The sequence below is a fragment of the Elephas maximus genome, chromosome 11, assembly GCF_024166365.1.
Source record: "Elephas maximus indicus isolate mEleMax1 chromosome 11, mEleMax1 primary haplotype, whole genome shotgun sequence".
NCBI classification, from domain to species: domain Eukaryota; kingdom Metazoa; phylum Chordata; class Mammalia; order Proboscidea; family Elephantidae; genus Elephas; species Elephas maximus.
In genome coordinates this window covers 92,180,924-92,302,819 of record NC_064829.1, presented here as the reverse complement: position 1 = coordinate 92,302,819, position 121,896 = coordinate 92,180,924, and the positions used below count along the sequence as shown (strand labels likewise).

Genomic DNA, 121,896 nt, shown 5'->3' with positions numbered 1-121,896 from the left:
TGTAGGAAGTGGGAAAGGGAGAGCAATGTAAATACTGAGGTTCATAACCTGGGCCCCTCTCCTGGGACACTTCCTTCATATGTTCCTAGGGTCAGGTTGTCACAGAGGGATCTCTCATATGGCCACCTTTCCTTACCCCATACCCAACTCAGTGACTAGTGGTCAGGTGATTGAGCATCTCTGGATTACAGGGTGGCCATCCCTTACTAGGCATTATCATTCTCAAGACTTTTCCTGGATCCAAACATTTGTACCCAGAATGGTGAGTCTTTCCTCCATGTTTCTCCCAGACAGCTCTGAGTTGGACCGAAGGCACTATGAGAGAAGATTCAGGATCATTGGACTAATTTCAGTCCTCAGCTTGCACTGTCTCGACCTTACACTCTTCAATTTATTTTTTATCCTTAACCTTTGTACCAAGTTTTTTTGGGGGAGGGGGGCAGGAAATCTTTGTCCTGCCCTAGACAGAATCTAGAATTCCAGTCTTCTCCCATGAGTACAGTTGAATCAGGTAAGAATCTCCAGCTTTAATAATGCTGAAGGTAAATAGAGGTGTGGTCAATACTAAACATGTAGACACAGAGAACTAGGGAAATTTACACAAATCCTATGTCTTGCCTGTGGATACTGAACCAGCAACCTTGAATGTCCTGTTTGTACTTTTCCATTTGCTGTTACCTGGTTGCTTCAAGGTCCCTCCTCTCTGGAGAGGTCTGTCACAGGGGAAGTACTCTTATTCAGGAGACAGACATGGAGTAAAATCCAGACTTCAACATTTGCTGTTTCTGTGACTGTTTGTAAGCGATTTCCTGCATTTATCCCCAAGTTCCTCCTTTCTAAAAGGAGAACAGTTAATAGGGTGTTGCATCCATTAAGAAACAACTCTCGTAAAGCTCAGAGAACAACACTGTGTTCAGATTCTGCATCACTGTCTAAAAATAATAATTGCTAAATAAAATTTATTGAGGTTTTTCCATGTGTCAGGATGCATTCTCTGAATATTGCAAATATTATTTCATTTTATGTTCACATCTCCTCTCTGAGGTATGTTTATTCCCTCATATCCCAAATATACTGAGCGCTTTTGTGCTCCATTATTGTTCCAAGTGGTGGGTCTCTGGCTTTGAATAACCAGAAAAGTCCCTGCCCTCTGTTAGAAGAAAAAGTAAAATCAACAAAACAGGTAATAAAATATATACTATATTCCAAGTCCAAGCTCACTGCCATCAAGTCAATTCTGACTCATAATGACCATATAGGACAGAATAGAACTAACTGACCCATAGGGTTTCCAAGCAGCAGTTGGTGGATTTGAACTGCCGACCTTTTGGTTAGCAGCTTACCTCTTATCATTGGTTAATGCTAAACTATACCAAAACCAAACTAAGCCTGTTGTTGAGTTGATTTTGACCCATGGTGACTCCATGTATTACAGAGTAGAACTTCTCCATAGGGTTTTTATGGCTGTGATCTTTACAGGATTTCACTTGCTAATTCTTTTCAGAAGTAGACTGCGATGTCCTTCTTCCTAGTCTCTATTAGTCTGGAAGCTCAGTTGAAACCTGTCCTCCATGGGTGACCCTGATGGTATCCGAATACCGGTGGCATAGCTTCCAGCATCACAGCAACACACAAGCTCCCGCAGTATGACACACTTTCCCCCATGTGTCTGTCAGTTTGTCGTACTGTGGGGGTTTGCGTGTTGCTGTGATGCCGACTGTGGTCCAATCTCCCTTCAGAGATGAGGCTGGAGTCCCTGAGGAACTACATTTCATGTGGGACAGATATTCATTTCCCCTTCTGGACATAAGACTACTTTTGGTCCTGGGTCATTGGAAAATAAGAAAGGTGTTTTTGTTTTTTTATTTTGTTTTGTTTTTGTCCTTGTGATCCCTGTACAGTAGTAAAGGGTGAATGGATGAATTTCACCCTGGCTTCATCCTTTCTTCTCTCAGGTCAGACCATGGGAATGGTGGAGTAGAATGTGGCTCCCTAGAAATAACATGCTCTGTTCTCTTCAAGGAGTCTTCAAGTACACACTGTATCTGACTGTTCATCCAGGCCCCCAAGTGACCTCAGGAAGGAATGTGACCCTCCTTCATCACTCAGATCATCACTATGACATCCTCCATCTGTACAAAGATGGAAGAAATACTTTCACCCAGAACTGTTTCCATCAGGATTGTAACATCTTTCTCATCTTCTCTGGGACTCTGGCCCATAGGGGGACCTACAGATGCTATGGTCTTCTCTACAACACCCCCTCCTCTGGTCACTGCCCAGCAAATCCCTTGACCTTTTGGTCATAGGTAAGTGCAGATCTGTTACTATCGCTTTCTCTCTGTGCTCCAGGAAGTCCCATGGGGTGTTTAAGATGGTTTCTTAGTCATCTAGTGCTGCTATAACAGAAACACCACAAGTGGATGGCTTTAACAAACAGGAAGTTTTTTTCTCACAGGCTAGGAGGCTAGAAATCTGAATTCTGTGCACCAGCTCTAGGGGAAGGCTTTCTCTCTCTGTTGGCCTTGGAGGAAGGTCTTTGTCTCTTCAGCTTCTGCTTCCTGGTTCCTTGGAGATCTCCATGTGTCTTGACATCTATTGTATCCCATCTCTCCTCTGCTCACTTGTTTAATCTCTTTTGTATCTCAAAAGAGATTGACTCAAAATATACTCTACACTAATCCTGCCTCATTAACATAACAAAGACAATCCATTCTCAGATGAAATTATAACCACAGGCATAGAGTTCAGGATTTACAACACATATTTTGGAGGGACACAATTCAATTCATAATATTTCACCCTTTGGCCCCCAAAAGTTCATGACCTTGCCATATGCAAAACATATTCATCCCATCATATCATTTCAAAAGTCTTAAATCAACCCCAAGTCCAAAATCTCATTTTCTGAACCATCTAAATCAAATATGGGTGAGAGTTTATGCATAGTTCATCCTGGGGCAAAATTCCTTTTGATCTGTGAACCTGTAAAATTTAGAATACAAGTTATATGCTTCCGAAGTACAATGGTAGAACAGGCACAAGGTAGATACCTCCCTTACAAATGGGAGAAATTGGAGGGAAAGAAGTGATAACAGTCACCAAGCAAGTCCAAAACCCAGCAGAACAAATTACATTAGCTCTCAAGGCTTGAAAACAATCCTCTATTCTCTGAGACCATCTGAGCAATGGCTCTGCCCTCCAGACTCTAGGTTTTGGCCATGCCCTCTGGATTCTGGGTGAAGATCCCTTGGCCCAGGCCTTTAGCTCCACCTTCTAAGCCCACTGGGACAGCAACTCTGCTCCCTCAGCTTTGGGTGGCCCCATTCTGCAAGTGACCTCAGCCCCTCAGCCCCCGGCAGGCTCCATTATTCTGCCCCTTGGGCATTGCAGCTCTACCCCTTCAGCTTTGGGCAGTGATCCCATCCCCATGGCACACGTTAATAGCAACCCCACACTCTGGAACCAAGCTGGTGAAGAGCCAACTCAGAAACCTGAGAGGCTGTGGCCCAACTCTTTGAGATCCGGGAGACTCCGCCCCTTGAAACCGAGAATGCCCTGCTTCCTGTGCTCCTGCCAACAGTTCTACTGATCTCTAAGCTGCTTCAGGGATGCTCCTTTTCTTTTCTTGGAGAACAACAGATGTAACTCCTTAAGCCTGTTTCCTGCCTGTAGAATTCCAAGAGATAGTGTTCTTTCCTTTCATTCTTTCTTTGTCCCCTTCAGTCTAAACTGATGGATTTTCTGCTGTGGTGGTTGGTTAGATTCATGAGTCATATGCTTAATCTCTTGAACAAAAGATTGTATAGATACATCTTTGGTTTGTACAACAGAATTTTCCAAATCTTTAAATTTTGTTTTCATTTTGCACAGTTAAGTCCACCTCTTTCCTCTAACATTTTACTGGAAGCAGCAAGGAGAAACTGTGCAGCCCGTTTAAGACCTTGCTTACAAATCTCCTCAACTAGACATACAAGTTCATCACTTACAAGCTCTGCCTTCCACCGAATATCTGATCATAATCCAGACAAGTGCTTTGCCACTGCATAAAAAACATCCCCCTTCCTCCATTGTCCAATCACACGTTCATCATTTTCTTTTAAAGCCTCACAAGAAGCACATTTATCGTCCAGATTTCTAGCAACATTCTGTGGCTGGTGCCATATGTATTCTCTAAGACAATAGAGAATTTCTCTATAGCCCCCCTCACTTCCTTCTGAGTCCTCACCAGAACTGTCTTTGACATCCATAATTCTGCCAACAGTCTCTTCAAGGTAATCGAGGATTTTATTATTGCTGCTGTTAGGTGTTGTCTAGTTGGTTTTGACTCCTACTGACCCTATGTACCATCCTCACAACCATTGCTATGTTTGAGCCCTATGATGCAGCCACTGTATCAGTCCATCTCATTGAGGGTCTTCCTCTTTTTCACTGACCCTCTACTTTATCAATCATGATGTCCTTCTCCAAGGACTTGTCCATCCTGATAACATGTGCAAAATAGGCCAGATGAAGTCTCAGCACCCTTGCCTCTAAGGAGCATTCTGGCTGTACTTCTTCCAAGACAGACTTGTTCATTCTTCTGGCAGTCCATTGTGTATTCAATATTTTCCCCCAACACTATAATTCAAAGGCATCAAATCTTCGATCTTCCTTATTCATTGTCCGACTTTGACATACATATGAAACAATTGAAAATACCACAGCTTAGATCAGGCACAACTTAGTCCTCAAAGTGACATTTTTGATTTTTAGCACTTTAAAGCAGTCTTTTGCAGCAGATTCCAAAATGAAAACCTGTTGTGGTTGAGTCAATGCCAGTTCTTAGTGACTCTGTAAGACAGAATAGAACTGCCCCATAGGGTTTCTAAGGAGCGACTGGTGGATTCAAACTGCCGACCTTTTGGTTGGCAGCCAGGCTCTTAATCACTGTGCCACTGGGGATCCTTGCATCAGATTAGGCACCTTAAAACTCTTCCAGTCTCCAACCTTACCCAATTCCAAAACCACTTTCACATTTTAGGTATCTGTTAGAGCAGCACTCCACTCTAGGTACCAAATATCTTAGGCTGCATTCTCTAGTGGAGTAAAACCAGTGAAGCATATATAGATATATATATACAGAGAGAGAGAGAGATTTATTTCAAGGAAATGGACCACACAGTTGTGAAGGCTAACAAGTCCGAAATCTGTGGGTCAGGAGTGAGGCTGGAGGCTTCTCTTCACAAACGTGGTTGCAGAGGCTGATGAACCCAAAATTGGCAGGTCAGATGGCAGACTGCTGGCTCACCAGGCTGTAGGAGCTGGTGAATCCCAAAATCTGCAGGTTAAATTGTCAAATGGCAGGCTACTGGCTCACATTCCAAGAACCAGAGGTCAGAGGATGTTGAGTTGGATGCAAGATTGTCAGATCACAAAAAACAAAAGATGATTACATAATATCGCCAAACCACTGAGAATCATGGCCTAGCCAAGTTGACACACATAACCTTAATCATCACAGTCCTCTAAGGGTCATCCCCAGGCACCCAAGGAATCAGGCCCACAATATGAGCAGTAAAGGGGGCCTTTATTTTGGGTATTCATCATGATTGGAGGAGTCAATGGAAGTCATAGTCTTAAGCTGAGTTGGCTCAATCACTCTTGGGATCAAGACCATGACAAAATTTTATCCAACTCTGGGTCTTTATTCTCCATCTGTCAAAGGGTAGAATCCTATCCTGATTTCAACAGGCCCAATCAGTACAGAACTTCTGTGCCTGTGACTTCCCAGAGGTTTCAGAATGTGTCTGACCTGGGGCTTCAGTCCACTGTGAATATTTCCTGTCTCCACCAGCAACTATGGCCATTCTGTGGGAAGAAAGATGGAGGGAAGGAAAGGTACATGCAAGGGCTTTTGCCCCGATTTCCATAAGCACCAGTTTGTAAGCCTGGTAGAGGCATCTATGATGTTTTGGAGCAGTGAGGACTTGAAATCTAGTCTCATCTAGGGTTTGAAACTCAGCTCTGCTACCTCCCACAGCAGACTTCTCACATTCTTCCTCAATAAATTATCACTCACAGGCTCAGCCATCAACTAGTTTTGGGAGTGAAAAAAAGGAAAAGAAAAGTGAAAGGATCAGGTTAGGAGCATTTTTGGTTCAAGCTGATGGAATAGGCTGTAGTCATCGAAGAGAAAGTAAGGCCAGGCTGAGTTTTGGGGAAGGAGGGACAGACATTTCCATGTATAACTTCCACTTTCTGAATCCAAGAGGCTCTAGAGTTTGTGTTTTAGCAGAAACACAGTCATATGAAAAGCACTTGGACACCTTCAGATGAAGCAAGGGGACTTCAGTTGTGTCAAACTCCAGTCTTCTTGGAGGGAATTTGGAGGCTCCTATGTCAGAATTTTCCTTTTGGGGAAAATCTTCACAACTTTGGCATCTAAATCTTCACAGTCCTGCCTATCTAAGACACAACATCTGAGCTTCAGTAGCACTCATTACCCACCTTTGTCTTGGGGATTCACACAATTGACTACCTCATAAAAGTTGAAGTCATTGGCAGATTCTTTACTATAGAAAGCAAATCCAATCTGTTATAAAGCCTTGGTGACTCTACAACCCACACATATCTCCAAACTAACCATGACTGTTCATATTAATTCCACTAATCTGATACTGATACAAGTCCCACTAATCCAACACCAGGTCACTTCTTACACCAACTATGTGCATCTCCTCCTTTCACACATCTTTGTGAAATCTATTTTCCCCATTAAAGCCAAGTTATCTTTTTAATTTTGATTCATGCACTCTAGATAAAAAATACTAATACATGTACCAGAGATTATACAGAGACTAGAAAAGTTGCCCTCACATTAACAACAAAAAAAGAAAAGTAACAAGTTACCATTGAGTGGACTCCAACTCAAGGCGACCCCATGTGTGTCAGAGTTGAACTGGGCTCCACAGGTTTTCAATGGATGATTTTTCTTCCAAGGTGCCGCTGAATTGACAGAAACCTCCAAACTTTCAGTTAGCAGCCAAGCAAGTTAACCACCTTCACTACCCAGGGACTCCCACATTGCTGACAACTATTCCTTCCCTCTCAGTTCCTGTCCCCATTGGCAGCCACTTATCTCTTGTGTAGGATTTTATCTTAGAAAATTAATAGAGAAATACTCAGGTTTATCATGCATACTCCATCAGTTTAATAAAAGATAGTCAGCAAGGCACACAAGTAAGACCTCACAATATTCATTTAGACCTGGAGAAACAGGATTAACAATTACAATGTTAATTCAATGGTTAGGGCCCACATCTTTAGCCTTCAGGTTTTTCCTTTAATGAGAGGTCTAGGGAGGAAGGCTTAACCACGACTCGAACTCCATGGAGGTCATAGATAGGGTCCAAAGTCAGCAGTGGTGGACAGAACCTCAGCTCTATCTCTGCCTTCTCTCAGTGAGTGAGCAGAAATTCAGGGCTTATATGTGAATTTGTCAACTTGGCTCCACACAACAAGGCCAGTGTAACATCAAAGGCGGGTATGTTGTTTCTTTTCTCCAGGGTTAGAAAGTAGCCAAATGATGCATCTTCTCTTCAGAGGAAGTTGTTTAAATTTACGTTATGTTTTCTTGCATTCCGACATACTGGGTCAAAGTAAACGTAAAAGCCGTTTACATACTCCACATGCTTTTATGTTTCTATGTCTAAGTTCTGGTGGCATAGTGGTTAAGTGCTCGGTTGCTAACCAAAATATTGACAGTTCAAATCTACTAGCTGCTCCTTGAAACCCTAATGGGGTAGTTCTACTCTGTCCTAAAGGGTTGCTCTGAGTTGGAATCGACTTGATGGCACCTAACAACAACATGTCTAAGTTCAGAAATGTTCTAAATAACATTCTTATGATTTATAGGTTTCTGATGATTTATAGTTAATGTTAGAGAGACTCACAGAGGTATTTCTATTTCTAATTCTAAGCTCGTATTACGACTACGTATACATATGCATTTTTAAAGCATAATAGTGATACTACACATAAAATTTTCATTATCTCATACCACTTTTTTTTAATTTTTATTTTTTTATTGAACTTTAGATGAAGGTTTAGAGAACAAACTAGTTTCTCATCAACAGTTAGTACACACACCGTTGTATGATATTGGTTAACAACCCCACGACATGTCAACACTCTCCCTTCTCAACCCTGGGTTCCCTATTACCAGCTTTCTTGTTCCCTCCTGCCTTCCAGTACCTGCCCCAGGGCTGGTGCACCCCTTTAGTCTTGATTTGTTGCATGGGCCTGTTCAATCTTTGGCTGAAGGGTGAACCTCATGAGTGACCTCATTACTGAGCTGAAAGGGTACCTGGGGGCCATACTCTCAGGGTTTCTCCAGTCTCTGTCAAGCCAGGAAGTCTGGTCTTTCTTTTTGACTTAGAATTTTGTTCTACATTTTTCTCCAGCTCTGTCTGGGACCCTGTATTGCGATCCCTGTCAGAGCAGTCAGTAGTGGTAGCCAGGCACCATCTAGCTGTACTGGACTCAGTCGGGTAGAGGTCGTGGAAGATGTGGTCCATTAGTCCTTTGGATTAATCTTTCCCTTATGTCTTTAGTTTTCTTCATTATTCCTTGTTCCTGAAGGGGTGAGACCAGTGGAGTATCACAGGCTTTTAAGACCCCAGACGCTACTCACCAACGTAGAATGTAGAATATATTCTTTATAAACTCTGTTATGCCAATTAAGCTGTGTTCCCTGAGACCATGGTCCCCACAGCCCTCAGCCCAGCAATTCGGTCCCTCAGGGAGTTTGGATGTATCTATGGAGCTACCATAGCCTTGCCCTGTACAGGTTGTGCTGGCTTCTCCAGTATTGTGTACTGTCTTACCCTTCACCAAAATTACTACTCATCTATTGTTTGTTAAGTGTTTTTCCATCCCCACCCTTCCCCTCCCTCATAACCATTAAATATTGTTTCTTTTTGTATGTAAATGTTTTCATAAGTTTTTATAGTAGTGGTCTTATACAATATTTGTCCTTTTATGACTGACTTGTTTCACTCAGCATAATGTCCTCCAGATGCATCCAGGTTATGAAATGCTTCACAGATTCATCATTGTACTTTAGCTTTGCGTAACACTCCATTGTGTGTCTGTACTACTGTTTGTTTATCCATTCTTCTGTTGATGGGCATCTAGGTTGTTTCCATTCATACCACTTTTTCAGTTCCTCATTGTCAGTACCTTTTGACACCCTTAGGATTCTTTCTATATTTCTATATTAAGTAATGCCTAGGCATTACTTAATACAGGTTTTTACGAAAGATATTTTGAGGATGTAATATTTTAGGTCAGAGACGAGCAATGCAAAGAAACTCATCCTATGAGTATCAAGAAAAATAAAATTACATGGAGAAGGAGCATGGAGAGGGAAAAGAAATTTTGGTATCAGGAAATACAGAAAGAATCCTAAGGGCGTTATGAGGGAGGGGAAGAGTGGGGATGGGAAAACACTTAACAGACAATAGATAAGTGGTAATTTTGGTGAAGGGTAAGACAGTACACAATACTGGGGAAGCCAGCACCCCCTTCCTGGAAACCCTGGTGGCTTAGAGGTTAAGTGCTACAGCTGCTAAACAAAGGGTCGGCAGTTCGAATACGCCAGGCGCTCCTTGGAAACTCTATGGGGCAGTTCTACTCTGTCCTATAAGGTCGCTATGAGTCAGAATCGACTCGATGGCACTGGGCTTGGTTTTTTTTTTTGTTTGTTTTACCGCCTTCCTAGTGTTCCCTGATATTACTTTTATAAAACTAACACAGCCTATTAGATACCTATAAGTATCTGTATTGTTGTCGCTTTATCTATCTAAACATTGTTTTTAATCATTTATCTGTCTTTGCCTGTTTCTTATCCATCTCCTCAACTAGACTGTAAGTGAATTATTAATGGGAGGTTATGGTAATTGTAGTATTCCTTGCAGCTAGAAAATATAAGTGGTGTGTTATAGATATTTCACCCTTAACTGTTAAAAGAAGGAACTCATAGATGGAAGAATAAAAAGTGAAGTATCAATTTACTAGGCTGACCCAGAGAAAGAAGGGAAATGGCTCAAATAGAGCAAAACAAAGGCAGCCCAGCACTCCCTCGCCAGGGTCCTGACTCTCAGGACAAGCTGAAGCCCTAAATGGTCACCTTTGGATTCTGTACTGACAAATGATGAGATACCAGAGATGCTCACCTCAAGAGATGGAGCTTGGATTTGGTTAGTTTTAGACATGAAGTTGAGAGCAGAGAAGAGCTTACTTAAACATATGTAAATCTGGGAGATCCTGTCCCTCTCACAGAATTATGGGTATAAAACCAAACTGATAGAATGTCCAAAATTCCAGTGTGGGTTCTCACATCAGGAAACCCAGGAGCCTGAAAAAATAAGAGGGAGGTACAACAGAGCTCTCAGCCTCCTCAAGGGGTTGGGATTAGTAATGGCCCTCCTAAAAATACTTCCATGAGAGGAAAAAAAATCCAAACCAACCCACTGCTGTTGAGTCGATTCCAACTCATAGCGACCCTATAGGACAGAGTAGAACTGCCCGATAGAGCTTCCAAGGAGTGCCTGGCAGATTCAAGCTGCCGACCTCTTGGTTAGCAGCCGTAGCACTTAACCACTATGCCACCAGAGTTTCCATTCATGAGAGGAGAGGAGGGTTAATGTGTAGTATTCAGGACAGAAATTGGAGTGAGACGGCTGTTGTTACTCATGAACTTCACTTTCCTGATTTTTAGGAGTTTGTGATCCCATCAACATATTGTCCAGTGTTATGAATTGAATTGTGTCCCCGAAAAATATGTGTTGTAAATCCTAACCCCTACACCTGTGATTATAATCCCATTTGAGAATGAACTTTCTTTGTTATGTCAAGAGGCCATATCGGTGTAGGGTGTGTTTTAAGGAATCACCTCTGAGATATAAAAAGGGCAGATTAGGACAGAGGAGCAAGCACAGATGGGGGAAGATAGACGCCACAACACATAGGGAGCTCAATGAACCAGGAAACAGAAGCTGAAGACGCCGGGACCTTGCCCCAGAGCTGGAAGAGAGAGAAAGCCTTCCCCTCGAGCCAGCGCTCTGATTTCGGACTTCTCTGTGTGCTTTAGGTGCCGTCCAGCTGGTTCTGATTCACAGCAACCCTACGTACGACAGAATGAAACGCTGCTCGGTCCTGCACCATCCTCACGGTTGCTTTGACATTTGAGCCCATTGTTGCACCCACTGTGTCAATCCATCTCATTGAAGATCTTCCGCTTTTTCACTGACTGTCTATCTTACCAAGCATGATGTCCTTCTCCAGGGACTGGTCCCTCCTCATAACATATCCAAAAGTAGATGAGATGAAGGATGGCCATCCTCATTTCCAAGGAGTTCTAGACCACGAGAAATAAACTTTATGTTTGTTAAACCACCCACTTGTAGTATATCTGTTATACCAGCGCTAGATAACTAAGACCTCCACCAAGCAGAGGCCCAACTTGATGAGCAACTATGAACTTCCATCTTAGGGGTGGGGACATAAGATCAATTTTCTTTTCAGGAAAGTAGGTGTATAAAAACCTATCCAGAGCTCCCAAGGTAAGCATGACCTGTCTTGCTTTTAGTAACCTCTCTATCCTGTCTACAGGCCACACCCCTCCAGATTACACAATGGAGAATCTCATCCGGATGGCCATCGCTGGCTTGATCCTGCTGGTCCTCGGGGGCCTGATATTTCAGGCTTGGCACAACCAGATAAGACCCTGCGATGCGGCCAATATGGAAACACAGGATGATTCTGAACTTGCTGCTGTTAGATCATAGGACCTTGGAGAATCCGCAAACAAAAAGCTGAGAGGAGTCCATAAGGATCTGGAAGAGGAGCTGGAGACAAGTTCTGTGTAAACTCTGAGCTGCAGAATTCAAGAGGAGTAAGCTCCCGTAAAGTTGCATAGGCAGCTCTATGAGGCAGTTCAACTCTGTCATACAGGGTTGCTATGAGTTGGAATCGATTCAAAGGCGCCCAACAGCAATAAGAAGAGCATTATTACAGATGTAGGTTGTATAAGAGATAGTTAACATAACAAGCCTGAGGTTACTAACCTTAGAAGAGCTTGCATGTGGTGTTGTCAATTGACTGGCACCTGGGCACTTAGATTTTGGAAAGCTGCCTACATTACTAAGTGACAAGATTGTCTTGTGCGCCTGAGGCACTGAATTCTGCTGTACTGGCCTGTCTAGACTGTTTGTACAAACAATGTGTTTTATGATGAACGCCTACTTTCCTATGGCCTTCCTTGTGGCTGGTTAGTGTGCCTATGCAACCCGAAACCCATTGCCCTGGATTCGATTCCAAGTTATAGCGACCCCATGTGACAGAGGAGAACTTCCCCTATAGGGTTTCCAAGGCTGTAATCTTCAGGAAAACAGACTGCAGAGCTAATTGTGGGTTTGAATGACGGACCTTTCAGTTAGCAGCCTAGTGATTAACCACTGCATTACCAGGAAATTTAGACAGTGAGTATGCTTGAGGAAAATATTCAAGAAGTGATGGAGATGTACAAGTACATAAATATTATTAGTCAGGATATAGAATAAATTTGAAACACAGATCCAGAACAACCAACCTATGCAAAATTGTATTTTATTAAAAATATGACAAAAGCAAAAAAATAAATAATGTTAACCTATTTTAAAAGGGTTAATGTATGAAAATTATTGATGAGCGTTTTTGTTTTTGTGGTTGTTTTCTTTTACCTGTCTGAATATTCGTCTCCAATATGTTTTGCCAGCAGAATCTGTATATGTCTATAGGGAATGAGACTTAAAATATATGTTAATAAAAAAAAAAAAAAAACCAAACGTGTTGCAACTGAGTCAATTTCAACTCACAGCAACCCTATAGGACAGGGTAGAGCTGCCCCACAAGGCTTCCAAAGAGCAGCTGGTGGATTTGAACTGCTGACCTTTTGGTTAGTAGCCAAGCTCTTATGTAAGGGCCCTCAAATAAATAGAATTGACTTAATTATAATTGTTGTTATTAGTTAGTTGCCATCTAGTCAATTCTGACTCATGGAGACCTATGCGTGCAGAGTAGAGCTGCTCCATAGGGCTTTCAAGACTGTGATCTTTCAGAAGCAGATCTCCAAGCTTGTCTTCAAGGCATCTCTGGGTGGGTTCAAACCGCCAACCTTTCAGCTAGCAGTTGAACACACAACCGTTTGTGTCACTCAGGGACTCCTTAATTAATGGGCTATAAAACACACAATTGATTCCTGCTTGCAAGGCCCCTTTAAGTGTATCTAATTAATTTTTTTTTTTTTTTTAAGTAACACTCCTCAAAATATTTCTGGGGATTCAAAAAATTTTTAGATGATGTGGGGCCTTCTGGAACCAGTTCGTGAAGGCAATACTTGCCATTCATTTCAAATGACATTTTAAATTACGCATTACATTTATCGTTATTGTGGTTAAGCTACGTGTTACGAATGGAGATTTAAAAACTGGGCATATAATCCAGGAATAAGCCTCCCAATTTTACGTTCTACAACAGCATTTTTACAGAGAACAGCACTCAATTAGAATCCTTAACAAAAAATTAACATTTAAATTTAACAGTTTTGTTAAATCTTTTGAAATTTATAAGACATTTGACCCTCACTTTCAAGACTCACAACTATTGATATTGTCGGTACTCCAATTACCATTGTTATCCCTTCTCTGTATACTCTGACCTCTTTTCTATTTATTATGCCATGGTTTGTTCTTATCAGACCAGAATATAGTTACTTCCTTTATACTGAACTTTATGCTAATTAAAAATAGCGTTGGATTAAAAATAGTTAACACTTTTTCTTTTTTTGCCTCACCAAGTTGTATAAACACTGTTACACTATCTTCTTGGCAAGAAACCCACAAACACCTTCAAGTGCATTCAACCAAAGTCCGTAATCACAAGTTCTTTCTATTTAAAAAATGTTCCGTAATTTCAGACAGGTATTTGCTTAATGTCTTTGTTTGGGGAAAGCTTTCCACGATTGATATCTTGAACTGTCTGGATTCCACTTTTAATTCAATAAACGTATAACACAGGTTTATGAATCACAATACTCCATTTTATTTGTTGAGTTATTCTCTTTTGAATAAAAGTAATGATCTTATATGTTCAATAGTTGCTTAAAGTATAAAAACAATTAAATCATAGTGTTGATCTTCTAATAGCTCCTCTTAAAGAGTAATTATTTAATTCAATATTAACAACTAACTTATCCTCTCCCTTAGCCAATCGAATCTTATCTGGGGCGTGGGAAAAATAGCAGAGCCTGACAGTAGCTGGTGAAGAAAATGGTACTATCAATCAGGGACAGATTACCCAGGCTTACTTGTGCTTATTTACTAATCTGTAGTGAATAATTTCACATTACGTTCCATACAACACATGTGAAACTGTTCACAGTGAAACACCTGTGAAATTGTTCACTACAGCTTAGTAAGTAAGCACAAGTAAGCCTGTGTTTACCTTGCTTACTTACTTACTGGGTAATCCACCCCTGTCCGAGAATGTAAATTTGAAAAGAGGCTTTGATTCTGTAGGAAGGTGCTGTGGGATTGAGAGAGAGACAAATGCCGGCCATACCGAGAAGTAAAATCTCTGATGTGGTGAAAAAATTGTTCACTACAGATAATCTATTGGATAGATTGGATAATCTGCCCCACTATCAATATAGACAGAATGTGTTATTATCTAGTTGATTTGAATTTGGATGTGACCTATACTCCAGTAATTCTTTTGTTGTAAGTTGCCCTCAATTCACCTGTGACTCATGGAGACTATGCATGACAGAACGAAACATTGCCAGGCCCTCCACCATCTTCATGATGTTTGAGTTCATTGTAGCAGCCGCTGTCTCAATCCTTCTCACTGAAGGTTTGCCTCGTTTTCATTGTCCCTCCACTTTACCCAACATGATGATCTTTTCTAGCAATTGACCATTCTGATGATGTGTCCAAAGTAAGCAAGATGAAGTCTCTTCATCTTTGCTTCTAAGGAGCATTCTAGCTGTACTTCCTCCAAGATTCATTTGTTCATTCTTCTGGAAATCCACCGTGTAGTCAATATTCTTTGCCGACACAATTCAAATGTATCAATTCTACTACTGTCTTCTTTTCTTGTTGTCTAGCTTGCACATGCAAATGAGGTGATTGAAACAACCATGGCTTGGTTCAGGTGTGCCTTAGTCATCAAAGTGACAACTTTACTTTTTAAAACATTAGAGAGGTCTTTTACAGCAGCTTCCTCCAATGCAATATGTCCAGCAATTTTACCTCTGGGTATATAAAAAAAGTATATACCAAGGGTGATATTCATTACATATAATTTTTTCAGGCATTAGGTAAGGGCTGTTATAAAACCATGAAACTAGTCTGAAAATTATTCCACACCCCTTGTCATATGTAGGGTGAGAAGAAGCTGGTCATCTTTGTGTGTGGTGGATAAACTGTGGTAGTGAGGCCATGCCCTCAACATCCTGTTGATTTATCACCTTTACTCAGCTCCTGTATCCTGTACAACAGAAGAAGAGCCATGGACCCTAAATTCATCAGCCTCCTGTGTCTTGGTAAGTCTTAGAAGGGAAGGGAGAAAAGGGTTATGATAGAAAACCCTGGTCTGAAGACCTGGCCTCTCCCCAGCACAGGGATGGAGGTGGGATCCCATAGGAAGCTGAGTTCATCAATCGCCCAAGCCCAGTCCCATCTGTCAAGGCCTGTATCCCAGACAGGGCACAGTCACTGGGAGGTGGGATTCATATGAGGGCAAATCAACTCTTATGTGGTTTTCCCTCCAGGATTCTGTCTGGTCCAGAGGATCTGGGCACAAGTGGGTGAGTCCTCCTTATTTCCAGGTGTGTGTTGGCCAAACACAAAAGTTCTCTCAGGCAAGAGTGGGAAGCACAGGAGTGTGGGCTGATGCTGATAATTCAGGCAGGGCTTTGTGATGAATCCTCTGGGAGAGCAAGAAGAGGGATCTCTGGAAACCCTAGACTGTGACTTTGTTCTAGAGACTCTCCTTTGCTCTAGAGACTCAACTCTTTTGGAAGCACCCAGGGAGGGTCTCTGTGGACAGGTTAGAATAATCTCCTTAATTAGGGAAGGACCCAACGCTGGGCCTGGTGAGGGCCAGGGGTTAACTTGGATTCGAAAGCCTGCCCATGACAGCTGAGCTAAAGGGTATTCCTGCTGTCACCATCTGAGAAGGATCTGCTCAGCAAGCAATGACATCCGACTTTGTGGCGCATTTGGATGTAGCAGAATTCTTAAGAAATAATTTCATGCTTTGTCTTATATTGTTGTTTTATATCGGTTGAATCAGATAGATGTTGCCCCCCCCACACTTGGTTTTTGTTTTTATTTTTTGGTATATATATATAAACCCTCGAAAAGCCCTTGCGACTCAGTGGTTGAGCACGTGGCTGCCTACTGCAAGGTTAGTTGTTCAAACCCATGGGAGAAAGATTTGGGAGTCTGCTTCTGTAAATATTACAACCTTCGAAACCCTTTGGGGCGGTTCTACTCTACCCCACAGTTCCTTTGAGTCAGGATCGACTTGAGGGCTACAGGTATATATATAATAGTCAAACAAGGGATATATATTATGCATGCAGGCTGTTATTGTTACAGGAAATTGTTTTCAGGAGAACCTTTGATTACCATTTTCTCAGCACTAAGTAAAATTGTTGTTCTGAGAAGACCTGTCATGTCCATGACGGGGAGAGCTGTGTCCCTGGCCCCCCACCACATATTCCTGGGCATCATGGGCTTCAGTGTGGGCTAGAAGCTTTTGGAGAATGTGAAAGAGAAGAAGTCCCCTGAGGACAGTGAGGGCAGGGACAACTCCACATTTTCCTCTCTAATGCTGTGCCTCTTTCTCCGCCAGGGTGTCATGACAAGCCCAAACTCTCAGCCTGGCCGGGCCCTGTGATTCCTCTACGAGGGAAAGTGACTCTTCAGTGTCACTCTTGCTTTGACTTTGGCAAATTCAAAGTGGTAAAAAAACGTGGGACCCCCATCCCTAAGCTCCAGAATAGACTTTTCAAAAACAGCCTCACCATGAGCCCTGTGACTGCAGCACATGCGGGGACCTACAAATGCTCTGTATATTACAGAAACACCCTTACATGGTCAGCATACAGCGACCCCCTGGAGATCCTGATCACAGGTAGGAGAAGTCCAGACCAGCCCATGTCCACCCTGTATCCCAGACAGTCTTATTCAGAGTCCAGATCCCAGTGGCGCCCAGAGAGTTACTGCAGGAATCCTTGTTGGGACCTAACCATAGAAAGGCACTAAGAATTTAAATAGAAGTTATTTAGTAAACGGAATTGAGTGCCAAAGTGTAGGAAGACACTAATAAAGAAGAGAATCAATATAGGGATTAACAAGAGCAGGTTGTTGCTACCACTTACGAGCAGCGTGGACACAGACAGGAGCAATGGCACTAGATCCCAGGACCAGCATCCCCATTACTGAGGTTGTAACCCCATCTTAAACAGTTGGAGCCTTAGAGAAGACACAGCCCCTTCAGGAGATGCCTACTGAGGCAAAAGCTGGGGAATGGATTGGTAAACACCCTCGTCCCTCTCCACTCCTCCCTTCTGATCTCCTGCCAGTTTTCCCTATCATTCTATGGGATGTGCAGAGCTCTCAAGGAATGCCAGGAAATGCATCTTGTAGCGGCACCTCTGCTCCATCTCACTATACAGAGCAGGAAGAGGAAATATGGGGAATGGCTTTCACAGCCAAGGTTCAAGAACCAGTACAGACAAGGATGGGGACTTCCAGCCGGGAAGGAGAGAAATGTAGACAAAGGACAGGCAAGGGGACTGCAGGTAATGGAAGAATGTGAGCCAGTGGCATGGAGAACAATGCATAGAGAACATGCAAAGAAACAGGTACAGAAAGGCTTAGGCTTTGTGTGTGAAAGAGGAAGAACTCCTCACCTGCAGGTTTCAGGTTTGAATGACTCATTTAAACTCACATTCTCTTTGCTTCTAGGTGTATTCACAAAACCCTCCATCTGGGCATACCCAAGTCCTCTTGTGAATTCAGGGGGATATGTGACCCTGCACTGTCACTCAGAAGTACTGTTTGGTAAATTTATCTTACACAAGGAGGGGGACTCACAGCTTTCCCAGCAGATTAGTAAGAGGCTCCATAATGGGAACGCTGGGGCTAACTTCTCCATGGAACCTATGATACCTGTCCATGCGGGGACCTACAGATGCTATGGTTCTCACAGTCACTCCCCCTATGAGTGGTCAGCCCCCAGTGACCCCCTAGAGCTCACAGTTACAGGTAAGTGTGGTCCGTTCAGTTCCTGGTCTTTGTGTGATGGGTACCTCAGGGGTGATGTGGTTGTTCAGCACATCATCAGTACAACGGAGATACAGGAAGACAAACAAAGAGACACACACACACACAAAAGAAGGAACTCCCCCCCCCCCAAAAAAAAACACCATTGACATTGAGTCAGTTCCTACTCAAAGGAGTTGCATAGGATCGAGTACAACTGTCCCATAAGGTTTTCAATGCTGTAATCTTTAAGGAAGCAGACCGCCACATCTTTCTGCCCTGGATTGGCAGGTGGTTCAAACCCCTGACCTTTCCATTAGCAGCCAAGAGCTAAATCGCTGCCCCACTAGGGCTTCTTCAGAGGGGAAAAAGTGTTGTATGAAACAGAAAACTTGTTATGAGCCAAACAGAAACAACACAGACAATGACAAGGAGGCAGATAGAGAGTGTGAAAGAGGGAGAGATTCAGATGCATGGGCAGAGGGATGGGGTTGATCTCCCCAGTTCAGGCACCATTGACATTTGAGAGAGGTGGTGTCTCACTTTAACACTACTGCCCCCTTCCTCTGCCATGAGAACAAGATGACACACCCTACATCCCCTGCCAGCTAGGCCCCTCCCTGGAAGATCTGCCTAGGGAGTGTGACCCTGGGATTCAGCTCAGCAACATGGTTTAACAGGGGACATGGTCACTTCCAATCTTCTACCACCAGGAGGTCAATTCCAAGTTCTGAAGTTGCCGGGCCATGCTAGCCTTTCACTGTAGTATCAGCCTATAGGGATATCCTGGATTCTACATTCTAGCACTTTTCACTCTATGGGTGTCTTAGTTATCTAGTGCTGCTATAACAGAAATACCACAAGTGGGTGGCTTTAACAAACAGAAATGTATTTTATCACAGTTAAAAAACACAAAAACCCATTGCCATCAAGTCGATTCCAGAAGCAGATTGCCACATCTTTCTGCTGCTGAGTGGCTAGTGGGTTCAAACATCCTACATGAGCTAATTAGCAGCTGAGCGCTTAACCACTGCACCACCAGGGTTCTTAGAGGTCTGACACAATCAGGAAACCTCTAGGGGAAGGCTCCGTCTTTTTCTGTCTGCTCTGGGGAAAGGTCTTAGTCTCTTTCCAGCTTCCATTCCTAGGTTCCTTGGCCATCAGGTGGTGTATACCTTCTCCCATTTGTGCTGGCTTGCTTGCTTAGTCTGCTGTTTTATATTTCACAACAGACTGATTTAAGACACACACTACACTAATACTGTCTCATTAACATGAAAAAGAGAACCAATTCCCAAATAGGATTATAACCAAAGGTATAGAGGTTAGAATTTACAATACAAATTTTGGGGAAACACAATTTAATCCATATTAATGGATTCAGGGAACAATGAGACTCATGGCCTCATGGTTCCAGGTGAGGGAGTTAGGCCACCACCATGTTCTCTGAGGTTCAGAATGGTTCTACTTAGTTCCATTATTCAAAAGAACCCCATATCTCATATGGTTTCTAGGGGCAGTAAGCCACAGAGACACAGCCAGGAAGCAATAGAGAATCAAACATAAAAGGTGCACATTCACACACATACACACACACAAACACACAGAGAATCAGTCAGGATCATAGAGGTAAAAATGAGATGTAGAGAGGACAAGAAGACATGGAGTCTTCACTCCCCAAAATGGGGACAGATAATCTTTTGTTCATGTCCTAATGATAGTGTGAGCAAGGCTGGTGCTCTAAAACTAAGGTCTCTTTTTCTTCCAGGTATGTACAAGAAACCTTCTCTCTTGGCTCAGCCAAGCCATGTGGTGATGTCAGGAGAGAATGTGACCTTGCACTGCCGCTCAGAGAGCTCATTTGATGGGTACCATCTGTCCAAGGATGGGAAGACCCATGAGTCCTGGCTCCCTGGAGTACAAAGTCACGATGGTGCATTCCAGGGTGACTTCCCTCTGGGCCCTGTGAGCCCAGCCCATGGTGGGACCTATAGATGCTATGGTTCCTTCCATCGATCTCCCTATGAGTGGTCATACCCAAGTGATCCTCTGCACCTTTTGGTCACAGGTAAGGAGCCCTATACCTGTCCCATGTCTTGTGACTCACACTAAATGATAAAACTCTATCTGACGGGCATCCTGCTGGTAACAGAGTTGATCTTAGGGACTGCGCAGAGTAAGAAATATCAAGAAATACAGAGAGGAAAAGACAGGCTGAGCATGAGAGTGGTGTCAGGGTATAGAATGACAGGGCATTTCTAAAGTCTTCCTCCAATGTGGAGACCCAAATTAGGGTTCTAGGCACCCAGATTTATGAAGGAGTCATTTCAGACCCCAAAACAAAACAAACAAAAAAAAACCTCAACACATTGCCATCGAGTTGATTCTGACTCATCCCAACCCTGTAGGACAGAGTAGACCTGCTCTATAGGATTTCAAAGCTGTAATCTTTACGGAAGCAGGCTGCCACATCTTTCTCCCACAGAGCACGTAGTGGGTTCAAATTACTGACCTTGGGTTGGCAGCTTAGTGCTTTAACCACTGGTCCACCAGGGCTCCGTGTTGCAGACCCAGGAGGAGGAAATACTAGACTCAGATTAGGGGGATGAGATCAGTCCATCCCCATTATCCATTTCCCAGAATCCTCTCCTGACCTTTCACGCACAGACAGCGATTTCCCAAGGAGGAAGCATAGATATCATGCTTCCTAGGGGAAGACAATGTGTTTTGATTATGGACATCTTTCATCCCAGGCATCTACTATTCCCTCTCTAGATGTTGACATCTATATTAGTTTCCTACTGGTGCTGTAACAAACTGTCACAAACTTAGTGATTTGATTAAAAAAGAACATAGAAAATTAATACCTTATACTTCTGTAAGTCAGAAGTCCAACACGGGTATCACTGGGCTAAGATTGAGGGTCAGCAGGACTGCATTTCTTTCAGGAGGCTCTAGGGGAGGATCTGTTTCCTTCTGTTTTCCAGGCACCTGCATTCTTTGGCTCATGATTCCTCCCTCCATCTTCAAAGATAACAACACTGCACCTCTCTGACACTTCTTTAGTATTCACAACTCCCTCTGTTTATAGCCAGTAAAAGTTCTCACTTTTTAAGAACTTATGATTAGAATGTGCCCCACCCCCCCCACCCCCCCCAACCCCGCAACGCCAAGATAATCCAGGAAATTTTTTCCATTCTCAAGGTCCTTGACTTTAATCATCTCTGAAAAGTTTCTTTAGCCATAGAAGGTAACATATTTACAATTTCTGGGGACTGGGACATAGACGTACTGAAAAACCATAAAGCCAAAACCATTGCGCTCAAGTCAATTCCGACTCATAGCGACCCTATATGAGAGAGCAGAACTGCCCCATAGGGTTTCCAAGGAGCAGCTGGTGAATTCGAACTGCCAATCTGTTCGTTAACAGCCATAACTCTTAACCACTGCTTCACCAGGGCTTCATATCTGGAGGTCATTATTGTGCCTATCACAACGTCTGAGGGAGGGAATCATCTCCCTGAATATTCTGGGAGAGGGAGCCCAGGACCTCCAACAGCCCTGTTATGGATGACAGAGTGAGGGTGGGTGGAGGACCAACATTCTACTGAAAAAAAGGTCATACTTCAGTAAGTGGGACACTTGCACCCTCTCTGTTTTATTTCCTAGGAACCTCTACAAATACTTGCCTGTCACCCACAGAACCAAGCACCAAAACAGGTGAGCAAAAGAGACTTCTTAGTTTACTTCATGGATCTTTAGTGAGACAGAAGTCTCATGATCCATTTTTGGTTTTGCCACTTCTCACCTCTGTGACCTTGAGCTGGTCACCTCCCTTTTCTGATCCCCAGATTCTCCCTCACCTTTTGAAACCATGGCCAGGATGGAAATCAGTAAAGCCTTTTAGTCTGTGATGCTCTGGGACCAAAGTTTCCTCTAAATGGGAGGTCAGAGTGAACCTGGCTTCCTGTCCAGGAATAATGACTACCCTGTCTCAGTCGGGGTCTGTGAGTATGAGAAAATGTGGGAACAGCAGGGATTTAAGGGAACACTGTGGATGTATTGTCTACCTGTCAGTGTTCTATGTGCTGAATAGGAAACAGTTAAGAAGAAAAGGCCCTGATTTTCATGAAATTCATGTTCCAGGAGTGTATGGAGAAAGAAGGGGGAATTAACAACTGAATGAATTACAAAATGTAAATGTTCTGCATAGACTTATAATAAGATGAAGTGAAAGAAATAAAACAATGCCAACCAATACAGAAAACTTCAGTGGATAATTTAGAGTGGTTGGTAGAGAAGACTGCACTGAGAGGGTAACATTGTGATCTTCATGATCAAGAGAACTACTCTTGACAAGTCTGGTGGAAGACTATTTACCACAGATGGAACAGATAGTGCAGTGAACCCAATGAGGCAATGAGCTGATGTGTTCCAACACTGTGCCCTGATGTGTGGTATATGAGAAAGAGTGGAGACAGGTAGACAAAAGCCAAATTATACAAAAGTTTAGAAGCAATGATAAAGAGCTTAGGTTTTACACTGACAGATGTGAAGTCATGTGAGTCCATTAAAATTTTTAATCAGGAAAGTCTCATGATCTGTGTGATATCTTAGAGATAACACTTTGGCAGATGTGAACAGAATTTATTTGAGGATATAGGGAGCATGAGTGGAAGCCATGAGCCTGGCGGGAGACTATGGCAGCTATTTTTGAGAAAATTCATGGGACTTAGACATGAAAGGTGGTGGTGGAGAAGGATTTCAGTTGGTGGATTCAGAACATCTTCAAAGCAGACTCATTAGAAGGGAGATAAGAACCTAGTTCAGGTGTTTCCCAGATAGAAACCTTGGGCATACTCATTTCCCTCTGAGCCTCCCATTCACTGCTTGGAAACTCATACTTGGGCTGGCAGAAGAAGGAAAGGACTAGGCAGGGAGCCTAGTGAGGGAGCATGGTACAGTCCTTGAAATAAAAAAACTTTGGCATCAGACTCTTGGGATCAAATAATGGCTCTCCTAATTTAGTCGCTAAACTCACTAAACCTCAATTTTATTGACCAGAACATTAGGCTAAAGCCACCTCCCTCCCACACTTAGTCTAAAAAAAACATGAACTCACAAATATGAAAACCCCACTTACCCCAAAGATAGGCCTGGCAGAGAGTGTTCAGCAGATGCTAGACTACTTTGCTCACTCCCCTTCCATCTCCGAATGCCATTACCTACCCCACTTCAGTTATCTCTGGGAGGGGGGGTGTCAAGATTCTTCAAAGTGAGTTCAGAATCTCAGTCACCTGGACTAGGGGCATCCTCAGCCTCTGCCCACCTCCTTTTCAATTTCCAGAATGTGCAAATGTGGTGTGGTGAGGAGGTACAATGAGAAAGGTTGTTCAGATATAGTCGGTGCAGGTGGTATCCATTTAATTCAAACTCTGTAATGCCTTGCCTCATGGGGCAACACAAAAAAAGGAACATTAGAGCCTGGAAGACCTGGCTTCAGAATTCCACTTACTGGCTCTTTGATTGGGTAACCGATTTCGCTTCTCTTGGATTTGTTTGTACATGTTGGAAAATGGATAAATAAATTGGTCTGGTTTAGAGTCGTTGTGAGAGTTTAAGAAACTAATGTAATGAGCCCAGTATAAACGGGCACGAAGTATGTGATAAATAAATAGACGTTGCTATCGGTTTCTTATTGACAGATTCACATTTTCCTCACGGACACCCCAGACAGCTGGACATCCTCATTGGACTCTCAGTGGTCTCCATATGCATTGTCATTTTCTTCCTTGCTCTGGTTTGTCACTGGTGCTCTACCAAAAGTAGTAAGTCTAAAGATAGAAACAGAGAAGGAAGGTATGATTGGGGCACAAAGATGTGTGTTCACTTCCTACAGGTTAAGCTGTGGTTCTTTGTGGAGGCCTTCCAAAGACAGCTCTGAGTCCCTTGCCCCTTCTCTATCTGGTTAACAACCCCTTCTTCTCCACTATCTCTTTCTTAACTTTAGAAAAGTCACTAGCCTGTAGGAGGTAATGATATATAAGAGTAGAAGTAGGATGGGAGTAATGGGATTGGAAGAGGATCCTGGTGCAGTCAATGTGGACCTGGGCTTGTTGATGGGGTGGTACTTTTAAGTGAGTAGGGTAGACTGAATGAGTAACCAGGGCACACCAGTGCTTCTTTCTGGCCTCGGTGTCCCCATCTCTGAAGTGACAGTATGGAAAAGCTCTCCCACAAGTCTTGAATTCATTTCCAGCCACAGATGCTTCTATTACGGACAGAGAGCCAAAGGAAGACCAAACGATGGATGATGAGGTGAGTTCTCTCCAACCCAACCCTCCACATCTTTAGCTCCTCCAAGTAACCAAAGACCCCACCTTCAGTTATTAAGTCCCATTCCTTATTGTTCACCTTCCTTTTTTCAGTACCTTACAGCAGAAGAACCAGAGGAGGCAATTTACGCCCAGTTGAACCACTGGACCCTCACACAGAGAAGAGTCACATCCACTTCCCTGAGTCCCAAATATTCATCACTTGAGCCCAGTATCTTCATGGGATGCTCTGAACACCAAGCCCAGACTCAGGCCAGACCTTGTCCCCAGGTCCTGTGCACACAGAGCATTACCAAGCAAGAACCTGTATCATATTCCTAGGAGGAGTTCATTCATGGACACTCTTCCTTCTCAAACACAGCCTGACAGCTCCAAGATGACAACAGTGGAGTCTAGAGACTTGTAGGTTCATCTTTAAAATCCTAGTATCCCTTAGTAAACACCCAGATATTCTAGGAAACCTCCAGTGTAACTATCCAGCCATTTCAGAGCTTTTACTATCCTTACCCTAGCATTCTAAGAATTTAACCACAATTATCTCACTTCTTCTGAAGTTCTTTGGAAATAATTCTAGAATCTTAACACATTTACTCAGCTCATGAAAGCTTAAATTATTCAACTTAATTTTAAGTAATCAAAGTATGTTTTACATCTTTGATTTCCAACATGGTAGACAGTAGCCATTTGTGTCTAAATTGATTAAAACTAAATATTCAGTTTCTCAGTTGCACCAATCACATTTCAAGTTTTCAAAAGTCACATGTTGCTAGTGGGTACTGTATTGCCGTATTGCACAGCACAAAATATAGAACATTTCCATTATCACAGAGGGTTCTATTGAACATCGCTGATCTAGATTGATGACCAAACATGAAGATGTATGGTCCATAGTCTCATGGAGCTGGATCTGATTCACAGGTAATGGCAGTATGTAATGTTTATGCATGAGAGATGGGGGCAGTGTTGGTTCAGTGGGAGAATTCTCACCTTCCATGCAGGAGAAAAGACCTGGGTTCAATTCCCAGCCAACGCACCTCAAGCACAGCCACCACCCCTCTGTCAGTGGAGGCTTGTGCGTTCCTAGGGTGCTGAACAGGCTTAAGCAGAGCTTCCAGACTAAGATGGGTACTGGGAAGAAAAGCCTGGCAACCTACTTCAGACAAATCAGCCCACGAATACCCTGTGGATCACAATGATCTATCCCCAACTGATCATGGGAACAGGGCAGGAACTGGCAATATTTCATTTCATTGTGTTTGGGATTGCCATGAGTTGGGGCTGACTCAATGGAAGCTAACAACAACGTGTGCAAGAGGGTCATATCAAATTGGATGTGAGTACCAATTAGAATCTCTTCTGGCATGACTTATCAACTCTCCTCCTCATGGCAATTTCTGCTGGAGAGATTTCTACACAGCACTGATGTGAGAATGTCATGTTCCAAGGGATCTATAGACAGGATAATTGATATAACAGAAGTATCCACACAATGGATTACTTATACTTAGCTATTAAAAAAAAATACATATATATATTAATACATAAAAAAGTGGATAAATTAAAAAACGTATCAGAGTGAAATAAACCTTACATAAAAAAGGACATAATGCATGATTCTAATTAAATTGGAAACAGTTGAAACTAATCTATGATGAAATATCAGTATAATATTTGCCTTAGGATGGTGGGGGCAGTAGTGGTCTGAAAAGGGGCATGAGTGGACTATTTGGAGTCGTGATAATGTTCTATATCTTGATAGATGTTTTAGTTTCTCATGTGAATGTATTTGTGAAAATTCATCAAAAACTGCAATTAAGGGGTGTGCATTTCATAACATGTAAGTTGTATCTCTTAACAATGTGTAAGCATATAACGAACTTTCATTGTTGATATGCATGCTGACGTGTTTAGAGGATAATGTATCGGTGCCAGCAACTTATACTGAAATACGCTTAAAATAAGATCGTTTGTTGCATGGAGGATAATGGTTCATATATAATAAAGCACATATAGTAAAATACCAATCAATTCTTCATACTTCTTTCTCCTGGATTCACAATTTCTACAATATAAACATTATCCTCCCCCCAGGTCATCTAAAGCAGAGAATGGAAGTTATCTTCAATTCTCTACTTATTCATCGTCTCACAACGAATATTTGTCAGACAATTTTACTTCCTGGAAGCCTGTTAAATCCACCTCTTGGTTCCATTGCCATCTTCCTTACCCCACCTCTCAAACCCTCAACGTTTGTTGCCTGTGTCAACTTATCAGCCTCCTTGAAGTCCCATTTCCTATTCGAGTGTATCCATCTGCATTATCCCTGGAGAGTTTGTTCTCACATCCATCAATCACTCTTTTCCTTCTCTGCTGAAAATCTTTCCATTGATCTTTAATTTTTTTTTTCTCAAGGTGAAGTCCAAGCTTCCCATTCAGATTTTCAAGGCTCTTCATTATTAAGCCAACCTAACTCTCCTCATTTTTGACTGAATACCCTCTTGCTCTGATTATCAGTTGGCTATTGCTGGCGCAGTGGTTAAGACCTTGGCTGCTAACCAAAACGCCAGCAGTTCGAATCCACCAGCCACTCCTTGGAAACCCTATAGGGCAGTTCTACTTTGTCCTATAGAGTCACTATGAGTCAGAATCAACTCTAGAGCAACGGGTTTAGTTATTGCTGCATAAAAGAAGCCCTGGCACAATGGTTATGCGCTCAGCCTCTAACAAAAAATCGGCTGTTAGAATCCACCAGCTGCCTGTGGGAGAAAAGACCTGGTGATCTGCTCCTGTAAAGATCAGAGCCTTAAAAACCCTGTGGAGCAGTTCTACCCTGTCGTATAAGGTTATTATGAGTCAGAATCAACTTGATGGCACCCAATAACAACAACATTGCTGCATAGGGAGCAGTGACGATTCACTGGTAGAAGTCTTACCTTCCATTCAGGACACCAGGGATCAATTCCCAGTTAACGACCCTCAAGCTTAGTCTCCGCTCATCTGTCAGTGGAGGCTTTCATGTTATTGTGATGCTGAACAGGTTTCAGTGAAACTTCCAGACTAAGCCAGACTAGGAAGAAAGGCCTGGCAATCTGCTTCTGAAAATCAGCCAATAAAAACCCTATGGATCATAATGATCTGATCCCATTGTGCACAGCATCGCCATGAAGCAGGGAATGACTGGATGGCAGGTAACAACAACTGCTGCATAACATACATTCACAAAACCTTGCTGACCTAAACCGGTAAGCATTTATTGCTCATGCATCAGGAGTCAACAGATGGCAGGCAATTCTGCTGAAATATCTGGAACTTGTTCAAATGTCTGAAGGTCAGTGAGCTGCCAGCTAATCTAGACTGTCTTGGAGGAGGGTAAGCCAGAAGGGATCCACCCCTCAGAAGGAAGGAGCCACTAGGGATCCAGAAGGAGCCAGGTGGGCAGAGGGAGGGACTTGGGGAGGACACAGGCAGACATAGGAGAGGAGCTCAGGTGGGGTTCCAGAGGCAGCCTGACCCCTTGTCTTCTTCCTGTCACATTTCAAGAAGCCTCTGGGAGTCGCAGTCCCCTGCACATGCAGCCCAACAAAACAGCTGATGAGTCACAGGGGCCTCTTTGTTCAGGGAGTACAGGCGCCCGCAGGCCTGTTTTGAGTATCTCCCAGAGTCCAGTGACCCTTGCATTCTCAGCTGCTTGTGGCCAGGGGAGCTGGGAGATGGACAGGAATGAGGACAGTGGCCCCAGGATTCCAGGGACTCTGGGGCTGGGGCTGGATAAGAGGTGGTGAGGTCACAGCAGAGGGCAGTGTTGGGGTCCAGCCTGGAGGAGGAGCAGCAAGCTGAAGTGTGAGACAGGCAGCCCCAGCTCTTCACCTCGTCCTGCCCCCAAGGAGCCTCCGAGGATCAGTACTTCACACCCTAGGAATTGGGCTCAGTGAGTGGTGCTGGTCTCTCATTCAAGAGGTGGGGGTGGAGGCCCCGGGGAACAGGAGCTGAACAATGCTGTTGGTTCAGGGATTCTGCAGACATGACTTGGACAAGCCCTTCCACTGTCTGGGCCTCAGTCTCCCCGTTGTGAAAGGAGAGGCCTGGCCCAGATCTGACAGTTCCTTTCAGTTCTACTCCGACTGTGCTCTCTGGAGACAAGAGGCCTCCTTGAGAAGCCTCTGCAGGACTGAGTTCCAGAGGTGATGGTGACATCATATGGGTCAGGAGAGAGGATAATGGTAGAGGCTAACATCAGTTTCTTCCCCATCTGCTCAGGGGGCTCAGCTCTGGGAGAGGCCTCAGTTCCCAGCTTGGCTGTTTTCTCTGTGGGACCTGGGCAAGGCCCTTTTCTTCTCTGAGTCTCAGGGTCATCAACTGTGAACTGGCTCACAGGGCTGTTGGGAGATTTGGGTGAAGTAATGGGGCCAGGCCCATCATAGAGCTCAGTTAGGGTAGACTTCTTCCTTTCCCCTCCCAGGCGCGCTCACCCTTTGTGTCCAGAAAGGCCCCTCGTGGGATATCAGGGCTCTGCAGATGGGAGACTTATCAGGGATGGGCTGTGGAGAGACACAAAGTCCACCCTATGCAGCCTCCCTTCCCCCCAGGTCCCAGCTGCCTTCTGTGTTTGGAGAAAACACAAAACCAAATCCGTTGCCTTTAGTCGATTCCAACTCATAGCGACCCTTGTGTTGGGAGAAGGGAAGGTAATAAGGAAAGTGACTCGGCTCCAGCTGAAGGCATCAGGAAGACAAGCCTCTCCAGTCAAATAAGGGACCCAGAGCTCAAATCTGGTGCCCCTGATGGGCACAAGGTAACTGGGTTCAAATCCCAGCCTTGCCACTTCCTAGTTGGGTTACCTATGGCACGCGATATATCTCCCTGAGCCTCACTTTTCTCATCTGTAAAATGGACACGGTGGCGGGTGGCAATCCCACATTACATGATTGTTGTAAGAGTGAGAGATGATAAATGCAAGACCCCAGCATCTTCCTGGCACAAAATAGGTGCTGAATTAGTGGGCATCACTGGCTCATTCATGATGTCACTCATGCCCAAGTTCTCTAAATGTACCTGAATGTTCTGATCAGCATCCCGGTGGCCTTCGCCTGGTCCTGTTTCTCTTCCTCTTCCTCCTCATCCAACACTGATGTCAAAGCAAACGGTTAAGTCAGGCAAATAGGAAATGGGATGATCTGAGTTACAGTAAAACCACTTGCTGTTGAGTTGATTCCAATGCATGGCAACCCCATATGTGTCAGAATAGAACTGTGCTCCATAGGGTTTTCATGCCACTGCCTTATTTTCTTTATTATACTTATCATAGTCCTAATTGTGTTCCATCTTTCCTTAAAGTCTTTCCCTCCTGCCTTTCAAATGGCTGTGAGCTCTGTGAGGGCAGGACATTCTCTTTCTTGTTGGCTGTCTCTGACTCATGTTGTTAGCTGCCATAGTTGCTCCCGACTCATGAAAACCCCACGCACAATGGGATAAGACAGCTGTGATTCACAGGACTTTCATAGGCTGATTTTCAGAAGCCTAAAAAAAAGATTTTTCTTTTTCTTTTTTTTCTTTTTTTTTTTTTATCACCAGGCTCCCCACATATCTGTCAGTTTGTCATACTGTGGTGGCTTTCCTGTTGCCGTGATGCTGAAAGCCATGCCACCAGTATTTCAAATACCAACAGGGTCACCCATGGTGGACAGGTTTTAGCTGAGCTTCCGACTAAGACAGGCTAAGAAGAGGGAACTAGTGGTCTATTTCTGAAAAAAAAAAAAAAATCCAGTGAAAACCTTATGAATAGTGGAAGAACATTGTCTGATATAGTGCCAGAAAATTAGCCCCTCAGGCTAGAAGGCATTCAGAATACGACTGAGGAAGAGCTACCTCCCCAAAGTAGAGTCGACCTTAATGACGTGGATGGAGTAAAGCTTTCAGGACCTTCACGTGCTGTTGTGTGCATGACTCAAAATGAGAAGAAATTGCTACAAACACCCATTAATAATCAGAATGTGGAATTTACAAAGTATGAATCTAGGAAAATTGAAAGTCGTCAAAAATGAAATGGAACACATAAACTTCAAAATCCTAGACATTAGTGAGCTGAAATGGGCTGATATTTGCCATTTTGAATTGGACAGTCATATGGTCTACTATGCTGAGAATGACAAATTGAAGAGGAATGGCAGTGCACTCATCATCAAAAAAAAACATTTAAAGATCTATCCTGAAGTACAACATTATCAGTAATAGAATAATATCCAAACGCCTACAAGGAAGATCAGTCAATAGGACTACAATTCAAATTTACACATCAACCACTGAGGCAAAACATAAAGAAACTGAAGATTTTTACCAAATTCCACAATTTGATCAAACATGCAATCAAGATGTATTGATAATTACTGGTGATTGGAATGCTAAAGTTGGAAACAAAGAGGAAGGAAAATAGTTGGAAAACATGGCCTTGGTGAGAGAAATGACTCTGGAGATCACATGATAGAATTTTGCAAGGCCAACGACTTCTTCATGACAAATACCTTTTTTCAGCAACTTGAACAGCAACTAACTTGAACAGCAACAACTTGAACAGCAACTAACACATGGGCCTCGCCAAATGGACTACACAGGAATCATATCAACTACATCTGTGGAAAGAGACAATGGTAAAGCTCAATAGCATCAGCCAGGGGCCTACTGCAGAACAGACTATCAATTGCTCACATGTAAGTTCAAATTGAAGCTGTAGAAAACTAATACAATTCTATGAGAGCCATAGTATGACCTTGAGTATATCCCAACTGAATTTAGAGACCATCTCAAGAATAGATTTGACACATTGAACCCTAACGATCAAATATCAAGCAAATTGTGGAAAGACATCAAGGACATCATACATGAAAAAAGCAAGTGGTAATTAAAAAGACAGGCAAGTAAGAAAAGACCAAAACGGATGTCAGAAGAGACTCTGAAACTTGTTCTTGAACATCAAGTAGCTAAAGGGAATGGAAGACATGATGAAGTAAAGGAGCTGAACAGAAGATTTCAAAGAACAGTTCAAGAAGACAAAATTAAGTGTTATAACGAAATGTGCAAAGACCTAGACTTAGGAAATCAAAAGGAAAGAACACTCTCTGCATTTCTCGAGCTGAAAGAACTGAAGAAAAATTTAAGCCTGAAGTTGCAATATTGAAGGATTCTACTGGGAAGATATTAAAAGATGCATTTAATGATGCATCAAAGGAAGTTGGAAGGAATACACCGAGTCACTGTACCAAAAAGAAGTGGTTGACATTCAACCACTTCAGGAGGTAGCATATGGTCAAGAACTGGTGGTACCAAAGGAAGATGTTCAAACTGCACTGAAGGCATTGGCGAAAAACAAGGCTCCAGTAATTGATGGAATACCATCTGAGATGTTCTGACAAACGGATGCAGCACTGTAAGTGCTCATTTGTCTATGCCAAGAAATTTGGAAAACAGCTGCCTGGTCAACCGACTGGAAGAGATCCGTATTTTGTACCCATTCCAAAGAAAAGTGATCCAACAGAGTGCAGAAATTATAGAAAAATATCATTAATATCACACACAAGTAAAGCTTTGCTGAAGGTCATTCAAAAGCAGTTATGGCAGTGCATCTACAGGCAACTGCCAGAAATTCAGTCGGGTTTCAGAAGAGAGTGTGGAACACGGGATATCATTGCTCATATCAGATGGATCTTGGCTGAAAGCAGAGAATACCAGAAAGATATGTTTTATGTGTTTTATTGACTATGCAAAGGCATTTGACTGTGTGGATCATAACAAATTATGGATAACATTATGAAGAATGATGTGATGGTTAAGGTTGTGTGTCAACTTGGCCGGGCCATGATTCTCAGTGGTTTAGTAGTCATATGATGTTGTGATCACCTCCATGATGAGATATGATATAACGTGATCACTCCATGATGCAATTTTCTGTAAGTAGCCAATCAATTGAAAGGGAGTTTCCTTGGGAGTGTGGCCTGCATTGAATATAAGTGGACATTCTGGCAAGGCTCGTTGGCTTTTGCTCAAACTGGACCCTACAGCTGGCTCCTGTTTGTCTGACCTCTGGTTCCTGGGACTTGAGCTAGCAGCTTACCTGCAGTCTTGCCTGCCAGTCTTGGGATTCTTTGATCTTCACAGCCTGTGAGCAAGATCCCTGCTCTCTGCCCTGCCGATCTTGAGTTTGCCAACCCCTGCAGCTATGTGAATCAGAAGCTCTATCCTGACCCACTGACTTGGGACAATCCAGCCTCTACAAGTGTTCAAGCCATTTCCTTGATATAAATCTCTCTCTATATATGCTTTACTGGTTTTGCTTCTCTAGAGGACCCAGCCTAAGACATTTGGTACTGAGAGTGGTTCTAGAGAGGCAAAACTGTAAGGATGAGTTTTGTAAATTGGTTCTCAAGTCTGGTTAGTCTTAAAGATGTTGACGACGCTGCTTCCAGGAGTAAAGAGGGCACTGCCAATCCATGGCATGAGGTGGTGATACAAATATACAAAATATCACCACCAAGAAATCAGGTATTGTTGAAAGACCAGGCTCTGGGTGATTGCAAGTGTGATACATTTCTACAATTGTGTCATAATGATAAGTATAAGGAAGCTGGTTGCTTGGTCCTGCTTTCACTAGACAAACTGGTGAAAGGAAGAGATGAGCTCAGGGCTTCAGAATCAAAGCTCATGTGCCACATAAACAACCTCAAATTTCCACTCGTGCCTTGAAAGAAAGCCTTATTTCTTGTAGTAACAGAGCTGATATTGCCAAAAACCAAATCCAAAGTCTTATTGTAAGAGTGGCTGAATTAAAATGCCAAATCAATTGCCAACCTTGAGAGCTGTCTGAAGTGAAAGTGAGGGTATTTCGAATTTCAGGATTCAGGGAATCCTGACACTTGAGATGGGGACCTCATATCACCAAGAAACAAGGGCCAGGAGAATAGCTCATCCTTTGGACCTGGGGTCCCTGAGCTGAGAAGCTCCTCAACCTGGGAAGGCTGATGACCAGGACCTTTCTCAAGAGCCAACAGAAAGAAAAATCCTTTCCCTGGAGCTGGCACCCTGAATTTGGACTTCTAGCCTCCTAGACTGTGAGAGAATAAATTTTTGTTTGTTAAAGCCATCCACTTGTGGAATTTCTGTTATAGCAGCACTACATAACTAAGACAAATGGTAATTCCAGAACACTTGATTGTGCTGATGAGGAACCTGTTCATAGACCAAGAGACAGTCATTCAAACAGAACAAGGGGATACTGAGTGGTTTAAAGTCAAAAAAGTTGTGCATCAGGTTGCATCTTTTCACCATACTTATTCAATCTGTATGCTGAGAAAATAATCTGAGAAACTGGAATATATGAAGAAGACGAAGGCATCAGGATTGAAGGAAGATTCATTAACAATCAGTGATATGCAGATAACGCTACCTTGCTTGCTAAAAATGAAGAGGACTTGAAGCACTCATTGATAAAGATCAAAGATTTCAGCCTTCAGTATGGATTACACCTCAACATAAAGAAAACAAAAGTCCTCACATCTGAGCCAATAAGCAACATCACGATAAATGGAGAAAATATGGAAGTTGTCAAGGATTTCATTTTACTTGGATTCACAATCAACGCCCATGGAAGCAGCAGTAAATAAATCAAATGACATATTGCATTGGGCAATCTGTTGCAAAAGATTTCTTTAAAGCGTTAAAAAGCAAAGATGCCACTTTAAGGACTTAACTGTGCCTGACCCACTCCATGGTGTTCTCAATGGCCTGATATGCAGGCAAAAGCTGGACAATGAATAAAGGAGACCAAAGCAGAACTGATGCCTTTGAATTATAGTGCTGGCAAAGAATATTGAAGATACCATGGACTGCCAGAAGAACAAACAAATTCGTCTTGGAAGAAGTATAAGCAGAATGCTCTCTAGAAGAAAGATGTCAAGACTTCGTCTCACACACTTTGGACATGTTATCAGGAGGGATCAGTCCCTGGAGAAGGACATCATGTTTGGTAAAGTAGAGGGTCAGCAAAAAAGAGGAAAACTCTCAACGAGATGGATTGACGCGGTGGCTGCAACGATGGACTCAAGCATAACAACCATTTTGGGGATAGTGCAGGACCAGCAGTGTTTCATTCTGTTGTATATAGGGTCACTGTGAGTTGGAACCTACTCGACAGCACCTAAGAACAACAACAACATCACCAGGTCTTTCTCAGTCTGGAAGTACACTGAAACCTGTTAAGCAACACAGCAACCAACACACAAGCCTCTACTGACAGAGAGGTGTGGCTAAGCATGAGGAGCATTAATCAGGAATTGAACGCAGGTCTTTCACATGTAAGGCAAGAATTTTAACACTGAACCACCACCACCCTCATCTGACTCTTACAAAGTTTAAATAAGTATTTGTTGAGTAAGTAAATAAATGTATGTCCTGTAAGTCTGCCTTTATTCATTAATGCCATCATTAATGAATGTTAACACATGTTCATCAAGGGTTCACTATTCACCTGGCTTAATTTTAGGTACTTGGCATACAACAGTGGCAAGCACAGTCTTTGTCCTCAATGACCTCATATTCCACTGGGAAAGAAGGTCAATGAGGAAATAAACACAGACACACACATACACAAAGTTGGATAATGCAAAAGCTGTGAAGAAATAATAAAATTAGGTAAGGCAATTGAATGCGTGTTGGTAAGAGAAAAAAAAAACAGCTGCTGTCAAGTTGATTCCAACTCATGACAACCCATGTGTGTCAGAGGAGAACTGTGTGTTCCATATGGTTTTAAATGGCTGTGACCTTTCAGAATTAGGTTACCAGAGGCAAGATACTTCTGGGTGGGTTTGAACTTTCAACCTTTTGGTTAGCAGTCAAGTGCTTAACCGTTTGAGCCACCCAGGGACTCTACTGGCAAGGTCAAAAACCAAAACCAAACCTGTTGCTGTCGAATTAATTTTGACTCATAGACCCATAGGGTTTCCAAGGAGCAGCTGGTGGATTCAAACTGCCGATCTTTTGGTTACCAGCCGAATGCTTAACCACTGCACCACCACGTTTGACAAGAGCAGTGATGGTTAAATGGAATGATCAAGAAAGAACTCTGAGAAGTTAACATCTGAGTAGAGACTTAAATGTAGTGGAAGGGAAAAGCCATATGACTATCTGAATGAAGAGCATTCCTGGCAGAGAGAATAGCAAGTGCAGAGCTCTCAGGTGGGTATACGCTTAAATCATTCCAGAAACAGCACAACGAGTAGTGTGACTGGAGTTGATGAAAAAAAGAGGGAGGAATCGCCTGGAGAGGCAGAGCCAAGATGGCGGAATAGACAGATGCTTCCGTTGAGCCCTCTTTACAACAAAGACCTGAAAAAACAAGTGAAACAAGTATATTTGTGACAAGCTGGGAGCCCTGAGCATCAAAGGCAAGCTTAGACAATGAACTGAGGGGCAGGGGAAGGAAGAGACCGTTCGGAAGCGGAGAGGAGTTGCCGGACCTGAATTGTGGGGTGGCAGCGGCAGTGGCGGGCTGGCACTAGTGTTCAGCCGCAGTTTCCTCGGGGAGAAGCAGCAGTCACACAGCCCACTCAAACCTCCGGAACCTGAGCAGAAGGGTGCTCTCGGCAAAAGCTAAGTACTTGCATATATTTTACCGTGTCCCCCCCCCACACCCCCAAGCTAGCTTCAGCGGCTGAATCCCTAGGCCTGAGATAGACCCTGATGAGCACCTGGAGCCGTCCTCCTGGCCTTGGGGAAGGAAAAAATTTGCAACTGGGGGGAAAAGATAGTTTGCTGTCTCCATTAATTGGGGGAGCTCAGGACGGAAGCGGCTTCTGTCCAGGCATAAACCATCTGTGGACCTTGAGCACCTTTCCCTTCTGCATGGACCTGTGTGGCCTATTTTGGGAGAATAGGCCCTTGTTGGCAAACTCCAACCATTTCAGCGGTGCAGTGGAGAGGTGGGTGTTTGACGTTTGACATTGCTTTGCCTATTAAACAAGGTCCTCACCTACTCACAACACGGACCTAAGGACTGGTGGCTCCACTTGGGTGGCCCAGCCACCTGTGACAGGGGTCCAGGGATAACTGGTACCTCCCAGTCCTTACAAAAAAATCTTTGGGTGCCCATGGTCCCTCCGCAGAGCCCACCCACCAGCACGCTCTAGGGAACAGAGATGCGTTTTCCTCAGAGACACGTGGGGGTCGGTTCTCAGCCCCCTGCCGTGTTCAGAGTGTGACCCCCTGCTGCAATCAGATATGGGTATACACGCCAATCACCTCCATCCCTCTAAGACTGTAGGACAGAGCCTGTACCACGTACTTAATATCAGCTACCTGGAAACCTAAGCTGAATTCATACAAGAAAACTGAATGGACTCCTAGACTGATATACTTGATAACAGCTCTAGCTACCTGGGGACAGGACACCAGAGCTCCAAAGGCGAAAATAATCAAGCTAGCTCACTCAAGCAACCCATAGGGGTATACCAAAACAAAACAAAGCAAGAAGCTACGATGCAGTAAGCAAGCATAAACTAATATAATAACTTATAGATGGCTCGGAGACAACAGTCAATACCAAATCACATAAAGAAACAGGCCATGATCACCTCAACAGACTCTCAAAACAATGAATCCAGGGATCTTTTAGATGAAAGTGCATTCCTGGAATTACCAGATGTAGAATACAAAAGTTTAATATACAGAACCCTTCAAGACATCAGGAAGGAAATGAGGCAATATGCAGAACAAGCCAAGGAACACACAGATAAAGCAACTGAAAAACTCAGAAAGATTATTCAGGAACATAATGAAAAGTTTAATAAGCTGGAAAAATCCATAGACAGACAGCAATCAGAAATTCAGAAGATTGACAATAAAATTACAGAATTAGATAACTCAGTAGAAAGTCAAAGGAGCAGAATTGAGCAAGTAGGAGCTAGAATTTCTGAACTCAAAGATAAATCACTTGGCACTAATATATCTGAAGAAAAATCAGATAAAAGAATTAAAAAAAATGAAGAAACCTTAAGAATCATGTGGGTCTCTATCAAGAGAAATAACCTACTAGTGATTGGAGTACCAGAACAGGGAGGGATAACAGAAAATACAGAGAAAATTGTTGAGGATTTGTTGGCAGAAAACTTCCCTGATATTGTGAAAGATGAGAAGATATCTATCCAAGATGCTCATCGAACTCCACATAAGGTAGAACTTAAAAGAAAGTCACCAAGACATATTATAATCAAGCTTGCCAAAACCAAAGATAAGGAGACAATTATAAGAGCAACGAGGGATAAACGAAAAGTCACCTACAAGGCAGAGCCAATAAGAATAAGCTCAGACTACTTGGCAGAAACCATGCAGGCAAGAAGGCAATGGGATGACATATTTAAAAAATTGAAGGAAAACAATTGCCTGCCAAGAATCATATATCTATCAAAATTGTCTCTTAAACATGAAGGTGAGATTAAGGCATTTCCAGATAAACACAAGTTGAGGGAATTCGTAAAAACCAAATCAAAACTACAAGAAATACTAAATGGGGTTCTTTGGTTAGAAAATCAATAATATCAGGTATCGACCCAAGACTAGAACACTGGGCGAGCAACCAGAAGTCAACCCAGACAGGGAAATCCAAAAAAAAAAAAACAAAGCAAGATTAAAAAAAAAAAAAAAAAAAAGCCCAACACAGGGTAACGGCGATGTTATTATATAAAAGAAGACAACATTAAAATAAAAAAGAGGGACTAAGAAATGCAATCATACATCTTCCATATGGAGAGGAAGATACAGCGATACAAAGAAATAAAAGTTAGTTATAAATTCAGAAAAATAAGGGTAAATAATAAAGTAACCACAAAGGAGACAAACTATCCTACTCATCAAAATAAAATACAAGGGAAAAATACAGACTCAGCAGAAACAAAATCAACAACAACAAATATGAGGAAAGGACAATATATAAAGAAAATCTACTCAGCACATAAAATCAAGTTGGGAAAAAGAAGCTGTCAACACACAAAAAAAGACATCAAAATGATAGCACTAAATTCATACCCATCCATAATTACCCTCAATGTAAATGGACTAAATGCACCAATAAAGACACAGAGAGTGGCAGAATGGATTAAAAAACAAGATCCGTCTATATGCTGCCTACAAGAGACACACCGTAGACTTAGAGACACAAACTAAAACTCAAAGGATGGAAAAAAATATATCAAGCAAACAACAATCAAAAAAGAACAGGAGTGGCAATACTAATTTCTGACAAAATAGACTTTCAAGTTAAATCCATCAGAAAGGATAAGGAAGGACACTATATAATGATTAAAGGGACAATACACCAAGACGATATAACCATATTAAATATTTATGCACCCAAAGACAGGGCTGCAAGATACATAAAACAAACTTTATCAGCATTGAAAAGTGAGATAGGCAGCTCCACAATAATAGTAGGAGACTTCAACACACTACTTTCGGTGAAGGACAGGACATCCAGAAAGAAGCTCAATAAAGACACGGAAGATCTAAATGCCACAATCAACCAACTTGACCTCGTAGACATATACAGAACACTCCACCCAACAGCAACCAACTATAGTTTCTTTTCTAGTGCACACGGAACATTCTCTAGAATAGACCACATATTAGGTCATAAAGCAAGCCTTAGCAGATTCCAAAACATTGAAATATTACAAAGCATCTTCTCTGACCATAAGGCCATAAAAGTGGAAATCAATAACAGGAAAAGCAGGGAAAAGAAATCAAAACACTTGGAAACTGAACAATACCCTGCTCAAAAAAGACTGGATTATAGAAGACATTAAGGATGGAATAAAGAAATTCATAGAATCCAGTGAGAATGAAAACACTTCCTATCAGAGCCTCTGGGACACAGCAAAAGCGGCTCTCAGAGGCCAATTTATACCAGTAAATGCACACATCCAAAAAGAAGAAAGGGCCAAAATCAAAGAACTATCCTACAACTTGAACAAATAGAGAGCAACAAAAGAAACCCACAGGCACCAGGAGAAAACAAATAATAAAAATTAGAGCTGAACTAAATGAAGTAGAAAACAAAAAAACAATTGAAAGAATTAACAAGACCAAAAGTTGGTTTTTTTAAAAACTCAACAAAATTGATAAACCACTGGCCAAACTGACAAAAGAAAAACAGGAGAGGAAGCAAATAACCCGAATAAGAAATGAGATGGGCGATATTACAACAGAGCCAACTGAAACTAAAAGAATCATATTAGATTACTATGAAAAACTATACTCAAATTTGAAAACCTGGAAGAAATGGATGAATTCCTAGAAACACAGTACCTACCTAAACTAACACAAACAGAAGTAGAACAACTAAAAAGACCCATAACAAAAGAAGAGATTGAAAAGGTAATCAAAAAACTTCCAACAACAAAAAAGCCCTGGTTCAGATGGCTTCACTGCAGAGTTCTATCAAACTTTCAGAGAAGAGTTAACACCACTACTACTAAAGGTATTTCAGAGCATAAAAAAGGACAGAATACTACCAAACTCATTCTATGAAGCTACCATATCCCTGATACCAAAACCAGGTAAAGACACCACAAGAAAAGAAAATTATAGACCTATAGCCCTCATGAACGTAGATGCAAAAATTCTCAACAAAATTCTAGCCAACAGAATTCAACAACATATCAAGAAAATAATTCACCATGACCAAGTGGGATTCATACCAGGTATGCAGGGATGGTTCAACATTAGAAAAACAATTAATGTAATCCACCACATTAATAAAACAAAAGATAAGAATCACATGATTTTATCAACTGATGCAGAAAAGGCATTTGACAAAGTTCAACACCCATTCATGACAAAAACTCTCAGCAAAATAGGAATATAAGGAAAATTCCTCAACATAATAAAAAGCATTTATACAAAGCCAACAGCCAACATCACCCTAAATGGAGAGAGCCTGAAAGCATTCCCGTTGAGATCGGGAACCAGACAAGGATGCCCTTTATCACCACTCCTATTCAACATTGTGCTGGAAGTCCTAGCCAGAGCAATTCGGCTCCCAAAAATAAAGAAATAAAGGGCATTCAGATTGGCAAGGAAGAAGTAAAAGTATCTCTATTTGTAGATGACATGATCTTATACACAGAAAACCCTAAGGAATCCTCCAGAAAACCCTAAGGAATCCTCCAGAAAACTACTGAAACTAATAGAAGAGTTCAGCAGAGTATCGGGATACAAGATAAACATACAAAAATCAGTTGGATTCCTCTACACCAACAAAAAGAACATCGAAGAGGAAATCACCAAATCAATGCCATTCACAGTAGCCCCCAAGAAGATAAAATACTTAGGAATAAATCTTACCAGAGGTGTAAAAGACTTATACAAAGAAAACTACAGTACACTTCTGCAAGAAACCAAAAGAGACTTACATAAGTGGAAAATCGTACCCTTGCTCATGGATAGGAAAACTTAACATTATAAAGATGTCTATTCTATCAAAAGCGATCTATACATTTAATGCAATTCTGATCCAAATCAAAACGACATTCTTTAATGAGATGGAGAAACAAATCACCAACTTCATATGGAAGGGAAAGAGGCCCCGGATAAATAAGGCATTACTGAAAAAGAACAAAGTGGGAGGCCTTACTTTACCTGATTTTAGAACCTATTATACCGCCACAGTAGTCAAAACAGCCTAATACTGGTACAACAACAGATACATAGACCAATGGAACAGAATTGAGAATCCAGACATAAATTCATCCACATATGAGCAGTTGATATTTGACAAAGGCCCCAAAACAGTTAACTGGGGAAAAGGCAGGCTTTTTAACAAATGGTGCTGGCATAACTGGATATCCATTTGCAAAAAGATGAAACAAGACCCATACCTCACTCCATGCACAAAAACTAACTCCAAATGGATCAAAGACCTAAATATAAAATCTAAAATGATAAAGATCATGGAAGAAAAAATAGGGACAACATTAGGAGCCCTAATACATGGCATAAGCAGTATACAAAACATTATTAAGAATGCAGAAGAAAAACTAGATAACTGGGAGCTCCTAAAAATCAAACACCTATGCTCATCCAAAGACTTCACCAAAAGAGTAAAAAGACTACCTACAGACTGGGAAAAAGTTTTTAGCTATGACATTTCCGATCAGCGTCTGATCTCTAAAATCTACATGATACTGCAAAAACTCAACTACAAAAACACAAATAACCCTATTAAAAAATGGGCAAAAGATATGAATAGACACTTCATTAAAGAAGACATTCAGGTAGCTAACAGATATATGAGGAAATGTTCACAATCATTAGCCATTAGAGAAATGCAGATCAAAACTACAATGAGATTTCATCTCACTCCAACAAGGCTGGCATTAATCCAAAAAACACAAAAGAATAAATGTTGGAGAGGCTGTGGAGAGATTGGAACACTTCTACACTGCTGGTGGGAATGTCAAAGGATACAACGACTTTGGAAATTGATTTGGCGCTTCCTTAAAAACCTAGAAATAGAACTACCATACGATCCAGCAATCCCACTCCTCGGAATATATCCTAGAGAAACAAGAGCCTTTACACGAACAGATATATGCAGACCCATGTTTATTGCAACACTGTTTACAATAGCAAAAAGATGGAAGCAACCAAGGTACCCATCAAAGAAAGAATGGATAAATAAATTATGGTATATTCACACAATGGAATACTACACATCGATAAAGAACTATGAGGAATCTGTGAAACATTTCATAACATGGAGGAACTTGGAAGGCATTATGCTGAGTGAAATTAGTCAGTTGCAAAAGGACAGATATCGTATGAGACCACTATTATAAGAACTTGAGAAATAGTTTAAACTGAGGAGAAAACATTCTTTTGTGGTTACGAGAGGGGGAGGGAGGGAGGATGGGAGAGGGGCATTCACTAACTAGATTGTAGATAGGAACTACTTTAGGTGAAGGGAAAGATAGCACACAATACAGGGGAGGTCAGCACAACTGGACTAAACCAAAAGCAAAGAAGTTTCCTGAATAAACTGAATGCTTCGAAGGCCAGCATAGCAGGGGCAGGGGTCTGGGACCATGGTTTCATGGAACATCTAAGTCAATTGGCATAATAAAATCTATTAAGAAAACATTCTGCATCCCACTTTGAAGAGTAGCGTCTGGGGTCTTAAACGCTAGCAAGCAGCCATCTAAGATGCATCGATTGGTCTCAACCCACCTGGATCAAAGCAGAATGGAGAACACCAAGGACACAAGGCGATTACGAGCCCCAGAGACAGAAAGGGCCACATGAGCCAGAGACTATATCATCCTGAGACCAGAAGAACTAGATGGTGCCCGGCTACAACTGATGACTGCCCTGACAGGGAACACAACAGAGAACCCCTGAGGGAGTAGGAAAGTAGTGGGATGCAGATCCCAAATTCTCATAAAAAGACCAGACTTAATGGTCTGACTGAAACTGGAAGGACCCCGGTGGTCATGGCCCCCAGAGCTTCTGTTGGCCCAGGACAGGAACCATTCCCGAAGCCAAGTCTTCAGACATGGATTGGACTGGACCATGGGTTGGAGAGGGATGCTGGGGAGGAGTGAGCTTCTTGGATGAGGTGGACACTTGAGACTATGTTGGCATCTCCTGCCTGGGGGGGAGATGAGAGTGTGGAGGGGGTTAGAAGCTGGCGAAATGGACAAGAAAAGAGAGAGTGGAGGGAGAGAGCCGGCTGTGTCATTAAGGGGGAGAATAATTGGGAGTATGTAGCAAGGTGTATATACGTTTTTATGTGAGAGACTGACTTGATTTGTAAACTTTCACTTAAAGCACAATAAAAATTATTAAAAAAAAAAAAAGGAATTTAAACTATCATAAAACCAAAAAAAATTCAAACCCATTCCCATCAAGTCAATTCCAACTCTTAGTGACAGTATAGGACAGAGCAGAACTGCCCCATAGGGTTCCCAAGGCTGTAATCTTTACAGAAGCAGACTGCCACATCTTTATCCCATGGAGCAGCTGTTGGGATTGAACTGAAATTTTTATAAACATTAAATATGTAGAAGTATTAAAGAAAAACATAATGTAATATGTAGAAAAATAGAAAATATAAGAAAATGCCAAACGGAAATCTTGAAAGGCATATCAGAAATGAAAAAAAATAAAAGAATTCAATGAACGAGATTAACAGCAGATTAGATACTGCAGGATCATAATTTATTAAACTCGAAAACAGCAATTGAAACTCTCCGAAATGAAACACACGCACACACACAAAAATGTTGGAATAAATGAGCAGACCTCAGTGACATATGGGATATTATCATATGACCTTACATATGTGTAATTGGAGTTATAGAAACAGAAAGGGAGAGGACAAAAAAATATCTGAAGATATAATGTTTGAAATGTATCAACCTTTGATGGAAAATACACAGCAAATTATTTAAGCAAGACAGAACTTTGAGTTTGGGCCCTAATCCATAAAATTAATTCCAGATAAAACTACAAGACCCAGAATATACATGTATAGCTCTTTGCTGATAAACTGGAATTTTGTGGTGCAGTTGTTAAGTGCTCTGCTGCTAACCAAAAGTTAGTGGTTTTAACCCATCCAGTGGATTCTTGTGAAAAAGACTAGGCTATCTGCTCCTGTAAAAATTACACTTTAGGAAACCCTATAGGGCAGTTCTACTCTGTCACATGGGGTCACTGAGTCAAAAATAGACTCTATGGCACACCACAGCAAAATAATAATAATAATAATAACTTCATAATCCTACTACAGGAAAATAAAAGACTTTTTTTAACTGGTTCTTGGATGATACTAGAAATACAAATGGAAAAATAATTTATATATATATGGTTGTTGTTATAATAAAGTCTATTAAATACATGGCCTATTACATATACAGAAGACTTCAAAGCTCAGCTCAAATCAACAGAACACATCAAAGACCTTTAATGTGAGTGTAGAATTTGATCATTCTGTGTATGAGAGTTTCGGCTGGATATATGTTTCATGTCCAGCCTTAATCGGTATATAATGTAAAGCAGTAGCTCTAAAAATTTTCCAGGAAGTTGATATTGTCCTTGATCAGGCCATCACCCCCAGCCTTATGTAAGATTAGAAGAGAGTGCGTTCGCTGCCTTTCTGTGTGTGGTCAATTTGCAAACTGCATGAGCTGGGGCTTTCTAATGACATCCTGTGTGTGATGGTTAAGGTTGTGTGTCAACTTGGCTGGGCCATGATTCTCACTGTTTTGGCAGTTGTATAATGTTGTGATCACTTCCCTGTTGAAATTTGATATGTGATCACCCCCATGATGGAACCTGCTGAGTGGTATTGGCAGGGGTGGGGCCTGTGGCCACTCACCGCCCCCTCAGCCTTCATCTCTCCACCTTTCACCGCCTACTTCCTTCCTGCTCACTTGGCAAAGGTTGTTGGCTTGTCCTGGATCCAGCAGCTGTGTCTTGTCTGGCCTCTGGTTCTTGGGACTTGAGCTAGCAGCTTACCTGTCCATCTTGGGATTCATCGATCTTCACGGCCTTCGAACAAGAGCCCTGCTCCCCAACCTGCCTATCTTGGGTTCACCAGCCCCTGCAGCTACGTGAATCAGGAGAAACCTTGCAGCCTTGCCTGCTGACCTTGGGATTCCTCAAACTTCACTGCCTGTGAGTGGGAGCCCTGCTCTCCAACCTGCTCATCTTGGGTTTACCAGCCTCTGCAGCTCCGTGAATTGGGAAAGGCCTCTATCCTGATCCAAGGACTTGGGACTTTCCAACCCCTACAATCACGTGAGCTGTTTCCTTGATATAAATCTCTCTCTATATATTTATACACTTTATTGGTTTTGCTTCTTTAGAGAACCCAGCCTAAGACACTGTGCTTTTGTCAGTTTTGCTGGGTTGGGACCTCCTGTGCAGTACAAGCAGTGCCATGTCCCCCACATTCATTGGCCTGGTCTGTCTCGGTAAGTCATAGAAGCAAGTGAAAAGGAGGGAACATTACGGTGGGAAATATTGACCTGAAGGCTTGGTGTCCTCACAGGACAGAGCTTTGCTTGCATGAAGGTGGGGTGGAGATTGAGAGTAGAGTTTACCTTTAGCCAAGCACGTCCCTCACTTGGACCAGAAGGGGCTGTATTGGAAGACCAGGTTTTGTATGCAAATGGATCAACCATCATAAGCCTTTCTTTCTAGGATTCTTTATGGTCAAGAGGATCTGGGCACAAGTGGGTGAGTCCTTCCCCCAAAATTTAGGTTGCTTTCCAACTCCAAATAAGAGGATTTTCCTGTAACAGGAGGTCAGACAGCATAGGAAATTAGGCTGATGGGTTGACTATAGCAAGCCTGATGGGTAGATCACTTGTGAACAAGAAAGTCAGGGCCCTGGGAACTCTAGGTTCAATTCTGCTCAAAAAACCTTTCAGCACTCTTCTTGGCTGAGCCAGTCTCTATGGGCATCTGGAAGACAATGTGAAGCTCAGAGACTAGGACTGTAGTGAGAATGGAAGAACCAATGCTAGGAAAAACAGGCCCATCATATTCTCTGCTTTTTCCATAACAATAGGAGCTGCAGAATGTCGCTACTATCCTACTATCAGAAGAGGTGGGGGAACCGTATGTAATGGACTTCTGAAATGGCAGATTATTCTGATACAGCTTCAGTTGTTTAATGGGTTTCATATGTTATCTGATGTTATTTCATCCACATAGATTTTGCTCTTCTATTCCATGCGTGGAAACCCTGGTGGCATAGTAGTTAAGTGCTATGGCAGCTAACCAAAAGGTCAGCAGTTCGAATCCGCCAGACGCTCCTTGAAAACTCTGTGGGGCAGTTCTTCTCTGTCCTATAGGGTCGCTATGAGTCGGAATCAACTCGACGGCACTGGGTTTAGTTTTTTTTTTTTTTTTTCCATGTGTGGAGCCCTAGTTGCACAGTGGTTAAGAGCTACGGCTGCTAACCAAAAGGTCAGCAGTTTGAATCCTCCTGCTGTTCCTTGGAAACCTTGTGGGGCTGTTCTACTCTGTCCTATAGGGTTGCTAGGAGTTGGAATTGACTTGGCAGCAATGAGTTTGGCTTGATTTTGGTTATTCCAAGTGTGCATTGTGTCATTTTATAGAATTAATTTTGTCTTCTCAACATCTAGTAAGAGTTCATTATTCAGTACTTATTCAAAATCCTCTGTCAACATTTTTGTTGCAAGAACACATGTCATACCTATTTGATGTTGGAAATCTTCATGGTAGTTCTGCACATCCCAGGTTTGAGAAAAAATCTTTAGACAATTGGAAAGGAGGGACCTCCAAGCACAGTGAGGGGAGGACAAACTCCACATTTTCCTAAGACTGAATTCTTCTCACCCAGGCTATCACAACAAGCCCTCCCTGACTGCCTGGCCAAGTCATGTGGTTCCTGTAGGACAGCATGTGCATCTTCAGTGTCACTCTCATTTTGGGTTTGCCATGTTCAGGGTATACAAGGAACATGGGTCCCTTGTCCCTAAGTCCCAGAAAGTACTATCCTCAAGGAATTTCATCATGGGCCCTGTGACCCCAGCACATGCTGGAATCTACAGATGCTATGGTTCTTATCATCACTCCTCCACATGGTCAACACCCAGTGATCCCCTGGAGATCATGGTCACAGGTAAGATCTCCTGTCCATGTTGACTTTTCAGTGTCCTGATCCCATTAATCTCAGACTTTTCCAGTGGGAGTGACAATTGGGATCCAATCAGAACAATGGAAACCACTCTAGGTATTTTAGGTAAACAGGGATTTAACTCAGGGAATTAAGTATGATAGTGTCCAGAACAATGACCTCCCAAAGGTATCCAAGTTCTAATCTCTGGAATTTATGAATATGTGGAAATAGGGAAATGAGGTTGAAGATGAAGTTAAGACTGATAATTAGTTGACTTCGAGATAGGGAGATTACCCTGGATTATTCTAATGGGGCCAGTGCAATCGCAGGGCCCTTATAAGTGAAAGAAGGAGGTAGGAAAGTGAGTGTCAGCACAAAGAGAATGATCGAACTCATGGCCAACAGCACTATTACTTGTGCCTGAACAAAGCTTATCTAACACATGCATTTTTTCCACAAGGCACATCACAGCCTTCTTGTGCTTAGGAACACTAGACAGCACTTCAGCACTAAGCTTGGCAGCCATTTTAAACAGCAAAATCACCAGAAAAAGGACACTTGGAACAGCATGAGAGCTGAAACAAAAAGGTAGAGCTTCACAACAATTGGTGTCTATTCACCTGGAGCAATAGAGGAAGGAGAGTCAGGAATTGGAGGAGGATATGGAATGTGTTGCTAATTGCTTCCATGAACAACTGCTTTTGTCAGGAGACCAGAACTGGATGGTGCCCAGCTACCAGTACTGAAACATTTTGATCGAAGATTTTATAGAAGAATCTTTGATGAGGGGAGGGGCGGAATGCAGAACAGAATTTCAAACTCTTCTGAATTCCAGACTTTATGGAGCCATGGGAGCTGGATGAACCCCTGGAGCTATTACCCTGAGATAATCTTTAGAAGTTAAACCAAAAATATTCCTTGAAGTCTTCTTAAAACCAAACAATAGCTTAGCTTAACTAGTACAGAATGTATGCCTTGAGCATCATACTCTTAAAAACTACCTATATGGGAACCAAGTGACAGCAATTTAAAAGATTAGGAAGAACTTTAGGAGGAGTGTGAGTTTATGTTAATGGGGGAGGAACAACCCAGAGAAGGAGGGTGAGAATGGTTGCACAACTCCAGGAATGGAATCAATGTCACTGAATTGTTCATGTAGAAATGGCTGAATTAGCGTATGTTTTGGTATGTATATTCTCAACAACAGCAACAAAATAATTTTTTTTAAAAAAAAAAAGGAGACAGAACCTCCCTTGTTTGACGGCAGCTCAGAGGTGGGTGACGTGTGGATCAAATTTTTTGCCACTCTGTGCATGTCTGTAAAGAACCACAAGTATTGATTTGGGTGTTACACATAAATTTTCGTGAGTAGGTGAATTCACAGATTCAAAATCAACAAATAATGAGGATCAACTGTACATACAGGATGGGAGACAGAGAGGAACATACACGGAGACAGAGAGGAACATACACAGACACAGAGAGGAAGGAGAAGTATGGGCACTGAGAGTGATCCTCATTATTTCAGGTCTCATGGAGCAGGCAGAGGAAGGGTTATTCTTTTTAAACTCATAACCTCTTTGCTCTTAGGTGTGTACAGGAAACCTTCCCTCTTGGCCCAGCCAGATCCCCTCATGAGACTGGGAGAGAATGTGACCCTGCGGTGCTCCTCAGAAATCATGTTTGATACCTACATACTATACAAAGAGGGGGAAACCAAGGACCCCTTGCATCTTGTTGGGAGATTCCATGGTGGCAACTCCCAGGCTGACTTCTCCTTGGGTTCTACGACAATTTCCCATGTGGGGACCTACAGATGCTATGGTTCTTTCAGTCACTCCCCCTATGAGTGGTCAGACCCCAGTGACTCCCTGAAGCTTGTAATCACAGGTGAGAGTTCCCAGACCTGTTCCCCTCTCCTGGCTTCTATGGCACACAGGTTGGATGTTCTAAGGGTTGGGAGTCTCAGGTGGTGGTGAGAGAGGTAAGAACAGGGTTTTTATTGAGAGAGAAAGACCTTTTACTGAGAGATAAAGATACCAACAGAAACAAAGAAAGAGGAGAAACAAATACAGATAATATGTTATAGCATAAAGGACACACACAGGAACAAAAACAAGAGGAATCAGAAATGGAGATAAAGAGAGAGATGTGGAGATACAAACAGATAAGCCTACATATAGAGGGAGTACACTTCCCCTCTCACTGTCTAGAGACCTAGAGTGATTTAGAAATTTGGTCTGCCGTTTTAACTCTACCCTCTGTCCTCTATCCAAAGACAAGTCATATATCTGACTTGAGATGCAGGTCAGTTGGCCTATTCCAGGCTGGCCTCAGCCCATGGGAGACTTATAAGTAGATACTGTGTTTTCTGATAAATCTTACTTCTACATGGTTGAGCCATAATAATATTGGTCCCAAGTGAAGGAGTCTAATACCAGCCCTTGTGGCCTGTGTGTGTTCTGGGGGTCCCCAAACTGGCTCCTCGGGTCCATGTTTTAAGGTAACCCCAGGTGTTATAGGATTATTGAGGAGAAAAGCCCATGTGGAGACCCAGTGAGAAAGAAAGTAAAATCACTGAAAAGCAGGGGCATGGAAACACACACAAATAGAATAAACTGGGGGTGGAGAGGAGGGTAGAAAGAAAAGAGATCCGTTCCATCCAGGAATAGTCAGAGACAGAGAGACAGAAGTCCATGGAGAGAGAGAGATTCAGACATATAGAAAATGAAAGAAATTGGTGGAGAGAAAAGGGGTTAGAGACAAGGAGAGAAAGATGTGAGAGGAAAAACAAGAGTCCTTAATAGCAGAGTCCTGGATGAGTGACGCAAATATATATATATACACACACACGCAAAGATGGAGATTTGGGGGGCAAGAGGCAAAGACCTCAAAAGAGAACTAGAAAGACAGAACCAGAGAAAGATGTGGAAACAGAAAGAGAGAGATAAGCAGAAAGTGAGAGACTAAGAACGAGAGAAAAAGAACAACATACCAAATGAGCTGATGCAAGGAAAGATACAGACAGTGCAAAAATCCAGAAAGAAAGGAAATTCAGGAAGGCAGAGACCTAGAGAGGGGGAGACAGAGGGAACTAGAGACAGAAGGAGAGACATCGGAGGCAGAAGGAGACAGATGAGAGGGAGAGAGATCATGAGAAATAGAGAGCCTTTCTGACTAAAGTGCCTGTTTTTCTTACAGGTGTATACAAGAAACCATCTCTCTTGGCCCAGCTGGGCTCTGTGGTGATGTCAGGAGAGAACGTGACCTTGTGCTGTCATTCAGAGAGCTCATTCGACATGTACCATCTATCTAGAAAGGAGGACGCCCATGAGTCCTGGCTCCATGGAGTACAGAGCCACAGTGGTGCATTCCAGGCTGACTTCCCTCTGGGTCCTGTGACCCCAGCCCATGGTGGGATCTATAGATGCTACGGGTCTTTCAACCACTCTCCCTGTGTGTGGTCAGACCCAAGTGATCCACTGCACCTTTTGGTCAAGGGTAGGAAATCTCATATTTGCCCCATGTCTTGTGACTCAGACTAAAATTTAAGGATGTATCTGTGGATAGCCCTAGATGGTGATGAGGGAGGTCAAGGATGCTGGGGAGAAATAAATAAAAAAGGAGAAATAAACATAGTTAAATACAGAGAGGAAAAGATGCTTAGTACGAGAGGATGTCAAGGCCTAGGATGGTATATAGGGAGGCTCTAAATCCCTCTTCCACCTCTTCTTTGAAGTCCACTTGGGGATTGTATGTATCCAGGTAGAGGACAAAATGAGTCGGGGAAGACCCAGGAGGAGGAGAAGCTGGGCTCAGTTTGGGGAGATCATAATTAGCATCAGCCCCTCACCCACTACCCATTCCCCGGAAGTCCCCTCCTGACCTGTCACCCACAGAGAATGATTTCCCAGAAGGCAAGTACAGATATCACTCATCCAATGGGAGAGAACCCCCAACCCCTTGAGTACAGGCACCTTTTATCACCAGCCTCTCCTCTTCATTTTCCACACCTGAGGTCTCAGGGAAGGCGTTGTCTCTCTGGGGATTATGGGGGAGGGGATTCCAGTACTCCCAGGAGCCTTGAGTTAGATAACAAAGTGAGTGTTGGCTGTGAACCAACCTCAAAGGAAGAATGACCAGACTTCCTTGTGGTAAAAGACATATCACCTCATCTCCTTACCTTTCTCCTGTCCTGTTTTCTAGAAAACTCTACAAGTTGTTCCCCATCACCCACAGAACCAAGCAATCAAGCCGGTGAGTAAAAGAGACCTTTTGTCTGTGCTTGTGGAAGCCTGAGGAGACAGAAGACTTGGGTTCAAGTGTAGGCTCTGCTACTTCCCAGCTCTGTGACCTTGGACTAGTCACCTTCCCTCTCTGATGCTCAGATTCTACAATAGCAAAAGGGGCTACGGCCAGCATGGGGCTCAGTGAGACTTTTAATCTCTGATTTTTTGTGACCAAGTTCTGCCCCAAAAGAAGAGGGTGGAAGTAAACTGACCCCCTTTCCGGGGAGCAATGCAGTACTTATTCTGTCCCATTTCTGACTAAAGAAAAGAGTCATGGGGGATAGAGAGAAGAAAAGAAAGGGAGGACCTGGGTCGGGGTTCTCATAGAAGTTCCATTTGCCAAGAAACAAGCTCTTGTCCTTCAGGATTCATCCTTGGTGTACTCAATAGAATAAGAGCCTTCTAATAAGACAGAACTGAGTTCATCCAAGTACATGATTCCTTCTTTAATTTATTCATCCAAGCACTGTTCTATGTGCTGACTATGTACTAATGTATCCATTTGCTCTTGCTGCTATAACAAATTATTATAAACTTGTTGCTGTTGTCAGGTGTCCTCTAGTGGATTCCAACTCACAGAGACCTTACGTACAACAGAACAAAACCGTGCCCAGTCCAGGACTGTCCTCATAATCATTGCTATGTCTGAGCCCATTGTTTCAGCCACTGTGTTAATCCATCTTGTTAAGGGTCTTCCTTTTTTTGATGACCTTCTACTTTACCAAGTGTGATATCTTTCTCCAAAGACTGGTGCTTCCTGATAACATGTCCAAAGTATGTGAGACAAAATCCCACCACTGTCACTTCTAAGAACCATTCTGGCTGTGCTTCCAAGCAGATTTGTTTGTTCTTCTGGCATTCAAGGGAATCAATTCTTCACTGGTCTTCCTTATTCATTGTCCAGTATTCTCATGCATATGAGACAATTGAAAATATCATGGTGTGGGTCAGGCACACCTTAATCCTCAAAGTGACATTTTTACTTTTTAACACTATGAAGAGATCTTTTCCAACAGATTTGCCCAATGCAATATGTCGTTTGATTTCTTGACCGCTGCTTCCATGGGCATTGGTTGTGGATCCAAATAAGATGAAATCCTTCACAGTTTCAATATTTTCTCCATTTATCATGATGTTGCGAGGATTTTTGCTTTCTTTCTGTTGAGGTGTAATCCATATTGAAGGTTGTAGTCTTTGATCTTCATCAGTAAATACTTCAAGTCCTTTTCACTTTCAGCAAGCAAGGTTGTGTCATTTGCATATTGCAGGTTGTTAGTGAGTCTTCCTCCAATCCTGGTGTCCCATTCTTCTTCATACAATCCAGCTTCTCGAATTATTTGCTCAGCATACAGATTGAATAATTATGGTGAAAGGAGGCAACCCTGACACATGCCTTCTCTGATATTAAACCAACCACAAACTTAGTGGCTTAAAACAACACAGTATTATTACTATTGTTATTATCTTACAGTTTTAGAGGTCCAGCATCCAAATGGACCTCAATGGGCTAAAATCAAAGTGTTGGCAGGGCTCAATTTTTTTGGAGGCTCTAAGGGAGGATCCATTTTCTTGCCTTTTCTAGCTTCTAGGGGCAGTGAGCATCTAGGCACCCCCATCTAGGGGTAGTTCATGGCCCCTTTTCGTCAATCTTCAAAACCAGTAATGACTGATCAATTCTTTCTCACACTGCATCAGTCTGACTCTGCTTCCATAATCACATCTCTTTCTCTGACTTTATTCTGCCTCCCTCTTTCTCTTATAAGACCTTTTGTGATTACATTGGGGCCACAATAATTCAGGATGATCTCCCTATTTTAACATCAACTGAATAGCAAATTTCATTCCACTTGCCATCTAAATTCCCTCTTGCATGTAATATAACATATTCAGGGGTTCCAGGGATTAGGACATAGATATCTTTTGGGGGGATACTCTTCTGCCTACCATAAATAGTAAACAGATGAACAGCAAAAGATGTTCAGCAATAGCTGGAGAAGCAAATTGCCTTTTTCATGCAATTCTCCATTAGTGCACCAACATAAAAGATGTCTGGTGAGACCAGAGAAAGGTAACACATTGCATTTTGTAGCTCTGGGTTTACACTTCTTGTATCAGATTCCTAGGGCCGCTGTAACAAAGTACCACAAAGTGGGCAGTTTATAAGAACAGAAATTTTATTGTTCACATTTCTGGAAGCTAAAAGTCCAAATTCAGGGTGTTGGCAGGACCGTGTTCTCTCCAGAGACTGTAGGGGAAGATTCTTTTTGGCTCTCCCAGCTCCTGGCAGCCCCAGGCATTTCTTGACTTGCAGCATAACTTGGCTGTAGCATAACTCCATCATCACATTATTATTTTCCCTCTGTCTCTACTATCTGTGTCTCTTCTCCTCTGTCATAAAGATACCACTCATATTGGATTACGATCCACCACACTCCAGTAATACCTCACGTTAACTTAACTGATAACGTCTTCAAAGACCTTATTTCCAAGCAAGGACATGTTCATAGGTACCAGGGGTTAGGCTTCAACATATTTTTGAAGCAACACAATTCAATCCATAACACTTCTCGTCACCATTTCCTCGCTATATGACATAAGATAACTACCTTTACCTCTTTGGGACTTAATTTCACTTTTTTCCTCTTCATGAAGAATTGAATTTGCTTAATCCAGGAGTGTCATGGAATTAAAGATATTGTGTGTCATTATAGGGCACACAGTAGGGAATCAATAAATGGCAGTTGCTATGATTTGCTTATTATTGGAGTCACATCTTCCTCCAGGTAACCTCAGAAGCCTGCACATTCTGATTGGTCTCTCAGTGGTCATCCTCCTCCTCCTCATCTTCGTTTTCTTCCTCATTCATCGATGGTGCCCTGCCAAAAAGAGTAAGTCTTAGGAAGAAGAGGTCTGTGTCATCATAGCAGAGCAGGGAGCTGCGATGGTGTGCAGAGGTGTGGCTTCGCATTCACAGGTTGATATCTGGCTCAACGCAGGAACCACAGAGATAGAACTTTCTAGAGAGAGCAGCAGTGCTGCTGTCCCTTCCCTCAGCTCACAGGCCATTGCCTAATTCTTCACCATATCCTTTTAACATCCAGTGCAGGGACAGACATCTAGGAGAAGAAGCCATGTAAGGAAGAAAGTAGGAGAATCAATAGGATGGAAAGTAGGAGCTATTAATGGGAGGGACTTTTGAATTTAGAAAGAGAGAATTTCTCACTCTGCTTTTGGAAACTGAATAGCCTCAGGTACCCACTGCATTTCTCTGCGTATTGGTATCTGTGTTTCTGAAATCAGGATCCAGGAGTTCCGTTTCAGATGTTTCAATAAATTCTGTCCCCTGCAGATGTCCCTATACCGAACAGAGAGCCTGAGGTGGATGGCATGGTGAATAGGGAGGTAAGTCCTCCTCAGCCCACCCTCTTCAATGCAGTCTTATTCCCTCCTAGTTGCCATAAATGTGTGCACACCCTACTCACCATTTACCTCTTCCAGGACCCTGAAGTAGAAGACCCACAAGAGGTGACATACTCAGAGTTGAGCCATTGGATTCTCAAACAGAAAAAAATCACTCCCACTTCCCAGAGATCTGAGGACACACCAACTGATTCCAGTGTGTACGTGGAACTCTCTCTACGCTAAGCCCAGATCAAGGCATGATTCCTAGCCCCTGAGCACACATAAAAAGTTCTGGAGGGATTCTCCCATGGGCACCATCCTTCCTTCTCAAATCCAGCCTCTTGTCTCTGAGGTAACAACAGCTGGAGTCTGGAGGCCTATAGGATCATCTCTAAAATCTCAGAGCCTCTTAGAAAAGCCCCAGCTATTTTAGGATGCTATTATGATTCTCCAGCCATTTCAGTATTGTTAACAAAATCACCCGCGCATTCTAGAAATTCAACCATAATTGGCCCACTTTCTCTGATATTCTATTGATGTGATTCTAGAAATCATAATGTATTTCCACAGCAGATTAATTCCTCAAACAAGTTTTTATAGAGACACAACATATTCTATAAGCTTTTGAAGCAAATGTTAGTGAAGAACATCTGTATTCTCGTGGACCTCAGTCTAGTGGGAGATACCAACAGGCAAATTACCTTGTATTACCAATTGGCTAGGGGTTTTATTTAAGTTATGAACGATGCTGAATTTTATCAAATTCTTTTATTGCAGCTATTGAGATTCTTGTGTGATTTTACTCATTAGTTCTATAATATATGGCAAAACAAATTGTCCTTTGAACATTAAACCAACTTTACATACCTGGAATAAATCCCATTTGCTCACATTGTATTATCATTTTTATATATTGCTAGATTTGATTTGGTTAAATCTTTTAAGGATTTTTGTTTCTAGGTTCATGAGAGAATCAACAAGTGATTTTTCCAAATATCATTTGTCAGAAATTCCTCTCCCATACCCTCCTATCCCCTTCCTTACTTCCTCTCCCCTTCCCTCTCCTTCCTTCCCCTCCCCTCTCCTCCTCCTCTTCTCTCTGTCTCTGTCTCTTCCCCCTATCCTTCCCTCCCTTTATCTCTTCCTCTCTCCCTTTCTGTACAGTGTAATTCCTACTTAAGGTCTCCATATCATTAAATATGCTTCCATAATATTGAGTCCCTTCCTGGTAATCCATTACACTTTTGATCCATAATTAAATTAACCACTTCTTTTTGGGCACTTTTTTTTAATTCACTCAATCCTGCAATGAATATTCCAAGGGAATATATATATATATCCAAGTTCATGGTTCATCTTTTATGATAGATACTTGAGATTGCTGAATTGCAGAGTTTCAACACTCATTGAAAATACGTGAAAGAGTAGTCCATCTCAGTTCTTTAATTCTGCCCATTCTTTTAGGCCTCGAAGTGTGAAAAACTTATAAAACTATAAATAAATAAATAAACACTTCTTCCAGAACCCAGTCTTGTAGTTTAAGCCCAAACCTGAAGCAAGAGCCTACAGTGTACCCTCAGGAATTCTCCTCACTCACAGCGTCTCTTCCTAGGTGTTGATGTTGTTGTTAGGTGCCGTCAAGTTGGTTCCAACTCATAATGACCCTATAGGACAGAGTAGAACTGTCCCATAGGGTGTCCAAGGATTGGCTGGTGGATTTGAGCTGCTGACCTTTTTGGTTAGTAGCCGAGGACTTAACCACTACACCACCAGGACTTCTAGGTGTTGCTAGTACATGGTTATAGTTATGATCAGCAATGGGGAAAGATGCTTAAACCGTCATATGAATGAAAAGAAGAAGACCCTGAGTAAAAGTGGGAAAGAAAGAATGGAAGAAGAATATGTCACAGGTCACTGTGGGATCAAAATTTTCTTTGTTCTTTATCATTTTCAGGGATATATCTTAACTTGAAAAAGGTTAGATCCATTTCTAGGTAGGCAAATATTTCCCTTCACAAACTCTCAGCCCCATATCTTAGCTCCAGTGGACAAAGACAAGAGAATCAATTAGTTGTTATTAGGTGCCATTGAGTCCGTTTCCATTCATAGTGACTCCACGTACAACAGAACAAAACACTGCCTGGTCTTGCACCATCCTCACAATCGTTGCTATGTTTGAGCCCATTGTTGCAGCCACTTTGTCAATCTATCTCATTGAGGGTCTTCTGCTTTTTCGCTGACCCTCTCTGCCTTACCAAGCATGATGTCCTTCTCCAGGAACTGGTCCCTCCTGATAACATGTCAAAAGTACATGATAGGAAGTCTGACCATCCTTGCTGCCAAGGAGCACTCTGGCTGTATTTCTTCCAAGACAAACGTGTTCATTCTTCTGGCAGCCTATGATGAATGCAATATTCTTCCACAACACCATTATTCAAAGGCATCAATTCTTCTGCAGTCTTCCTTATTCATTGTCCAGCTTTCACAAATATATGAGGCTATTTTTTTTTTTTATTGAAAATATCATGGCTTAAGTCAGGGGCACCTTAGTTCTCAAAGTGACGTCATTGCTTTTCAACACTTAAAAGAGGTCTTTTGTAGCAGATTTGCCCAATGCAATATGTTGTTTGATTTCCTGACTGCTAGTTCCATGGGTGTTGATTGTGAATCCAAGTAAAATGAAATCTTTGACAACTTCAGTCTTTTCTCCATTTATCATGACGTTGCTTAGGGGTCCAGTTGTGAGGATTTTTGTTTTCTTTACACTGAGCTGTAATCCATATTGATGGCTGTAGTCTTTGATCTTCATCAGTAAGTGCTTCAAGTCCTCTTTGCTTTCATTAAGATAAGTTGTGTCAGAGAACTCCTGAGGGAACAGGAGATCAGTGGGATGCAGACCCCAAATTCTCATAAAAAGACCATACTTAATGGTCTGACTGAGACTAGAGGAATCCCGGCGGCCATGGTCCCCAGACCTTCTGTTGGCACAGGACAGGAACCATCCCCGAAGACAACTCATCAGACATGAAAGGGACTGGTCAGCGGGTGGGAGAGAGATGCTGATGAAGAGTGAGCTAATTATATCAGGTGGACACTTGAGATTGTGTTGGCAACTCTTGTCTGGAGGGGGGATGGGAGGATAGAGAGAGAGGGAAGCTGGCAAAATTGTCACGAAAGGAGAGACTGAAAGGGCTGAACCAAAAGGGGAGAGCAAGTGGGAGTACGGAGTAAGATGTATGTAAACTTATATGTGACAGACTGATTGGATTTGTAAACGTTCACTTGAAGCTTAATAAAAGTTAATAAAAAAAAAAAAGATAGGTTGTGTCTTCTGCATAAATCAGGTTGTTAATGAGTCTTCTTCCAATCCTGATGCCACATTCCTCTTCATATAATCCAGCTTCTTGGATTATCTTATCAGCATAAAGATTGAATAAATGCGGTGAAAGGATACAAGTACGCATTCTGCTCCCAGCACTTCTTTCTCGGTGGTGTGAGGTCCTTCTCCATTCTGCTCACTTCTCTTTTATATCTCAAAAGAGATTAACCCAAGATACAACCTAATCTTGTAGATTGTGTCCCACCTCATTAACATAACTGCCTCTAACCCTGCCTCATTAAAATCATATTGTCGTTATTGTTGTTAGGTGCTGTCCAGTCGGTTCCAACTCATAGTGACCCTACATACTACAGGTGAAGCACCGCCTGGTCCTGCGCCATGCTCACAATCATTGTTATGCTTGAGCCCTTTGTTGCAGCCACTGTGTCAATCCATCTCGTTGAGGGTCTTCCTCTTTTTCACCGACCCTCCACTTTACTAAGCAAGATGTCTTTCTCCAGTGACTGATCCCTCCTGATAATACGTCCAAAGTATGTAAGACGTAGTCTCACCATCCTTGCTTCCAAGGAGCATTCTGGTTGTACTTCTTCCAAGACACATTTGTTCATTGTTTTGGCAGTCCATGACATGTTCAACATTGTTTGCCAACACCACAATTCAAAGGCATCAATTCTTCTTTGGTCTTCCTTATTCATTCTCCAGCTTTCACATGCATATAATGCAATTGAAAACACCATGGCTTGGGTCAGGGACACCTTAGTCTTCAAGGTGACAGGTTTGCTTTTCAACTCTTTAAAGAAGTCTTTTGCAGCAGATGTGCCCAATACAATCTGTCCTTTGATTTCTCAACTGCTGCTTCCATGGATGTTGATTGTGGATCCAAGTAAAATGAAATCCTTGTCAGTTTCAATCTTTTCTCCATTTATCACGATGTTGCTTATTGGTCTAGTTGTAAGGATTTTTGTTTTCTTTATGTTGAGGTGTAATCCATACTGAAGGCTGTGGTCTTTGATCTTCATCAGTAAATGCTTCAAGTCCTCTTCACTTTCAGCAAGTAAGATTGTGTCATCTGCATAATGCAGGTTGTTAATGAGTCTTCCTCCAATCCTGATGTCCCATTCTTTTTCATGTAGTCCAGCTTCTCCGATTATTTGCTCAGCATACAGATTGAATAGATATGGTGAAAGGATACAACCGTAACGCACACCTTTCCTGACTTTAAACCACGTGGTATCCCCTTGTTCTGTTCGAACAACTGCCTCTCGATCCATGTGCAGGTTCCTCAAGAGCATAATTAAGTGTTCTGAAATTCCCATTTTCTGCAATGTTATCCATAACTTTTTATGATCCACACAGTCGAATGCCTTTGTATGGACAATAAAACACAGGTAAATATCTTTCTGGTATTCTCTGCTTTCAGCCAGGATCCATTTGACATCAGCAATGATATCTCTTGTTCCGTACCTTCTTCTAAATCCAGCCTGAGTTTCTGGCAGTTCCCTGCCAATATACTGCTGCAGTTGCTTTTCAATGATCTTCAGCAGAATTTTGCTTGTGTACGATATTAATGATGTTGCTCTATAATTTCCCCATTGGGTTGGATCACCTTTCCTGGGAATAGGCATAAACATGGGTCTCTTCCAGTCGGCTGGCCAGTTAGCTGTCTTCCAAATTTCTTGGTACAGACAAGTGAGCACTTCCTGCGCTGCATCTGTTTGTTGAAATATCTCAGTTGATATTTTGTCAATTCCTGGAGGCTTGTTTTTCGCCAGTGCCTTCAATGCAGCTTGGACTTCTTCCTTCAGTACCATTGGTTCCTGATCATATGCTACCTCTTGAAATGGTTGAACATCAACTAATTCTTTTCGGTATAATGACTCTGTGTATTCCTTCCATCTTCTTTTGATGCTTTCTGCATCGTTTAATATTTTCCACATAGAATCCTTCACTATTGCAACTCAAGGCTTGAATTCTATCTTCAGTTCTTTCAACTTAAGAAATCCTGAACATGTTGCTCTCGTTTGACTTTTTAACGCCAGGTCTTCGCACATTTCATTATAATACTTTACTTTGTCTTCTCGAGCCACCCTTTGAAGTCTTCTGCTCAGTTGTTTTACTTCATCATTTCTTCCATTTGCTTTAGCTGCTCTATGTTTGAGAGCAAGTTTCAGAGTCTCTTCTGACATCTATTTTGGTCTTCTCTTTCTTTCCTCTCTTTTTAGTGACCTTTTGCTGTCCTCATGTATGATGTCTTTGATGTCACCCCGTAAATCATCTCATGTTCAATCATTAGCATTCAGTGCATCAAATCTATTCTTGAGTTGGTCTCTAAATTCAGGTGAGATGTACTCAAGGTTGTACTTTGGCTCTCATGAACTTTAGTTGTTTTAATTTTCTTCGGCTTTAACTTGAACTTGCATATGAGTAATTGATGGCCTGTTCTGCAGTCAGCCTCTGGCCTTGTTCTGACTGATGATATTGAGCTTTTCCGTCATCTCTTTCCACAGATGTATTCAATTTAATTCCTGTGTTTTCCATCCAGTGAAGTCCATGTGTATAGTTGCCGTTTATGTTGTTGGAAAAGGTATTTACAATGAAGAAGTTGTTGGTCCTGCAAAATTCTATTATTTGGTCTCCAGCATTGTTTCTATCACCAAGGCCATACTTTCCGACTAGAGCTCCTTCTTTGTTTCCAATTTTTGGATTCCAATCACCAGCAATTATCAATGCATCTTGATTGCATGTTTGATCAATTTCAGACTGCAGAAGTTCATAAAAATCTTCAGTTTTCTCATCTTTGGCATTAATGGTTTGTTTGTAAATTTGAGTACTAGTCATATTAACTGGTCTTCCTTGTAGGTGTATGGATACTATCCTATCACTGATAGCTTTGTACTTAAGGTTAGATCTTGAAGTGCTCTTTCTGATGATGAATGTGATGCCATTCCTCTGCAATTTGTCATTCCCAGCATAATAGACCATATGATTGTCTAATTCAAAATGACCAATAGCAGTCTGTTCCAGCTCTTCAATGCCTAGGATATTGGTTTGTATGTGTTTCATTTCTTTTTTGACGACTTCCAATTTTCCTAGATTCATACTTTGTGTATTCCATGTTCCAAATATTAATAGATATTTGCAGCTGTTTCTTCTCATTTTGAGTTGTGCCACATCAGCAAATGAAGGTCCTGAAAGCTTGACTCCATCCACGTCATTAAGGTCTACTCTACTTTGAGGATGCAGCTCTTTCCCAGTTGTATTTTGAGCACCTTTTAAACTGAGTGTTATATCAGACAACGTTCTGCTGCTATTCATAAGGTTTTCTCTGGCCAATTTTTTCAGAAGTAGACTACCTGGTCCTTATTCCTAGTACGTCTTAGCCTGGAAGCTCCGCTGAAACCTGTCCACCATGGATGACCCTGCTGGTATTTGAAATACCGGTGGCATAGCTTCCAGCATCACAGCAACATGAAAGCTGCTGCAGTATGACAAACTGACAGAGGCATGGTGAAAATCAAGTAGAGATGGGTAGATATGGGTGGATTCTTGAAGGACAAAGGAATACAAGAAATTATAACATCAGACTATGGGAGACTCACTAAACCTACAGGTACAGGGATATTTTGGATACAGAGTTAGTATCAAAATTACAATAATTAATGAACAACAATAAAAGCGATAGGTTCATTTGCAGCAAGGACAGGAAATCACACCTGTAAGTTCTGTGGAGTGTGTTTTTGCATAAAATTTATCAGGGCTTGTTATCTCAGCTTGCAAAACTGGAAAAAATCAAGGAGATTAAGTGTCTTATCAAAGGTCACATAATATGGCGATATTGTCGACTGCTATTGGGTCCAAAGTAGAGGACTCCTGAGCCCTTTTTCTGTCTGCTGCACCACCCTCTATGGACAAATACTGCATTATGGATGTAAGGGATGGGTCCACTCATGGGTTTTGAGAGAGGCTTTGATTTAAGGACTTTGATTTTTGTTTGGCTCAAAAATTTTCCAGCAATTCAGTTACTTTTGTTCAGTTCAAATCATGGGAAAACCAGAGCTATGCATGGAAAGGAAGAAGTTCTTCAGTTTCGTCTGTTGTGATGGGTGTGTAAAAGATGCTTAAGAGTGGTGCTAAGGCTTGACATGCTGTATCTGGTGCATGGGTCAGTTCTAGTGGGCCCCTGGTTTGTGCTTACAGAGATGAGCAATATCTAAGAAAGTAAAACAAGCATAGTGTGCTTTAGTGAGAGCTGGAAACTAAATTAAGGGAAGGCAGAGATATGATAGCGTTACCTGGAATTGCAGGTCAGAGCACCCCAGAGACAAGGGTCTGGCTGCTTGGGGTCAACCAGGGCAGGTGAGCTTTTCTCTGACCCCAACTTAGTTGTGGCTTTTTGAGCACATGGTTTCAGCTTGGATGTAGAGTTAAGGCAAGGATTTTGGAGGGTGGTTAAATTTCCATATAATTTTCTTTGTTGTTGTTGTTGTTGTTAGTTGCTGTCGAGTCAATTCTACTCCATGGTGACCCCATGTATGCAGAGAACTGCTCCACAGGGTTTTCAAAGCTGTAACCTTTCAGAAGCATATTGCCAAGCCTTTCTTCCGAGGTGCCCCTGAGTGAGTTCAAATCACCAACGTTTCTGCTAGTAGTTGAGTGCTCACCCATTTGTGCCACCCAGGAACTCCAACTTCCCTTACCCTATAATGTATAGGTCAATATATCTAGCATAAGAAGCCCTCATGGGGCAATAGTTAACTGCTCAGCTGCTAACCGAAAGGTCAACAGTTTGAACCCACCAGCTGCTCCATGGGAGAGAAGACATGGTGATTTGCTCCCATAAAAATTAAAACCAAAACCAAACCCAATGCCTTCGAGTCAATTCCAATTCATAGCCACCCTATAGGACAGTAGAACTGCCCCATAGGGTTTCCAAGGTGGATTTAAACTGCCAAAGTTTTTGTTAGCAGCCGAACACTTAAACATTGCGCCACCAGAGCTCCAGCCATAAAGATTACAGCCTAGGAAACCCTATGGGGCAGTCCTACCCTGTCCCTATAGGATTATTATCCATTGGAACTGACTGAACAGCACACAACAACAGCAACATATCTAGCATAAGAAGGTGAGTCCTTTTCCCAAATCACAATACCTGAGATGGAAAAATAGGATATCCGGACTTAATTATGGGAGTGGCCTAATTGTTGGAATCCCAGGAAGTAATGGTTTAAAGGGAAGCTTTAGGGATGTGTACATGAAAATATGTCCTAGAGAAACTTCCTACTGGGCTGATCTATGTTCTGTGACCCTAAGTGAACTCAATATCCTGTAGAGCCTGAGAGCTCAAGGAAGGGTCCCATCTGGGATACTATTCAATACGTGCAGTTCAGTGATGTTTCAGAACAAGGTCCATTTCTTCAACCTGTACATGTCAGCACACACTGTAAGGCAGCACTTCTCAGCTGGGGGCAACTTTGGGCAAGGTCTGGAGACATTTTTGATTGTCATTACTGGGAAGAGTTGCTACTGGCATCCAAGAGTAGAGGCTAGCGATGCTGCTAAACATTCAACAGTGCCCAAGACAGCCCCACTACCACAGAGAATCATTATCTGATTCTAAATGTCAATAGTACTAAGGTTGAGAAACTCTAGTCTAAGGGATACTGCGTCCCTTGTGGCACAAACGGTTAAGCTCTTGACTACTAGCCAAAAGGCTGGTGGTTCAAACTCACCCAGAAGCACCTCAGGAGACAGCTTTGGTGATCCACCTCTGAAAGGTCACAGCCTTGAAAGCCCTATGGAGCAGTTCTACTCTACACAAGTAGGGTCACCATGAGTCAGAATTGAGTTGACACCAACTAGCAACAACAACAGTCTAAGGTATAACACTTGTCACCATCTCAACAGAACCAGCTGGTCAATGTATTTTGGCCGCCTGGAACATGTGGCATATCCTGAGACAGGCTCATTTTTCACAATAACAAAGCTTTGTTTTATTAGAAGGTTACACACATACACCACATATTTAAGTCATGCTGCCATTTATTCTTTACTATAAAAATATTTTATATATTAGAATCTACTAAGAAAAGCATCATCCAACATTTCTCAAAACTATAAGTTTCAACTATGTTTTCAGGGAGATGTGCCATGCCTACTCTAAGGTGGAGTGCACCCCAGCATGTGATCCTCACTGGCCACTCCTCTTCTGTATCTCTGAGGTCAATGGGACAGGGCAGCTCCCCTTCCTCCTCCTTGAAGCAAAGCCTTCTTTTATGGATTGAAGTATGTCCCCCAAAATATGTGTTGTAAATCCTAACTTCTATGCCTGTGGTTATAATCCCATTTGGGGATAGCTTGACTTTGTTATGTTAATGAGGAAGGATTAGTGTAGGGTTTATCTTTGAGATATAAAAGAGATTAAACAAGCAAACGAGCGAGCAGAGATAGGGGAAGAGAGATGTCAAGACACATGGAGATGTCCAAGAAATCAGGAAGCAGAAGCTAAAAAAACAAGGACCATCTTCCAGAGCCAACAGAGAGAGAGACTTCCCCTAGAGCCAGAACCCTGAATTCAGACTTCTAGCCTCCTAACCTGTGGGAAAATAAAATTCTGTTTGTGGTATTTCTGGTAAAGCAGCACTAGATAACTAAGACAGCCTCCTTCATTTACACTACATTAACTACAGAGGACAAGGTGACTCTAGAAACACAGCCAACATGTGAATAAGTATTGCTACACAAATACAAGGAGTCACTGGGTGATACAGTTACGTACTGGACTACTAGCCAAAAGGTTGGTGATTTGAACACACCCAGAGGTGCCTTGGAAACCCTGGTGGCATAGTAGTTAAGAGCTACAGCTGTCAACCAAAGGGTCAGCAGTTTGAATCCACCAGGCGCTCCTTGGAAACTCTATGGGGCAGTTCTACTCTGTCCTATAGGGTAGCTATGAGTTGGAATCCACTCAATGGCAACGGATTTGGTTTTAGAGGTACCTTGGAAGACAGGCCTGGTGATCTGTTTACAAAAGGTCACAGCTTTGAAAATCCTACAAAGCACACAGTTCTACTCGATACACTTGGGGAATCACCATGAGTTGGAATCACCTCGATGGAAACTAACTACAAAAACAACACAAATGTAGTCCCTAAAAAAATGTGGATAAGGGAAAAAAATAATTTAGATGAAATGAAGATAGACCTATATGACTCTCCTGGAAATTTTTATTATACTTCAATGTTATCGATTGAATAGTATCTTCCAAAAGTATGTATTAAAACCCCAACCCCTGTACCCATAAATAGGACCCTGTTTAGAAAAAGTGGCTTTCTTTTCCTAATGTTAATGAGGCTATGCCAGTGTGGGGTGGATCCTAAACCTAATCACTTCTGAATAGACACAGGAACTACACATGGAGGAAGAGGGACACCATATGATGATTGTCTACAAGCCAAAGAATGCCCAGGGCCACCAATAAGAAAGAAATCAACATGGCTGAGACTCTAATTTGGACTTCTAGCCTCCAGAACTGTGATAAAATAAATTTCTGTTCTTTAAAGCCATTCACTTGTGGTATTTGTGTTACAGCATCAGTGGGCAACTAAGGCATTCAGGGAAAATTAATAGAAACTAAACAGGTGAAATACTTAAATTTAAAAAATCCTATAAATATTCTGATATTGAGACAAAAGCCATCAACATGAAGAAAAAGAAAAAGGTGAAGTAGCATCATCAGTAATAGATTCAAAATGATATTGAAATAATGTCTATAAAGTATATGGGAGAAGATAACTGTTTTGCATATTGGTAGTGATAATATTATACTAAGCCATGAAGTCTTTTACTTGTTGATTTAGGAAGACATTCTAAGAATTATATGAGTTTAAAAAAAAAGAGAGAGAACACTTAGGAATACGTCTCAAAATAATACAGTTTATGTAAGAAAATTGCACAGGGAAGTTACTTGTCCAAAACCTCACAGTCATTTTTTCCCTTGTTGGATTAAGAAATGTCAGAGCTGATAGAAGGATCTCTGGTGGTATAAAGATGGAGCTAAAGTCAGTCCACTTGGCCCTGAATGGTGCAAATGGTTAAGTGCTTGACTGCTAACCAAAAAGTTAACTGTTCACATTCACACAAAAGTGCTTCAGAAGAAAGGCCTGGAGAGCTACTTTCCAAAAGGTCATGGCCATTAAAAACACTATGAAGCGCAGCTCTACTCTGATGTACAGGAGGTCGCTATGAGTCAGAGTCAACTCCATGACAACTTTTTTTTAAAGTCAGCCCACATGAATACCTGACTTACCAAGACTACAACCACTTCTCTCCAGAACACATCCCCATCCAAAATATTCAAGATATCACTTTATTATATAAATACTAATAAGTAAATAATAAATATTATGTAAATAAGTCTGATGAGATAGATGGACTCTAGGATGAGATCAGCAATCTACAGCCTGCAAGCAAAATCTGGCCCGCTACCCATTTTTTGAAATAAAGTTTTATTGGAACCCAGCCGTGCCCATTCATTTGCATATTGTCTATGGCTGCTTTTACACTAAAAAGACAGAGTTTAGTAGTTAAGACAGAGTCTGTACGGCACACAAAGTTTAAAATATTTACTATCTGGCCCTTAACAGAAAAGGTTTGCTGACCCCTAGGCTAGAATTTGGGGTTGAACCTAGAGGTCTAAGAAAAATTTTGCTATCCCTAAGTCCAGCCAAAAATTAAGATTTCACCATTATTCATCTGGCCTCAGGAGAGGACAGAATCTAATGAAACTGATATCAAATATGTTCAAAAGAGAGAGAAAACAATATGTTGTTGTTAAGTGCTGTCGAGTCGGCTTTGACTCGTGATGACCTTAGTATAACAGAATGAAATGGTGCCTGGTCCTGTGCCATTCTCACAATCATTGCTGTGTTTGAGCCCACTGTTGCAGCCAGTGTGCCAATTCATCCCGTTGAAGGTCTCCCTCTTTCTGTGGTTGACAGAAAAGAACATGAACTCTTCAAGATACGTTATATGTGGGAAAAAGTCTCAGCCACTTTACCATTTCTGTTCCACAATAGGAGGAAACAAGATTACCCCAAAAGTTATAATTGGCTAACACACTGAGTCCTTGCTGTGACCCAGGCAAGTTCCTGAAATTCAATGAATTGGTAAATATTCCCTTCGTCTAGAAAACCACATCACTTTTAAGCAATAAAGATAATATTTTTAATTAGATCACTCTACCTCTATAACCCAGGAATTTTCCACCACTCCTCTCCTCACTTTGAATACCCAAGTAAGAGAGGTCTTTTTTTTTTTTTTTTTCTTCACCTACATTAGTTTCCTAGGGCTGCCATAACAAAGTGTGACAAAATGAGTGCCTTAAAACAAGAGAAATTTATTCTCTTACAGTTCTGGAGGCTAGAAGCCTGAGTATAGGGTATCACTAGGGCTACGTCTCTCCAAAGGCTCTAGGGGAAGATCCTTTCTCGCCTCTCCCAACTTCTGGTAGCCCCAAGAGTTCCTTGGTTTGTGGCTGCAACATAATTCCATCTCTGCCTCCATCTTCACTTGGCCATCTCCCCTCTGTGTGTGTCTCTGCGTCTCTTCTCTTTTATAAGGACTCCACTCATATGGATTAGGGAGCATTTTACTCCAGTATGTATTCATGTTAACTTAAATAACTTAGAGCTTATTTCCAAATAAGTCATATTCATAAATACCAGGGGCTAGAACTTCAACATATCTTTTGGGGGACATAATCCAATTCATAGCAACACCAAACCTCCATTCAAATGAAGACAAAGGAATAAATAAGATACAAACCACAAAAAAGAAAATTAGAATGTGGTCAATTTTATGCAATCTACATATCTGAATTTCCAACTGACTGAAAGTAAATATGTATGTGGAAATTGAAGAAATGCAGTGAAAGAAGGTATGGCTTAAATTTGCACAAAATGTAGGAGCTGATTTACCTTCCAAAAAACAAGAGAGGTAACATGGTTTGCGGAGACTTCTAAGTCAATTGGCAAAATAATTCTATTATGAAGTCATTCTGCATCCCACTTTGAAATGTGGCATCTGGGGTCTTAAATGCTAACAAGCGGCCATCTAAGATGCATCAGTTGGTCTCAAACCACCTGGAGCAAACGAAAATGAAGAACACCAAGGTCACACGACAACTAAGAGCCCAAGAGACAGAAAGGGCCACGTGAACCAGAGACCTACATCATCCTGAGACCAGAAGAACTAGTTGGTGCCCGGCCACAATCGATGACTGCCCTGACAGGGAGCACAGCAGAGGACCCCTGAGGGAGCAGGAGATCAGTGGGATACAGACCCCAAATTCTCATAAAAAGACCAAACTTAATGGTCTGACTGAGACTAGAGGAATCCCAGTGGCCATGGTCCCCAGACCTTCTGTTGGCACAAGACAGGAACCATCCCCGAAGACAACTCATCAGAAATGAAAGGGACTGGTCAGCGGGTGGGAGAGAGACGCTGATGAAGAGTGAGCTAATTATATCAGGTGGACACTTGAGATTGTGTTGGCAACTCTTGTCTGGAGGGGGGATGGGAGGATAGAGAGAGAGAGAAGCCGGCAAAATTGTCACGAAAGGAGAGACTGAAAGGGCTGACTCAAGAAGGAGAGAGCAAGTGGGAATAGGGAGTGAGATGTATGTAAACTTATATGTGACAGACTGATTGGATTTGTAAACGTTCACTTCAAGCTTAATAAAAGTTAATAAAAAAAAAAAAAAGAGAGGTTCAGGAATTCAAAATACTTAGTGTGTTGGAAGGCAAGAGTGATGTATTACAATGAAAATGAGGTGGTGAGTTACAAGTTTAATCTAAAATACTTGGCTTTCCTACCATACTTGAAGAACTAGTGATACGAGTTTACAACAAAAGAAAACTTGGAGGTTCTTTCTTTAGAGATATTAAATAGCTCCTGAGAAAATTCCTGTACATTCAGGCATTGAGATAGCCTCCAGTATAACAGCATACTGTCTGCTTGATCAAATCCAAGTGAATATAATCATCCATGAAGCCAAGAGAGGATACTGGGGTCAAGAACAGGCAAGGACACAAGACTTTTTACTGATGATACCACGAAGAAAATCTCTGTATGGCATCCACTTTATATTCTGTCCCAGGCCCCTCCATTTGGATGTGGAATCTCATCCAAAGGTGAAAATTTGATCCCCATTAGACACTGGTTTGAGGAAAACACTCAATTCTGGTTTGAAACGTGAACAGGAACACAGATCTCTTCTTGGACCCCACTCGGGAGCAATCAGGAACTAAGTTCTTTAGTAATGAACTGTTCCTCTTTCCTCTGGGGCCAATAGATGTAGAAATCTGATGAGAGGCTCTGATCTCACACTTCCGTGGATCTTACTGTGTTGTTACGTACTGTCCTACTGTAAATATGCACCAACAAAGGCCGAGTCTGCATCATGATCCCCAAAGGCACCAAGCTCCTGTGCCTCGGTGAGTCCTGTAACTAAGGTGGATTGAAATGACAGTGGATTAGAGAGGAAGATGGGGGAAACCCAAACTTGTCAGGGTCTCTCTTAACAGGAGGACTCAGTGCTTTCAGTGGTTACCAAGGAGATACTGATTTCTTTAGTGAAGAAATGACTCACACAGATATCCGTACCTCTGCCTCTTCCTAAGTTAAAGCTAGCTTTTGGCTTTTGGTTGCCTGTATTCAGTCTATGGCAAACTGTCTGGAGATTCATGGTGGTTCCAGTGCTCCTACAGGGGACAGTCTTAGGGGCTGGTATCTTACTAGAAAATGGAGCTAAAAGATGACCTTTAAAAGTTGTGTTTGCTGTCAAAGAAAAAATATTTTTTATCCTGTATGTCATTCTTCGGAGGGGTTTTTGATAAGATTAGACAAAGAAGAATTTATTGTGGAAGAGGATAATTTTTTAACCTACGTGCCATTAGGAAACCCTGGTGGAGTAGTAGTTAAGAGCTATGGCTGCTAACCAAAAGGTCGGCAGTTTGAATCCACCAGATGCTCCTTGGAAACCGTATGGGGCAGTTCTACTATGCCCTGTAGGGTTGCTATAGGGCCACTATGAGCCAGAATCGACTGGATGGCAATGGGTTTGGTCTTTTTTTTTTTTTTTAATGTGTCATTATTGTTATGGAGTCCTTGGTGGTGCAATGGACTGTTAAGTGCTCTAACTAAAAGGTTGGTGGTTTGAACCCAGTCAGAGGCACCTTGGAAGATAAGCAATCTGCTTCCAAATGGCCACAGCCTTGAAAAGCCTATACAGCACTTCTACTCTACACACTTGGGGTAACCATTAAAAAAAAAAAAAAAAAAACCATTAGTATGAATCAAATGAACGGCAACTGACAACATGTCATTATTTGGGGTGGTTTGTTATAGAGATTAGAAACAAGCAAATTAATTTTTCATAAATTTCTGTCTCTTCCAGTGCTCTGTCTGGGACAGAGGATTCAGGCGCAGGAACGTAAGTGTTCCCTAAATCTCCTTGAAACCTCTTATGCCCTCAGCTCTGGGTTAGCAGGGCTGGAGTGATACGCTAAAGCCCAAATGAATTCTGATTTTATTCCTTGTTCCTGTTGTTTCCACTATGTTTGCCTTGCAAAATTTCCATTTCACTTTGGTGTTCCCCGGCCCCTCAAACTCATAGTGCTCAGATCTGAATTTACAACCTTTGTCTCCATTAGGCTGTTTCTCTGTCAGAGATCTCTATTTACAGGATGTCACAACTGTAGGAGTGAGAAAGTCAGGAGACATCTCTAATTGCCCAATATCCTGCCCTATGTCGAATCAGTGGTGTCACTAGGGGCATGTGGGACGTGCAGACCTCACCAAGTGGCACTATCAGAGGGGATGACACAAAAATGACTGCCTATAAAGTTTTTGTGCTGTATGTCAGGAGAAATTTATTATTTAAAAAAAAAAATCCCCAGAGTTAGTTATAACAACAAAAATCTTTTTCATAAGCCCAGCTCACATGTATCAATAGACCCTCCAGGCTAAAACCCTATGCTAATTTACTTTTTGAACCCTCTGATGCTGTCTGGCCAAGGCCGTCGTTATTACCCAATTACCATGAAGCTTCGAATCACGTGGTTTTGCATGCACTGTCGTTTCTGTTACTGCCAGTGTTTTTATAGCGGCTGATTTTGTCAGATTTTCTGGTGTTTTAGCCGCAATATTGTGGTAAGTAGTATTTGCAAACCTATAACAACAACTTTTTTGAGAATGAAGTAGTAATTAAAGGAAAAACCAGAGAAAAGTCAAAAAAAGGCCTCTACTCGGTTACCAATAATGTTGTACTAGTAATGTAATTCAATGTAGAAAGATTTTACAAAACAATTTTGTTGTTAGTATTCATATAATCTAAGAAATACTACATTTAAACAATTTACATTGATCAGATATTATTCTATGATTAATACTGATAATAAATATGACTGAGGATTCTGTATGGTCTGGTCCTGGAGGAGGTCCGGGGTTGGGGGGGGTGACACCACACTGGGTGACGCCAATCCTAGTGTGGCGTCTGTGTCCAATCGGCTTGTTTTCACATTCTAATTCTTCCAAGTCTATTTCTTTCACTTTATTTAAAGGGACACTGCCTAATTCCAAGGTACTATTACATATTCTTTCACCCTAGCTTCTATTTGACCTCCTAATAGGTGTGAACTACACATTCATCCATTCATCCAGCTCTTTCTAAGTGATATAGTCTGGATTATTTGTGTTTTTAAATACAAATGTGTTACCTTCCTTTTAAAACCCTTCAATGGTTAATCTTCAGATAAACTCACTGTATGTGTCAGGGTTCTCTGAAGAAACAGGACCAGTTGAAGACTACCTATATCTATCTATCTACAGAGAGAGAGTGAGTCCCTGGGTTGTGTAAAGTGCTAGGCTACTAACTGAAATGTTGGCAGTTAGAGTACACCCAGAGTCTCGCAAGAAAGCCATGACGATCTACTTCTGAAAAATCAGCCATTGAAAACCCTATGGAGCACAGTTCTACCCGGACACACATGCAGTCACCATGAGTCAGAATCAATTTGATGGCAACTGTTTTGGTTTGGGTTTGGGTTTGTATTTTTAATTAATAATTAATATCTGACATTTCCCACATCATCAATTCCTTGAAGACATTAACCAGGTCTGTTTAGGTCAGAATTTCTCAATCTCAGCATTACTGATGTTTTGGACCAGGTAATTCTTTGTTAAAGGAACCCTGGTGGTATAGTGGCTAAGCACTCAGCTGCTAACTGAAAGATCAGCTGTTTGAGCCAACTAGCCACTTTGTGGGAGAAAAGTGTGGTAGTCTGCTTCAGTAGGTAGAGATTATAGCATAGGAAATTTTATGGGGAAGTTCATCTCTGTCCTATGGGGTCACTATGAGTCAGAATGGACTCAATGGCAGTGGGTGGGTTAATTATTGAGGGAGATTGTCTTGGCATTGTGGGATATTGAGCAGTACCCTGGCCTCTACCTACTAGATGTCAATAGTACATCTCACCCTAGTTGTGACAACCAAAAATGGCTCCAGACATTGTCACATTGTCCCCCCTGAGATGCAAGCTTTCCCTTTGTTGAGATCCACCAGTTTAGGTCATTCTTGCACAGGTAGTCCCCAGCTTACAACTGGGTTTCATTCTGACAACTCCATTTTAAGTCAGTTCTGACATAAATTGAATGAATACCTCTTTTTTTTTTTAATTGCCTTTTTTTTTTTATCAGCACCTTTATAAACTATAGCATTGAACATCTGCAAGTGAACATCTGAGAATGATAACACTGGTAAATTATCTGCCGCAACATTATATGTAGCACATACTACTAACAATAAAAAAAACAATAAGATGTACAAAAAACAGACTGTTATAAGTGTGGTTCATCGTAACTCAAATACACCATAAATAGGAAACTACCTGTAGTGCCAATGATTAGCAATGTGCCTGAAGTAATATAAACATTTCTCTATACATTCTGGAATAACGAATGTACAGATGTATTGCTGACTGAGTGGTACTGAGCACATGGAATATCATCAGGCTTCAGAGGGCGTAGTGAACACCTTCCACAGCCACCTGTTATCAGGTTTGTCTTGGTTGACAACAGTCCTGGTGGGGAGGGGCAAGCTCCCTGTTATCCCCTTCTACAGAGACAGAGCTGCAGTTGAACACACTGATAACAGGTCTAAAATAAAATACTGAAAACACAGTGGCAAAGCACAGAGATGATATATTTGTGTAAAGGAAACCAGCCCATTTTGAGTGTCCTGACCCCTACTGGTCAATTTTGGTATTGGGATTAAAGTTGAGGACAAGCCAGTTGCCTACAAGTAGATTCTGACTCATGCTGACCCCGAGTGTGTCAGAATAGAACTGTGCTCCATAGGGTTTTCAGTGCCTGATTTTTAAGAAGTAGATCACCAGGCCTCTCTTCTGAGGCATCTCTGGGTGGATTTAAAGCACCAACCCTTTGGCTAGCAGCCAAGTGCACTAACCATTTGCACCACCCAGGACTCCTAAACTGAGAACAAAAGTCTTCACAATGCAAAACCACTTGCTTAAGGCCATTCAGCGTGAATGAACTGGGACCAGGAAGCTAACCAGCACCTTCCTGACCCCAAACCTTTCCAAATTCTGTTCTGTCCCAAAGCTCATTTATGAAAGCACCCAGTTCCTAGCCCCTAGCCTTCTGGCTCTATCTCACAGAAGTAATTATCATGTACATAAGAAGCTCTTGTGAGTTGTCCCTCACACTGCATACTCAAACCATTCCAGGATAGAGAGCTTGCCCCACCTGCAGGGCAAAGGGCTCAGAATCTGGAGTAAAATAGTCCTAGTTTCCAAAGCAGGCTTGGCCACTCTACAGGTTAGTGGTCTTGATCAATTGACATGGTTTCTCTAAGTCACCCCCCCAACAGCCCCCCAAAAAACAAAAAACACTTGCCATGCAGTCAGCTCCAACTCATGACAACCCCACGTGCATCAGAGTAGAACTGTGCTCCACAGGCGTTTCTTTTCTTTCTTTTTAAATCATATTTTAATGTGTTTTCAGTGAAGGTTTACACACCAACTTAGGTCCCCATTCAAAATTTCCTACAAAATTGTTCAGTGACATTAGTTACATTCTTCATGATGCATGAATATTCTCATTATTTGTATTCTGGTTGTTTCATTTCCATAGGGTTTTCAATGGCTGATGTTTCAAAAGTAGATCGCCAGGCCTTTCTTTCAAGGTACCTCTGGGTGGACTTGAACTTCCAACCTTATGGTTAGCAGCCCAGAACGTTAACCATCTAAGTTCCAAGTACCTTCATTTTAAGTGCCTCCTCCCATCTGTTCCCTATCCACCAATTCCATCTCTGTGAGCCCTCACACTCACACATTCACATGCACAAGTACACACACACTCAAGCAGAATTGGATGTTGATAAAGATTACCACAAAAACAAAACACCAAGCAAAGCTCGTGGCAGATTAGTGGTTACCAGGGGCCATGGGAAGGGGCAAATGGGGAGTAATTACTTAAAGAGATGTGGGGTTTCCTTTGGGGGTGATGAAGAAATTCCAGAACTAGATAGCAGTGATGGGTTGCACCATGTTGTATATGTATTAAATGCCACTTTAAAATGGCTAATTTTATGTTATGGGAATTTCCACCCATCTGTTAGATTGTCATACTGTGGTGGCTTGTGTGTTGGTGTGATGTTGGAAGCTCTGCCAACAGTATTTCAAATACCAGCAGAGTCACCCATGGTGGACAGGTTTCAGCAGAGCTTCCAGACTAAGACAGACTAGGAAGAAGGCCTGGTGATCTACTTCCAAAAATTAGCCAATGAAAACCCTATGGATCACAACAGAATGTTGTCTAATATAGTGCTGAAAGATGAGTCCCTAACATCTAAGTCAATTGGCATAATAAAATCTATTGAGAAAACATTCTCCATCTCACTTTGAAGAGTGGCATCTGGGGTCTTAAAAGGTGGCAAGCAGCCGTCTAAGATGCATCAATTGGTCTCAATCCACCTGGAGCAAAGGAGAATGAAGAACACCAAAGACAAAAGGTAATTATGAGCCCAAGAGACAGAAAGGGCCACATAAACCAGAGACTATATTAGCCTGAGACCAGAAGAACTAGATCGTGTCCAACTACAACCGATGACTGCCCTGACAGGGAACACAACAGAAAACCCCTGAGGGAGCAGGAAAGCAGTGGGATGCAGACCCCAAATTCTTGTAAAAAGACCAGACTTAATGGTCTGACTGAGACTAGAAGGACCCCAGACCTTCTGTTAGCCCAAGACAGGAACCATTCCCAAAGCCAACTCTTCAGACAGGGATTGGACTGGACTATGGGATAGAAAATGATACTGGTGAAGAGTGAGCCTCTTGGATCAAGTAGACACATGAGACTATGTGGGCATTCCTTGTCTGGAAGGGAGTTGAGAGGGCAGAGGGGGTCAGAAGCTGACCAAATGGACACGAAAAGAGAGAGTGGAGGGAAGGAGTGTGCTGTCTCATTGTGGGAAGAGCAACTAGGAGTATATAGCAAGGTGTATATAAGTTTTTGTATGAGAGACTGACTTGATTTCTAAACTTTCACTTAAAGCACAATAAAAAAATTTTTTTTAATAAATAAGTAAGTCCCCTAGGTTGTAAGGCACTCAAAATACACAATGGCCACAACACCGGACTCAAGCGTACCAACAATGGTGAAGATGGCACAGGACCAGGCAACATTTTGTTCTGTTGTACTTGAGGACGCCATAAATCAGAGCCAACTCTATGGCAACCAATGACCACAAAAAAACCAAAAACTCACTGCTGTTGAGTGAATTCCAACTCATAACAACCTTATAGGACACAGTAAAACTACCCCATAGGGTTTCCAAGGAGTGGCTGGTGGATTCGAACTGCCAACCCTTTGGTTAGCAGCCAAGCTCTTATACACTGTGCCACCAGGGCTCCAAACAAAATGTGGTATATCCGTACAATGGAATATTACTCAGCCATAAACAACCCTCAGTTTTAAGCTTTTTCATATATATGAAACCCTGGTGTCATAGTGGTTAAGAGTTCAGCTGCTAACCTAAAGGTTGGCAGTTCGAATCTACCAGGTGCTCCTTGGACACCCAGTGGGGCAGTTCTACTCTGTCTTACAGGGTCCCTATGAGTTAGAATCAACTTGATGACAGCAAGGTTTTTTTTTGGTTTTATATATGTAGGATCCCTGGTGGCGCTATGGTTAAGTGCTCTACTGCTAACCTAGAGGTCCGTGGTCCAGACCCATCCAGCGGCTTCTCAGGAGAAAGACCAGTGATCTGCTCATGCAAAGACTTAAAGCTTTGGAAACATTGTGGGGCAGATCTGCTCCGTTCTACAAGGTTGTTCTGAGTCAGAATTGACTCGACGGCACACAACAACAACAACACATACAAACATGTAATTTCTCCATGTCAGCGCAACTAAATCTGGGCTCCATTTCTCTTCCAGGGAACTTTTCTATTCCTACCATATCTGCCGTACCAGGTTCTGTGGTTCCCTGGAATGAGACTGTGAAGATCCTGTGCAAGGGAGCTCCTGAGTCGTACTTATACCACCTGAAGATTCTGAGAAACTCTAAGTACCAGCAGGTCAATGAAATATTGGGATATCAGAAGGAGGCGGCTGTTTTCACCATTCACCCCATGGATGCAAACTCTGCAGGGAATTACCGCTGCCAATACAGGAGCTACAAAGGCTGGTCGGAGCACAGTGATGCCCTGGATTTGGTAGTGACAGGTAAGGAGACATCCACCATTTCCAGCCCCCGTTTTTTTTAAAAAAGAAATTTTAATAGGCTTTATTCTTTAGAACAGTTTTCAATTTACAGAAAAATTAGGAAGGTAGTATGGAGAGTTCTCATATACCTGACACCCAGTTTCCCTTATTGCTGACTCCTTACATTGTTATTGTCCTTAGGTGCTGTCAAGTCAGTTCCATCTCATCGTGAGCCTGTGTACAATAGAACTTAAACACTGTCTGGTCCTGCACCATCCTCACAATCGCTGCTATGTCTGAGCACATTGTTGCAGCCACTGTGTCAATCCATCTCACTGAGTGAGAGTCTTCCTCTTTTTCCCATACCCTCTACCAAGCATGATGTCCTTCTCCAGGGACTAGTTCCTCCTACATTAGTATCATTCATTTGTCACATTTATGTTGTTGTTGGTTGCCGTCGAGTCGACTCTAAATCATGGTGCCCTCATGTGTGCAAAGTAGAACTGCTCCACAGGGTTTTCAAGGCTGTGACTTTTCAGAAGATAACCAAGTCTTTCTTCTGAGGCACCTCTGGGTTGGTTCAAACTGCCAACCTTTCAGTTACTAGCTGAGAGTTTAATAATTTGTACCACCCAGGGACTTTTGTCACAATTAATGAACCAAACACTGATACCTTATTATTAACTAAAAGTCCATATTTATTTAGATTTCCTTAGTTTTTACATACGGTTCTTTATCTGTTCCAAGATCCATCCAAAATATCACATGACATTCAATGATCATGTTTATTCAAGCTCCTCTTGACTATAGGGTCACTATGAGTTGGAATCAACTTGACGGCGATGGGTTTGGTTTGGTTTCGGTTTTGACTGTGGCAGTTTCTTAGATTTTCCTTGTTTTTGATGACTTTGGTAGTTTTGAGGAAGACTGGTCAGACGTTTTGTAGGATGCTTGTCTTAGTTTCCTAGTGCTGCTTTAATGGAAGTACCACATTGGGTGGCCTTAAATAGCAACAACAACAAAGAACAGAAATTTATTTTCTCATACTTCTGGAGGCTAAAATTTCAAGTCAAGGTGTCAGCCATGTCAATTCCTTCTGTGAGCCTCTCTTTGGCTTCTAGTGTCTGCCAATAATCTTTGGCATTCCTTTGCTTGTAGATGACCCTCACATGTTGTCAGTCATCTCTGTGTGTGTCTTTCTGTGTCTTGATGTTGTTGTCGTTAGGTGCCATCAACTCAGTTCTGACTCACGGTAATCCTATATACAACAGAACGAAACACTGCCCTGTCCCTGCGCCATCCTCACAATCATTGCTATGCTTGAGCGGTTGTTGCAGCCACTGTGTCAATCCATCTCAGTAAGGGTCTTCCTCTTTTTCACTGGTCTTCTACTTTACCAAGCATGATGTCCTTCTCCAAGTACCGATCCCTCCTGATAACATCTCCAAAGTATGTGAGACATAGTCTCAGCTTCTTTGCTTTCAAGGACCATTCTGGTTGTGCTTCTTCCAAGACAGATTTGTTTGTTCTTTTGGCAGTCCATGGTACCTTCAATAATCTTCGCCAACATCACAGTTCAAAGGTGTCAATTCTGTGTCTATGCTGCTGTTTATATAACAGAAGCAATTAGGTTTAGGATCCACCCTACACTGGTACAACCTCAACTGATCAATTGATTACATTGCCTTAGATTATATTATGTGATGGTGCTTGCATTACACCAGATTACATTATGGAAATTGATTACATCACATTACATCCACAGGTATAGGGATTAGGATTCCTACTCACATTTTGGGGGGACACAATTCAACCCATAACAACACCTCTCTACTGGAAGTTGTCTAATGTTTTTCTCATGATTCGACAGGAATCATGGGTTATTGTAAGCAAGATCACAAAGGCAAAATGACATTTCATCACATCCTAGCAAGGGTTCAAGCTGTCAACCTGACTTACCACTGTTGATATTGACCTTGATCACCTGTCTGACATAGTATTTGTCAGGTTTCTACACTGTAGTTACATAGTATTTGTCAGGTTTCTACACTGTAGTTACTCTACCCTTGTCCCTTTCCATACTGTACTCTTTGGAAGGAAGTCGCTACACAGAACCCACATCTAAGAAATGGGACTTATGTTTCACCTCCTGGAAACCAACCCTAATTTTTTTATTGTGGTAAATATATTTGTAACAAAACTTTTGCCATTTCAACATTCTTCACATGTACAATTCAGTGACATTGTGTTCCTCATGTTGTGCAACAGTCACCATTTTCTGTTCCCAGATTTTCTCATCACCCTTAACAGAAGCTCAGTGTCCTCCAATGTTGCTGATTGAATTGTGTTCCCCCAAAATAGGTACCATCTTGGCTAGGCCATGATTCCCAGGATTATGTGGTTGTCCACCATTTTGTGATCTGATGTGATTATCCAATGCTCTGTAAGTCCTAACCTCTGTGATGTTAATGAGACAGGATTAGAGGCAGTTATGTTAATGAAACAGGACTCAATGTACAGAATTAGGTCATATCTTGAGTCAATCTCTTTTGAGATATAAAAGAAAGAATCCAGCAGAGAGGAGAGAGACCTCATACCACCAAGAAAGAAGAGCTGGGAGCAGAACATGTCCTTTGGACCCAGGGTCCCTGCACTGAGAAGCTCCTAGACCATGGGGAAGATTGATGACAAGGACCTTCCCCCACAACATTTACCTATAGCAGGCACCCAGAATTCGGACTTCTAGCCTCCTAGACTATGATAGAATAAATTTTTATTTGTTAAAGCCATCTACTTGTGGTATTTCTGTTAGACCAGCACTAGATAACTAAGACACCTAAGCAATGAGTCTCTTTCCCCCTCCCTCCTACTCACCCTTGACAACCACTACTGAAGTCTGCATCCACGCTTCTATTTTAGATATTTCATATAAATGGAATCATACAATTTTTGTTCTCTTGTGAGTGACTTATTTCACACAGCGTGATGTTTTCAAGGTTCATCCATGTTGCAGCATGCATCAAGACTTCATTTCTCTTTATGGCTGAATAACATGTACATCAATGTTCATTGCAGTACTTTTCACAAAGCCAAAAGATGGAAACAACCGAATGTCCATCAACGGATGAACAGATAAACAAAATATAGCATATTCATACAATATTCGTAGGATTAGAGGAAGATTCATTAACAGCCTGCTTTATGCAGGTGACACAACCTTACTTGCTGAAAGTGAAGAGGACTTGAAGCACTTACTAATGAAGATCAAAGACCACAGCCTTGCTTTTCCGCGCTACCCACAGGGGGTTCCATACGGCGTTGTCTTGGGTTCCTGGCGTAACTTAAAGGGGAAACTGTCGCAATGTCCGGAGCCCTTGATGTCCTGCAGATGAAGGATGAGGATGTCCTCAAATTTCTTGTAGCAGGAACGCACTTAGGTGGCACCAACCTTGACTTCCAGGTGGAACAGTACATCTACAAAAGGGAAAGTGATGGCATCTACATTATAAACCTGAAGAGGACCTGGGAGAAGCTTCTGTTGGCAGCTCGGGCCATTGTTGCCATTGAAAACCCAGCTGACGTCACTGTCATATCCTCCAGGAATACTGGCCAGGGGGCTGTGCTGAAGTTTGCCGCTGCCACTGGTGCCACCCCGATTGCTGGGCGCTTCACTCCGGGAACCTTCACTAACCAGATCCAGGAGGCCTTCCGAGAGCCGCGTCTTCTGGTGGTTACCGATCCCAGGGCCGACCACCAGCCTCTCACACAGGCGTCCTACGTGAACCTGCCCACAGTTGCTCTGTGTAACACAGATTCTCCTCTGCGCTATGTGGACATTGCTATCCCGTGCAACAACAAGGGAGCGCACTCGGTGGGTCTGATGTGGTGGATGCTGGCCCAGGAAGTTCTGCGCATGCGGGGCACCATCTCCCGGGAGCACCCGTGGGAGGTCATGCCTGACCTGTACGTCTATAGAGATCCCGAAGAGATTGAAAAGGAAGAGCAGGCCACTGCTGAAAAGGCTGTCACCAAGGAAGAGTTTCAGGGTGAATGGACTGCTCCTGCTCCTGAATTTACTGCTGCTCAGCCTGAGGTTGCAGACTGGTCCGAAGGCGTGCAGGTGCCCTCTGTGCCCATTCAGCAGTTCCCTACTGAAGACTGGAGTGCTCAGCCTGCAACTGAAGACTGGTCGGCAGCCCCCACCGCTCAGGCCACCGAGTGGGTGGGAACTACCACTGAGTGGTCTTAAGCTGCTCTGAGTTTCTCAGAGAATGGAAATGAGGTTGACGGAAAATAAACACTGGTTTGTAAAAAAAAAAAAAAAGACTACAGCCTTCAGTATGAATCACACCTCTACGTAAAGAAGACAAAAATCCTCACAACTGGACCAATAAGCAACATCATGACAAATGGAGAAAAGGTTGAAGTTGTCAAAGATTTCGTTTTACTTGGATCCACAATCAACACCCACGGAAGCAGCAGTCAACAAATCAAAAGACGCATTGCATTGGGCAAATCTGCTGCAAAAGCGCTCTTTAAAGTGTTGGAAAGCAAAGATATCACCTTGAAGACTAAGGTGCTCCTGAGCCAAGCCATGGTGTTTTCACTCGCCTCATATGCATGTGAAAGCCGGACAATGAATAAGGAAGATCGAAGAAGAATTGACACCTTTGAAGTGTGGTGTCAGCCAAGAATATTAAATATACCATGGACTGCCAAAAGAATGAACAAATCTGTCTTGGAAGAAATACAGCCAGAATGCTCCTTAGAGGTAAGGATGGCGAGACTACATCTCACATACTTTGGACATGTTATCAGGAGGGAACAGTCCCTGGAGAATGCCACCATGCTGGCTAGAAGATCAGCAAAAAAGAGGAAGACCCTCAAGGCGGTGGATTGACACAGCGGCTGCAGCAATAGGCTCAAACATAACAATGATTGTGAGAATGGTGCAGGGCCAGACGGTGTTTCATTCTGTCATACACAGGGTCCCTACGAGTCAGAACTGACTCAAAGGTACCTAACAACTCACAATATTCATACAATACAATATTACTGTCATAAACAACCCTGTTCTAAGCTTTTTCCTCAAGGTGGCCTGAGCCCATGTTTCTGGAAGGGTGCACCCCAAGTTTCCCTCATTGTCGTTGAGTTTTTTCCAACTTGTGGTGACTCCATATGCTTCATAGTAGAACTGTGCTCCATAGGGTTTTCAATGGCTGTAATCTCACAGAAGCAGATTGCCGGGACTTTCTTCTGTGGTACCGCTGGGTGGATTCAAAGAACCAACCTTTCAGTTAATACCCAGGCATAAGCCATTTGTGCCATCCAGGGATTCCCAAGTTTCCAGATCACATTTCCTGCGATCCTTTTTACACAATGTCTCCTTCTTCTGCCCCTGACACAAGCTTTGTAGACGATCTCTTTTTTCCAGCATATGACTGTTCTGGTTTTAGAGACCAGAATCAAATCTCTTGAAAACTGTATGTCATCCAAGCCCCATGGATTGCTTGCCTACACAGATATGTCTGCAAGAGTTTGGGTCAAATATATAATAAAACACATAGGGAGCACAGTTACAGATAGCTTCTTAGACATAACCAAACACCTCTAGGGACTGGATTTCTGGGTTTGAATATTAGGACCATAGTCTGGTGGGACATCTCCATCAATTGATATAATATAGTACATAAAGTTATATTCTACATCCTAGTTTGGTGGGTACAGTCTAGGGTCTTGAAAACTTACAAGTAGCTGTCTAAGATACAACTATTGGTCTCATCCAAAGAAAAAGAGAAAGGAGGAAACCAAAGACACAAAGAAGAAACTAGTCTACAGGACAAATAAATCCACACAAACTACAATCTCATCTACCCTGACACCCGAAGAACTAGATGGTGTTCGGCTACCACTACCAACCACCCTAATTAGGGCCACAATAGATGCGTCTTAATAGAATGGGAGAACAATATGGAAGACATCCTCAAATTCCTAAAAAAAAAAAAAACAGACATACTGGACTGGTTGAGACTGGAGGACTCCTTGAGACTATCGCCCTGAGATACTCTTCAAACCTTGAATCAAAACTAACCCCTGAGAAAGAGGCCCCGGATAAATAAGGCATTAGTGAAAAAGAAGAACAAAGTGGGAGGCCTTACTTTACTTGATTTTAGAACCTATTATACCGCCACAGTAGTCAAAACAGCCTGGTACCAGTACAACAACAGATACATGGACCAATGGAACAGAATTGAGAACCCAGACATAAATCCATCCACATATGAGCAGTTGATATTTGACAAAGGCCCCAAAACAGTTAAATGGGGAAAAGACAGTCTTTTTAACATATGGTGGTGGCAGAACTGGATATCCATCTGCAAAAAAATGAAACAAGACCCATACCTCACTCCATGCACAAAAACTAAATCAAAATGGATCAAAGACCTAAATACAAAATCTAAAATGAAAAAGATCCTGGAAGAAAGAATAGGGACAATGTTAGGAGCCCTAATACACGGCATAAACAGTATAGAAAACATTATAAAGAACATAGAAGAAAAACTAGATAACTGGGAGCTCCTAAAAATCAAACACCTATGCTCATCCAAAGACTTCACCAAAAGAGTAAAAAGACTACCTACAGACTGGGAAAAAGTTTTTAGCTATGACATTTCTGATCAGTGCTTGATCTCTAAAGTCTACATGATACTGGAAAAACTCAACTGCAAAAAGACAAATAACCCAATTAAAAAATGGGCAAAAGATACGAATAGACACTTCACTAAAGAAGACATTCAGGTAGCTAACAGATATATGAGGACATGTTCACGATCATTAGCCGTTAGAGAATGCAGATCAAAACTACAATGAGATTTCATCTCACTCCAACAAGGCTGGCATTAATCCAAAAAACACAAAATAATAAATGTTGGAGAGGCTGTGGAGAGATTGGAACACTTCTACACTGCTGGTGGGAATGTCAAAGGGTAAAACCACTTTGGAAATCGATTTGGTGCTTCCTTAAAAAGCTAGAAATAGAACTACCATACGATCCAGCAATCCCACTCCTCAGAATATACCCTAGAGAAATAAGAGCCTTTACACGAACAGATATATGCAAACCTGGGTTTATTGCAGCACTGGTTTACAATAGCAAAAACATGGAAGCAACCAAGGTGCCCATCAGTGGATGAATGGATAAATAAATTATGGTATGTTCACACAATGGAATACTACGCATAGATAAAGAACAGTGAGGAATCTGTGAAACATTTCATAACATAGAGGAGTCTGGAAGGCATTATGCTGAGTGAAATTAGTCAGTTGCAAAAGTACAAATATTGTATAAGACCACTATTATAAGAACTCGAGAAATAGTTTAAACTGAGAAGAAAACATTCTTTTGTGGTTACAAGAAGGGGGAGGGAGGGAGGGTGAGAGAGGGGCATTCACTTATTAAATAGTAGATAATAAATACTTTAGGTGAAGGGAAAGACAGAACACAACACAGGGGAGGTCAGCACAATTGGACTAAACCAAAAGCACAGAAGTTTCCTGAACAAACTGAATGCTTCGAAGGCCAGCGTAGCAGGGGCAGGGGTCCGGGGACCATGGTTTCAGGGGGCATCTAAGTTAATTGGCATAATAAAATCTATTAAGAAAACATTCTGCACCCCACTTTGAAGAGTGGCGTCTGGGGTCTTAAATGCTAGCAAGCAGCCATCTAAGATGCCTCAATTGGTCTCAACCCACCTGGATCAAAGGAGGATGAAGAACACCAAGGACACAAGGCGATTACAAGCCCAAGAGACAGAAAGGGCCACATGAACCAGCGACTACATCATCCTGAGACCAGAAGAGCTAGATGGTGCCCGGCTACAACCGATGACTGCCCTGACAGGGAACACAACAGAAAACCCCTGAGGGAGCAGGAGAGCAGTGGGATGCAGACCCCAAATTCTCATAAAAAGACCAGACTTAATGGTCTGACTGAGACTGGAAGAACCCCGGTGGTCATGGCCCCCAGAACTTCTGTTGCCCCAGGACAGGAGCCATTCCCGAAGCCAACTCTTCAGACATGGATTGGACTGGACAATGGCTTGGAGAGGGATGCTGGTGAGGAGTGAGTTTTTGGATCAGGTGGACACACTTGAGACTATGTTGGCATCTCCTGCCTGGAGGGGAGATGAGAGGGTGGAGGGGGTTAGAAGCTGGTGAAAAGGATACGAAAAGAGAGAGTGGAGGGAGAGAGCAGGCTGCCTCATTAGGGGGAGAGTAATTGGGAGTGTGTAGCAAGGTGTATATGGGTTTTTGTGTGAGAGACTGACCTGATTTGTAAACTTTCACTTAAAGCACAATAAAAATTATTTTTAAAAAAACTGACCCCTGAGGTCACCTTGTAGCTAAATAATACATTGGCCCGGAAAATAATGAATATCACCCATAAGTACCGTGCTCCTTTAAAAAACCACCTTATGAGACCAAAAGGTCAGCAATTACTTTACAACGAAGATGAGAATGTAAGGGGCAGGGAAACTAAATGAACGGAAATGGCACAACCGGAGCAAGAATAATGAGAATGTTCACACATTGTAAGAATGTAACCAATGTCACTGAACAACTTGTACGGAAATTGTTGAAAGGGAGCGTAATCTACAGTGTAAACTTACACTGAAAACACAAAAAAATACTATTCTTTTAAAAAAGAACAGAAAAGGATGTTCCCTGTGAATTCAGCATTGAGATCTCCCATTCCTGGAGCAGGGAAGGTCAGCATCTCTTAGCATGGATCCAGCAGAGGGGCAGGGATATAGGGGGAAAGAAAACTCACTCACAGCTCACTCTCTTCTATTTTAGGCTTTTATGACAAACCCTTCCTCTCAGCTGATCAGGACCACCGGGTGGCACCGGGAGAGAACTTTTCCCTCCGGTGTAGTTCAGCTAGCATCCCATTTGACAGATTTTCACTGACAAAAGATGGGGGAGTTGATTTGCCACAGCAACAAAATGGGGGACACCAAGGCAGCTTCATACTGGGTCCTGTGAACTACCACTTCTCAGGGAACTACAGGTGCTACGGCTGGTACAATGCCAGCCCCCACGTGTGGTCGTCCCCCAGTAACGCCCTGGAGCTTGTTGTCACAGGTAGGTACATCCCACCTCAATTCTATGCCTTCCCTGTGTGCTAGATTATGACTAATTATGCTGGCATTTTTATGCTATCATAAATTGTATCCTTTAATTTTATGTTATATTCTTTTATTAAGGAGCCCTGGCGGGTCAACGGTTAAGCACTTGGCTGCTAACTGAAAGGTTGGCTGTTTAAACCCACTCAGTGGCACCAAGGGAGAAAGACTTGGTGGTCTGCTTCCGTAAAGATTATTGTGTTTTTATTGTGTGCCCTAGCAACCCTATAGGACAGAGTGGAACTGTCCCATAGGGCTTCCTAGGTTGTAGTCATTTCAGGAGCAGATCACCAGGTCTTTCTCCTGTGGAGATGCTGAGTTGGAGTCAATTCAAGGGAAACAGATTTGTGGAAATGCCATCAAATATTTTCCCGTTAATATGCTGCTTGGTTTATATTATTTAGACAAGGTTTATCAAATTAAAGAAATCCCATTCTATTCTTAGTCCACTAATATATACACACACCTATATATAGATATAGAGCCTTGGTGGCACAGTGAGTAAGAACTCCGCTGCTAACCAAAAGGTTGGCAGTTTGAATCCAGCAGGTGCTTCTTAGAAACTCTATAGGGTAGTTCTACTCTGTCCTATAGTGTCGCTATGAGTCGGAATAAACTCAACGGCAATGGGCTTGGTTTTTTCTTGGGGTTTTTTTGGTATTTATAGGTATACAGAAGGAGCCCCAGTGGCGCAACAGTTAAGCACTCAGCTGCTGACCCAAAGGTTGGCTGTTCAAATTCACCCAGCTGCTCATGGGAAAAAGATGTAGAAATCTGCTTCTGTAAAGATTACAGCCAAGAAAACCCTATGAGGCAGTTCTCTCTGTCACATTGGGTCACTGTGAGTGGGAATCAACTCAATGGCACTTAACAACAACAACAATATCTATTTACCTATATCTATACCCATGCTGGAAACCCTGGTGGCATAGTGGTTATAGTGCTATGGCTGCTAACCAAAAGGTCAGCAGTTCGAATCTACCAGGCGATCCTTGGAAACTCTATGGGAGCAGTTCTACTCTGTCCTATAGGGTCACTATGAGTTGGAATTGACTCGACAGCAATGGGTTTGGGGGTTTTTTGGTTATACCCATGCTGTTGTTATTGTTAGTTGCCATTGAGCCAGCTCCAATTCATGGCAGCCTTATGCATAACAGAATGAAACATTGCCTGGTCCTGTGCCATCTTCATGATAGTTGGTATGTTTGAGTCCATTGTTGTGACAATTGTGTTAATCCATCTGTACCTATACCTTTACTTATACCTATACATCTGTCTATGTATCTCTCTAGTTACCTACCTACCTATCTAGGTAGATAAGTATTTAATGTTATCAAATGCTTCTTTCTACATGTATTGAGTTGGTAATGTGATTTTTTTTGTTTTAATATAGTAAATTATAGCATTTTGTATGGCTAAACAAACTTTTAGAACACTTTCCCCCCCACCCCCCTGAGGTGGGATTATGAGGTTGAGTCATTTATGATTCACCTTTATGTGGATAGTTGAAGTCACCAGTCTCTATCTAACTTGGATATCTCTTGGTTTGTGTGCTTCATTTAACTTGTTTGTGAATAGTTTTCCTAACTCAACTGTATACTCTATAAGGACCTGAGTGTTGTCTTCATGTTCAATATTCTACCCCTGATTTCCAGAACCACGCTTTTACACTTTATGGGTATTCAGTGAAAGGACAGGAGAAGATATATGGAATAGAACCGGAGGAGAGGTAGAAAGAATTTAATGAAAGAGAGTAGAAGCATCATCACTTTCTTATCCTTTGTTTCCCTTACTCCTGGGAACACTGTTGTTGTTGTTATTAAGTGCCATTGAGCGGGGTCCAACTCATAGCAACCCTATGTACAACAGAACAAAACACTGCCCAGTCCTGCACCATCCTCACAATGGTTGTCATGCTTAAGCCCATTGTTACAGCCACTGTGTCAATCCATCTCATTGAGGGTCTTGCCCTTTTTAGTTGACCCTCTACTCTACCAAGCATGATGTCGTTCTGCAGGGACTGGTCCCTCCTGATAACGTGTCCAAAGTGCGTAAGACAAAGTCTCACCATCCTCACTTCTAACGAGCATTCTGACTGTATGTCTTCCAAGACAGATTTGTTTGTCTATGCATCCCACGCTGTGAATCCCAAATTTATCATGGATCGTGGATTAGAGATAAACCAAAAAACCAAACCTGTTGCCGTTGAGTCAATTCTGACTCACAGCGAACTGCCCCATAGAGTTTCCAAGGAGAGCCTGGTGGATTCAAAATGCTGACCTTTTGGTTAGCAGCCGTAGCTCTTAACTACCACACCACCAAGGTTTTTGGATTAGAGATAAGTAGTGTTAAAACAAAAATCATATTAAGCCAATAGCAGAAATTGATTAAAGTTTATTGAATATACAATTTGCAAATTGGGGTAACACTTCTACTATGATGGCAAAAATGTTCCGAAAATAAGAAGAATTTCCAAAATTCTTATACTGAATCTTGTCAGCACTGCCATGGAAAAAAGGGTGGAAACAGAACTGATAAATTCATGGTCAAGAAGGATTTTCATACAGCTTTGTCTTGAAGAACAATTAAAATAATTACTGATTTATGCTAAATATAACTCCCACTCTGACCTTTGAGGTCTGTTCCCCAAAACTGACTGAATTCTCCAACGTCCAAAGCAAAACCGTCTTACTAGTTTATCTGGACCGTTGTTTGGCTCAAAAAAAAAAAGACCAAGCCTGTTGCCTTCTAGTAGATTCCCACTCATAGCAACCCTATAGAACACAGTAGAACTGCCCCATAGGATTTCCAAGGAGCACCAGGTGGATTTGAACTGCCGGCCTTTTGGTAAGCAGTTGTTGCTCTTAACCACTACACCACCAGGGTTTCCAAAGGTGGCTTCTAGAAACCAGTTTTTTCTAGGCTTAAGGTTCAAAATGACACCTAAGGGTAATGGCATGTGTGGCTTACACCAACTTACAGGAAAGCCTGAAATCTGGATTCCAGGAGAATTAAAACTCTTTGGGAGAAGCCCTGGTGGTACAGTGGTTAAGCACTCAGCTGCTAAACGAAAAGTCAGCACTTGGAATCCACTAGCTGCTCTGTGAAAGAAATATATGGATGTCTGCTTATGTAAAGATTGTTGTTGTTAGGCGCCATCTAGTCGATTCTCATTGCGGCCATACGTACAACAGAATGAAACGCCACCAGGTCCTGTGCTACCCTCACAATCATTGCTATTCTTGAGCCAACTGTTGCAGCCACTATGTCAATCCATCTCCTTCAGGGTCTTCCTCTTTTTCGCTGACCCTCTACCTTACCAAGCATGATATCCTTCTCTAGGGACTGGTCCCTCCTGATAACATATCCAAAGTACATAAGACAAAGTCTCGCCATCTTTGCTTCTAAGGAACACTCTGGCTGTACTTCTTCCAAGATGGACTTGTTCGTTGTTCTGGCCATCCATGTTATATTCAATATTCTCTGCCAACACCATAATTCAAAGGCATCAATTCTTTTTCGGTCTTCCTTATTCATTGTCCAGCTTTCACATGCATATGAGGCAATTGAAAATGCCATGGCTTGCGTCAGGGGCACCTTAGTCCTTAAAGTGATATCTTAGCTTTTTAACACTTTAAAAAGGTCTTTTGCAGTAGATTTGCCCAAAGTAAAGACCATTTGATTTCTTGACTGCTGCTTCCATGGGCGTTGATTATGCATGCAAGTAAGATGAAATCCTTGACAATTTGAGTCTTTTCTCTGTATATCATGATGTTTATTGGTCCAGTTGTAAGGATTTTTGTTTTCTTTATATTGAGATGTAATCCATACTGAAGGCTGTGGTGTTTGATTTTCATCAGTAAGTGCTTCAAGTCCTCTTCACTTTCAGCAAGCAAGGTTTTGTCAGCTGCGTATCACAAGTTATTAATGAGTTTTCCACCAATCCTGATGCCACATTCTTCTTCATAAATATTACAGCCTTGCAAGCAATATGGGGCAGCTCTACTCTGTCCTATTGGGTCTCTCTGAGTTGAAATCCACTTGGCGGCAATGGGTTAATAAGTAGGGGCTCAACTCTAGGTGATGAAGCTGGATTCAGTCCAGATTCCTGGGCTTATTAGCAAACTGTAAACAGGACATATATGGGATTCTTGTCATTTGGGAATTATGTGTCATTTCCCAATCAGTGCTGTGGGATTGTAGCCACATGATTTACCAGTGAACAAGAGCCAGGTGTCCACCACAGAGGAGGCCAAGAAGATATATAAGCTGTAGAAGGAGACCAAAATGTCCCATACTATAGCACTGGGAAGGTATCAGGGATTAAGTTTATTTTTGTAGAAGTGTTTTTTGTCAATAAGCAGTTTTTGGGTTTCATGAAGCAGGACTAAAGGGCTGAGAAGATGAAATGAAAGTCCAACTCTTAACGCTTTCTATTTTCCTGATTCCCAGGATCTCCTGGTGACACCCTACAGGAGAACACAGGACTAGATAGGCACTTTGGGGACTTTAGGAGGATTAAACATCTTAGAGTCTCATGGACAGGACTGAGATGGTCTTTCTGTTAAAGAGGCTGCTAACGCGCTGTTATCCTGCCTCCTCCCAAATTTCACTCTATTGAGTGGTACGTGGATAAGGCAATTTCACACCTATTGAGTTATATAGGCCTCTTGTCTCAGAAGGATGGTCTTCAGAAGCCTCTTTGATTTAGGTTTTTGTTTGTTTGTTTGTTTTGTAGTGAGAGAAACTCTATATTTTAGCAGGAAGAAGTTACTAGGGTTTTCTAAGCATTATAATTTCACTGCATTATGTTACATCCACCACCTATCTGTCAGTTTGTCGTGCTATGGTGGCTTGCATGTTGCCATGATGCTAGAAGCTCTACCACCAATATTTCATATACCAGCAGGGTCACCCATGGTGGACAGGTTTCAGTGGCATTTTAGACCACTTTCTTCACCACTCTCTGAGATGGGATTGTGAGACTGATTCAACCGTACATGGATAGTTGGAGTCACCAGGCTCTAACTTGGGTAGTCTAACTAATTCCAGACCAAGACAGAATAGGAAGGCAGATGTGGCAATCTACTTCTTGAAAGTTATCCATTAAAAGTCTTATAGATCTCCATTGTCCCATACAGTGCTGGAAGATGAGGCCCCTAGGTTGGAAGGCACTCAAAATACTCAATGGCTGCAACAGTGGCTTCAAAAATACCAATGATTATGAAGATGATACAGGACCAGTCAGCATTTTGTTCCATTGTACATAAGGTCGCCATGAATCAGAGCTGACTCGAAGGCAACTAACAATATAATATCCTTGAGGGGAACATGGGCCCATGTAGTCCATATAACAAATAAAAAGAAAAAAAAAGGCTCAGAGAGCAGCAATGTCTTGTAAGAGATCACTCAACAGAGAAAATAAATTTGACCTAAGTTTATCTCACTTTTTGTCCTACCTACTTCCCAGATATGAACAGTGATATACCCTTTATCATATATAAGAGAAGAACACAAATTGTTGTATGGGGTGAAGAAGGTGTATAGGAGCAAATTGAGGGTTCTAGATATATGGAGATATTTCAGGGATATGACCAGATACTCAAAAAAACCGTCAGGTGAGGAAAGAATGAAAGGTAAACACAACCTCTCCATAATCACTTTCTTCTTTTTTCCCTGGGAACCTGTGGGAACCACAACTCATGAACCTAGGCTTACAGATAAGTATGGTGCTCATGAGCACATGACCTCATTAAAAAGCAGTCAGAGTGGGACCATATTTTAGGAAGCAAATAAGGGAAATGAACTCCCATCTCAGGTTCTGGGGAAAGAATGGGATGGGACACAACCAACAACCAGTCATCTCTTTATGTCTCTAGACACCATGAACCAGGATTATACTATGGAGAATTTGATCCGAATGATCGTGGCAGGTCTGGTCCTTGTGGCTCTCCTGGCAATATTAGCTGAAGACTGGCACAGCCGTAGGGTGCTACACAAGGAAGGTAGGCAAGACTTGGCTGAAACAAGCTGCAGTAAACAGAAATGTCAGACAGAATGGACCCTTCAACCAGCCCCTAATGGCCATTTGGCAGACACCTGGAAATGTTGAAAGTAGAGAAGAGCCAGAACTTGTGAAGTCCTGCAAAGCTACTTGGAGGACTCAAGGGAGAAAGAGAAACTAAGGAGCTTGGATCCATTTTCAAACCAATCAAATGGTGTTTTTTTATGGGGATCTACTATTATGTCCATTCCATCTTTCTAGACACTGGTTGTAATTTTCCATCTTTATTCTGATTTTGCATGCTGTTTTCATTTTCCTTCTTAGTTTTTCTTCTTTCTCACATTTTTTGAAATGAGTGCCTCTACCACATATGAATAATTGGTGAGCATGACTAAAATATTCAGAAAATCCCTCCTTTATCCTCAAGCTATCTGTTTTGTTCATCTATAAACTGACAAAAGTGAATGCCACCATTCTATGAGATTTTTTTATTTATATGGTATTTATTTAAACACTGGTATGTGCTTCATCTACTTTTTTTTTTTTTTTTCCACTTAATTTTCAGAATAACTGGAAATTTGTGTAATTTTACCATCCTGGGGCTTAAGATTTTTTACTGTACCACTAGTTGTAGGCAGGTTCTGGCATGAATCTAGCAGTATGGATGCCTCACTAAGGGCTATGTCTTTATCTTCAGGTTTATCATTCAGTTAGGTTCCAATTTCATGACATTCGCTCATACAGATGAAGAGTTTATAAATATAAGCAAATTTAGAAAATAAGTTTTCCATATTGAACTAAGAAGGCATTTTTGTATCATTTGGTATTGTAAAAACAGAGTGGCACAGTAGTCAAAACAGCCTGGTACTGTTACAACAGATACATAGACCAATGGAACAGAATTGAGAATTCAGACACAAATCCAGCCACATATGAGCAGTTGATATTTGACAAAGGCTCAAAGTCTGTTATATGGGGAAAAGACAGTCTCTTTAACAAATGGTGCTGGCATAACTGGATATCCATCTGCAAAAAAATGAAACAAGACCCATACCTCACATCATGCACAAAAACTAACTCAAAATGGATCAAAGGCCTAAATATAAAATCTAAAACAATAAAGATCATGGAAGAAAAAGTAGGGACAACACTAGGAGACGTAATACATGGCATAAACAGTATACAAAACACTACTAACAGTGCACAAACACCAGAAGAAAAACTAGATAACTGGGAGCTCCTAAAAATCAAACACTTATACTCATCCAAAGACTTCACCAAAAGAGTAAAAAGATTACCTACAGACTGGGAAAAAAATTTTGGCTTTGACAAATCCAATCAGCGTCTCATATCTAAAATCTACCTGATACTGCAAAAACTCAACAACAAAAAGACAAATAAGCCAATTAAAAAATGGGCAAAGGATATGAACAGGCACTTCACCAAAGAAGACATTCAGGCAGCTAAAAGATGCTTAAGGAAATGCTCACGATCATTAGCCATTAGAGAAATGCAAATCAAAACTACAATGAGACACCATCTCACTCTGACAAGACTGGCATTAATCCAAAAAAACACAAAATAATAAATGTTGACGAAGTTGTGGAGAGACTGGAACATTTATACACTGCTGGTGGGAATGTAAAATGGTACAACCACTTTGGAAAACAATTTGGCGCTTCCTTAAAAAGCTAGAAATACAACTACTATACGATCTAGCAATCCCACTCCTTGGAATATATCCTAGAGAAATAAGAGCCTTCACACAAACAGATATATGCACACCCATGTTCATTGCAACACTGTTTACAATAGCAAAAAGATGGAAGCAACCAAGGTGCCCATCAATGGATGAATGGATAAATAAATTATGGTATATTCACACAATGCAATACTACACAATGATAAGGAACAACGATGAAGCCACAAAACATCTCACAACATGGAGGAATCTGGAAGGTATTATGCTGAGTGAAATTAGTCAGTTGCAAAAGTACAAATATTGTATGAGACCACTCTTATAAGAAACCAAGAAATAGTTTAAACACAGAAGAAAACATTCTTTGATGATTACAAGGGTGGGGAGGGAGGGAAAGGGGTATTCACTAATTAGATAGTGGACAAGAACTATTTAAGGTGAAGGGAAAGACAACACACAATACAGGAGAGGTCAGCACAACTGAACTAAACCAGAAGCAAAGATGTTTCCTGAATACAACCAAATGCATCTAAGTCCATAGTAGCAGTGGTAGGGGTTTGGGGACCACGGCTTCAGGGGACATCTAGGTCAATTGGCATAACAAAATGTATTAAGAAAACATTCAACATCCTACTTGGGTGAGTGGTGTCTGGGGTCTTAAATCCTAGCAAGTGGCCATCTAAGGTGCATCAATTGGTCTCAATCTGCCTGGATGGAAAGAGAACGAAGAACACCAAAGACACAAGGTAATTAATTATGAGCCCAAGAGACAGAAAGGGCCACATAAACTTGAGACTACATCAGCCTGAGACCAGAAGAACTAGATGGTGCCTGGCTACAATGGATGACTTCCCTGACAGGGAACAAAACAAAGAATCTCTGATGGAGCAGGAGAATAGTGGGATGCAGACCTCAAATTCTAGTAAAAAGACCAGACTTAATGGCCTGACTGAGCCTAGAAGGACCCTGGAGGTCATGGTCCCCAGACCTTCTGTTAGCCCAAGACTGGAACCATTCCCAAAGCCAACTCTTCAGACAGGGATTGGACTGGACTATAAGACAGAAAATGATACTGGTGAGAAGTGAGCTTCTTGGCTTAGGTAGACACATGTGGGCATCTCCTGTCTGGAGTGGAGGCGAGAAGGCAGAGGCAGACAGGAGCTGGCTGAATGGACACGGGGAATACAGAGTGGAGAGAAGGACTCTGCTGTCTCAGTAGGAGGGGAGCAACTAGGAGTACATAGCAAGGTGTATATAAGTTTTTATATGAGAGACTGACTTGATTTGTAAACTTTTACTTAAAGCACGATTTAAAAAAAAAAAAAAACAGCACGGAAGAGGCGTCTGACTTCCTCTAACTTCACTAGTGGGGAGGAGAATCAAGATCAATGGCCCAAGGTTGATTCCTATGAGGCAGAAGTCAGACATGCCTCCCGTCTCCACCATCTTTACCAATTCTGACACCAGCCATCCGTTGTACAGCACTCTCTACTTCTCTGCTGGGTTCAGTAATTCATTGTAATGGCCACACAGAAGATACTCATGATTATGGGGTTTATTAGGGAAGTAACAGGTTATAATTCTGGTTCAGGAACACTCAGGATATACAGTTCTTTCGTCAGGATAGCCTCGTCCCAGCTGTGCTCACAGGCACACCTCTCCCTGGCCCTCGGCCTCTGCCCAAAGGCACTCATCTTTCTTTATCCATGAGCCAGGATCCCACTGCGTCATCTCCTGCCAGTCTCTCCTTCTTTGGTGGTGGTGAGATCCTCTCTCCCACCTCTGTGATGGCTCACGTCAAGCCCAGGGCAATGGCAAAAACTGATCAATCCCTTTGGTGGGCCACAATTGCCCCATCTGCACAGTTCCCTAGGTGGGAATTACAAGACCATGGCAAGAAAGGCCACACAAAAAGCAATCCATCACACCGCATGCATAATGACTACTGTAACAAAAAAGCTCCAAGTAGCTTTGGCTTCAAAGTAAGATTGTTATAGTTTTTATTGTTGATTGCCATCAAGTTGATTCCGACTCGTGGTGACCTCATGTGTGCAGAGCAGAACTGCTCCATAGAATTTTCAAGGCTATGACCTTTCAGAAGCAGATCTCTAGGCCTGTTTTCCAAAGGGGCCTCTGGGTGAGTTCAAACCACCAACCTTTTGGCTAGTAGTCAAGCACTTAACTGTTTGCATCACCCAGGGACTACGAAAGTAAGATTAGCTTCTGAGATTAAGTTCCTGAGATTACGTTCTTTCCCTTAGTCTCACCCTCCATTACTCTCCCTTTTGACCCTGAAGATTCCCTGTTACTTTCCAATTATTCCTACCAGGAGGGCCCAGCAACAAAATTCCAGGGCAGCAGCAAGAGTAAGGAAGATTTTAGCAGCGCTGATCCCAAGACTAGTAACATGGGGCCCAATAAGGGTTAGTATCTAATTTATGGCTACCTAGATTTCATCCTGGGAGATGCTAACAGTTAAGTACTTGACTGCTAGCAGACAGGGTGGCAGTTCGAACCCACTCAGAGGCACCCTGGAAGATAGGGCCTAAGGATCTCTTTCTGAAAGGCCACAACCTTGAAAACCCTATGGAAAGCAGTTCTACTCTGACACACATGGGGTACCCATGAGTTAGCATTGACAGTAAATGACAATGGAAACAAGATTTTATCCAGGCAGTGATGTTGATGAGCTAAACAGGCAAGGCAATGACAATACGGAATGATATGATTGATAATCTTCACTGGCCTTAATCAAAATTAAAATAGGAAACTATAGCTACATTCTAACATAACCAGATACACTACCAGTTGTGATAGTGTATTCAAATAAATTCTTTCATACAAAACTCAAAACTTTCTAAATACTTCAACAATTTTTCTTTATATAAACTTTCCAAGATCCCTTCCATCCTTTAACCAAAGGAAATCTAAATTGGCCATAAAAAAAGAAAAGAAAAAACCATTGTTGTCAAGTCAATTCCAACTCATAGCCACCCCACAGGACGAAGTAGAACTGCCCCATAGGGTTTCCAAGGCTGTAATCTTTACAGAAACAGATCAGCGATCACTACAGAGTGACTGGCGGGTTCAAACCACTGACCTTTTAGCTACCAACTGAGTATTTTAACCCACTGTGCCACCAGGGTTCCTAAATTGGCCATACATGTCCCTAAATACCATTTAATTCATTTGCTAGTTCTGTACTCATGGAAACTCCACTATAAAAATGTGGGGTCCCACTGCCAGTGATAGTGAAGGTGGTACTACCTAGTTTCATTGTTTACAGAGAGATCAGCTCTACTTGATAAAACTCTTGCTGTGGTCTTGGCTTAATTCACTTCCTGTGATTAAAAAAAAAAAAAAAAGCAAAATTTTCTCAGTCCTCCTTGCTAACTGTTTTTCACCTGTTATTGCTCAGATCTACAGCTTGTCCTGAATTTATGAGCAAAACTGAATATCCTTATGTCTGCCTATCTATGAGTTGATTTCTGACTCATAGCAACCCCACGTGACAGAGTAGAACTGCCCCATAGGGTTTCCTAGGCTGCAATCTTTAAAGAAGCAGGTAGCCAAGTTTTTCTCCCTTGGCGTGGCTGGTGCATTCAACTGCTGACCTTTCGGTTAGCAGCCGAGCACTTAACCATTGTGCAACCAAGGCTCCTTACCAAACTCACAGTTAATATAAAACTAGTTTCAGCCTGGTAAAACACCTGAGAACTCCAAAAGAATCAAATGGAAGACACTATAGCCACAGTAGGAGTCCTTGGGTGGCAAAAATGGTTCAGCACTCTACTACCAGCTGAAAGGTCGGTAATTCGAACCCACCCAGAGGCACCTTGGAAGATAGGCCTGTCAATCTGCTTTTGAAAGGTCACAGCCTTAAACACCGTATGGAGCAATTCTACTCTACACACATAGGGTCACATGAGTCGGAATTGACTCAACAGCAACCGACAACAACATAGCCACACTTATACAGAACAATACACATTGGAATTCTACTGTGATGAACCCTCAGTAAAAATGGTAAACCTCTCCAAAATACGTAAAACAAACTCTAAAACACTGAAAAGAGAAATTGATAGTTCCACAGTAATAGTAGGAGATTTCAACACACCACTCTCGATAAAGGACAGAACATCTAGAAAGAAACTCAACAAAGATACAGAAGAGCTAAAGACCACAATCAGCCAACTTGAACTTATAGGCATATGTAGAACACTTTACCCAACAGCAGCAAAATACACATTCTTTTCCAACACACATGGAACATTCTCCAGAATAGACCACATCTTAGGCCACAAAGCAACCCTTAGCAAAATCCAAAACATTGAAATAATACAAAGTGTCTTCTCTGATCACAATGCCACCAAAGTAGAAATTAACAACAGGAAGAGCAAGGGAAAAAATCAATTACATGGAAACTGAATAACACCCTGCTTAACAACTTTTTTTTTTTTTAACAACTGCTGGGTAACAGAAAAAATCAAAGATGGAATAAAAAAATTCCTAGAATCAAGTGAGAATGAAAACACTTCACACCAAAACCCTTGGGACACAGCAAAGGCAGTACTCAGAGGTCAATTTATAACAATAGATGCAAACATCAAAAAAGAAGAAAGGGACAAAATCAAGATATTAGCTACACTGGAAAAACATACCTTGCTCGTGGATAGGAAGACTTAACATTATAAAAATGTCTATTCTACCAAAAGCAATCTATGCATTTAATGCAATTCTGATCCAAATCCCAATGACATTCTTTAATGAGATGGAGAAACAAATCACCAACTTCATATGGAAGGGAAAGAGGCCCCAGATAAATAAGGCATTACTGGAAAAGAAGAACAAAGTGGGAGGCCTTACTTTACCTGATTTTAGAACCTACTATACTGCCGCAGTAGTCAAAACAGCGGTACCAAAACACATACATGGACCAATGGAACAGAATTGAGAATCCAGATATAAGTCCATCCACATATGAGCAGTTGATATTTGACAAAGGCCCCAAAACAGTTAAATGGGGAAAAGACAGTCTTTTTAACAAATGGTGCCAGCAAAACTGGATATCCACCTGCAAAAAAATGAAACAAGACCCATACCTCACTCCATGCACAAAAACTAACTCAAAATGGATCAAAGACCCAAATATAAAATCTAAAACGATAAAGATCATGGAAGAAAAAATAGGGACAACGTTAGGAGCCCTAATACATGGCATAAACAGTATACAAAACATTATTAAGAATGCAGAAAAAAAATTAGATAACTGGAGCTCCTAAAAATCAAACACCTATGCTCATCCAAAGACTTCACCAAAAGAGTAAAAAGACTACCTACAGACTGGGAAAAAGTTTTTAGCTATGACATTTTTGATCAGCACCTGATCTCTAAAATCTACATGATACTGGAAAAACTCAACTGCAAAAAGACAAATAACCCAATTAAAAAATGGGCAAAAAATATGAATAGACACTTAACTAAAGAAGACATTCAGGTAGCTAACAGATACATGAGGAAATGTTCACGATCATTAGCCATTAGAAAAATGCAGATCAAAACTACAATGAGATTTCATCTCACTCCAACAAGGCTGGCATTAATCCAAAAACCACAAAATAATGAATGTTGGAGAGGCTGTGGAGAGATTGGAACACTTCTACACTGCTGGTGGGAATGTCAAATGGTACAACCACTTTGGAAATCGATTTGTCGCTTCCTTAAAAATCTAGAAATAGAACTACGATATGATCCAGCAATCCCACTCCTTGGAATATATCCTAGAGAAATAAGAGCCTTTACACAAAGAGATATATGCAAACCCATGTTTACTGCAGCACTGTTTACAATAGCAAAAACATGGAAGCAACCAAGGTGCCCATCAATGGATGAGTAGATAAATAAATTATGGTATATTCACACAATGGAATACTACGCATCGATAAAGAACAGTGAGGAATCTGTGAAACATTTCATAACATGGAGGAGACTGGAAGGCATTATGCTGAGTGAAATTAGTCAGTTGCAAAAGGACAAATATTGTATAAGACCACTATTGTAAGAACTTGAGAAATAGTTTAAACTGAGAACAAAACATTCTTTTGTGATTACAAGAGAAGGGAAGGAGGGAGGGTGGGAGAGGGGCATTCACTTATTAGATAGTAGATAAGAACTACTTTAGGTGAAGGGAAAGACAGAACACAATACAGGGGAGGTCAGCACAACTGGACTAAACCAAAAGTAAAGAAGTTTCCTGAACAAACTGAATGCTTCGAAGGCCAGCATAGCAGGGGCGGGGGTTTGGGGACCATGGTTTCAGGGGACATCTAAGTCAATTGGCATAATAAAATCTATTAAGAAAACATCCTGCATCCCACTTTCAAGAGTGGCATCTGGGGTCTTAAACGCTAGCAAGCAGCCATCTAAGATGCATCGATTGGTCTCAACCCACCTGGATCAAAGCAGAATGGAGAACACCAAGGACACAAGGCGATTATGAGCCCAAGAGACAGAGAGGGCCACATGAGCCAGAGACTATATCATCCTTAGACCAGAAGAACTAGATGGTGCCTGGCTACAACCAATGACTGCCCTGACAGGGAACACAACAGAGAACCCCTGAGGGAACAGGAGAGCAGTGGGATGCAGACCCCAAATTCTCATAAAAAGACCAGACTTAATGGTCTGACTGAGACTGAAAGGGCCCTGGTGGTCACGGCCCCAGACCTTCTGTTGGCCCAGGACAGCAACCATTCCCGAAGCCGACTCTTCGGACATGGATTGGACTGGACAATGGGTTGGAGAGGGATGCTGGGGAGGAGTGAGCTTCTTGGATGAGGTGGACACTTGAGACTATGTTGGCATCTCCTGCTTGGAGGGAAGATGAGAGTGTGGAGGGAGTTAGAAGCTGGTGAAATGGACAGGAAAAGAGAGAGTGGAGGGAGGGAGCAGCCTGTCTCATTAGGGGGGAGAGTAATTGGGAGTGTGTAGCAAGGTGTATATGGGTTTTTGTGTGAGAGACTGCCTTGATTTGTAAACTTTCACTTAAAGCACAATAAAAATTATTAAAAAAAATATTAGCTACACAACTTGAACAAATAGAAAGAGAACAGCAAAAGAAGCCCACATCCACCAGAAGAAAGGGAATAATAAAGACCAGAGCAGAAATAAATGAAATAGAGAACAGAAAAACAATAGAAAGAATCAACAAACTGAAAGTTGGTTTTCCGAAAGGATCAACAAAATTGACAAACCACTGGCCGAAATGACAAAAGAAAAACAGGAGAGGATGTAAATTAGCCAAATGGGGGACATTACAACAGACCCAACTGAAATAAAAAGGATCATAACAGATATTGTGAAAAACTATACTCCAACAAATTTAAAAACCTACAGGAAATGGGCACATTTCTAGAAACACGCTACCTACCCAATCTAAAACAAAATGATGTTGAAAATCTGAACAGAACTATAACAAGAGAAGAGATTGAAAACGTAATTTAAAAAAAACTTCCGACAACAAAAAAAGGCCTGGCCCAGATGGCTCCACTGGAGGATTCTACCAAACATTCAGAGAAGAGCTTACACCAGTGTTATTCAAAATATTCCAGAACATAAAAAAGGGAGGGATACTTCCGAATTCATTCTATGAAGCCAGCATATCCCTGATACCGAAACTAGGCAAAGACACAACAAACAAAGAAAATTACAGACCAACATCTCTCATGAATATAGATAGAAAAAAATTTCAACAAAATTCTAGCCAATAGAATTCAGCATCATATCAAAGTAACACACTTCGACCAAGCAGGATTCACACCAGGGCTGCAAGGATGATTCAACATTAGAAAATCAGTCAAGGTAATCCACCATATAAATAAAAGAATCACAAGATCATCTCAGTCGGTGCAGAAAAGGCAATGGACAAAGTCCAACACCCATTCCTGATAAAAACTCTCAATACAATAAGTATAGAAGGGAAATTCCTCAACATAATAAAGCGCATCTATGCAACAGCCAACGTCATTCTTAATGAACAGAGGCTGAAAACATTCCCCTTTAGAACAGGAACAAGATAAGGATACCTTTTATCACCACTCCTATTTAACACTGTGCTGGAAGTCCTAGCTAGAGCGATAAGGCAAGAAAAAGAAATAAACATAAAAAAAAAAATCAGTTGGATTCCTATACACCAACAAAGAGAATGACAAAAAGGAAATCAGGAAAACAATACCATTTATAATAGCCCCTAAAAAAATAAAACACTTAGGAATAAATTTAACCAGGGATGTAAAAGACCTATACAAAGAAAACTACAAAGCACTACTTCAAGAAACCAAGAGACCTACATAAATAGGAAAACATAACATGCTCATGGATAGGTAGACTCAACATTGTGAAAATGACAATTCTACCCAAAGCAATCTACAAGTCCAATGCAATCCCAATTCAAATACCAACAACATTCTTTGAAGAGATGGAAAAACTAATCATTAACTCTATATGGAAAGGGAGGAAGCCCCAGATAAGTAAAGCAATATCAAAGAAGAATAAAGTAGGAGGATCCACACTACCTCACCTCAGAACCTACTATACAGCTACAGCAGTCAAAACAGCCTGGTACTAGTACAATGACAGATACATTGACCAATGGAACAGAATTGAGGACACAGATGTGAATCCATCTCCTATGGTCACCTGACCTTTGACAAGGGCCCAAAGACCATCAAATGGGGAAAAGACAGTATTTTTAACAAATTGTGCTGACAAAACTGGATATTCATCCACAAAAAAATGAAACAGGGCCCACACCTCACACCATACACAAAAACTAATTTGAAATGGATCAAAGACCTAAATATAGAACAAAAATCTATAAAGATCATAGAAGAAAAAACAAGATCAATGCTAGAGGCCCTAATACACGGCCTTAACAGGATACAAACCATAACTAACAACACACAAACTCCAGAAAATAAGCTAGATAACTAGGATCTTCTAAAAATTAAACACTTATGCTCATCAAAAGACTTCACCAAAAGAGTATAAACCGAGAAAAAAAAATTGGGATGTCAAATCCGACAAAGATCTAATCTCTAAAATCTACAGGAAAATCCAGCACCTCTACACAAAAAGACAAATAATCCAATTAAAAAATGGGCAAAGGAAACAAACGGACACTTCACCAAAGAAGACATTCAAGTGGCTAACAGACACATGAAGAAATGCTCGAGATCACTAGCCATTAGAGAAATGCAAATCAAAACCACAATGAGATATCATCTTACACCAGCATGACTGGCACAAATCAAAAAAACAGACAATAGCAAATGTTGGAGGGCCTGCTGGGAGATTGGAACGCATATGCATTCCTGGTGGGAATGTAAAATGGTACAACCATTCTGGAAAATGATATGGTGCTTCCTTAGAAAGCTAGAAATAGAAATACCATATGATCCAGCAATCCCACTCCTAGAGAAATAAGAGCAGTCACATGAATAGACATATGCACACTCACGTTCATTGCAGCATTGTTCACAACACCAAAAAGATGGAAATAGCTTAGATGCCCATCAACAGATGAATGGATAAAAAAAACTATGGTAAACACACACGATGGAGTACTATGCAACAATGAAGAACAATGAAGAATCTGTGAAGCATCTCACAACATGGATGAATCTGGAGGGCATTATGCTGAGTGAAATAAGTCAATCACAAAATGACAAATATTGTATGAGACCACTACTATAAAAACTCATGAAAAGGATTACACACAAAAAGAAACAATCTTTGATAGTTACGAGGGAGGGGAGGAGTAGGGACAGAAAAACACTAAATAGACGATAGATAAGAGGTAACTTTGGTGAAGGGTAAGAGAGTAGACAATACTGGGGAAGCCAGCACAACTCGTCCAAGGCTAGGTCATGGAAGCTCCATAGACACATCCAAACTCCCTGAGGGACTATTAGGCAGCATCTAAATCAACTGGTATAACATAGTTTATAAAGAAAATATTCTACATTCTACTTTTGGTGAGTAGCATTTGGGGTCTTAAAAGCCTGTGAGCGGCCATCTAAAATATTCCACTGGTCTCCCCCCTTCGGGAGCAAGGAAGAAAGAAGAAAACTAAAGATATAAGGGAAATATTAGTCCAAAGGACTATTGGACCACAACTACCACAGCCTCCACCAGACTGAGTCCAGTACAACTAGATGGTGCCCAGCTACCACCGCTGACTGCTCTGACAAGGATCACAACTGAGGGTCCCGGACAGAGCTGGAGAAAAATGAAGAACAAAATTCTAACTCACAAAAAAAGACCAGACTTACTGGCCTGACAGAGACTGGAGAAACCGAGAGTATGGCTTCCAGACACCCTTTTAGCTGAGTAATGAAGTCACTCCTAAGGTTCACCCTTCAGCCAAAGATTAGACAGGCCCATAAAACAAAGTGAGACTAAAGGGGCACACCAGTCTAGGGACAAGGACTAGAAGTCAGGAGGGGACAGGAAAGCTGGTAATAGGGAACCCAAGGTCAAGAAGGGAGAGTGTTGACATGTCATGGGGGTGTTGACCAGTGTCATAAAATAATATGTGTACTAACTGTTTAATGAGAAGCTAGTTTGTTCTGTAAACTTTCATCTAAAGTACAATTAAAAAATAAAATAAAATCCAAAATCCAGACCCACACCCACCTACACCATGCCATGGAAATATTGATCACATCCTTTGTGGCACTACAGAGTTGACTCAAATTCCCGGGTGCTGCCTCCCACGAAAATACCACAAATGGATGGCTTTAAAGAACAGAAATTTTTTGTCTCATAGTTTTGAAGTCTAGGAGTCTGAACACAGAGCATCAGTAGGGCTATGTTTTTTCTGTAAACCTTCATCTAAAGGACAGTTAAAAAAAAAAAAAAGTAAACCTCAGAGGAAACAAACCACCTCAAAAATATAATGGTAAGATTAGCACCCTGAAGAACTTAATATCTAGAACTATAAGACGCATATGTAGATTAGTAAAATAGTAAGAGAGGGAAACCATAATGAAACTGAGGCTCCAAAATCCAGACCCATACCCATCCACACCACATGGTGGAAATATTGGCCACATCCTTTGTGGCACCACAGAATTGACTCAAGTTCCTGGGTGCTGCCTCCCACAAGAATATCACAAACGGGTGCTTTTAAAGAACAGAAATTTATTGTCTCATAGTTTTGAAGGCTAGGATTCTGAATTCAGAGCATTGGTAGGGCTATGCTCTGTCCACTTGAGGAGATCATCCCTTGTCTCTTTCTCTTTCTGGCAGCCATGGGCATTTCTTGACATTCCTTGGCTCGTAGACAGAGTCTCACACAGTGTCTTCCCCCCTGGCTATATGTCTCTCTGTGTCTGTTTTCCACTTCTATAAGACACTGCTCATAAAAGATTAGGTTAAGAAAGGTCAACAGTTACTTTAAAACAAAGATGAGAAGGGGGCAGGGAAACTAGATTAATGAAAATGGAACAACCAGAATGGAAATAATGAGAATGTCTACACATTGGGAAGAATGTAACCAAAGCCACTGAACAACTTGTGTAGAAATTGTTGAATGAGAAACTAAACTGTTGTGAAAACCTTCACCAAAAACACAATAAAAAATTTTTTTTTTTAATTAGGTTAAGGACCTACCCTCCTCCTACATGCCCTCATTAACATAAGAAAACGAAAATTTTCTTTCCAAACAAGGTCATTTTCACAGGTACAGGGGTTAAGACTTCAACAAATCTTTTGGGGGGTACAACTCAATCTATGACAAGGACTTAGGGGAAGAGTACAAAAACCTCTTGTGCCCCTTTCTTGTCACATAGCCCGGAATAGTCTGGCGGTGAGAAAAGAGAGTGATTCCTCTCTAATCCTATGCCTTTATCATTATCATTGACGTTGTTGTTGATGATCTCCCAGGAATGCACAGGGAACCTACCTACTCAGATCAGCTCATCCTCTTGTTGTCCCTGCAGGATGACTCTCCACAGTTGCTCACTGTTTTGAATTAGTAGCCTTGCTTACCCAACAAAGATAGAACCAGTTTCTTTTTGCTTTTGTGGGGAAAAATATGCTCAAAATTAGTGTCCCACAGAGAGCCCCTGAGGGAGCAGGAGAGCAGTGGGATGCAGACCCCAAATTCCCATAAGACCAGACTTAATGGTCTGACTGAGACTGGAAGGACCTCGGTGGTCATGGCCCCCAGACCTTCTGTTGCCCCAGGACAGGAACAATTCCCAAAGCCAACTCTTCAGACATGGTTTGGACTGGACAATGGGTTGGAGAGGGATGCTGGTGAGGAGCGAGGTTCTTGGATCAGGTGGACACTTGAGACTATGTTGGCATCTCCTGCGTGGAGGGGAGATGAAGAGGGTGAAGGGGGTTAGAAGCTGGTGAAAAGGACATGATAAAAGAGAGTAGAGGGAGAGAGCAGGCTGCCTCATTAGGGGGAGAGTAATTGGGAGTGTGTAGCAAGGTGTATATGGGTTTTTGTGTGAGAGACTGACTTGATTTGTAAACTTTCACTTAAAGCACAATAAAAATTATTAAAAAAAAAAAAAAAAGTTAGTGTCCCAGACTAATTTCTCCATACGCAATGGGACACTTGAATGTAGAACATTGTTGTTATTGTTAGTTACCTTTGAGTCAGCTCTGACTCACGGCAACCTTATATACAACAGAACAAAATGTTTATGATCTTTATGATCTTTGGTATGTTTGAGCCCATTATTGTGGCTATTGTGTCAATCCATCTCACTGAGGATTTTCCTCATTTTCACTGACCCTCTACTTTGTTGTTGTGGTTCATTTGGTGCCTCCAAGTCGACTCTGACTCATAGTGACGTTACGTGTAACAGAACGAATTGTTGCCTGGTCCTGCGACATCCTTACAATTGTTGCTATGTTTGAGTCCAATGTTTCACTGTGTCCATCCATCTCATTGAGCATCTCCCTCTTTTCCACTGATCCTCTACTTTACCAAGCATGATATCCTTCTCCAGGGACTGATCTTTCCTGATGATATGTCCAAAGTAAGCTAGATGAAGTCTCACCATCCTCACTTCTAAGGAGCATTCTGGCTGTACTTCCTCCAGGACAGATTTGTTCATTCTTCTGGCAGTCCATGGCATATTCAATATTCTTTACCAACATCCTCTACTTTACCAAACGTGATGTCCTTTTCTGGCAATTGGTCTTTCCTAGTGACATACCCAAAGTAAACGAGTTGAAGTATAAAGATACTGTGCTTCTTCCCTTATCTCTTTCTACCTGTGGTCATCACCAGTAACTCACTGAAGCTCCCATCTAGCATCCAAAATAAAAGCTGTTACAGAGTCGATTCTGACTCACAGCAACCCTATAGAACAGAATAGAACTGCCCCATATGGTTTCCAAGAGTGGCTGGTGGATTGAAACTGCCGACCTCTTCTTTAGCAACCAAGCTCTTAACCACTGTGCCCATCTAGTGTCATGCTCTATAAATTTTATCCTTGGTTTAGTTCCTCAGCCTTCATGTAGGAAACGCCTGTAACATGGAGCTCCAGATTATAGGTGAAACCACCCTATACTTATTCCTATAACATTCTAAAGAATATGCTATTTTTTATGCCACATATAATTGCCTCTTTGCATAAAGGTAATACTGAATGTATTAAGCAAGCACCCATGGTATGCCTGTCATTGAACCAAAATCTCTACAAAATTTTGCATTGTTTGGAGGATTGGAACGGTTCTATACTTTTATTTGGAGACCTGGTGGCACAGTAGTTAAGAGCTCAGCTGCTAACCAAAAGGTCGGCAGTTTGAATCCACCAGCCACTCTTTAGAAACCCTCTGGGGCCAATCTACTCTGTCTTGTAGGGTTGCTATGAGTCAAAATCAACTTTAAGGCAAAGAGTTTTATACTTTTATTGGTGTGGTGGTTACATGATTATACGTATTCATCAAAACTCATAGGACCCAACACTAAAATGAGTGAATTTTACTGTAATTTTTTTTAAGTGAAAAAATGGTGATGTGGCATGAGAGAGCCTCGTCTAACTTCATGAGCAGTAAGGATAATCACCGTCACCCCAAAGCTGATTCCCATGAGGTGGAGGTCAGACATACCGCCACTCTCCAACTTTTTACCAATGCTGACACCAGCTGTCCCTCCCATGGCACTATCTACTTCTCTGCTGGGTTCAATAACTCCTTGCAATGACCACACAGAACTCACAGACCATATTCACAGTGATGGGGCTTATCTGGGAAGTAACAGGTCAAAGCTCAGGCTCAGAAACAGCCCAAGACACAGCTCTTCCGTCAGGAAAGCTTCTCAGCCATGCCTGCAGGCAGCCCTCACCCTCTGCCCCTTGGCCCCTCTGCCCCTGCCTTGCTTAAGTGTTACAAAGCTCTTTAGCTCTGCCAGCAAGTACCTGGAGGCACTCCACTTCACCAGGAGAACTATTCTCAAAGGTGTTACAGTGCGAGGGATTGCCTTCATATGGCTTTTCTTGCCATGATCTTCTAACACCCACCAAGTGATTGGGTGGCATTATGCAAATAAAGTGCTTGTGGACCACTCAGAGGATTGGACAGCTTGCTATTAATGCAAATAAGGTTTATGGCAGTGGGACCATGCAAATAAGGTGTATGGAATCCTAACGAGGGGATTGTTCAGTTTTGCCATCCTGCTAGGCTTAACATGAGCTATTCCAGAGGCAGAATGAAGGGACCTCACTATCACCAAGAAGAAGAGATGGGAGCAGAGCACATCCTATGGACCCAGGGTCCCTGCACTGACAACATCCTAGATCTAGGAGACAGAGAGAGAGAGGGAGCTATAAAATGGAAGACAGAGAGAAATGGTGGTACTGCAGTAGCACCAGCAATAGCAGCATGAGACAGCAGGAACCAGGAGACTGGTATGAGAAGGCTGTGGTGAGGCTTGCTGAACTACGGAGCTAAGAGTTGTTAACACTTGCCTGAGAGGGCCCTCAGCAGGGCCCAGGAGCAGAAGGTGAAAAGAAGATGACTTTATCAAGCACTGTATCCTGAGTTGTTCCCCTTGCTTCTGAGTTGTTCCTGATCCTGAGCTGTACCATTACTTCCCTAATAAACTACTCAAACTGTAAGTACAGTTTGTGAGTTCTGTAAGGTGCAGCGAATTATGGACCCCAAAGGTAAGAGGGGGAGTACTGAGGGGGAGGGTGAGTAGTTGATGTTAGAGATGAAGGAGTGGTACAGTGATTTGGAAAAGCTGGACATTAGGCACATCTTTAACCTCCGCCTCATAGGAACCAGCAAAAAATTATTCATTTAAGTGTTCAGCTTTCTCGCTCAGTGTGTCGGCAGGCCTAGCTCTGCTGACAAGTACCGGGAGAGACCCCACTCTGCCAGCAAGCCTCCTGCCTGAAGGCTGTCATCTCTCTCACTCCGTGGGTCAGCATGCCCTGTAGCCACCTTGTGCCGTGTGCTGGGAAGCTCACTGTGCCATTTCGTGCTGGTCTCCCGGCTCTGCTGCCACTATTTCTCTGCCGCTGCTCCTTTGCCGCTGCTTCTCTGCCACTACTTCTCGCCGTCTTGCACCATCTTCAATGTTACAGCACTACCTGTCTCCTGGGTCTAGGTAGTTCTCAGAGCATGGACCCTGGGTTCAAAGGACACTCTCCACTCCTAGCTCGTTCTTGGTGGTAGTGAGATTCTCCCCTTTCCACCTCTGGGATGGCTCATTTTAAGCTTAGCAAGATGGCAAAGCTGACCAATCCCCTCATTAGGGTTCCATACACCTTATTTGCATGACCCACCCCACAAGGGTGCCAGACACCTTATTTGCATTATTAGAATGCTGTCCAATTCCCTTGGAGCCAAAGCACCATATTTTCATAGTGCCACTCAATCATTTTTTGGGAGTCACAAGACCATGCATGACTAGAAGGGCCATATCAAATAATTCACTGCACCACAAAACCCTTATTTTTTTTATGATTCTCAGGGCTTTTGTGTGTGTGAAAATATACATGGTCATACACCATTATAACAATTTCTACATGTAAAATTCAGTGACATTGATTACATTCTTCAAGTTGTGCAAACGTTCTTATCATCCTACAAATTGTTCCACCACCATTTACTTAAACCCACTGCCCCGTAAGCTTTTCATCTAACCTTTCCAGTTACTGTTGTCAATTTGATCTTATATAGATGACTCTTTAGAAGAACACAATGCTCAAGGCAGACATATTTTACCTATTAAGATAAGCCATTTTTTGATTCAAAGAAGACTTCAGTGGATAGCTTGGGTTTAAGGTTTAAAGATTATCTCAGAGCAATAGTTTTGGGGGTTTATCCAGCCTCAATATCTCCAGGATTCCACTGAGTGATTCTCAGGTTTTTGTTCTGTACACTGCTCCATGCCTTCCCTGGGCATAATGTTCACATTTCAGAATGTAGAAGTGGAACCAGAAATGGGTTTCAGGCCAGGCAAACAACCATTAGTTAGACCACACATGTGGTCAGAAGTGTCATAGATGCCATGCTCTTTTATCCCTTAGACCCCGTGGTCAGGAGTGGAGGGAAAGCTGTGAACCTTTTTCTAAGAAAGTCAGTGTGAAAGTCCCATGGTGATTGGTGCTGGGCCTCACCTACCACATCCTGTGTGTCCCCTGGCCTGCTGGACTTTGGTCCTCAACCAGCTGCTCCACATTCGCCTGGCAGAATCTGTGTGCTATGCCGTCTACACTCACTGCTCTGCTCTGCCTCGGTGAGCTCTTGTGTGGAAGGAAGATGGAGTCCAGAGGACTGGTTGAGGGTGAGGCGATGTATCTCATTATCCCTCTCTTCTAGGGCTGTGTCTGAGCCAGATGATCTGCTCCCAGAAGCGTGAGTCCTTTCAAACCTCAGAAGCACTCTTCCGGGTTCAGACTAAGTCTCCACCTGCGAACATCTGGGGAGAGAGGGCAGGGTCTCTGGACTGCTAGGAGGGTTTGAGGCCAGCAGCTAGGTAGAAAGTAGGGTGGTGGTAGTCGGGGGTATCATCTGCAATCTGTCTCTGATTCCTTTTCAGATACTCTTGTGAAACCCACCATTTGGGCCAAGCCCAATTCCATAATTCCCAAGGGAAGACCAGTGACTATCTGGTGCCAGGGAATCCATGATGCTATTGAGTACCACCTGCTTTTTAAGGGGCAACTTTATTCCTTAGAGAGACAGAAATCACATGGATTGATGAACAAAGTCAGGTTCCGCATCCCGGCCATGACATTACACACTGCAGGGCGTTACAGCTGTGTCTATCTGAGTGGGGAGTTCTGGTCAGAGCCAAGTGACCCCCTGGATCTGGTGGTAACAGGTAAGAGAAGACAATGAACTCCTTGTCCCATTCCCTAGCTTTGGAGACATCTCCTCAGCCTGAACCCTGGCAGGATCATCTATTAATCCCTTTTAAGCTCTTCCAAGCCCTATTCGACAGTTTCTTTTGGGGTCAACCACTTCCTAAGCGTATGTGTGTTGGGGTGGTTCTTCAGAGCGTTGTCTGTATATGAATTTGTCTTAGGTCAGGTTTCCCAGGAAACATTTTGAGATGGATTTTTTTTTATTTGTGTGCAGGGGTATTATTGGGAAGTGTCCTCAAAAGCAACACATGTGATGGATGAGGGAAGCAAAACTAGAGAAGGAGAAGTTGAACTATAATACAGTTTCAACAGAGAGCTCATGAAACGAACAGGAACTCGAGACCTGGGATGGGCTTTAACAATTGTCTCCAATGAGACTAGAGGTTCAAGGTCTTTATATGCTCAGTATCTACCAATCATTGAATGAAGACCACTCCTAGGGAAGGCAGGTCATCTTTAGCCCAGGGAAGCAGTTCTCATCTTCAGGAGGCATCAGAATCACCTGGAAGGCTTGTCAAAATATAGATGGGTGTCCCTCCCCCTGAGTTTCTGATTCAGTGGGTGTTGTAAATTGAATTGTCCCCCTAAAATATATACTGGAACCCTAAACTCCTACACCTGTGGATGTAATCCCATTTGGGAACAGGGTTTTCTTATGTTGTTTTTGTTGTGTGTCATCAAGTCAATTCTGGCTCATAGGGACGCTCTAGGACAGGACAGAGAACAACTACACCACAGCCTAGGTTATAATCTTTATGGGAGCAGGTTTCCAGGTCTTTTCTCCTGTAGAGTGACTGGTGGGTTAAAACCCACCAGGGCTTTAACCATTTTGCCTCCAGGGCTCCTTTTCGTTATGTTATGAGGCCATATCAGTGTTGCCTCCCCCCCCACCTCACCCCCCGCAAAAAACTGAAAAACCAAACCCATTGCCTTCAAGTCAATTCCGACTCACAGCAACTGGGCAGGACACAGTAGAACTGCCCCATGGGGTTTCCAAGGCTGTAACCTTTACAGAAGCAGACTGCCATATCTTTCTCCCACAGAGTGGCTGGGTGGGTTCAAACCGCCCACGTTTTGGTTAGCAGCTGAGTGCTTAACCACTGCGGACTAGGGCAGTGTTGAGTGTGTCTTAAACCTAATGACTCTTGAGAGAGAAAAAGAGCAGATTAGACACAGAAAGATGGAAACGCAGGTGGGGGAAAGCTAGATGCCACAGTGAGATCACCAAAGAACTAAAGAACGGCAGGGCTAGAGAAGCTGAGACAAAGATTTTCCCCCCAGAGCAAACAGAAAGATCCTTCCCCTAGAGCTGGTGGCCTGAATTCAGACTTTTAGAATCCTAAACTGTGGGAAAATAAATTTCAGTTCTTTAAAGCCACCTACTGGTGGTATTTCTGTTTCAGCAGCGCTAGGAGGCTAAGACAGTTGGTCTGTGGTGAAGCCTGGAAATTTGCGTTTCTAACAAGCTTCTAGATAATGCTGATACTGCTGGTCCAGGGGCCAAACTCTGAGAACCACTGTTGTAGGGCAATTCCCAGAGAAAGATTTAGTTGTAAGCTCTCAAGAGTTAGCACTCCTGGAAGCTGGGAAAGTGAGTGCTTTAGTCTTGAAGGAGAGACCAGGAAAGGTACATCCATTACAAGGAAGAAATCTAGGAAACAGAAGGGACAGAGACTCTGGGAAGTTATATCCTGGTCTTAAGGGCAAGGGGGATGGGAGATTGTCTTAGTTTCTTAATTCTGCTGTAACAGAAATAGCTCAAGTGGGTGGTATTAATGAAGAGAAATTTATTTTCTCACAGTTTAGGAGGCTAGAAGTTCAAATTCTGGGCACCAGCTCTAGAAGACTGATTCTCTCTCTCTCTCTCTCTCTCTCTCTCTCTCTACCTATCTATCTATCTTACTTTCTCTATCTCTCTTTTGGGGCTGGGGGAAGCTCTTTGTCTTTTTTCAGCTTCTGGTCCTCAGTTCCTTGGCAATCTTCATGTGGTGTGGCATCTATCTTTCCCCATCTGTGCTTGCTTGCTTGTTTGTATAATCTGCTCCTTTTATATCTCAAAAATGATTGGCTTAAGAAACTATCCCCTGAAGTCTTCTTTGAACAAAAAAAAATAGTTTATCTTAAGTATATCTACCTTGAGTATTGTGCTTTTTTAAAGAGTTATCTATGTGAGATCAAATTGACAACAGCAACTTGAAAGTTTAGATGAGAGGCTCAGGGGGCAGTGGAGTCTAAGTCAATGTTGGTAGAACAATTGGATGGCTGAATGTTTGCATAACTTGAAGAATGTAATCAATGTCACTGAGTTGTACATGTAGAAATTGTTGTAATGGTGTATGATTATGTATTTAAAAAACCACTGCCGTTGAGTCAATTCCAACTCATAGCAATTGGTTTAAGACACACCCTACACTGATATGGCCTCATTAACATAACAAGGAAAACCCTGTTCCCAAATGGGATTACATCCACAGGTATAAGGGTTAGGATTCCAACATATTTTGGGGGGTGGGGAGGGGACACCATTCAATTCATAACAGAATGTAGGAGGCAAGATGAAGATGCTCTTTACCTACCAGTCACCTTCTCTCACAGGGCTGTATGACATACCTACCCTCTCAGTGCATCCCGGGCCTGAGGTGGTCTCAGGAGAGAATGTGACCTTCCACTGTCATCTGGGGACTGCAACAAACACATTCTTTCTGCTCAAGGAGGGAAGATCCAGCAGCCCACAGCGAAAATATGGGAAAAATCAGGCAGACTTTCCCATACACTCTATAACGCCAGCCCACAGAGGGACTTACAGATGCTTTGGCTCTTATAATGACTTTGCATGGTCTTTGCCCAGTGCACCTGTGAAGCTCCTGGTGGCAGGTGAGAAAACCCCCAATTTTTCCCGTGTCCTCCCTGGAGCCCTAAGTGAACCCCAGCCAATGATGGGGAAGGGGGGCAAAGGAACAGGTGAGAAGATGCCGACAGGTATCTTCCACCAATGCCCTCACAACACCCACTTCCTAGGGGCTAGTCAGTCTTTGATGAGGAAGAGTACTAGAGGGACAGGGAGGGGAAGAGTACAGGTAACAGGTAGCTAAGCCAGGTGCTGCGGAGTAGACTCCAGCTCAGGGTGACCTGTGTGTGTCAGAGCAGAATTGTGCTCCGTATAGTTTTAATGGCTGAATTTTGGGAAGTAGATCGCCAGGACTTTCTTCTGAGGTGCCTCTGGGTGGACACAAACCTCCAACCTTTAGGTGAGCAGCACCATCAGGGACTCTAAACCAGTAGTTGTTGAGCCTACTCCAACTCATGGTGACCCATGTGTGTCACGGTAGGACTGTGCTCTAGTCTGGTTCTCAGTGGCTGATTTTTTGGGAGTAGATTTCCAGGACTTTCTTCCAAGGCACCCTGGGTGGACTCAAACCTTCAACCTTTTGGTTAGTAGCTGAGCATGTTAACCATTAGCACCACCCCGGGACAGCAATAAATGAGTAGACCAGAAGAGAGCAAAACCTGTTACTTTTTTTTTTTTGTCACCATTGCCAGGATTTATTGGAGACAACAGTGCTGCACCTACAGAGCCCACCTCTTATGATGGTGAGTAGCTGATGCTTCGAAGCTCAGGGGAGCAGTTACAGCCTCCCAAAACTCTACAAACATGGTATTCATTCAACACGTCCATTGAGTTCCCAGTGTGTTCCAAGTACTACGGCTTTATCAGTCACCCAAACAGACAAATATTCTTGTATTTGTAGTACTTATATTCTAGCAGGAGAAGAGAACATGAGTCAAAGTCAGGATAACAAAAATGAATTATAGAGCACATAAGTATGAGATGATAATATGGAAAAAGGCAAAGCAGAGCAGGGTAAAAGTGATTGGGAGTGCCCCTTTGTGGGGGAGGGCAGGTAGCAATATTAAGTAGGCTTTTCAAGATTGGCTTCATGGAGTAGGAGGCAACTGAACAAATATTTGAAGTTTATCCTATGCCTATTTGGAGAAAGAGGGTTCCAGAAAGAGCTCGAATGTAAATGCCCTAAGGCAGGAAGATATTCAATGTGATAAAAGAACAGCCGGGAGGAGGAGGAAGATGGAAATTACATCAGAGAGGTGATCTGACATCATTTCCAGATGATGGTGATAGTAGGAGTGGTGATGCGGGTGAGGTAGTAGCTCATGATGGATGGTGGGATAGGGTCAGGTAGAAGCTCATTGAGGACTTTGAAAAAAAATGGTAAGACTTTGAATTTTACTATGTGTGAGGAGGAAGAAATGATATTGATTTAATGAGGAAAATGAGACTTGGGTAGGAGATATGACTTGCATGAAGAGACAGTGTATTAGTTCTAGAGCTCAGTTCTTCCTTGGACTTGTCCATTTTGACTCTTCTATCCTAACTGCCAGATGAAGTCACTAGGACCCAAAGTGTGGGATTGGGACCTTGAAAAGCTATAGAATGTCATGTAGTATACCCAAGGGAAGGAGGGGCTGGGATGGAGAAGACCAACATGATCTTCTTTATCTCACTTCTTCATTTTCCTGATTATCCGCTGAAGACTCTTGGGACCTCTACCCTTCAACCACAGAGACAGAATTACAGAAGGGTAAGTAAGCATGGACTTTTGGCTCTAAAGAGAGGAACTGGGCAAGAAGCATGATTTGTGAAGGAGAGAAGGAAAGAGATGTGGTGAAGTGGTGTATGTTTGTGTGTTCCCATCAGTGACCACTCTGTTCTTCTGACCCCAGAGCTTACTTTCTGGGATCACACCGCCCAGAATCTCTTTCGGATTGGCATGGCTGTGATCATCCTGGTGGCCATAGTAGGTCTGCTGGTTATGGACTGGCTCAGCAGGAAAAGGACTCAAGAGAGAGCCATCAGGGCTTCAAGTTGGGAACACAGGAGAAGGTTTAGAGCACAAAGACCCCTCAACAAACGACCAAGAGGTGCAGTGGCCACAAGTAGAGCTGAAAGCTGATCCTTGAGCTCGGGCTGTGTGAGCTCTGTGTTGGACCTATGGAATAGGGTGTCACTGCAGGAAATATGGGACAACTGTACAGAGGGAAGCAGGGAGGGAGGGATAAGGACTGCCCAATTTTTTGTTATAAAGGTTTCTTGGAAACACTCATGCAACATTTTCATTTATTTCTCAGTGGTCAGGTAATAGTTTGCCTCATCTAGAAGCAAGGTGGGTTTGGAAAAGTAGTCTTTACTTCAGGTGACTAGGTTGCAAGCTAAATATTGGTACTTCTATTATTAGTGAGGATTCCCAGGATGGTGTACACGGTTAACGTGCTCAGTGCTAACCGAAGGGTTGGAGGTTTGAGTGCACGCAGAGATGCCTCAGAAGAAATGCCTGACAGTCTACTTCTAAAACATTAGCCATTTAAAACCCTATGGAGCACAGTTCTGCTGTGACATACATGGAGTCACCATGAGATGGCATCTGGTACTGGTTTTATGTAGATAGATAGAGATATATTTGTATTTATATAAATATATGTTATATAGCAGCCCTGGTGGCACAGGTCAGGCTGCTAGCCAAAAAGTCGGCAGTTCAAATCCACCAGCTGCTCCATGGAAGCCCTATGGGGCAGCTGTACTCTGTCCTATAAGGTCGCTATGAGTTGGAATCGACTGGACAGCAAGAAATTTGTCATTTTGGTTTTTATGTTTATATAATACATACACATATACCTATTGGTAAAGTAGCAGGTAAGCAGAGGAAGACCCTCAACGAGATGGATTGACACAGCGTCTGCAACAATGAGCTCAAAAATAGCAAAGACCACATGGTGCAGACCAGGCAGCCTTTGGTTCTGTTGTACTTAAGGTATGAGTCAGAACCAGCTCCACGGCACCTAACAACAACTTATATGTATACATTTAAAGGGATTTACTTTAAGGAATTCACTCACATGATTGTGGGGCTGGCAAGTCTGAAACCCATAGGGCAGGCGACAGGTTGGAAATTCAGGTAAAAGTTAATGTTGCAGTCTTGAGTCCAAAATCCATAGAGCAGGCAGCAGGCTGGAAACTCGGGCAGGATTTCTAAGTTACAGTCTTGAGGCAGAATCCTTCTCCAGAAAATCTGATTTTGCTCTTAAGGCCTTCAAATGATTGAATTGTACCTACCCAGATTACCACGGGCCATCTCCTTTACTTAAAGTCAATTGATTGTGGATATTAATCAAATCTACAAGATACCTTCACAGCAACATCTAGACTACTAGTGTTTGATCAAACAGCTGAGCACCATAGCCTAGGAGGATTGACAAATAAATTAGCCACCACACCTTCTGTTTGTCCAAAGAAGTGGGAAGTATCTCCTTCTTAGCAGTGTTATAAAGACGTGAGGTCAGCAATCCGCAATTATCGTTTCCACCACCGCCACCAATGGGACCTAAGTTCTCCAACTCTGAGTTAGAAGCAGGGGCTAAAGCTTTAGAAAATGGACATGATCATATGGAAGGATGCCCATCCCTCTACCCTTACTGGAGCCCTGGTAGTCCAACAGTTAAGCACTTGGCTGCTAACCAGTAGGTTGACGGTTCAAACCCACCCAGCAGCTCCACTGGAGAAAGACCTGAAGATCTGCTCCCACAAAGATTATAGCCTAGAAAACCCTATGGGGAAGTTCTACTCTGTCACATGGGGTCACTATGAGTCACAATTGACTCGCCGACACGCAACAACTCTCCTTCCTGGTCCACGGAGCCAGAGACCAATTTCTCTGGAATATAACCCACACTGGCAATATCCAATTTTTCCTCCTCAACACGCTGGGAACTGGTTTCTCTCTCCACACTTCTTCTGACGCTTCTGCTGTCACATACATTAATGAGCTTCCTGGAACATGCCGTGGACACATCTAAGCCCTTATCTTTGTTTATCTGTAAGTTGTGTTCAACACTTGACCACATCCTCCTAGAAATAACCACTTTACTGGCTTCCTCTGAAACCTCTCGACTTATTTTTCTGATACTTCCTGCACCATCAGGTATTATTTTTTATTGAGGTGAAATTCACATAGCCTAAAATTAACCATTTTAAAGTGAATGATTTAATGAATTTAGTACAAACCACCAGTTCTAGCTGGTTCCAAAACATTTTCATCACCTCAAAAGAAAGCACCAAACCCTTAAACAGTTTCACCCCATTTTCCCTCTCTCCCCAACCCCTGGAAACCACCAATCTATGTTCTGTCTCTATGGATTTACCTATTCTAGACATTTCATGTAATTGGAATGGTAAAATATGTGCTGTTTTAGTTATCTACTGCTGCTGTAGTAGAAATACCACAAGTGGGTGGCTTTAATAAACAGGAATTTATTTACTCACATTTAGGAGGCTAGAAGTCCAAATTCAGGGTGTCAGCTGTAGGAGAAGGCTCTGTCTGTCTACTTTGGGGGGAAAATCCTTGTCTCTTTCAGCTTCTCTTCCTCAGTTTCTTGGTGATCTCCACAGGGCATCAATCTTTCCCTATTTGTGCTTCCTTGCTTCTGTGCGTAATCCGTTCCTTTTATATCTCAAAAGTGATTGGTTTAAAACACACCCTACATTGATATAGCTTCATTAACATAACAAAGAAAACCTATTCCCAGATGGGATTACATCCACAGGCATAGGGGTTAGGATTCCAACACATACTTTAGGGGACACAGTTCAGTCCGTAACAGTGACCTTTTGTGTCTGTCTCCTCTCAAGCAGCGTTTTCCAGGTTCACCCATGTTGTAGCATGTATCTGGACTTCATTCCTTTTTGTGGATGAATGGAATATTGCATTGTATGGATATACAACATTTTGATTACTCATTCATCTGTTGTAAATTTTATTCAGAGAGGAACTCAATCTATTGTCCCTATGTCTAAGTACCTACAATAGAGCCTGGAACAGCAGGGGCAGGATGGTTAGAGACACTACGTACAGATATGCAGATGGGGCAGCTCTGTGAGGCAATAGCTAAGTCAGGCTTGATTAGCTATTCTGGATATGTCATAGAAATGGAATCATACAATGTGTTGCTGTTGTTGCTTACTGTTGTTGAAAGAGATACACAGCAAAACATATACCAATTCAACAATTTCTACACGTACAATTCAGAGACATTGATTACTTTCTTCAAGTTGTGCAGTCATTCCCCCCCTCCTTTTCTGAATTGTTCCTCCCCCATTAACATAAACTCAGGGCCCCCTAAGCTTCTTTTCTGATCTTTCCAGTTGCTGTTGTCAATTTGATCCCATGTAGCTAGTTCTTCAAATGAACAGGATGGTCAAGGCAAATATTCTTTACTAAATAAACTAACTGCAATGCAGTGAATTACTTAATACAGCCTTTGAGTCATGCATGGTGTTATACCTCCCACAATGATTGGGTGGGACTATAAGAACAAGGTGCTTGTGACCCACCAAGAGGATTGGACAGCTTGCAAACAATGCAAATAAGTTGCATGGAACCCTTGTAGGGGTGGGACCATGCAAATAAGATGTATGAAACCCTAATGAGGGGATTGGTCTGCTTTGCCATCCCACTAGGGTTAAAAGATAGAAAATCCCAGGGGGGAGGAGGTGGTTCTTACTACAACCAAGAAGAATAGACAAGAGCAGTGCACATGCTTTGGACTCAGGGTCTGTGCACTGAGAACCTCCTAGGCCCAGGGGACAGAGACAAAGAACTGTAACACCAGAGACAGCAAGAAGTGGCAGCAGAAAAATGGTGGCAGCAGAACCAGGAGACCGACACAAGATGGCTTGGTGAGCTTCCCAGCCTACAGAGCAAGGGGGCTACAGTGGATGTGCTAACCTATGGAGAGAAAGAGCTGAGTGCTTTTGGGCCGTGGTGGAGTGGAGTACATCCAGGCACTAGGCGGAGCTGGGGTTTGCTGGCCCATGGAGCAAAAGAACTGAGGGCCTTCAGATAAGAGGTTTCCTGGCAGAGTGGGGTGTATCCAGCACTTAGCAGAGCTAAAGAGCTCTTTGTAAGATTTACGAGAGCAGGACAGGGGCCAAGAGGCTGAGAGGCTGAGGGGCTGAGGGGCTGAGGGCCAGAGAGAGGCCTGCCTGTGAGCATGGCTGAGAAGAAGCTCTTTAGATGGAAGAACTGTATCCTGAGTTGTTCTTGATCTGAATGTAACCTGTTACTTCCGTAATAAACCCCATAATCGTGAGTATTGTTTGTGAGTTCAGTGTGGCCATTGCAACGAATTATTAAACCCAGCAAAGAAGTGGAGTGCCGTGAGAGGGACGGCTCGTGTCAGAACTGGTAAAAAGGTTGGAGGGTGGAGGTATGTTTGATCTCCACCCCATAGGAATCAGCCACGGGCTGATGTTGACCTTGATTCTCTCTCCTTCCCCTTGTGAAGTTAGTGGAGGGCTGACGCACCACACCATTTTCACACTAACTTATTGTTTGGTTTAAAGAAGACTTCAGGGAATATTTTTGGTTTAAGGTTCAAAGATTATCTCAGGGCAACATACAATGTTTGAAGTTTCTTCTTTTATGGCCCAGCTCTCCAACAACAGTTCTCTTTAGGGTTCTATAGTAGATCCACCATTCACTGGTTGGCCTCATCCAACCCTGTGGTTTCAGTCTGTCTAAGATTGAGACTCAAATTTGTTTCTCTGAGCTCCAATTTTCTCCAGAGCCCCAGGTTGTTTTTACCAGCCTCTTCCAACCAACCCAAAAGGATAATTTCTTTTATAAGTATCAGCACGAAGCTGGTTCCCATGAGGCGGAATGTAAAAATGGCATGGGGGAGGCTTCTGACCTCCTCTAACTTTACAAGGGAGAGGGAGAATCAAGATCAACAGCCCAAGGCTGATTCCTATGAGGCAAAGGTCAGACGAAACTCCTATCGCAAGCCCTTTTTACCAATTCTGACATTATCTGTCCCTCCCACGGCACACTCTACTTCTCTGCTGAGTTCAGTAATTCATTGCAATGGCCACACAGAACTTGGACAATACTCATGATAACAGGGTTTATTAAGGAAGTGACAAATTACAGGTCAGGTTCAGGAATGCTGAGGATACAGCTCTTCCATCAGGACAGCCTTTTTTCAGCCATGCCAACAGGCATGCCTCTCTCTGGCCCCCTGGCTTGTCCCCTGCTCAGGCAAGTATTACAAAGCTGTTTTAGTTCTGCTGATAAGTGCCCAGAGGCACCCCACTCCATCAGTAAGCCTCGGCCCAAAGGCGCTCAGCTCTAGCTCTGTGAGTCAGCAAACCTAGTTCCAGCAAGTACCCAGAGGCACCCTACTTGAACAGCAAGCCTCCTACCAGAAGGTGCTCAGCTTTCTCACTCTGTAGGCTGGGAAGCCTACCACACCTTCTCCTGCCAGCTTCCTGCAGGTCTCCTGCAGTTTCCTGCCAGTCTCTTGGTTCTGCTGCCATCGTTTCTCTATTGCCACTTCTCACCATCTT

The 121,896-nt window shown here is 42.2% G+C and overlaps 4 protein-coding genes across 6 annotated transcripts; all 4 read left to right on the top strand.

The window, feature by feature from the left end:
- The first annotated feature begins 15,583 nt into the window (after positions 1-15,583).
- LOC126086191 (killer cell immunoglobulin-like receptor 3DL3) lies at positions 15,584-55,309 on the top strand. The gene is made up of 12 exons (XM_049902372.1): positions 15,584-15,625; positions 15,854-15,889; positions 16,942-17,223; positions 18,060-18,359; positions 20,125-20,424; positions 47,097-47,378; positions 48,966-49,265; positions 50,577-50,876; positions 51,582-51,632; positions 54,448-54,552; positions 55,014-55,066; positions 55,163-55,309. The coding sequence occupies exons 1-12, from the start codon at positions 15,592-15,594 to the stop codon at positions 55,307-55,309; spliced, it is 2,190 nt and encodes a 729-aa protein (XP_049758329.1). The 5' UTR covers positions 15,584-15,591.
- Positions 55,310-69,825: 14,516 nt separating this feature from the next.
- Positions 69,826-110,725, top strand: FCAR (Fc alpha receptor). 3 transcript variants are annotated; one of them, XM_049901168.1, is made up of 5 exons: positions 69,826-69,899; positions 70,862-70,897; positions 76,926-77,213; positions 86,049-86,336; positions 110,643-110,725. In XM_049901168.1, the coding sequence occupies exons 1-5, from the start codon at positions 69,866-69,868 to the stop codon at positions 110,699-110,701; spliced, it is 705 nt and encodes a 234-aa protein (XP_049757125.1). In that variant the 5' UTR covers positions 69,826-69,865; the 3' UTR covers positions 110,702-110,725. The 3 variants fall into 3 exon arrangements, with proteins under 3 accessions (XP_049757125.1, XP_049757124.1, XP_049757126.1); XM_049901167.1 differs by lacking the exon at positions 110,643-110,725 and adding an exon at positions 92,257-92,846; XM_049901169.1 differs by lacking the exons at positions 86,049-86,336; positions 110,643-110,725 and adding an exon at positions 92,257-92,846.
- On the top strand, positions 80,470-81,530 carry LOC126085600 (40S ribosomal protein SA-like). The gene has a single exon (XM_049901166.1). The coding sequence runs from the start codon at positions 80,554-80,556 to the stop codon at positions 81,439-81,441; it is 888 nt and encodes a 295-aa protein (XP_049757123.1). The 5' UTR covers positions 80,470-80,553; the 3' UTR covers positions 81,442-81,530.
- A 7-nt stretch (positions 110,726-110,732) lies between the features above and the next one.
- NCR1 (natural cytotoxicity triggering receptor 1) lies at positions 110,733-116,553 on the top strand. The gene is made up of 7 exons (XM_049901165.1): positions 110,733-110,851; positions 110,935-110,970; positions 111,155-111,439; positions 114,078-114,356; positions 115,023-115,073; positions 116,033-116,080; positions 116,223-116,553. The coding sequence occupies exons 1-7, from the start codon at positions 110,818-110,820 to the stop codon at positions 116,450-116,452; spliced, it is 963 nt and encodes a 320-aa protein (XP_049757122.1). The 5' UTR covers positions 110,733-110,817; the 3' UTR covers positions 116,453-116,553.
- Positions 116,554-121,896: the final 5,343 nt, after the last annotated feature.

What these genes read in the sequence shown, in the direction of transcription:
- FCAR (XM_049901167.1), top strand. Translation starts at nt 69,866, where the DNA reads ATGATCCCCAAAGGCACCAAGCTCCTGTGCCTCG. An exon ending in CACCAAGCTCCTGTGCCTCG is followed by an intron (nt 69,900 to 70,861) that starts GTGAGTCCTGTA and finishes TGTCTCTTCCAG; the next exon opens with TGCTCTGTCTGGGACAGAGG. An exon ending in CCTGGAGCTTGTTGTCACAG is followed by an intron (nt 86,337 to 92,256) that starts GTAGGTACATCC and finishes TTATGTCTCTAG; the next exon opens with ACACCATGAACCAGGATTAT.
- LOC126085600 (XM_049901166.1), top strand. Translation starts at nt 80,554, where the DNA reads ATGTCCGGAGCCCTTGATGTCCTGCAGATGAAGGATGAGGATGTCCTC.
- LOC126086191 (XM_049902372.1), top strand. Translation starts at nt 15,592, where the DNA reads ATGGACCCTAAATTCATCAGCCTCCTGTGTCTTG. An exon ending in ACTGCACCTTTTGGTCAAGG is followed by an intron (nt 50,877 to 51,581) that starts GTAGGAAATCTC and finishes CCTGTTTTCTAG; the next exon opens with AAAACTCTACAAGTTGTTCC. An exon ending in ATGGTGCCCTGCCAAAAAGA is followed by an intron (nt 54,553 to 55,013) that starts GTAAGTCTTAGG and finishes TGTCCCCTGCAG; the next exon opens with ATGTCCCTATACCGAACAGA.
- NCR1 (XM_049901165.1), top strand. Translation starts at nt 110,818, where the DNA reads ATGCCGTCTACACTCACTGCTCTGCTCTGCCTCG. An exon ending in TGTGAAGCTCCTGGTGGCAG is followed by an intron (nt 114,357 to 115,022) that starts GTGAGAAAACCC and finishes CACCATTGCCAG; the next exon opens with GATTTATTGGAGACAACAGT. An exon ending in AGAGACAGAATTACAGAAGG is followed by an intron (nt 116,081 to 116,222) that starts GTAAGTAAGCAT and finishes TTCTGACCCCAG; the next exon opens with AGCTTACTTTCTGGGATCAC.